The sequence below is a fragment of the Vitis riparia genome, chromosome 8, assembly GCF_004353265.1.
Source record: "Vitis riparia cultivar Riparia Gloire de Montpellier isolate 1030 chromosome 8, EGFV_Vit.rip_1.0, whole genome shotgun sequence".
In the NCBI taxonomy this organism is placed as follows: Eukaryota; Viridiplantae; Streptophyta; class Magnoliopsida; order Vitales; family Vitaceae; genus Vitis; species Vitis riparia.
This window is the reverse complement of record NC_048438.1, coordinates 425,601-569,779: the sequence shown is the minus strand read 5'-3', so window position 1 is coordinate 569,779 and position 144,179 is coordinate 425,601. Positions and strand designations below refer to the sequence as shown.

General features: G+C 29.8%; 8 protein-coding genes across 15 annotated transcripts; 2 read left to right on the top strand and 6 right to left on the bottom strand.

The window, feature by feature from the left end:
• Window positions 1-41,884: 41,884 nt before the first annotated feature.
• Window positions 41,885-49,813, bottom strand: LOC117919567. The gene is made up of 11 exons (XM_034836746.1): window positions 49,510-49,813; window positions 49,117-49,360; window positions 46,700-46,742; window positions 46,549-46,596; window positions 46,297-46,375; window positions 46,087-46,132; window positions 45,893-45,991; window positions 45,146-45,214; window positions 44,692-45,007; window positions 44,314-44,447; window positions 41,885-43,167 (listed from the first exon to the last, which is right to left on the bottom strand). Exons 1-11 carry the CDS (start codon window positions 49,515-49,517, stop codon window positions 42,058-42,060), a joined length of 2,196 nt encoding a protein of 731 aa, XP_034692637.1. The 5' UTR covers window positions 49,518-49,813; the 3' UTR covers window positions 41,885-42,057.
• A 7,947-nt stretch (window positions 49,814-57,760) lies between these two features.
• LOC117920437 (E3 ubiquitin-protein ligase Praja-2) lies at window positions 57,761-65,131 on the top strand. Of its 6 annotated transcripts, none has more exons than XM_034837969.1 (4): window positions 57,761-58,008; window positions 58,201-58,251; window positions 62,626-62,922; window positions 63,036-65,131. In XM_034837969.1, exon 4 carries the CDS (start codon window positions 63,042-63,044, stop codon window positions 64,752-64,754), a length of 1,713 nt encoding a protein of 570 aa, XP_034693860.1. In that variant the 5' UTR covers window positions 57,761-58,008; window positions 58,201-58,251; window positions 62,626-62,922; window positions 63,036-63,041; the 3' UTR covers window positions 64,755-65,131. The 6 variants fall into 6 exon arrangements, with proteins under 6 accessions (XP_034693860.1, XP_034693857.1, XP_034693861.1 ...); XM_034837966.1 differs by having other exon boundaries at window positions 62,607-62,922; XM_034837970.1 differs by lacking the exon at window positions 62,626-62,922.
• A 1,582-nt stretch (window positions 65,132-66,713) lies between these two features.
• On the bottom strand, window positions 66,714-74,734 carry LOC117920523 (protein PIN-LIKES 6). 3 transcript variants are annotated; one of them, XM_034838116.1, is made up of 11 exons: window positions 74,604-74,734; window positions 74,183-74,424; window positions 73,688-73,767; window positions 73,480-73,604; window positions 71,763-71,884; window positions 71,141-71,326; window positions 70,447-70,521; window positions 69,792-69,892; window positions 67,738-67,790; window positions 67,067-67,255; window positions 66,714-66,898 (listed from the first exon to the last, which is right to left on the bottom strand). In XM_034838116.1, exons 2-11 carry the CDS (start codon window positions 74,345-74,347, stop codon window positions 66,777-66,779), a joined length of 1,218 nt encoding a protein of 405 aa, XP_034694007.1. In that variant the 5' UTR covers window positions 74,348-74,424; window positions 74,604-74,734; the 3' UTR covers window positions 66,714-66,776. The 3 variants fall into 3 exon arrangements, with proteins under 3 accessions (XP_034694007.1, XP_034694008.1, XP_034694006.1); XM_034838117.1 differs by having other exon boundaries at window positions 74,183-74,413; XM_034838115.1 differs by having other exon boundaries at window positions 74,183-74,734.
• A 17,198-nt stretch (window positions 74,735-91,932) lies between these two features.
• On the bottom strand, window positions 91,933-94,058 carry LOC117919846. Its single transcript, XM_034837123.1, has 2 exons — window positions 93,375-94,058; window positions 91,933-93,074 (listed from the first exon to the last, which is right to left on the bottom strand). Exons 1-2 carry the CDS (start codon window positions 93,863-93,865, stop codon window positions 92,585-92,587), a joined length of 981 nt encoding a protein of 326 aa, XP_034693014.1. The 5' UTR covers window positions 93,866-94,058; the 3' UTR covers window positions 91,933-92,584.
• Window positions 94,059-103,134: 9,076 nt separating this feature from the next.
• Window positions 103,135-104,086, bottom strand: LOC117919819 (calcium-binding allergen Bet v 3-like). The gene has a single exon (XM_034837082.1). The coding sequence runs from the start codon at window positions 103,960-103,962 to the stop codon at window positions 103,384-103,386; it is 579 nt and encodes a 192-aa protein (XP_034692973.1). The 5' UTR covers window positions 103,963-104,086; the 3' UTR covers window positions 103,135-103,383.
• A 10,171-nt stretch (window positions 104,087-114,257) lies between these two features.
• Window positions 114,258-118,062, top strand: LOC117921031 (unknown protein 1). Its single transcript, XM_034838784.1, has 2 exons — window positions 114,258-114,379; window positions 117,011-118,062. Exon 2 carries the CDS (start codon window positions 117,030-117,032, stop codon window positions 117,741-117,743), a length of 714 nt encoding a protein of 237 aa, XP_034694675.1. The 5' UTR covers window positions 114,258-114,379; window positions 117,011-117,029; the 3' UTR covers window positions 117,744-118,062.
• A 1,400-nt stretch (window positions 118,063-119,462) lies between these two features.
• On the bottom strand, window positions 119,463-120,110 carry LOC117920174. Its single transcript, XM_034837555.1, has one exon. The coding sequence runs from the start codon at window positions 120,108-120,110 to the stop codon at window positions 119,463-119,465; it is 648 nt and encodes a 215-aa protein (XP_034693446.1).
• Window positions 120,111-123,535: 3,425 nt separating this feature from the next.
• LOC117920173 lies at window positions 123,536-124,192 on the bottom strand. Its single transcript, XM_034837554.1, has one exon. It carries the CDS (start codon window positions 124,190-124,192, stop codon window positions 123,536-123,538), a length of 657 nt encoding a protein of 218 aa, XP_034693445.1.
• Between the last annotated feature and the right edge of the window lie 19,987 nt (window positions 124,193-144,179).

Below are 144,179 nucleotides of genomic sequence, written 5' to 3'. Positions count from 1 at the left end.
CACAAGAAGAGACATGTTTATAAGAGCCCCACAAATCACAATGTATTTTCTCAAAAATTCTAGTTGCCTTATTGTCACTTAAAGGAAATTTGTCTCTAGGATGCTTAGCACGAAAACATATTTCACAAGCTTTGTTTAAACTACCCTTAAGATTGCTAACTGGAGGAAGTAACTTCACTACTTTCTCTGAAGGATGTCCCATCCTTTTGTGCCACAACTCCAAAGTGGATGTTGCGTTGTGGACAAAAACATGTTGTACCGAATCACCTTCAGCTCCACCGAAGTAGTAAAGTCCATCTCGCCTAACTCCCGTTCCAATCAGCTCCCTGGTGTGGTCCTGTATAGCACACATATAAGAGTTAAATTGGACAATACAATGTAAGTCATCAGTCAATTGTGAAACCGAAAGTAAATTGCAATTGAGTTTCGGCACATAAAGAACGTTTTTAAGAGTGATGTTATGCGACAAACGAACGGAACCGGATTGGGTCGCAACAACAGATTCACCATTAGGAAGGCCAACCGGACACTCAAACAACGCTATAGTATCAAATAACCAAGATAAATCACCGGTCACATGATGAGTTGCCCCGGTGTCAATGATCCATGACTTCGTGTCAAACTTACCATTCAACCTGTCATCCGGAACTTGAGCATTACCAATTAAGCCCGCAAGAGCTTTCCATTGTTCGGGTGTGAAGAGTTGATCGATAGAACTTTTAGTAGAGGATGCTCCAACTGTGCTACTTGCCGCATTAGCACGAGCTGAACCACGCCCACGACCAGCCTGCTGACGACTACGTCCAGCACCCCCATCAGCCTTGTTTTGATCCAACCACCCCTTAGGATAACCCACTATTTCATAACAATTATTTTTGTCATGGCCATGCTTGTGACAGTGAGGACAAGCAACGAGGAACCAACAAGTTGAAGTCTCGTGCCCCGTCTTCTTGCAGTGGCTACACACAGGCCTCTCCGTTTTTCCTCGTCCTCTTCCAGCACCTGTACGGACAGCAAAGCCAAGGACCTCTGCTGGCTTGTCTTCTGTGACTGCCTTGGCGAGCCGCACACGCTCATCTTGTATCACCAGTTGGTACGCTCGATCAAGCGAAGGCAAGGGATCTTGAGAAAGGATATTGGTTCGTAATTGAGCGTACAGATCAGTGTTGAGTCCCATCAAGAAATCATGTAATTTTCCTTGTTCACGTCTTGCTTGGTGCAATGATGCGGTAGTACAAGACGAACAACAAGTGCAAGAAATTAGCGGTTCATGCTTAAATAATTCCTCCCATAATACATTCAATTTGCCATAGTAAGTTGTAACAGACATAGATTTCGGTTGCTCACACTTAGCAATTGAAGTCTTTAACTGTTGAATTCTTGGTCCATTAACCATAGCATATCATTGCTTAAGATGCTCCCATAAGCGTTTTGCATCACGAAATTTAGATAGGGTACTCTTTACCTCGAGATCGATTGTGTTTGTAATCCAAGAAACCAACATGGCATTGACGGTGTTCCAATCAGATTGGGTATATGGAGGTTGTGGTCCGGTGATAGTGCCTTCCAAAAATTCGAACTTGCGGCGTGCCTCCAATGCCAACTGAATATCGGAAGCCCAATCATCGTAATTGTCACCACGTAAGCGAGTGGGAGTGATGAAGTCGCTTGGTCGGTCTCCTGTGCCGAGAAAAAAATGTGAATTCATCTCCCTTTTAGGTGGCGGCAATGGTGGTTGTTCATCGTCGCCGGCCATTGTTTTATTGTGTGTGCATGTCAGTGCTCTGATACCATGTAAAGTGTGAGTAAAGGGTCAAAGCTTAACCCTAATTGATATTCATCCATGTCAATATATAATACATCAAGCAAACCTAATTAAGGAAAAACCGTGAGTTTAGGAAACAATCCTAAACAATAGCAACTACTTTCCTAAACCTAATTAAGGGAAAACCGTGAGTTTAGGAAACAATCCTAAACAATAGCAACTACTTTCCTAGAATATATCATAATATCTCAATAATACCCTCTCTGATACTAGCAGCTATGTCGTTCATTGGTGGTAAACTCTTCATAAACTCATCCTGGACAGCTGCGTGCGCAACTTGGCGAGTCAACCCAACAAGGTAATCCCCCTTGTCACTCTCTGTCTTAGTCGAACCATTCACCGACTCAACTGGGGAAACTCAGATCCAAAGAAGGCCCAAACAAATCGTACCCATATGAGCTGAAACCAATCCCTGTGGTAATCCTACCTTTGTTCTTGCTATTGCTGATATTACCCTTGTCCATGAGTATGTCTTTGTCAGTGAGAAACAGCGCAGGAAATCAAAACTCGTCGTCGTCCAAAACCTGCCATCTGAAACCCTGAATATAAGAGCGCCCGGACCGGAGAAACCAAAACAAATCCCATATGGGATCTCTAGCTAATGACCAGAGTAATGGGTTCCTTGATTGACATGAAGCTGTTGCAGGGAACATTTATGCCATATCCCATGGGTTCCTTGATAAACACAAAATGCCATATCCAAATTCCCTGATCATTAAAACGGACAAGCATCATAACAGCATCGTTCTTCATAGTGGTTTCCCATCCATACCCAAACCACTAGTCAAAAGTGCTCTAAGTTGGGCAAGATCCATCAACAATAACAAAAGAAAAGGTTCTTAAGTGATCAGCGACAACCCTGTATCCAAATTTTTATTTTACTTTTAATGTACATGTGAAGTTATGAAATATTAACACTAAAACTCACTTCAAGTAACTTCTATACTAGAACTAACTCCCACTAACTTCTACACCAACATTGCAACCTTTATTGTACGATACTATAGCCATATCATTTGTAAAGGAGAATATGGAGAGTTGGTTCTAATTTATCAACATTTCTAACTAGTCTCTATATTGAATAATGCCAATGAGATTTTTATCAAATTCCATCATAATTTTCAAAGATTCCTTCTATTTAGAACGTAGTTCCTCATAGAACCTAAATAGATTAAGAAACTGGAGTTTATCCAACATTGGTGAATATCAGCACCTCAAATGCTTATAACAAACCCCCTAAAGCAAATTGATTTAAATAATGCAATATAAAATTATTAAATGGTTAGAACAAATTGAAAACCAGAATCTACAATTAAAAGCTAAGATTTAGAAGAAAAAAAATGTACATTTGTCTTCCTTTTTTGTGGGGCCATATGACACGTGGCGCAATAGAAAAATAAAAAAATACCTTGTCATAATACATGTAATAATTATTACAAAAGCATATGCCTCAAATATAATGCAAAATATATGATAAATTAAACGACATTTATCTCTCTATATGGCTCTTTGATTGTCATAACTTTCCTCATTTATTATTTACATATATCACAACTAAAACTTCCATTTCGATGATTAAAAGTAACATATAACATTTAAGGTATTAATTCACCTTCTTCTCAACACCCCTCCTCCTCTCACATATATATACCTACCTCCATAGATCTATTCTCAAATCACTGGAAGAATCAATTAAGAAGGGAATAGTGAGGTTAAATATTTGCAACATGGCAAGGCTAACATACGTGATTCCAACAATGGTGGCTTTCTTTCTTTGTAGTGCCATGGCCATAGATCCAAGGAAGATCAATGATAAGAATGTTCCATGGTATGGCCAAGTCATACCTCCTGAGCCCTTTCGAGGTTTCTATGGCAAGATAGTTCAATGCATGTGAATTCTAGACCCAGGTTGTGGCAAACAAATCTATGCACATATATTCAATGCGTCTAACAACGTGGATGATTATTGTTGTAGCAACATTGCAAAAGTAGGTGTAACATGCAATAGATACCTTGGTTGGGCCCTTAGTTTGTTTGAAAAATTCAAACGTTATGCGGGGTTGATTGATAGGAGGAGTAAAATAACATTTGTTGAATGTACTAAGCGAAAACTATAAGTAGGTAATTTATGGGTGAATATGTACTTGTTTCGATTCTACTCTTGTAATAAGACATGTTTTTATGGAAGTTAAAACAAATCTTTCAGTTGTCAACAACATTTATAATCATCGTTTCTTCTCAAATCCTGCTACTATAAAATTAATTTAGATTGTTCAAAAATAGAAAAACATGTTTTGTTATGACCCAATGTCCAAGTGACTTACTCCAAGTCAAAGGTTTGACTCTAAGCGTTATACTATATATAGGTTGGCCACCTATGTTTGCCCTTAAATACTCACCTAAGCTAGGCAACTAAGGTGAAGCCAACAATCAATATCGCCCAAGGCCTTTATCACTTAAGCCGAGCTTCAAAGGTGAATTTAAACCTCAACCCATTTTTATTTTTGGGAAAGTGTGTTTACCATAAATAAGTAGAAAGAAAATTTTCTTATTTGGTTTACCATAAAAAGAATTAGAAACAAAATAAAAGACAACAAAATTTATAAAAAATTTATGCATTTCCAAATGACTTTTGTATAGAACATGAGAAAACAAATAAATTTTGAAAAGCATATAAGAAAAGTTTATTGGGTTTAATATTTTTTTTTTCTAATTTTTCTTGAGACCTTATAAAAAATAAAATAAAATAAAATAACCAAACAACCTTAAAACCAAATGACATTGAGATCTATCTGGATTTAAGTCAAATTCAAATCCACTCAAGTTTGAAAAAAAAAACACTATCTAGGTATTAAGTCTTAAGTATTTTGTAACATTTTTATCACCTCACTTGTATAATGAATGATGATCGAAAATAAACAAATAAATAAATGAGTAATAGGGTTCTTATAATATTTTTTATAATTTATTTTATTTTACATTTATATTTTACTCTTTTTTCAATATAAATCTTTATTTTTAATCAATTGTTGGTGGTAGCGAAGGGAGCTCTAACTAAATTTTAATATGAAAAGATCAGGAAATTAAGAGTTTTAATGGTGATGGTCAAATTGTTGGTTTGGATTGTTGTTGTTGTTAGGTTATAGGATCCTTATCCATTTTTTATTTTTGGAAAAGTAATTTTTGATATTTTGATTTAGTAAAAAAAAAAAAAAGGAACTTATTTAGAGTGTACGGTAAATTATTTTAATGACTTAATAACTTAATTTAAGTCATTAAGTAGGTTAATCATGTTTCGTAAAATAACATAATATTAAAACTTAAAATTATTTTTAACTTTAAGTATTAAATCAAAATATTAACTTATTTCTTAATCTCAAATTATTTTTACTTCATTTGTTCACACTCGTGAGAGTATATTTTAAAATTATGATTCCTATCCATAACTCATTTTTTATAATAAATATTTTATGATTATCTTATGTATCTAGAATACTTTTAATATGAATATTTATAAATAATTTTATTGCTTAACATTAGTGAAAATAAATATGAGTTAAAATCAATGAGATAAATATTAATTAAAATGAATGAGGGTAAATGTTTCAATTTGATAAAAGGAGTAAACTAGAGAATGATGAACCCAACATCTTCCATAAATTGAAGTTGTTGTCTCTAGTGAACGTCTCGACATCAAGCTTTATCGTCACCATATTCTATCTTGCTTTGATACTAGTTTTTAATGAATGGAGTAATGATAGCCCATAAAATAGCAATAAGAATATTAATAAAGATTGAGAATTGATCAAAACAACACAATACACAGAAAATTTACATGGCACGAGAAACCTCCTACATTCATGAACATGGCTAGATTCCTAGTTATTAATAAAACAGAATTGTACAAAGTTTTTCTTCTTTCATAATATTCCGTATGTTTTATATAGAGATTAAATGTAAACACCAATCTTTTTTAGCGTACTTGGAATGCTTGAACCGAAAACTTACCTAAACTTCTATCAGAATTTTTATTTTACTTTTAATGTACATGTGAAGTTATGAAATATTAACACTAAAACCCACTTCAAGTAACTTCTATACTAGAACTAACTCCCACTAACTTCTACACCAACATTGCAACCTTTATTGTATGATACTATAGCGATATCATTTGTAAAGGAGAATATGGAGAGTTGGTTCTAGTTTATCAACATTTCTAACTAGTCTCTATATTGAATAATGCCAATGAGCTTTTTATCAAATTTCATGATAATTTGTACATGTACATTTGTCATAATACATGTAATAATTATTACAAAAGCATATGCCTCAAATATAATGCAAAATATATGATAAATTAAACGACATTTATCTCTCTATATGGCTCTTTGATTATCATAACTTTCCTCATTTATTATTTACATATATCACAACTAAAACTTCCATTTCGATGATTAAATGTAACATATAACATTTAAGGTATTAATTCACCTTCTTCTCAACACCCCTCCTCCTCTCACATATATATACCTACCTCCATAGATCTATTCTCAAATCACTGGAAGAATCAATTAAGGAAGGGAATAGTGAGGTTAAATATTTGCAACATGGCAAGGCTAACATACGTGATTCCAACAATGGTGGCTTTCTTTCTTTGCAGTGCCATGGCCATAGATCCAAGGAAGATCAATGATAAGAATGTTCCATGGTATGGCCAAGTCATACCTCCTGAGCCCTTTCAAGGTTTCTATGGAAAGATAGTTCAATGCATGTGGAATCTAGACCCAGGTTGTGGCAAACAAATCTACGCACATATATTCAATCCATCCAACAGCGTGGATGATTATTGTTGTCACAACATTGCAAAAGTAGGTGTAACATGCAATAGATACCTTGGTTGGGCCCTTAGTTTGTTTGAAAAATTCAAACGTTATGCGGGGTTGATTGATAGGAGGAGTAAAATAACATTTGTTGAATGTACTAAGCGAAAACTATAAGTAGGTAATTTATGGGTGAATATGTACTTGTTTCGATTCTACTCTTGTAATAAGACATGTTCTTATGAAAGTTAAAACAAATCTTTCAGTTGTCAACAACATATATAACCATCGTTTCTTCTCAAATCCTGCTACTATAAAATTAATTTAGATTGTTCAAAAATAGAAAAACATGTTTTCTTATGACCCAAACTCCAAGTGACTTGAAATTCAACTTATTACCCCAAGTCAAAGGTTTGACTCTTAGTGTTATACTATATATAGTTTAGCCACCTATGTTTGCCCTTAAATACTCACCTAAGCTAGGCAACTAAGGTGAAGTCAAACATCAATATCACCCCAGGCCTTTATCGCTTAAGCCAAGCATCAAAAGTGAATTTAAACCTCAATCCAACCAACCCACATCTCACCCCCTTATACTTGAGCTAAGCCTAAGGGGTAAAGTCAAGCCTCATCCTACATCAAACCTTTGCCACTTGACCTAAGCCTTAATGTTTCGCTAGAGCCTTGTCCCTACTTCAAACCTTTGCCACTTGACTTAATTAGATCTTGAATCATATTCCCACCTTTGACCATCCAAGCCTAGTTTGAGAAGTGAAATCAATCCTTATCCCACCTAAATCCCCTTACCATTTGAGCAAGACATCAAACTAGAAGCCTATCCCTTTCACAAATCTTACAAACCTAAAAAATACATGTAAACAAATTTCTAATATAATTCATACACCATCATAACTTTTTAAAAAATGTGTGTCACCACACAAATAGCATTACACCTTATACAAATAAACAACACAAAGATAGATTATTACAGTAAGAAGGCTCAAGCAATAGAAAAACTTTGCTTGAATCTTAGTGTCAATGTCTAGCTCTCCTAAAAGGTTAAAACTTAGAGTAAGCTTGACTTGCATATTTTAGGATACAAGCTACAATAATTAAGTAAAAACCAACTGGTGAGATCCATAGCCATTCAGAAGAACACAATTGTTTTTGTTTTTGTTTGTAGAAAGAAGGGAACAAGACATGATCTATCATGAGTATGTATGCACACATGAATGATGGAGTATTATTTATGTTTAAGTAACAATTATTTTTTAAACGAATTAAACGACATCAATTTCATATGATTTGGATGAGAAATGAATTGATTATAAATTAGTAAAGGTAACAAGAAAAAACTAAATATGATTCGTGTGTATATATATATATTGCCCATTTTCATATTAAGAAAATTTAGACTTCTAAATTTTCTTTTTTCATGAATTGTTACTAAACAAATGAAACCAATGATATTGAAATAACTTAATCTGGATAAGTAATTAATATAAAATAGATCCATAAAATTTAAAAAGGAAAATTCTACTATATGCAAATATCATTTTTGATTCATAACTCACTCCATTCCTAACAAAATTAAACTTATTAAAGTTTTCATAAATTCCTTGTTTAAATATAAAAATAAAAATAAAATGACTAAAATAATCAAATTTAGAACAAATATAAATTTACTACAAAATTTCAAATTTCAACCTCTTACAATATAACAAAGGTAAAATAAAATAATTATCATTAGCTCCGATGAAATTTTTGAATTAAATCTCCAAGATATAATTTGTGCTTATCTAAAAGATTGTGTAGAAATAAAATGGGTTTGTAAAATTGATAGTGAAAACAAAAATGTAAAAGAAGAATAAAAACAAACCCACAAAAGACACCAATAATTTATGTAGTTGTTAATGTGTCTACATCCATAGGAACAACGAGATCATCTACTAAAGATTTCAAAAGAGTACAAAACAATTATAAAGTATTTTCTATTTTGGGATTATGGGTTTTCTCTAAATAATTTTTAGGAATTTCAAAATTAAAAAAAAAAAAAATTGTGGCTCTTACTGCCCTCACCAAATAATAAAAGATTGAATATTCAGAAACAACCAATAGAATCGAATATAAGTGAGAACATAGAAAGTAACGAGAAGCATACCTGGACAGTCTCGACTCCGATCATTTAACTTCAAGTTGTTGTTGTTGCTTCTCTCTAAAATCCTTTCAAAACAAGTGTACCGCCAGTCCTGCTCCTTCCACGGACACCAAAAAAACTCCCCCCATTTTTCTATATCTCTTCTTTTCTCCTTTTTTCTATATCACTTGGCTTCCCCTAAAAACCCATCTGCTAGTGCCTTTTATAACAATTGGTAGTCGTCCCCACCTAAGGACTCCTCCTCTCTCCCAAATTTTATCTTATCCACCAAAAAAACTCTTTTTTAAATTTCAAAAATGAATCCATGCATATCACTCCTACCTTTTCCAAAAACTTCTCTATTGATAGATTTTTCTATAAAAGCTTCAGATTATTAAATTAAATAAATGAATAAATAAATCGGAGAATGATAAAATATAATAAATGAACAAATAACAAGATAATAAACAAATAAATAAAATAATAAAATAACTAAATAAATAAAAGTAATTGATAATAATAAAAACATAATAAATGATTAAATAAAGGTGATTGATAATAATAAAAATATAAATATAAATAAATAAATAAAAATTGAGCCACACAAGCCACGTAACCATGCAAGTCATACAAGTCGCGCTAAAAATGTCTAGTGGACCTAAGTGAGTCTAAGTGTCCTAAATGGGCCTAAGGTGGTACTTAATGGGTCAAGTGTGCCTAAGTGGGCCCAAGTGAACTTAACCCAATGAAGTGTCTAAGTGGGCCTAAGATGGCACCTAATGGGCCAAAGGTACCTAAGTCTAAATTAGGGTTGCCAAGGGTGAGACTAGGTGGGCCTAACTAAGTCTAACCTAAAGTTCATCTAAGTGAAGCCTAATCTAAACTTGAAGGGCAGCCACGGCCATAATGTGGAGCCGGATAAACCCCTCAACCAAAGTCTCCAAAGTGGCTCAGAAAAGATAAGCTATATGAGTAGTAATGGGCCACCAGTGAATTGTTGTAAAGTACCAAACAAACACATAATAAGACATGTGCTAGAAGGACAATGGAGGGTCTACATAATGGAGTAATGATAGCCCATAAAATACTAATAAGAATATTAATAAATATTGAGAATTGATTGAAACAACACAATACACAAAAAATTTACATGGCACGAGAAACTTCCTACATTCATGAACATGACTAGATTACTAGTTATTAATAAAACAGAATTGTACAAAGTTTTTCTTCTTTCATAATATTTCGTATTTTTTACATAGAGATTAATTGTAAACACCAATCTTTTTATTGTACTTGGAATCCTTGAACCGAAAACTTACCTAAACTTCTATCAGAATTTTTATTTTTACTTTTAATATATATGTGAAGTTATGAAATATTAACACTAAAACTCACTTCAATTAACTTCTATACTCGAACTAACTCCCACTAACTTCTACACCAACTGTGCAACCTTATTGTATGATACTATAGCCATATCATTTCTAAAGGAGAATATGGAGAGTTGGTTCTAGTTTATCAACATTTCTAACTAGTCTCTATATTGAATAATGCCAATGAGCTTTTTATCAAATTCCATGATAATTTTCAAAGACTCCTTCTATTTGGAACGTAGTTCCTCATAGCACCTAAATAGATTAAGAAACTGGAGTTTTATCCAATATTGGTGAATATCAACACCTCAAATGTTTGTAACAAACCCCCTAAAGCAAATTGATTTAAATAATGCAATATAAAATTATTAAATAGTTGGAACAAATTGAAAACCAGAATCTACAATTAAAAACTAAGATTTAGAAGAAAAAAATGTACATTGTCTTCCTTTTTTGTGGGGCCATATGACACGTGGCACAATAGAAAAATCAAAAAGTACCTTGTCATAATACATGTAATAATTCTTACAAAAGCATATGCCTCAAATATAATGCAAAATATATGATAAATAAAAGGGCATTTATCTCTCTATATGGCTCTTTGATTGTCATAACTTTCCTCATTTATTATTTACATATATCACAACTAAAACTTCCATTTCAATGATTAAATGTAACATATAACATTTAAGGTATTAATTCACCTTCTTCTCAACACCCCTCCTCTCACATATATATACCTACCTCCATAGATCTATTCTCAAATCACTGGAAGAATCAATTAAGGAAGGGAATATTGAGGTTAAATATTTGCAACATGGCAAGGCTAACATACGTGATTCCAACAATGGTGGCTTTCTTTCTTTGTAGTGCCATGGCCATAGATCCAAGGAAGATCAATGATAAGAATGTTCCATGGTATGGCCAAGTTATACCTCCTGAGCCCTTTCAAGGTTTCTATGGCAAGATAGTTCAATGCATGTGGAATCTAGACCCAGGTTGTGGCAAACAAATCTATGCACATATATTCAATCCGTCCAACAACGTAGATGATTATTGTTGTAGCAACATTGCAAAAGTAGGTGTAACATGCAATAGATACCTTGGTTGGGCCCTCAGTTTGTTTGAAAAATTCAAACGTTATGCGGGGTTGATTGATAAGAGGAGTAAAATAACATTTGTTGAATGTATTAAGCGAAAACTATAAGTAGGTAATTTATGGGTGAATATGTACTTGTTTCGATTATACTCTTGTAATAAGACATGTTTTTATGAAAGTTAAAATAAATCTTTCAGTTGTCAACAGCATATATAATCATCATTTCTTCTCAAATCCTGCTACTATAAAATTAATTTAGATTGTTCAAAAATAGAAAAACATGTTTTGTTATGACCCAAAGTCCAAGTGACTTGAAATTCAACTCACTACCCCAAGTCAAAGGTTTGACTCTAAGGGTTATACTATATATAGGTTGGACACCTATGTTTGCCCTTAAATACTCACCTAAGCTATGCAACTAAGGTGAAGTCAAACATCAATATCACCCAAGGCCTTTATCGCTTAAGCCAAGCCTCAAAGGTGGATTTAAATCTCAACCCAACCTATCCACATCTCAACCTCTTACCATACTTCAGCGAGGCCTAGGGGTAAATTCAAACCTTATCCTACATCAAGCCTTTGCCACTTGACACAAGCCTCAAAGTTACATTGGAGCCTTGTCCCTACCTCAAAACTTTGCCATTTTACTTAGGTCTTGAATCCTATGTTCACCCAATGATGAAATTATCAGTAATCACGGATATATCGGTATTTCGATTTTATGAATATATCGAATATATCAAAGATATATCGAATATATCAAAGATATATCGACAGACTTAAAATTGATCAAAACTTATAAAAATATAAAATAAAACTCTTATAAATGAAATTAGAAGTATAATAGACATTTTAAAGTTGTTTTGTTGAATAAATTGATACATACATACATACAAATATATATATATAATATTGTACATGTCAATAAAAAATATAAATTTGATAAGTGTACATTGATTATTAAATTCTATCAAATATTATTTGATGATAATATTGTGATATTTGATTATAATATGTTTAATTTTAAAATATATTTAATATTAAAATTATGATACAATATAAAATAAATGATGATAATTAATGTATAATTTTTTAATATTTAATTAATAATATTAAAAAAACTATGAAGAAAATTATCATGATCATTTTTATAATTTTTCTAATCAATTAAATGAAAATTTTTCATTTAATTATAACATAGTTATAATTAATTTGTTCTTTAAAGTATTTTTTTAATATTTTGTTTATAACATAGTTATATATATATGTTTGGTGCATATTATTTAACAAAGGGTAAACTTGCCACAAAGGTGGTTAATCACTGTTCCCACCTATGACCATCCAAGTCCAATTTGAGAAGTGAACTCAATCCTTGTCCCACCTAAGTCCCTTGCCATTTTAGCTAGACATCAAAGATAAACTAGAAGCCTATCCTTACCACAAATCTTACAATCTTAACCAAGCATACAAATACATGTAAACAAATTTCTAATATCCAATTTGAGAAGTGAACTCAATCCTTGTCCCACCTAAGTCCCTTGCCATTTGAGGTAGACATCAAAGATAAACTAGAAGCCTATCCTTACCACAAATCTTACAATCTTAACCAAGCTTACAAATACATGTAAACAAATTTCTAATATAATTCATACATCATCATGACTTGCTAAAAAATCTGTCACCAAACAAATGGCATTACAACTTATACAAAGAAACAAAAATAAAAAATAAAAAATTAGTAAGAAGACTCAAGCAATGGCAAAACTTTGCTTGAATATTAGTGCAAATGTCAAGCTCTCCTAAAAGGTTGAAACTCAAAGTAAGCTTGGCTGTCACATTTTAGGATATAAGATACAATAATTAAGCGAAAACCAGGTAATGAGATCTATAGCCATTCAAAAGAACACTCAATTGTTTTTATTTGTAGAAAGAAAGGTACAAGACATGATCTATCATGAGTATTGATGGAGTATTATTTATGTTTCGTATGTGTGTATTTATATACACACACACACACACATATATAATCACCTAGGCTCAATAAGTAAAAGGTAAACAAATAACAAATTCACTCTATGTAAACCTTAATCCAATCCACAAAGCTCAACATAAAATACAATTTGATTGCTTGGTCCTACAACTTGACATCATTAAACATCTTTATATTTTTTTCCTTCCACAAAGTCCAAAACAAACAAAATAAGGCAATCCTCCAAGATTTTTTTGCTTACTCCCTACAAATGAATATGTTAACTCAATAGGTTCTTTCTAAGTAAAAAATGTGTCACCCAAACCATTCCAAAAAGAGAGAAAATTAGTTGTCACAATAGTCTTGCTTTAGAACATTAATGTTGTGATTTGGAGCTAACCCAAAAAGTTATTTCCATTGGAATAATTGAGAAATCTCTTGTTATAGGAAATGAGGGGAAGTGTAAGAGGCAATTCAATACCTTTGGAACATCAAGTAAATTCTTTTTTCTCAATCTCTAGACCCAACATTCTAAATTTCTCTTGGAAAGTAGATGGAACCTACTTCCTATGGATGAGACAATTAGTTAAGGAGAACCTCTACCAGTTTCCTTTAGGGTGGTCGCACTCAAGTCATGAAAACTTGATATTTTTGCTTGGCAAACAAAGACAATTGTCATTGTACCAAGCCATAGCTACCACATCTAATTTAAAACAAATTGTATCTCCTTAGAAATTATGCTTGGGTACCTAGTACTTTCTCTTCGTCCTTTATTTATCATTTCCCTCTAATGTACACATAGCATCTTGTAGTGCTTCAACACATTTCAGTGAATTGCCTCTAAGGTCCATAAGATGCTCAACAAATTGAACTAACATCTATAGAAAAGTAGTCATATATATTTGTATCTTTATTCAATGACTTGGATTTCACTATCATAAGGTTATGTTTGGTTCTAGGAATAGGCCACTCTCCCTAGAACAAAAGAGAAAGGGCTAAGAATGGCAAAAGCAACCACAATCACAATTTAATGTAGTTGATGTAGTTGATGTAGTTGATGTAGTTGATGTAGTTTAGTGTAAGTATTCTCATTTGTAATTTATGTTTAATTGGCCTAATAGAGTTGTTTAATTTTTGTTGTATAAATGCATCTCTTACATTTCAATTAAAAAACTTTCAACTCTCTGGCTAAATTAGAGAATGGAACCCAATTTTATAATTCAAATCATATGAGTGAAATTTTCAAGCTCTAATTACCAAGCATTGCAATTTGCTTCCTATACAACTAACTAGCCAATCAACTTCCTAATGTAATATGTTTAGAATACATTATTTAATGAATTGTATTGTCTTCAATTCACTAAGGATTACAATTCTTTAATAAGTCAATCAGATTTTTAAAGAAAATATATTAATTTATATTATTTAATTTGTATATTAGACATATGTATTGTTGCATTTATCTTGTATGAATTGCATCGGTCAAATTTCAATACAAAATACATTGTAATTCCATCATTTCAATACAAAATACATTATAATTCCATCATTTAAGAAAAATATTATGCCTTTATCATATTGTTGGAAAATTTAAAGGAAAATACAAGGGAAAGAAAATAGAGAGGAAAAATAGAAAAAAAAAATGATAGGAAATAAAACATACTTAAAAGTAAATAAAATGTTTTTTGTGCTACTTTAAGCTCATTTAATTTATTATAACTCTTCTACATAAAGATTAAATAATTTAAAAATGTACAAGTTTTTAATTAATTTTAATCATATTTGATTTTCTTTTGTATTTTCTATAACAATATCAAACATGAGAAAATAATTTTCCTAAACATTTTTTTCTTTCTTTGGTTTTCAGTGTACACACAAATTTCGTGAAGTCGATCTTGTCAAACAAGCAAAATTATAGAAAAATAATGTGAATAAAATTTTTATTAAAATCAATATTTGTAGAGTATAATCTCAATGTTAATATTCTTTACAAAAGAATATTTTCCCTTTGATTATTTTACTTTGATCACAATTTGAAAGACAATGACAAAAATATTCTTTTGATTTCGAAGATCAATCAAGGGCCACAAGTGGCTTATTTCTGAAGGAACTCGTTGAATAACAAAGAATATGTGTATGACATTTCAATTGTTTATCAGACTTATAGAAAGATTTTATGAATCCTTTTCTTTCCTTGTGAAGCATTTTTTCCTATGTGAAATCACTTTGTAGATCTTGTTTTCCTAATCTCATTTTTCTGGTTTAGATTTTTTTATTTGAATTTTCTAATCTTCTTTTCTTTGTTGAAGGAAGTCACCTCTATCAATAAGTGATGAAGATAGGGAATTGAATTTTGAATTCCCCATATTTAGTTTGCTTAATTCAAGGAATTTAGTTCGTTTGATTTTAGCAATTTTTCTCTTTCTTAAGGTTTTATCAATAAGATAATAATATTATTTTGTTTATTATTATCATTTTTTTAGTTAGAGATTAGTTTCCTAGGAAACTTATATATATACATATATATATTTAATTCTCTTTTGATTTGAAAAGCTAATTTCATAGTCTTTCAAAATTGTGTCACGTGTCCTAGGAGCCCAAATTTTGTTGAACCATAAAATTAAAATTTTGAAGACTCAATTTAGTGGAAATTTAATCCACTAATATATATATATAAGTATTTGATGTCTACAAATGCACTCACTTCAAACGTATCACATACATGCATTGTCATTTGTATAGGGTGGGTTATCTCTTTCCAGTTTGTTAAACACTACTTTGTTTCATAAATTGACGAACTAAGCACCTTCCATAAATTGAAGTTGTTGTCTTCAATGAACTTCTCGACATCAAACTTCATAGTCACCATATTTTATCTTGCTTTGATACTAGTTTGCAATGAATGGAGTAATGATAGCTGATTACTACTCAAAAAGTGCTATTTCATAGCTTGTAATAAACTCTTTTAAACACTTTTGAGTAGTAGTTATCACCTTTTAACCCAATTAACATATTAAGGACCCTTGCAATCAATTCTAATCAAATTGTGTTAAGTTTTGGTGTTTTGATAGCTTTTTGATCACCAAAGCAATCAGAGATTGAGGAGAGTTCTTTGGAATCCATGGCAAAGCAATGGAAAGCTCAAAAACATGAAGAACCGAAGCATTGAAATCTTTTGCCATAAGCAAATCCGGAATGCAAGGAGTAAAAGATGTCCGGACAGGGCGTCCGAATAGGATGGCGGCGGAACAATGATCCGGACAACACATCCGGATAGGATATGCTATCGTCCGGATGTGATGTTCACGAATGCCGTGTGCTTCTCCCTGAGGGAGTCCGGATAGGAGAGCGCGCCACATGTCCTCTTGGGGAATCCGGATGGAGTTGATCCGGATAGCCTTGCGCGCTCCGTGTCATCCGGGAGAGGGGTCCCTACACCTTGCACACGGGGAAGAATTCTATCCGGCTAGCATTCCACCTCATCCGGGTGGGAAAGGAGGACGTTCCGTCCGCCAACATTTCACATTCGGAATTCCATGCACCGACATTTTACATCTGGATATCTCACAGCCGGATGGGAGAGGTGGACGTTTCAACTTCTCCAGATATACATATCCGGATCTTCTGATAGCGCTCACCCGGAGAGATCCGCGGCCAACATTTCAAATTACCCGAATTTTGCATAGTGCCGTGGTGTTCTCCTGAAGCTTCCCGATATTTGCCACCGACTAAGTTAGATTTTTTCTCTCAAGATATTTTGTGTAAATTTCTATTTTCTCCTTGTAATCAGTCAAAGATATTATTGGGATATTTCTTAGAAAATATCTTCTCTATATATATCTTTGAACCAATGTAAAGAGTGATATCCATCATATATCATATATCATATATGTAATCAACGAACAAAGCACTTGCTCTGTTCTTCCTTCATATTTTTGTTTTCTCATTAGTTTTCTTTCTAGCCAATCAAACTCTGAGGATTTTTCCTTAGAGGATGAAAGGCTAGGCTCTTTGTCTCTTGGAGTGAAGAAAGCCGGGTAAGTTTCCTCATGCATAAATTGGAAGTTTTGTTGTTTTAGTTTTTAATGAAGACAAAGTGTGACCCGTTAATGGTTTTTATCTTTTTAGTTAACTTAAAACACCTTCAATTCACTTGAGCCAACACTTGTAAGGCATGTGATCTCCGTCCATGGAGATGCACTTGTTTATCTCTTGCGAGCTTTTGGGAAGTGACTTGGAGGTAGGATTTTCTAGAATTGCCAACACTTGGTAAGCTTTTGGACTCCAAGGAGACATCCATTAGTTATCTCTTGCGAGCTTGTAAAGGGAGATCCAAGGCTAAAGATCACCTTGAATGGAAAATGCTAGGTGAGAGGCACGAGTCATTGCAAGATGCATCAGTGAGAGGGATTTAGTGTTTGAACCCATTAAAGGGAAGCATCTGTACCACACCGGTTAGAGAATTAACTATATGTTAATTCTCTAATGCAAGGAAAAGAAACAAGTGATCGGAACTCTCCTTTTTGTACAAGGAATCTGAGCCTAGTGATCTAAACTCCAAGAAACACTTTTCTTTGTAAGTAAAATCGGTTACTATTTTTGGTTAGTTTAAAACCAAACCTTTTTCATTCAAACATCTTTATGTTTTCTTTTAAAGCTAACCTTGAAGTGAAAAGGCACCAATTCATCTTTGGATTAATATCAATTGTAGAGTGAAAACTCATCCCAGTGAACAACCCTAGAGCCACTATGCTATGCTAGCTAAGGCTATCCTAGTACATGGTGTAATAGGTTATAAATTTTGTTGATTACTCCCTTCTGAGGACCACAAATCAAGGGACACTAGCTGGACACGAATCAAATGGCACCACTGTCCGGGACCATTGAGAGGACATGAATCAGTTGAGACACCAATTGGGAACGAATCAATAGCCTATAAATTGCAATAAGATTATTAATAAAGATTGAAAAATGATTTAAATAACACAATACACAAACAATTTACATGGCACGAGAAACCCTACATTCATGAGCATGATTAAATCACTTGTTATTAATAAACTAGAATTGTACAAAGTTTTTCTTCTTTCACAGTATTCCCTATTTTTTCCCTAAAGATTAAATATAAACACCAATATTTTATAGTGTACTTGGAAACTCTAAACCAAAAACTTACTTAAACTTCTATCATTTTTTAACTAATCTCTATATTGAATAATGCCAATAAGCTTTTCATTGGATTCCATGATATTTTTCAAAATCCCTTCTATTTTGAATGTAGTTTATCAGAGCATCTAAATAAATTAAGAAACTGGAGTTTATCCAATATTGGTGAATATTAGCACCTGTAATGCTCATAACAAACCAATTAAAGCAAATTTGATTTAAGTCTTGCAATATAAGATTATTAAATAGTCTGAACAAATTGAAAACCAGAATCTAAAATTAAAAACTAAGATTTAGAAAGAAAAAAAAAAAGTAGAGTCAAATCCAAGAGTAGAACAAAAAAAAAAAAAAAACCTTACATTATTGTCCTTTACTATCGGGCCATATGACATGTGTTACAATAGAAAAATCATATTAATTAACTACCTTGTCATAATATATGCAATAATTATTACAATATCATATGCCTCAAATATAATGCAAAATATATGACAAATTAAAGGACATTCATATCTCTATATGGCTCTTTGATCATCATAACATTCCTCATTTATTATCTACATTAATCAAAACTAAAACTTCCATTTTGATTATTAAATGTAACATACAACATTTAAGGTATTAATTCACCTTCTTCTCAACATCTCTCCTCCTCCTCACACATATATATATACCTACCTCCATAGATCTATTCTCAAATCACTCAAAGAATCAATTAAGGAAAGGAATATTGAGTTGAAATATTTGCAACATGGCAAGGCTAACATACATGATTCCAACAATGGTGGCTTTCTTTCTTTGCAGTGCCATGGCCATGGATCCAAGGAAGATGAATGAGAAGCAATTTCCATGTATGGCTAAGTCATACCTACTGAGCCCTATTGAGGTTTCTATGGCAAGATAATTCAATGCATGTGGAATCTAAACCCAAGTTGTGGCAAACAAATGTACACACATATATTCAATCCGTCCAAGAGAATGAATGACTATTGTTGTCGCAACATTGCAAAAGTAGGTGTAAAATGCAATAGATACCTTGGTCGGGCCCTCAGTTTGTTTGAAAAATTCAAACGTTATCACAAGTTGATTGATAGGATGAGTCAAAGAACATATCATGAATGTGTTAAGCGAAAACTATAAGTAGGTAATTTATGGGTGAATATGTACTTGTTTCGATTCTACTCTTGTAATAAGACATGTTTTTATGAAAGTTAAAATAAATCTTCAAGTTTTCAACAACATATATAATCATCATTTCTTCTCAAATCCTAGTACTATAAAATTAATTTAGATTGCTCAAAAATAGAAAAACGTGTTTTATTGTGACCCAAAATCCAAGTGACTTAAAACTCAATCTATTACCCTAGGTGAAAGGTTTGACTATAAGAGAGGGCATATATATGTAGGTTTGTCACCATATTTATCCTTAAAATGCTCGCCTAAGTTAGGCAACTGAGGTGAACTCAAGCATCAGTATCACCTAATACCGCTCAAGCCAAGCCTGTTTTTCAGAGTGGAAGGGTGCCATTTTGAAGGCATCGGTAAGAAGATTTTTTCAAAGCGGAGAAGGCTGCCATAAAGAAAGAAAGAAAATGAGGATCGGACTACTACTGCTTCTATTCTCATCACCGGACTGTTGCTGCTTCTATTTAGATCAGTGGACTATTGCTGCTTCCAGATATCATCACAAGTGAGAGAGGTTGTTTGAAATGATCGGTGCAGGGAGATTTGAGAGCAGAGAGGCGGTTGTTTGAACTCATCGATGGAACCATCTGGACAACAGCCCATCCATCCATGCATCCTTGAAGACGTATTGGATGAGGAACCAAAAATTCAATCATTTCCCATCAACCAGCACACCATTGTTCCCGAGCACCATTGGAGAAGTGAATGCAGCTACACATCACCAGGTTGTTTGGTAAGCCGGCTAGGTGAGTCATTCGTTTTTTTTATATAAGCATGGGTTTTCAGTAAAGTCAAAAGTCTGATTAGTTTTTTTCAAGTGGAATTATTATTATATTGGGTGGTTTAACTTATACTATTGGCTCCAGCATGTACTCGTTTTAATATGGCAGCATAATCTCACTTTTTGTTTAACTTTTGATTTATTACATTAAAGAATGGAGTTGTGTTTAGGTTTAGTTTTGGTATATTATATTAAATTCATAAAATACAATTTTATGTAGTTTTACTTTTTTTTAAAAATAATATAGTTTGATCTTTATTTAGTTTAGTTGTGATTCATTTAATTATTAGTTGTTTATTTATTTATTTGCTACTAATTTAATGCTTTCTAACTTATTTATTTATTTGTTAATGAGATTGAACCTATGGGTTAAAAATTCAGTTTAAAATAAAAAATAAAAAATAAAATCTGTTGTAGGTGGTTTGAATTGGCTTTAGGTTTAATTAAAATTTTAGTTTGTTGAAATGATTGATTTTTATGTGTTAAGTATTAGATTTTAAACTTGCCTTAATTAGTGTTAAAAATGTTTGATAAGCTTAAAGTTTATCTTAGTAACGTAAGTTTATTAAAAAAAAAAATTAATTCCATGAGTTCATATTTCGTGTCATTCATATTTTGTTTCATTCATATTTATTTATTTATGTGTTATCAACTAATTTGATTATTAGTTTGATTTTATAGGTTATAAATTTAGTTTTAAAATTTGTTTTGGGTAATTTTATAATATAATTTTTTGGTTAAAGTAAAATTTTAATTTGTTGAAATAATTGATCCTATGTGTTAAATATTTGATTTTTAAATTTGTCTTAATTAGTGTTTAATTCATTTTGAGCTTAGATTTTAATTTAAATATGTAAATTTATTTAGGAAGATGATTCCATGAACTCATATTTTGTTTTAGCTTGCTTTCATTTCATTTGATTCATCTTAATTGTTTGAGGTGTTTTTTATAATTCTAAGTTATTAATAAAATCAATTCCACATTTAGAAGGCGCTTGTGTTTAGTTTAATCTGATTTAACTTCACTCATCTATTCAGATTATGTATTTTCTATAGTATTAGCTCACTCATAAAATTAATTCTATGATTGAAAATTCATGTTTGCCCTTATTTAATTTGGTCCATTTAATCAATTTAGATGTGTTTGTGTGTTTAATCGATCACGTGCTAATTCATTATTAATATTCTTAATTGATACGTTTCTTGAATATTAGTTATTACTTTAATTGATTTAAGTTTGAATAGTTTATTGCTTAGGTAGTCTCCGCTAAAATTTACTTTTCAGAGGCCATCGGAAAATAGTGAAGTTTGGCCTCCATCCACACCATTTCAGTTTGCTTGGTTGCCAAAAATTTTACTTTGTGATTTTGTTTCCGTTTGTTTTGCTTAGTATTTTGTTTCTCATATGTTTTTATTATTTTCAAATTAATTTCTCTTATTTTAAAATAAAATACTTTTCTCAAAAGATCCCTTTGAAAATATTTCTCCTTAAAGTGCATTTCAAAGATTCATTTAGAGTCCTTATAATAAAAAATCTAATTTTCTTCAAATAATATGCAACCATTTTTTGATCGATTCGCATTTTTCTCAGTTTTCAATGAAAATTTTGGTTTTGAACAAAACACAAATCAAAGCTTGTGGTCCCAAATAAATGGGATGATTCTAGGCTAGATTTGTGTATACTAATTGGGGAATGGGTGAAACCCCTACATAAGAAAATTTTTCAAAACTCTTCCTTGTTACCAGTTTTCACTCAGCCACTGACCCTTTAGATTTAAAATTCGTTTCAGCAACTTTGGAATATTTTTAAAAATTTTCCAAAACTTGTATGACTTTCTTCACTTATTAACTTGAATTTAAAGTTTCATTTGAGTTAGAAAGTCATTCTGGAAATAGAAGATATAAACGAGTCTTTAGGGGGGCTCCATTTTCACCCAGTTCTGGACATCTGAGAACTTTTTTCAAAAAATAAAATATCATATCACTTTTTAAATTTAATTCAATATTTTTTCTCAATTTTAGGCTTCTTAAAATTGATCTTAGATACATAAAATATTTAAAAAATATTCATTTTTTAGGGAGATATGATTTTTCAAAGTCGTGCCTACTGTGCATGCTGGATTCTGGACATTTGATTAGCTTGAGTATTTCAAAAATACTTTTGAGTACTATCCGACCATGGATTCATTTTTTATGTGATATAGACACTTTGAAATATGTGTGTAATTTTTTGTATGATTTTATGTGATCATTTATTATTTTTTAAAAATTCATTTATGCATGTTAGTTTTTCTTATCTGATCTGGACTTTGTAGAACCTTTAGGTGTCTTTGCTGCAACCTGTCCTTTGAATGAGAGTTTGGCCTTTGGTATGTTGATCTAGATGTGTAGGAGTTGTTTCCTAAAATTTTTCGTAATTAAATTCCACTCTAAGACATTTTTTAGAATTTGTTTTTTTATGCTCCCTTTTCTAATTGCATGATGTTAATCTTGTACATTGCTTGAATTGGTTATTTATTTTTGGAGTCATTCGACTTACCTTGGCTCAATTTTGGCTTTGGTGCTATATATTAGACATAATAAATATGTTATATAATTCATACTCGTCCTAATCACTCTAGCATTTTTGGAGGAATCTTATAAATTATGCATGTTATCCAAGTACGCTCTCTATCACTTACTTTTCGAAATTTTATGCATATGCATGTTATTGTGAATTTCATTTATGATTTATGTGATCCTTGGGTGCTTAGATGTATGCTTAATTTGCTTGGATAAAACACATGTTGTGGGCTATATTTCTGTACTAACTCGATGTTTTATGATAGCGCTTGAGAAGCAATTCGAGTACTCATCCTAACTCTCCTTTATTGTGATTTGATCTTGTTTGACACGCTATTTTTTTAAATCACCTTAGTCTACCTAGGTACCCTCAACTAATTAATTGATTGCCACATTTCCCTCAACTTAGTCAGTAGAGACCTCTTTAGGGCTTAGAGAGGTGATACCTCTTAAAGGTACCTTCCCAATAGGTAACCTGGTCCCCAGACCCAAACTTGGGTTTTTCAAAGACATGCTTTTCCAAAACTGTGGAGTCACTTTTTTTTTTTAGGGGTTTTCTTTCTTGTTTTATTTTCCCTTTAAAATAAAAATAAAATAAGTGGCAACTCCAATTTTTCCAAAACTAAATTTTTCACGAAATAAAAGCGAGTCTCGCCGATCGAGTAGGGGCGCATGTGAGAATGCGGGTCCACACTAACATTTCTAAATTTCTCTTGGAAAGTAGATGAAACTTACTTACTTTGGAATGGACAAGTTAGAAGGAACCTCTAGCAATTTTCCTAGGGATTGTCAGTCTCAAGAGATGAAAACATGATATTTTTTCTTGGCAAACAAAGGCAATTGTTATTGCACCAATCCATAGCTACAACATCAAATTTAAAACAAATTGTATCTCCTTTGAGATTATGTTTGAATATCTACTACTTTCTCTAGGTCCTTTATGTGAGAATTGTAAAGACAAAGAAGAAGAAGAGGAAAAAAAGAAGGTAGGGTTTCATTAACAAAGGCTTAAGAAAGAGTTACATAAAAGCTTTATATGGGCCCACAAGAAGAGCTGAAAGATTATTCTACCCTTATTGATAATATGAAATAACTAGGATAAAATACTATCTCACACTTTATTTATCAAACATAAGATAATCATTTTCCTTAACATTTTTTTTCTTTCCCTAATACTTTTCAAGAACCACACATAACTTAAATAAAAAAGTTTGGTATGTATGAATTTGGTACTATAGATGAATTTTCCTTGATTTTATGTTGGGGAACTTTATTTTAAGAAATAAGGATATATTTTATATTTTTAAAAAATTAATTGAATGAAAATGCCCATGGGGAAAATAAGAGCTTTTTTGGTGGAGTATTAAAAACTCATAACATTGTTTGGTTGTCGTTCTATGTTTCCAGTTTTTAAAAACAAAATGAAATAGAGAACAACTTTTTGAGAACAAGTAAAAGTTGTTTTCACTAGTTTTTAAAAACAATAGAAATATACATATACTCTATTATTTCTCTTCTACATATAATCATTATTATTTTTTTCGTTAGGTAAATTAACTTCAAATTAAACAAGATTTAATGTGTTGGATTTGTTAACAAATCTATTAATTTTTAAAAATAATTTAAAACTTAAATAATAAGTTCATTAATACCAAAAATTTATGAACAGAAATTGGTTTAAAATAACTTTATTATTTCTCTTCTATATAAAATTATTATTTTTCAAAAAAAAAATTTCACTAGGCAAATGAACTCCAAATTAAATAAAAGTTAATGTGTTGGACTCATTAACAAGTCTAATAATTTTTAAGAATTATTTAAAACTCAAATAATAAACTTCTTAATACCATAAATTTATGGATAAAAATTGGTTTATAATGACTCTATTATTTCATTTTTGCATATAATTAAACTTTTATAAATTTTTCCACTAGAAAAATGAATTTGAAATCAAGTGACACTTTTTATTGAATTTATTAATGAGTTTAATATTTTTTTTAAATAATCTTGAACTCAAAATAAATCTAATCATTGAAAAGAAAAAATAAGAGGAAAATCGATATACTATGAGTCATTAACTTTACTATTTATCCTATATACACAACTATTTAAAAAAAAAATCAGTAAGTAAATAGATTATAAATTAAGTAAAACAGAATTAATACTTTAAATGTTTTAATAAATCCCTTAATTTTATGAATAATTTACAATAAAAACCCAATCTAATTAATTATAGATTAAATCAAAACATTTTGGAATATTATGTTTAAAATTGAGTACTAAATGTGTGCATATATAATAATAAAAAATGACTTATTTATATGATAAAAAAGTAAAACTTTATTCATTATTCATTTTAAATAAAATATTATTGATAATTAGTATTATTCATTTTTAACAAAACAAAAAATGTAAAGATATTAATATCCTTATGTTTCTAACATATAATAAAATAGTATATTTTCTATTCAAAATATAATTTATGCTTTTATTATAATATTACTCTTTACGTTTTATTAAAAACTATTTATTTTAAAATTTATTTGTAATTAAAAAATTATTTTTATTTTCAATAAGTCTTGAATTTTTTAAAAACATGCATAAGAAATCATGGTGAAACAAGAAATTAAAAAAAAAATTAATTAAAGTTCTTATTTGACTTGTATTAAAAATTAATATTAAAATTATTTTTATTTTATAGTAATTTTTGTTTCACTATAATAAAAAAATTGTTTCATAATTTTAAAAAATATTTATATTTAAATCATCTATAATTGTATATTTAATTTTTATTTTTTAATAAGACTTAACTTGAATTTGATTTCATATTATTATAAATTAAGTTTATAAAATTTTTATAAAATAAAATAAGACATTGTTTTTAAAAACAATACAAATTCTTTCATCCAAACAAGTTTTTATTTTTTGTTTTACAAAATTATTTTTTAAAACATCTTGCCAAACACCTTGTTTAAAAAAAAATTAAAAACTATCTTTTGTTCCCTATTTTGAAAACAATTTTAAAAAACACTGCCAAACGACCCTAATTTTTCTAAAATGTCAATAATTATCTTTTTAAAATTTTTATATTAATCAATAATAATAATAATGATGATGATAATGATGGTGGAGTATTTAAAAATATTTTAATAAAATTCTCAAAATATGGCCTAATTGTTTAATTAAATTAAATGCAACCCCAATATTTTGAAATTCTAACAGACACATAGATATACACACACCTCTCTCTCTCACTCACTCACACACACAAAATAAAAAAATTAAATAAATAAAATGTGCTTCTTGCACCTCTTCCAAGGAAAAATAATTTTTCTAAAATATTGATAAATTTCCTTGAAAAAGTTGGTTTGTGTTTGAGAGTTCTATGAAAATATGTTCAAAAGTTGTATTTAACTTTCAAATGTTGCTTTTTGTATCTAGTAGGTTGTTCCAATAGAGTATATCGAAAATTTGTCGAATTACCTAGCAACTATTATTGTACGTTTCTCTAATAAGTCAATTAGGTGCATGGATGACATCATTTTATTAGTTTATATATGCCTTAATATTTTTACGGATAGGCCATAAGGGTCATCTTTGAAAGAGATCGGAAATTTGACTATCTAAGAAATTTGCTTTTGAAAGTTGAAATCACTTGCTCCAATCCCTTTTTTTTTTTCCTTAGTTCACTTTGTTTTCCCCACAATTTGGAGTACATCTCGCCATCCATATCCATATGATGTCTCCCCCTTTAAAAAGAATTTAATGTAAATGTATTCCCTAGCGTTTGTTTCAAGTGGATTCTAATGGGACATGGAGGCCTACATGTATCATGGCCTTTATTTTTCTCCACTGATCTTTTAATTTTTGTATGTTTAATTTTCAAAGTGGACGTACAAGAACTCTCATGAAAAATTATTAGCACAATGTTTCTTTACAAAAATGTGTTATGACCCTTCTACATCCTATAAAGGTTCTATCATCTATGTGAATCAGTAATAAAATTGGAGAAAGCTTAACTTTCTGTGTTCCAGAAAATATACCCAATTGAACTGAGAAAAGTTGTCCACAACAACCATCACATAACGAATACCACTGCAGTTAGGTGCTCTTGTTGGTCCCAAATATCATAATGGACCAATTGAAGTGCAGCAGAGGCTCTATTATTTGAATTCAAGAGAGGAAGACAACCAAGACAAACTAACCACATCGTGATGAATTTCCTTAAAGAGAAGAACTCCATCAAGAAGTTTCTTTGTGGAGATATTTATAGCCAACATGACCTAATCAAACATACCGAAGTGTTATACTTGCATTTTGGCCCATCTTTTCAACATATGCATCACTTGCAGACAAAATATATAATGATTCTTTTCTTTTCCCAGTAAATAAAATAAAATAAAAGATCCACTGTAATATTCTTTACATTAGAAAGAATCTATACATACCTAGCAGAATCGACCATTTGAGAAACGGAGGCGAGGTTCTTCTTTAAGCCAAGAAAATGAAAAACATCTTTAAGAGAAACATCTCCATCACTTGAAATGTCCATCTTGAAGAGAATCGACCATTAGCAGCTGTCACAATGGCTCTTTTCCTACCATGCAGAAGAACATTAAAAAGTAGAGAAGCATTTCCCATTGCATGATTAGAGTGGCCAAAGTCAACGATCCATTCCTTGCAAAAATCTATGCAAACAACACTAGCTTCTATTTATGCGCCGGTCTGGTGCACAACACAGATTATGTCAGCCGATTGATCAATAGCTTCAATGGATAAGCAATGCTCCATTTGGGTTGTTCAAATTCACTACTTTCATGCGTAACACTTGCTTTTGTTTCATGAGATTGACTTGACAATTTGGTTTAATATGGCCCGGTTTTCCACATTGATTACAAACAACCTCGACATGATAATCGCGCTTTAAGTGTCCTAACTTTCCACACCTATAACAATCTTTTGAATTTCCCTTGGATTGCCTCGTAAGTGTTTGACCGTTTGTCATCATTTGAAGAATGCTTGGAGGAGAAATTCTTTTTCCCTTTGTCCTTTGTGTAAAGAACATCCTCCACTTGAGGAAGCAATTGCTTGCTATACAAGAGGTCAAAACTAGACATCATATTCAAGTCAAAACAAGTTTATTGGGTCCTTTTTTTTTTTTTTTTTTTAAACTTTCATTGACTATACTAGGTTTTTCTTTTACTAGGTTTTAGTTTTCTATTTGACTATACTTATAGTTTTAGCTGTTCATTTTGTTAAGCACTTTATTCAACCAACAAGAACTCTCATGAAAAAATATCATAATTTTTATTTACAAAATGTGTTATATATTCCCTTATATATCCTCTCAAAGGTTTCATTTTTGACACACATCCTTGTGTTAATTCGTTTATTTAAGTTAGGAATACAACTTGGGAGGTCCATTATGAACTTCTACATGTCTCAATCTATCAATGCAAATTTAAGATTGATTTGAAGATCTCTTACTTTTCTATGGAAGACCAGCATATCTTGAACATATGACTCTCTTAAAACTACTTCGTGTATATATATATTAATCAAGAACAATAATGAAATTAGACTACCACAGTGCCATTCCACAAATACCAACCATCAAGGTGGAAGCTATCCAACAAGAAACAATAGGTTCAATCTCAAACTTTAGAATTGCATCACATATATCATAAAGTGAGAATAATAATAATAATAATAATAATAATATAATATTATTATAATAAATATGGCCTAATTTTTAATTAAATTTCAGGCCCAATATTTTATGTACTCTAAACAACATTGTAATGAAGTTAATTATGAAGAAACCAAAAATCCACTAGTATTGACTTGAAGATGTTAGTAAATTTTGGTGGTATGCATGATATTTTTTATACAAACCAAAAATCATTCATCTATTGTAATTTAAAAAATACTCATGCATGTTAAATGAACTTCTCCTAAAATTCAGTATGTGACATTTCTCCGTAAACATGTTCATCTTGTGATAATTAAAATTAAATATTTATACTAAGTTTCCCTCATTATAAAGTTCAACATCAGTTCTTTTTTTCCCGATCTTGAGTTTGTATCAACAAAGTTTTTTTTATTAATACTCTAACTTTAATTACTAAAATAGAATAAATATTTTTTTTTATAAACATGTAAATGTGTTTCACATTAGGTATACAAGTGAGATATTGGAGCATACTAAAACAAATGATTCTTTAGTGCCAAGTTGATCTTACAAATCAAACTGAGATATTTTAGCATACTAAAACAAATAATTTTTTAGTGTCAAGTTGGTCTTACAAATCAACTAAAAGCCCAAGGAGAATAAGACAATGAAAAGTCGCCTCGAATTAATAGAATATCACATTATGAGAGTGATTTGATTTCAATTTGTTGATAAATTAAGAATTTTCAATTACCATGAACCATAATAAGTAACGTAAAAAAACGAAAGTGAATTTTTGTATTTTATTGATAAATAGCTAATTAATTATACTTTAGTTGAAAAAGAGAAATATATTTTATTTCAATTTTAATAAACTCACTTAGAGATTTTGTATTTAAAAATAATGTAAAGAGAAATATATTCCTTTTTTAATTGAAAAATAACAAGTTTATGATAAGATTATTATAATTTTATAATAAATTGGGGTGGCACAAAGCAGAGCAAGTAATAGCCATGTTTTGGGTAGATATAGCTCATCAAACATTGCAATTCTCTCTCTACCCAATTAACTTCTAATTAATATGTTTAGTTAATACTCTTTAGTAATATACACGAGACATTGTAATTACCTTTCTAATAAAAGCTTTTTTATTGTCTTATTGATTTATTAAATTTTTAGCAACATATGCTATTTTAATTCCCAAGATATTGTAATTCTCTCCTCAACAAAAGGCATTGGAATTATCTTCTTGGCCAATTAACTTCTAAATGAAATACTTTTAATTTGTATTATTTAAGTTATCAAATATGAGATGTAATGTTACATTTGTCTTGTGTAGTTTGCAATTTTAAAATTTCAATACACGACATATTGTAATTCAATCCTTAGCTAAAACATTGTGGTTCCCTCCCTTCTTGGCCAATTAACTTTTTAATGATGCAATTTAATTTGCATTGTTTAGTTTATATGGTATAATATGTATTACTACATTTGTCTTGTATAGTTTGTAGTTTTCAAATTTTAATACATGATATATTGTAATTCCATCCTTAGCCAAAACAATTGTGGTTCCCTCCCTTCTTGGCCAATTAACTTTTTAATGAAACAATTTAATTTACATTATTTAGTTTATATGGTATAATATGTATTACTATATTTGTCTTGTATAGTTTATAATTTTCAAATTTTAATACATGATATATTATAATTTCATCCTTAGCTAAAACATTTTGGTTCCATTTTGGTTCCCTTAATATATGATCAACCAAATTTTGATCGACATGTTTTAATGTAACAAATATTGTTGCATTTGTCTCATGTGAGTCACAATTTTCAAATTTCAACAACTAAAGTTGCAATTCTTTCCTTGCCAATTGCCTCTTGTTGGAGATTCCTTCTTGTTTTGATGTTCACATATATGCATTGATAATTTTATTTTATTATTGCAAAAATAGGAGTGGTGATTAATATTTACTCCATTTAACCGAGGTTTTATGTGAGTCGGGTGTTAATACCGTAACCTAAGTTGACTTGATATACATTATTAACTACAACTTTATTTAAAATTACAAAACATTATGACAACATGAAAAGCCTAATAAAAAAATGGACATAACTTTAAGACCTATCTAACAAAAAGTTTTAAAATACGATTATGGTTTTCAATTTCCAAATGGATGAATAATTAACTTTTTGTACTGCCTTAAAATTTTTAAACTCAAAACTTTTCAAGTCTAGACATTATATAAATATAAGGAAATTACACAGATTTATACATGTGGGTGCACTTTTTGTAAATTAAGAAGTCCAATCTTCATGAGTATAAGCTTCATGATGAATTAACCCATAGAACAACATAACATGAATGATTTTTGTCTATAAGGATGTGCTGAACTTTGATAAATCTACAAGAAATATTAGTTGTCTAAAAAAAAAGGAAAAAATAATGAAACTTTATACTTACGAGTTATGATAATTAGCCGATAATGTGAAATATGTGATCAAAATCAAACCTAAATCATTTTCCTTTATCCACCATGATTCTGAAAGAGTAATAAAAAGTAATTGAAATGGAAAAGGTAATTACAAGGATATACAAGTACTGTTTAATTATGTACTAATGAGGTAAGTCGATTACCTAAACTATACATAGTATACTCTAAATTTCTAATAAATAACTAACATATCAATAATATTTTTTATGCAAAGGTCTTTTGTTATGATCATCATAATTTTCTTTATTTGCTAACAAAAATTATGAGCTTCAATTTCACAACATTGGGATAAATGTATACTTGAATTAAGAAGTTTGAACTTTGTACATGTCAAATTCATAATCCGTTGCAAGAAACTAGAATTTCTCCATGAGTTATGCCTGTTTTCTATCAAATTTTAATCTTAGAAAGTTAAAAGGGAAGTTAGGGGGAAAGAATACAATTCCCATGGATTAAGTAAAAATACATATTTATTTTTCTATTACGGGTTTGCCCGATACATTCTTCTTCAATAATCTTTGATAAACTTAAATAGCGGATGCATATGGTTATAAGAGTGGTATAGTTTGTGAAAAAGATCCTATTTTTTCATTGAGTTTGGGTAGCAATCGATTTGGCAAAACAATCCAAAGGATAATTCAAGCTTGTTTCAAGTTTGAAGTAATATTCATATAAATAAAAATCCCTTAATTTGTTACATTTTTTCTTCTTTGTATAGATATATAATTGTTCTTAATATAAATATATAATTTATCTATGGAGCAAGTTTGTCTATGAAGGTGAATCTATTTATATTAGTCCCTATAATTTCATATTCTATGTAATAATACTAAGCGATACAAATTAGGTTGCTTTCTACCAAATTTTAATTTTAGAAAGTCATATCAATCTATTATGTAGTTTCTTTTTTGCGATGGACTTAAATTCTACATCAGGCCTTTATTAAACGTCATAAAGTTTAATATGATATGTTTTTTTCCTTTCTCATCATTTTCAGTTTTGATTCATAATAAATTTTTATAATTGGTTTGGCTTCAGCTCAAGTTATTTTAGAATAAAATAATTATTTTTTTGTATAAATATAAGTGAGAAAATTGGAGTATATTAAAGCAAAACATAATTTCCACGGGCCGCTCTCTATTCAACAATGAAAAGGACCATAAAGAAATGCAAACATATGTCCAATTTGTAACTATATGGATGAACTCTTACATTTCCATTTACAAAATTCTCAATTTTACTAAATATGTTGAATGGTAAAGTCTGAATGAGTTTTGTTGTGTTTTGTTTGAAATATTGTCATTGTAATCCTTCTTTTCTTTTAATTAATAGATTTTTTAATATTGGTGTACTCCATAAATGTAAGGATCACATTGATCATTGAACCATGCTAAAAATCTCATATTTTTCTTTATTTTCTACTCGTGTGTGTAGTTTGATTAACAAAATAATATTGTAATTATACCTAGCTAAATCAGCGACTTAATGAAATATATTAATTAGATTATGTTATTTAATATATATTATTTGATTTAATTTGTATGGTCAATTAATTTGTGATGAAATACATATTAAAAATATTTCGATGATGCAACTCTTAAATTTCAATTCACAAAACATTATCATTTTTTTCATGGCATATTAAATATTTAATAAAATATATTTAAATTATATCTACTATATATATGCAACTTTTATCTAATATGGGTTATGCTTATTTAACTTCCAATGTAAGATACATTGCAATTTCATCTCTAGAAAAATATTTTAATTTCATCCCTAGTCAAGTAAATCTTTGGCAATACTCTTGAGCCACAAGTTTATTCAAAAATGATGAAGCACGTTATGCAATTAAAAAATCCAACAAGAAAATAGGCATATATACCTCTTACCCCTACCTAACAACAAGTTCTTGTCATGCTAATCAATTTAAATAGATAAATTAATTTTTTTGAAAATGATCTAAATTTTTCAAATTTTTATCACTGCAAAATTCATAAAAGAAATTATATTCTAAGCTATTCAAACAAAAACTCCCCAAAGTTTGGTTGAATTTTTCTAGTTTAGAGGCTTTTTAAAGCACAGACACTATGCATACATTTAAAAATTAAAACAAATAACTTGTAAATTAATAAGCTCAATCTCCATGAATACAACTTCATGATATTGATAATGATTGTTAGACCTGTCATGCAATTGATATTTTTTAAACAAGTTGATGAGCTTGATATTCATGATACTTCAACAAGAAGTAGGGAGACATAGCATGCATGATAATTCTTTATAAGTTGTGTTTCTTTTATGTTGAATTTTAACATGCATAATGAAATTTTGTTTTTTTTTTCCTGTTTCCAACTAGTTAATAATTTGATATGTACCATGATAATAGAAAGATAATAAATAAGATATTGGAGCATACTAAATGGTACCATTAGCCGATGTCCAAATTCTATAGTAGTTCTGATTTTGGTTCTCATGTACTAGTCTAGGAGGCAACACCATAGTTGGATGATAGGAAGTTTTGTCATTAATTAAGCTAAACCTCTCCTTCATCACCAAAATATGCAGATTTGTTTGAGGCATTAAATGTGATTCAGAGTTTGCTACTAAAAATTTTGTGTTGAATTGTGAAGTTTGAATAAGTTTTATTATGTATTGCTCAGGATGTAGGGATTTGAGCTCCCTAGCTTATCATGATTGATTTATATGAGATATTGGAGTATACTAAAAGCATTACTTTTCATGGATGGATGCTTTACTACCAAGAAATAGGTTGTCAAATAAACTTTAAGTTCACACTTGTAACAAGGAATGAGATACCTAGAAACTGATGACTTTTTACCTATTTAATATAAAATCATCAAATGTGGCAAGATCTAAAAAGTTATTTCTTCTATGTTCAAATAGTAAAAGTAATTATTATATGAATTTAATGTTTGGAAACAATATTTTAAAAATACTTTTATTAAAATAAAGATAATAATTAGTTTTTAAAATTTTTAATTAAATAAATATTCATTTCCACAAGTTACTCTACTTTTTCAACACATAAATAAATTATATTAGGAAATGTGGGACCTATAATTGAAAATTCTATCAAAAGCTCTTAAAAATTATATTTGACTTTCAAACATTACTTCGACATTTGACAAGCTTTCAAACACAACTTCAATTTCATACCTTCTATGCTTGAAGAGCATAGTTATTTTGACTAATTTCCATATATTAAAATTATTTTATCTTTTTATAAAAGAGTTCAAATAAGTAAAATGAGTTTAAAGTAAGGTAACACAAAGTTCACACATTCTAATCATAGAAAGGGACTTAATTTGTTATGTAAAAATAAATAAATAAAAATATTGAAGAAAAGTAAATTTGTAGAAGCATGAGAAAATTTTATTCAATTCTATTGGGCTAGGTTTATCAGCTCATAAAGAGTTTCTTTAAGCCTATGTATTGGGTTATTATTATTTTTTTTTTTTTTTTTTTTTTGTGTTTCTAAGCCTAAATATAAGCAGTTATTAGTGTATCTTGAACTATATTTGTGTTATTCTTGCATTATAATTGACCCTAACAAGTTCAAGTATATTTTTTATTTTCCTTTATTTTTTTCATTTCTTTTATTATTCTTCTATATTTTCTTTTCCCTCATATTTTACTTCAAAATTCTCAAAATCTAAAGAAAACCTAAATCAATATTTTTATATGGGAAGCGACTAAAATATCTAAAGAACATGAGGCTCCATATCCCAATGTTAGAGATTAACCATGTGGATATAGTTAACAAGTTTAAAGTTCTAATAAATGATAATCCAACAAAGTTTTTCATGTAAAAGTTTTTACTTATGAGCTTTCAAAATTGGTTTTGTTTCTTCCTCGTGAATTAATAAGTTCAATCTTGATGAGCATCAAACTTCATACGGTAATAAACTTTGTCGGTTTTGTCACAACTTCTTGTGATTTACTCATTATAAATTATCTCATAAGTTAATATGTTCAAAATGCTTTCATTAGTTATGTTTAGTTTGTACCAATTTTAATCTTATATAGTTGGATAAATCTATTGTGTTTTTTTCATTTTGATAATAAAGATTTTAAGAGTACATCAAATGAGTTATTAGGGTATACTAAAAAAAATAACTTTTCGATATGAAATTGTACTGCCTTCATCGTCAAGAGATATAGATCATCCAACCAACTCCATTGTGACATCTTAGAAAAATGATCAAACCCAATCTGAGATTTCTCACTCACGGTATTTGTTGTATCTGTTGTTTATATATATATACCTATACAAAAGTATAGGTTTATCTTTTACTTCGTTAATTATATTAAAAAAATTTAATATTTGAGGTAGTAAAAATATGTTAATACTTTACTTTTTTAAATATATACAAAAGTATAGGCTTATCTTTTACTTCGTTGATTATATTAAAAAAAAATTAATATTTGAGGTAGTAAAAATATGTTAATGCTTTACTTTTTTAAAAATTGTTTTTAAATATCATTACTTTTTAATGTAAGCCTCTAAGAGCTTTTGTATTTTATACAAAAGTTACTATTATTTTGTGTTTTTAAGTGTATTCAAATGAATACTAAGTGATTTATATATTTGTGGAAAGAAAATATTTTTATTAAAGATTAAGTTATTAGATTCATAACATATCCCAAGCTAACACACTCCCTTATGTGCAATTTCCCTATACACTTGTAGAGAGACAAATCAAAAAGAACAAATTATAGAAAAATGTATTAGGTAACAATGTGCAATATGTGCAACATATGCCATATTGCAGCATGATGTAAGTTGTTAAGCTATCAAGTTTACTAAAAGCTTAATACTATGCTATCATCTTGTCAAAAAAACATGATATCCATTGTGGGCTTTCTCTCTAATTTTACCTATTTGTCTCTCTATATTTATTGGTCAACCTAAAAACTAGCCTTTGACACTCCATGTGTGAGAAATTTTTACCTAAAAGCTTAAACTATTAGCTAGTAGGTACTTATTGTTGGATTAATGTTCTACAAAAATTATGTGAATTGACCTAACCCAAAATTGAACAAACAAAAGGCATAAAAAAAATGGTACTTATCAGATTTCTTGGTTGAGGTGTGTCTAACATTGTCTTTAAAGTAGATCATCCCTCCTCGTGTATTAACCACATTGCAGTAAGGAAATTTGGTGTCCTATCTCCAAGATTCAATAACCAAACAAACCTCGTCTTAGGTACACACCATTGGCTAGGTATAATACAACTTGAACATAATAGAAAAATTCCTCCATATGAAAAAAAAACAGTATAGAGTGTTACAAAGTAGTAGTGACTGCAAAGGTTTGGGTGTAACAAAACAAAGGTGGCTACAAGACTAGTGGATATAACAACAAGGTTTCTAGCACCGGAAGATTTTTAGTGCTACAAGGTGTCTAAACTAGCAAGGTCTATGGTGCAGACTCAGGTGTTGCACAAGAATATGTATCAATTTGCCACAAAAGAAGGGAAAATAGGAGGTTGCTACTGAAGAACAGAAAAAGGGATGTTGCACAGGCATGGGAATAGATGATATAGAGAGCAATTCGCCAAAGAAGTCGTGCTAGAGAGAAAGCAGAACCAAGGAATGAGAGAGAGAATAGAAGAGTTCTCAATGAGAAAGTGGAATGAAAAACTCTAAGATGCAAGAGTTTTTTATAAGCAAAGTCCTAATACGACTCTCCTATAAATGTTGAACAACCCAACTTAAATTAATTAATTCAAAATAACTATTAGCTTACTTGGTCACCACTAACCACGTTCTCAAGATTGAGTACTAGACTCCAACAAAAAAAATAGACCCAATGAAGAAAGTGAGATAAAAAATAAATAAAATTATTTTTTTTATTTGAACTTGTAAAAAACCGATGAACTCATGCATGTACATAGGAGGAGGGGTTCCCCCATGCAAGATGGGTGTGCAGACATGACTCACATTAAAGGTTTTTGGCCCAAGCCAATTGAATGGGCTTAGGCCCCTTAGGTGCACAAGGCTCCCTCTTGCCTCTCCAAGAGCTCATGAGGCTAAGAAAAGAGTGTTAATATATATACTCACTAAAAGTGCTTCTCTTTTTCTTATGTGGGATTGAAAAAAACAAACATTAACACTTTAAAACACACACACTCTATACACTCTTCCTACAATCCCCCACAGAGTGTATGAGTGAAGAAGGGAACTTGATGAAAAATAGAATCCAATGCATCAATAATGGTGTCATAGGCTACGAACCAATCTTAGAATAAATAAGTGTTGAGTCATAGAAACATAGTGAAAATGATTTTCTATGAACCAGTGCTTTTTTATGTAAGTCAATGAGCCTATTATCAACATTGGTTTCTCAATTACGAGTTGAACATAAGAGGTTGGTGCAAATAGGTCATGCATCTTGTCTGGATATTCATGAGAGCTTTAGGGAACCTGTCTAAGCTCTCATAGGACCCCACCTCTACTGTCATATAGGTGAATCCATTAAGTGTGTTCTATAACTAAACACACCATCTATAAGGAACGTGGTGTTCATTAAGAGTAAATACTCAACCTCAATCAATGCAAAAATGCTCTATCTACATCATAGGAATGGGCTCTCAAATAAGTATAGTTGATAGGGCATTTCATATTCAACAAGTGACCCATATGAACCTACTTCATGGGATCTCCATTTTGGTAAGTTGGGTTACCATCACTGTTAACTTCTGTAATAGGCATAAGCCCTATTCCTCTCGATGTTTTTTCCACTAATTTCCTATTTAGTGGTTTGGTCAAGAATTAGCTAAGTTTAACTCTAACCTCACAAATTACAAAGATATAATCTTTGTTTCAAGCAATTACCACCACACAATATTGTACCTTAGACATATATGTTTGTTTTCCCATTAAATATCTTACTCTTAGCGTTAGCTATTGCAGCTTGGCTATCACAACGCATAGACATAAATTGTTTTGGTCTCGTCTATAAAAGGATATCTGATAAGAGGTTTCTAAGCCACTATAATAGACTGAGTAATATACAACTTGTCTTTTCTAAGGCAATAAATCCAACCTCTATAATAAACTGAGTAATGCAAGTTTACTTGGCAAATTTCTTAAGAAACTCCACCTCCTCCAAGGGTAAAAACGTAACCACTTGTAGATTTCATCTCATCTGAATTGGAGATCCAGTTACTATCACTAAATCTTTCTAGGACATTTGGAAATCTACTATAGCTCATACCATAGTCAATAGTGCCTCTCAAGTATTTACGTACTCTACGAATAGCAACCTAGTAAACCCTAATTAGGAATCCAGGCATACCAACTCAATCTTCCTGTTGCATAAGCAATGTCAGGTCTGATACAATTTGCTAAGTACATTAGGCTCCCAATGATTTAGGCATACTCAATTTGGGTAACATTATATTCTTTATTTTTATTATTTTTTAACTGTAAGATAGGATCATATGGAGTTTGTTGTGATTAAGCTCCTAAAAGCAAGACATGATGCAACAAAATTAGACTTAACCATCACCTTGTTATTTTTTTAGTGTATTGACATCAATTTGAGCATTCAGCTCATGTCTCTTACATTATACATGACTTAGGTGCATTAAGAGTTGCACAAAAGATATAAGTCATGGGTTCTTTGTAAGTAGATAAGTTATCCACAATCAGTTCATGGATTTGGGCAATCCAACAGAGACTAGTACACCACTTCCTAATTGGAGGGATGGTTTGTCTTGGTTTTCTAGATGAGTGTCCCATGGTGGGTGCACTAGTGTATGTGATACACATTAAACAAAACTTATGGTGAATCATGATGTAAGGCTATCAATTGTCATGATTCACCAAGCTACTATACCGTCTAGACTCTTAACCTTGAGAGGATATTGAGTCTATACAAAAATAAATAGAAGGATTTAACCTATGGGTGAAATCTTAAAACAATCATATATCCCTATGGATTGGGTCACTACTAATGAAGGTCGATGGCAATAGGTATTCTCAATAGAGACACCATGATATCTCATGGATTAAGACAATGTGTTCCCTTGAGTGATCCAAAGGACATGTGATTATGAAATTTGTGGCTGTAGTAATTCCTTTAATGGAATTTGATATATGTTCATTAGAGTTAGAGTATATTAATTGATCACATAATAAGTAGGATTTGTAACTCAAGGATTTGAGGGGTAATCTTGACAAGTGATAGCCCTACCTTGTTAAATTATAAACACTAGTTCATAAGGAGTTTACATGTAGTGGATAGTAGGTCACGGACCCGAGCTTCATCTCATTGTTATTTACATAAGGTACTAAAGTGAAATTGATTCTTTTTAATGGAATATTAAATCAACTTTAGAATTGGATTATGTGGGACCTATTACTCCTATGGGTCCTATGTGTCCTAGTGGTCCCCACTCATATACCATTATGGCACAATTTATAAGGGTTGGATTGGCTCTAGGTTCACTCTTGTGCATAAAGGCGTTTTGATAATTACATAAGGTTGCATAGGGGATAATGAACAAGGTCTTTAGATTAGGCTAATTGATTAATTAGATGGCTTATGTGGTTAATTAATCAATTAGGACTCATTTTGTCCTAAATTAAGTGACCCAAACCTTTGTTAGTTCAAGTCACTTAAGCCTAGTAGGGGAACCCTATAAATACCCTTTAATGGGGTTAGGGTTTCCTTATTACTTTAGTTAGTCATCTTCAACCTCCAGAGAGAAAGAGAGAGAAGGTTTCCACCCTTCCAAACTCTATACTTTAGAGTGTCAAGATCATGATTCGAGTCCTCAAGCAAAAAATCTTGGGGGTACAAGATCTCTAAACTATTCAAACATGTTCTTCACAGTGAGGAATTGATTTAGGAACATCTAGATCCAAGTATGAGTACTATATCTCTATATCTATAATTAATAATGATTTTAACTATCATTTTATTCTAGTGTAATAGATTTAGAAATGCCTAAGAATAGATGCATACACCCTATGAGATTCAAGGCATGAGAACAAAGTAATTTGAAGTTCCCAATAGAGTTGACATTGGTTTATAATCAAAGTGTTCAAACTTCCTTAAGCTTAGACAAATCTTTTTTTGTCGAAACCTACATCTCATATCAATTTGAATTCTCAATGATGTTTCTCTAGAGTACCAAACACAAGCATCACATCATTATGAACATAAAGTCCCAAGATGGAACTAAACTATATTTAAAATAAATAAAAAAGCACAAAATGAGTAAAAGTAGTTTAGGCCTTAAGGTCAAATACAACTCAAAAGTTACAAATGTCTGAAAAGGGAAATGGTACTATAACTCACAAACTAATGATAACTAAATAATGTTAAAAGGCTATGGGCCATTCTAAAGACTTCACAAATGTAAAAGTCACAATGTCAGAAACCGTAGGGATAAAATCCACTAACTATGAAGAAAAAGACCCATTTTACCTAATAGTTACTACTCCTTGATACTTACACTACCAACACCTACACCTACTCTCACATTTGTGACAACACTCCCATTCTCCTTGTAAACTTCTTAATACCTAGAGATAATATGATCCTCTACCTTAAACTTAACAAATCATGGTGAATTCCTTTGAGAAATAGGGTGGATTGTTTGTAAACAATCCCACTCTTTGTGGTTCTATGATTTAAAATCTTAGTAGGATTGAAAAAAAATGATTTTTAAAACTTTTCTTACTCTGATACCAATTAAGAGTTTAAGATCTTGTATCATAGAACTACCTAGAGGGGATTTATATATAATCCTTTTTAATTTAGCTCAAACATTATAATTTTTGTTTTAAATGAATTCTTTAATTAGATTATCCGTTATTGATTAATCCCAAAATTCTAATCTCACAATTACACAAGCAATTTACATGGAAAATCACACATAAAACATTCTATAGATTTTATGAATGTAAAGTTAATGTCGAAAACCGTAGGGATAAAATCCACTAACTAGGAAGAGCTCAATTAACTCAACCATGCTTGTATAATCCCTCATTGATTTTGCAGCAACGTTGCATCCTCAAAGATGATGTAAATCATAAAAAAGTGTACAAAGTATTACACCAAGATGCATAGAACAAAATTGTCATCATAACTAAATAACCTAACAAAAGTAAATATTCATTCTTAGTAGGGTTATAATTTTGGCAAGTTGAGTTTGATTAGTAGCTAACCTGGCTTAACCCGATCCAATCTCTAACCCATAGTGTTCAAACCAAGCCTAACTCAATCTTATTTTTTTAAGTTTTAAGTGGTTGGATTTGACTCCAATTGACCAGGTTATATGATTCAACATCCATCCACAATATTTTTAAAAACCTTTTCTAACATTATACCAAAAATTAGACAATAAATGGGATAAACTCTCAACATAATATAAAAAAATAAAAATAAATTTATGCATCTTTATAAAGAAATGCAAAAGTATATGATATAATTATAATTTGATATTTTTCCTTAAAAATCTAAAAAAAGAGAATAAATAAAATAAATATTGTTATATAAGATAATATAAATTATAAGTAATATAAAAATGATAAATCACTTAAATTATTGGAGCCTAATCCTTAATTGAATTCAATTTAAAAAAATTAACCAGTTCTAATCCGAGTAGTCGGGTTGGTAGGGCAAACCCGACAAGCCTACCCGTAATCTGTTGGAGAAGCAACTGAAACCCAGTCCTAATCTATTTGGGAAGGACAAGAGGGAATTGTCATCCATACCCTGTCAAAAGACTAAAAAAATTTATGGCAGTCATAATAGGATAACGTGAAAAATGTCCAGCAAAATAGTGTTGGAATAAAAAGAAAGAATACTGGTTTGGCAATGCAAAACTATAGCTGTACAGGGACAACGTAAAACAAAACTCTTCACTGATTTAACTCTGAAAGTCTCTATGTTTTGTCCTGAAAATGTGAATCCTGTACATATAAATTCCCTACAACTGAAGAGCCAAATCAGTAGGCTTACTATCTAACAAGGATCGCTGTTGAGAACTGTGTGAAGGTTGGGGGCTTGGCTCTGCTCGGTGGGCACGCATAGAAGCCCTATCATAGCTCCTTTTGTCAGAAAAGTGCCCTTCAGCAGTTGAACCTCGCTGCATTCCTGCCTGTCCTGAGGAATTCATCTGACTGAGCTGTGATCTCAAGAAGGGCAGATCAAAAATGAACTGAGAAACCAGTGGTTTGGGTTGGTTCAGTCCTGAGACCAGGCCTGCCTGAGCTGAGCTGGTGAATTTGGGTGTTGGTGCAGCTGTTGCTGGATCTTCATTACTTATATACTGCAAGCCCGAGTCATGAAAGGAACCAATGGTGTGACTAGAAGCTGGTGTCTCCTTGGTTTGTAGAGGCCATGAAGGTGGTGCCAAAGTGTTAACTGTCTTCAAAGTAAACTTCTCAAACATATTTGATTGTGAAGGCTCTGAAGATAACACCAATGGCTGCACTTGGTGATCCAACTTGCCTGTGTCCACCAATATTGGTCTCGACTTACTGCCAGTGTTCATCATTCCATCAAATGAGGGATTCAAATCTCCAGCACAAGTGGAAGAATATGAAGCCAACTGAATCTCAGTGCTTTGATTCTGATGAACCATGTTACCTCCAAGAACAGCAGGAAAATTCACCCTGTTGCTGCTGTGGTCTTTCCCCCTACCACCATTACAGGTGATCTTTGCACCACTGTTGGGAGCTACTTCTCCCCCAGTGCCACTATTGGCCATTGTGACATCGCTATCAGCCCTTATTCCTTCATCAGCAACAGTCAAGTGAATTCCACCACTGGAGCTTTTAAGGACATGAGCAGCAGGCCCTTGAATGTGGTACAGGGGATACTCAGATCTTGTAGCGTTTTTTATATCAAGAATACCAGCTGCAGGATTTTCACATTTTGGAGCCTGAAACCAATGATTTGAGCTTGGAGTTGGACGATTGGGTTCATTGGGCCACCATCCCTGTAATTTCTTCTTGGCAACCATTTGGGCTACTGGTCCAAGATCTTTAACAAACATCATCAAGCTTTCAGTGTAACCAATATCACACTGATTCACCTACAAAAATCAGACAATCTGATCAGTAGTTACAGTAGAAATTTCATGGCAACAGTAAGTAAAGAATATAGGTGTAATATTCAATGCAACAAAATCATGAGGTCTTCCAATCATTTCATAAGTCATCCATACACACACATAAAGCAAACAGGAAACCAAATGAGCACTTGCATGAGGCTATTTTTTTGGATACAATCCCAAATCACAAAAGGAGAAATATGACAGGTCAAATTCACCAAACCATCAGTTTTTTCCTAAAAATTAGTCTTGAAAGACCAAAAAAGATTGTGCAGTTGCAGAAATAAACCCACTCCATCAAGGCTAGGAACCATCAAGAGGAAGACAAAGGAGAGGGAATGAGAATGATCTGTAGAATCATTTTCATAGAATATTGTAGTGCCTCACAAGATATCGTTATCAAGAGAACGGTCGAATAAATCTACTAGATGGAATTACAACATGGTAGGCCCAACCAGCAGGCATTCATTCTATGTAAGACCCAACTGAACATTGATGGAAATATGATTTTAGGTTTCATGGTATCAACTTAAGATTTTAAGCTGATTGCCTATGTAATGCAATCATCCTCCAAAAGTTACAAACCAGCCAAGAAGACAGAAAAGCGCCCAATATAATAATAACAAAGTAGTGTTTGTAAGTACTACATCATGACTGAATAGAATTTACTTCTGATGAAGGCAGCAGCCAAACAATTTTCTTTTCCCAGTAAAGTAGATAACTTTATCAGAAAATATAGACACTGCAAGAGAGGATTGGTTTGAAGAGTTAAGAATACTCCAAAATGCATGAAAATGGAAGAATGAAAAGGAGAATATTCATGGTGTTCACAGCCAAAATAGAGATGATAGAAAATCGACAGAGGTCCATTGCCCACTGTACTCCAATGTTGATATCAAGGCATTCAGCACAAGTTTGAAAAAAGATACACTTGCCTTGTCACATAAATTCATCCAAACAATGGGTCATGGTGGTCCATGAAAAACCTGATTTTCAGGCAGTTAGGGGCTTTGAATCATCAGCCTCACTCATCTCCATGCATGATATCAACTCTTACAAGAGTATTGCACATCTAAAAAAACAAACTAAACAGCACCAAGTTCAGACACGTATATGAGTGTTGCTTACATGCAAAAGTGGTTTCGGTTTGCTATAAGTAGTTGAAACAATCAATTCACTCTCATCAAGGAAGGACATCCAGGGTCTATATGTATAACGCTGTTCTGTTTCAGAAAAATTAGATCTTCTACCATCTCCAGAACCTGGTCAGTGGAGAAAGGAAAATGAGTGAGCAATGTCTTGAACTTCAACTTCAGAATAAAATGTGGATGTTACATATGTGGAATCAATTCAAGAAAGTTCGTGGAAGTTCAAAGAAAATGCAAAACAAAGCTCCAATTAGAGCAAGACAAGGTTGTAGGAACACAACTTCAGTTTAACCTTCTGGAAACAAAATTTCATGAATTTCTAGATTTAGAAAGTTATAGATCAGTTTTCACTATTTACCAGAAAGAATTTCAGGATCTCCAGTCTCAAAATGAGTAGCTGTATCAAAGAACCCAGGGTTTACTCGGATGGTTCTCCTGAGACTTGATGAACCACTTGAAGAACGAGTGCCTTTCGATGACCCGTCATAAGCCATACTCCTAGATCTCACATTTGTCATGGGTTTAGGAGGGGAGCTAAAATTTGAACCTCTGGCATCACCCTGGGGCCTTCGACCAGGTCTTCGTCGTGATGCAGAGAATTCCAATTCAAAGTTTCTAGGATCAGTTTTTAGAACATGAAAAACCTTCTTAGAAAGTTCTTGCAGGGCACGAGCCTGTAAAGAAAACATAATTTGATATCTGTTAATAGAGAAAATCTAGATTTTTTCAGTGCTAAAAATCTTACTTCAACCAAGACACCAGGAATTTGTAATATCCTGCTTCCAAATTTAGCAGAGATTTGTCAGTCATACCTGTCTGAAATAAATGGTAGCTGAGGAATTAAAATGCATTGCATTGCTGGATATTAAAAATACATCATGCTGCATAATAATCCAAAAATAATCAGTCAGATAACAATCCAGATATCTCATATCTTAAAAAGACAAGAAAAGATTTTCCTATCTCCAACAGCTGAAATTTAGCATTATGCTCCGGTTTAATTGATCCAGATTGTTTAATTTGCTGGTCATTTTAGTATATTCTATTACACAGTCATCATATATAACTTTGATTAAAAAGCAGAAACTGTCATATAATAATATAAGGGAATATGAGAAATGTAGAAGGCAGTACTTCCAGAAGCTAGGAAATCTAGAACCATCCTCCTGCATGAATGGTTAAATAGACAAAACCAGGATGTTGACCATGGACTGGATTATAAATTACTTTAGTTTTTGCACTGTGGTGTGTACTGTAGACCACACGATATAAGCCCTTCCTTTTGATAAAAGCACCAGAATTTTCCTTAATAACAGACTTTGACACAAGATCACCTAGTTTTTCTGAAATTACCAATTTATGTACAACGAGAAAAGGATATTCAGGATGCTGTTTGCAGATCACTCACATACATGACATCCACATACTTTCAAGAATATAACTATCAAATAGGTTAGTTTTTGCACATCCACCAGTAGAGGTGGTGCTGTGTTCTGAAGGTGAAAGACAAAGTTATAATTAGAACTAAAAACAAGGAGTAAATTTGAGAACAGACCAACCTCAAATTGTTCAAGGTTCTTGTACATTCCTTCATGAAGTTTAGCCCTCATGGTACCAAAATCCATGGGCTCTTTAATAATTTCATAGTAATCCTCGACCTTATTGAAGACAAAATTTCATTCAGTATTGTGGGTGAGAAAGGAATAAAACATATGTGGCATGCAAATGGTGAAATCAATGGCCAAATACAAACCTCTTCAGGGTCAACTGGTTCTGCAAATATTTCATGTGTATCTCTCCTGAAATTAATAAGGAACAATCAAAAATTAAGAAAGAATTCTAATGATAAATTTACCTTACAAATACTTTGTATACATCACATATGTCATCCACTTTTTCACTTACTTTCATACATGACACCGACTCACCTAAAATATGCCAAAAAATACAGCTTAATTCTCACCTTTGTAATGTGTCAAGGATAAGCTCAAGTATATGCTTTTCTGGCAACCATTCTGAAGATGACACAATCGATGATTGACCTGATAAAAGCAGTAAGCCAGTAACTAAGTTACAAATGAAAATGCTTTTTTTTTTTTTATCAGATGTGAAAATGCTTATTTTCATCATTGAAATTTTAAAGTGGCAGATTGAAATGTTAAAGAGGCAGATTTACAATTTGAAACTTTAGTGTAGGAAAAGAAAAGAGGCTAACCATCTTCACGTTTTGGGCTACCTTTGGCCTGAAAAACTGATAGTTGATCTGATACAAGAAAGAAACAGAATTCAGAGTTACATCATGGCATCATTTGACAACTTAAAACAATTAACTTACAATCACATTTACTACGAAGGAAAAGGCTCACCACTATTGATTGGATGATCCTCATCAACTGGACTTTTGCTCCCCTGCACAGGGATTGAAAAGGGATCGTGTAACCAAAACTCACACACAAATAAGGCTTAAAATCACTGACATAGGCCCTTGAGCAAAAACTAAAAATAAGCTCATATTTATCACTCCCTTGCAACAATCATGAATGACTATGGCTCTGTATATGTATATCAATGCATGTACTTCCTATAAACAAACTCTAACTAGATTAGCTCCTCCTGTGTGAATTGTGATCAACAACCACTGTCACAATGCAAACATTTAAACATAATGGTCTCAGCAGAATTCCAAATCTGTCTTAAGAATGACCTCCATCTGAGTCAGGAAGGCCATAATCTTTGTTAACAAAATGTCAATGGCCAATTTCCCTTTTACTGGAATATGTTCATTGTCCTTTTACTCTTGTTGACCATTTAAATTACTATCACTTAGCCTTTTTTTTTCTGATGGTAAACAAAGCAAATATATTAAAAGCGAAAACTATCACTTAGCCATTTTAATTTCTGACTAAATCAATTTTTGGCACCAATGCATTAGCTATCAGGCCATTCTAAAATAATATGAACCACATGAATAACAAGGCAAACCTGAACATTTTTGGTGGGATGCATATCAAGACAATTTGAAAGCAAAAATAAGGTAATTCATACTAGCATCTTATGCTTTGGTGAGAATCCCTCCAAGGACCCTAGGAGGGGTATACTGGCCTTATTGATCACACAATGATATGGCCATCCAAATGATATTCCACAAAATGTGCTTCGCCTAGGGAAGTCCAGTTTGTCAGGAATCACATGAAAGCACTGGGAAAACAGTCAGGATGATCCTCAAAACAATAAGCTTCACCAGCCAGTCTCAAAACTTGGTTACTTGGAGGTTGTCATTTATTTGATATTTTATAATTCCTCTTAGGTTCCTATTCTTATACTTGATTGTTTGTGCACTCTCATGGATTTTGCCCTTCTCGGTCAAAATCCAATTATTAGAGCAAGTAGTAGCTTTAAAACATAAACTCTGGAAAAGAGATCAGATATTCTGGATGATCCTTATGTTAGTGGTAATGCCTCTCTAGTTCAGGTGACTAGTACAACAATTTCCAAGTCTAATGGAAATGAATCCAATAACTGCAACTCCTAAAAGTAAAAAAAAATAAAAAATTGACATGCTTCTTCAGTCTAACTTGAACACTTAATGTCAGCATCTCATAGAAGCTGAAATAAGATGACTAACAATGGAATAGAACAAAAATAAAAACAAAATATCTAACAAACAGTTATCTTTAAAATCAAAACTAGACAAAAGCAGTGACTATCAGTATACAACAAAACAATTTTCATATGCTGAATGAGAACCAGAGCACATTTCCGAATTAGCCCTTGCTGATATCATAAAAAATATGAACAAGCTCCCCAGAAGAGCATAACTCGGCATAACTATTCCAAATTATAATATATGCACCTTGACTAATTATGATTTGCATAATCAACAAAAATTTCTAACGCCCATAACATTAAAACGCAGAAAATCCCATCTTAAAACCGTACTCCCAAAATCCCCATTAAGTTACAAATCATAAACAAAACAACAAATCCATCCTAACAACAGACTGATCCAAACAAACCAAATTGAAATTTTTTATGACAATAATAACTACTATATTTATTAAGGGGAAAAAAAAACAAACAAACCAACAACAACCACAAATCTGTTTAGCTATTGCAGTAACAGAAAAAACTGCCACTGAGTTGATTTTAGCAACACCCACAATTTCCAGTATCATAAGGTATAAGTGAGCTTTTCCAAAATGCTTAATCAACTGAAATCTCAAATGCCACATCATCAAAATACAGAGAAACCCATCTTAAAATCCTTAACCCCGAGGGACATTAAGAGAAAATAAATATCAGTAATACAGTAAACTCATCTATGCCAAACAGAGACAGATCTAAATAAACTAAACCCAAAAGTTTCATTATAATAACAACTATTATTATTTGTTAAAAAACAAACAACAAACAAACCATAAGTAAAACTGTAACAGTAGAAATTGCCACGTCATAAAAAAAATTATCAACATTCCCAAATCAAACCAAAAAAAAAGAGTAAATCAACAGAGATTATAGTGAACAATAGCATTCGCAAAAACCAGAGTCACTTTGACTGTTTGAATCATCTGAAATCTCCCATAACCGCATCATCCAAACACGGAGAAACGCATCCTAAAACCCTTAACCCAAAAACCCCCATTAAGGCAACAACTAGGAACAATACAATACAGTCATCTCTGATCTAAAAAAAATAAACCCAAAAATTGATGATAACAGTCATTTTTATTTAGTAAAAAAACCAAAAGAAAAATATATACAGAGAAGAAAAAGGAAATCGTACCTGGTTAGCTGTAGTGGTAACAGAAGAAACTGCCACATCTTGAACAGGCCTGAGTTTTCTCTTCTTCCGGGCCCTTGTCCTAGAAGGTGGTCCCAACCCATTGTGCTCCATTGGCATTACCTGTATAGAAGTTTGGGAAACATTAACACCACCATCCTTCTCTTTGTGGGCCTTCCATGCATCCAAAGCAGAGATTCTTGGGCTCCTCCTGTGCCCATCTTTCCACATTGACATTTGGGTTTTTCTACACACATTTTTGCAAACCAACAAAACTCCACATTGGTACATGCGTGTTTCATCAAAAAAAAAAACAAAATAAACTTCAAGTCATATCTCTACATATACAAATGTGAAGGATAAATCCAAACCCAAAAACCCAAAACGAAAACCCACCTGGACATTCATTCAGATAGCTCTCTCAACAATGCCAATGGAACATAGATGTGAAAAGGGGCTGATGGGACAGTGTTTTAAGTAGCGTTTGAAAGCACAGCTCAGAGTGGGTTTGGGTTTCTGAATTTGGAGGATTTGGAAATGGCATTCATGGAAAATTCATCAAACCCTCCAGTTATTATACGGATTTCTACATATCTGAAAGAATCAGCAACAACTGGAGTGGAGATTGTGCCCAAAATTCTACAGAATGCCATTCGTAAAACCCCATTACTGTGATGATAATGATATTAATATCAAGGCGCAAGGGTTTAAGAAGGTTCAGGTGTGGGGATAAAGCGGATAAAGAAAAAGAGAGCAAGAAATGATTCGCTGCAACATCGATTCAATCACGCGCTCTCTAGGCGCGTGTCACCTCCTGCAATTTTTATTTTTATTTTTTTCTCCTTAAAGGAAAAAATTATTCTTTTTTATTCCATTAATTTTTATAAAATCAAGATTACTTGAGAAAAATATAAAAAAAAATAGCTTGATGATGAAATAAAGTTAAGGGTCGGGAAAAACATAACTTTTTTGTTGTTTAAATAGAAAATAAAGGCATGAAACAGTTTTGAAAAATAATTTTTTAGAATAGTTTTTAAAAAAATGTTCTTCGATATTTTGTAGAAAAAATATCTGTTTGAAAACCTGAAATATTTTAAATGTTTTTAATTATATTTTAAAAATAATTTTTACATTTAATGTTTTATTTTTAATCATTCTATATATTTGTATAATTATTTTCTAAAATAACTTTTAAAAAATAAGTAAAAATAATAATAATAATAATAATTGAAATATGTTATGCGAAAGCATCTTATTTTCAGTTGTTTAAGAATATAAAATATAAAACAACTTCTAATTATTAAATTTTTTTTCTTGTTTTTTCGTGAAAAACAAAAAAAAAACTGTTAAACAGACTTTCAATTCTAATTTAAAAAACAAGTAAGACAAACTTAAAAAAAATAAATAAATAAATAAATTTGAAAGACAAGTGGTTTTTATAATACTTCATGTAATTTAAGTTATTTTTATACCACATTTTGAGTAAATTAAAAATATTAAAAAAATTGAATTTTTTTTTTGCATTATATATAAGTGCATATTATTTTTATGGAAGAGGATGTGAGAAAATTGTTTTTATTTTTAAATAGAATTTTATTTATAAAAACAATTGAGAATGATTTTAAAAATCTGTTTTGGAAAATATTTTTTAATATATCCTAATGATTTTTCTTTGATGTGACTAAGTACAAACTTATTGAATTAGCCAATTAGGTGATAATTATTATTTATTTTATTATTTAAAAAGTTATTATGTTTTTACATATTAATATATAATAATATTTAATATTCATGGATGATGGAAAGAAAATAGTTCATACCCATCATTAATTATTTAAATTATTGAAAAATAAAGTGCAAGTACATTTTCTTTTTGTATTTTTAAAATAAAAAAATAATAGTAATTTCATATAAAAACTTTTAGGGGTATTTGCCTATTTGGTACGTGAAAATAAGGAGTGAGAATAGATATCTCATTCTTTTTCTCATTCATTCCCATGTTTAGATAAATTTTATAAAAGTAAGAATTTAATAAAAAATAATTTTCGTAAAAATTAAATCTCACTTATAAGTGGGATTTTCTCAGTAAATAATAAAATGTTAAGAAAATTTATAATCTTATTTTTTGTTTCATAATGAAATATATGAAAAAAATTAAATATAATTAAAATTTTATATATTTTTTAATTATTTAATATTTGCATAGAAAAAGAGAAATTATATATATGTATATTATTTTGGTCCTTTCTTTTTTACTTTTTCTCTTCATTTTATTTCCCTTATATTTATATTTAAGTTACATTTGGTTTTCGGAAAGTATTAAAGAGAAAAAAAATTAAGGAAAATAATATATATATATATATATATATATATATATATATATTCCTCCTTTCTTTTTTACTTTTTCTCTTCATTTTCTTTCCCTTACATTTATATTTATAAGATTAAAATTTGAATAAAGAGAAAGAGAAGATAGTAAAAAAAATAACATTTAAGTTGAAATAAAAATAAATTTTGTATTGTTTGATAACATGAAAACACAAGCCCTCAAAATAATTAATTTTGTTGTCAATCAAATCACAGTGATAAAAATGAAATTATGTTTTTTACAACAAATTGAGGTAATGAAAAATTAACAATGAAATGGTGAATATGTTGTTAAAAAGTATGATATACATATTGAACTTAAATCCTATAATAAGTTTTTAGGAAAATTACTTGTTTAATATGGTATCAAAACTTGATTTGACGAAAGCTTTCGTGTTCACTTCTCTACAAATTGCATTTCCCTTATTTATATTTATTGAATTTTGTTTGTCTCTATCTATTCGATGTGAATCCAAATTTTATTTATTTCTTACCATCGTAAATATGAACAAGTACATAGGGGAATAATAACCATAAATACAAAGCATTGTCAAAACAATCAAGAATACAACAAATATTTCACGACAAACCATATAAAATTAAAATTATTTAACACTCTCCTTAATTATGGATTTAATGTTAAGATTTTTGCAATTTATTAAATATAATTCCAAAAAAAAATGTTTCCTTTATTTTTTATTTTTGACATTCTTCCAAACTAATTATAAAAAAATGAAGTAGGGTTTAGATTATAAGTAGAAAATATCATAGTATTTCAATGGAAAATATAATGATCTAACTTCTCTCTTACATTGTATAATTTTTAATTACAATTAAAAATATATAACAGGAATTTGCAATTAATTATGAATAAAAAGGAAATTTTAAATTTCATTTTCTATTTATATATAAAAGACAGGATTATGGGTGTTGCCATTTTTGCAAAGGTGATAAGTACCCATTGAAGGTTCTAGAATTTTGAGATGCATGGAAGGTTCTAGAATTTTCTATTATAATTAATCCTGTTGATAGTATTGTAAAATTCTTTTAGTGTTACTATATTTTAAATAAATTATACGTCTTACTTAGTGGAAAATATATTTTTTAGACCCAATCGAAATTGTGAATTTTTGTTTTTGATTTCATGGTTGTAATCCTTAGACCTTCAAAGCTATGATATTTTGATATCCTCTCATAATTTTGAATTTTGATCTTTGTTTTTTTTTTAGTTATTTTTATTAATATCAGGTTTATAATCCTTTAGACCTTCAAATCACTACTTTGTATTTTTCTCTACTAGTCTTTATGGTCTATAGAAAGACTTGGTCAATTATTGAAGTCAAGGTCATTGACTTAGAATTTAGAAGACTTCTAACTTGGCCTACTGATAAAGGTGGGCTATAGTTGAAAACTTCAACAACCTAATTCAACCTTTTATACCATATACTATACAGATATTATTGTTCATATTAAATAATAATTGATTATATTGACATATAATTAATTTATTTTTCATTAATCAAGTTGAGGGTACAATAATGAAGCCTTACCTTATAACCTTAACAATGATTTTGAAAATAAACCTAGAGATGGATGCGATGTTTAATATTATAAAAAATTTAATCTCTTTTTTATTGGATATTGATTAGTTTTTAAAAGAAATGGTTAAAGTTCGAGGAATTAAACCCGAAAATTCATCATTCTCAAGGCAATAGAATTCAACAACAATTACCCTAGCAATAAGTAAATAAAAATTAAATTAAATTTAAAAATTACAATTGAGATTAAAAATAAAATAAAAATTAGGTTGTTCTTTGTATGATGAGAAAAGTGATACCACCCCTATATAAAATATAATAACTTTTTAAAACTTACCTTAAAAAAGTAGTGAATTTTAAAAACTACTTAGAAAAAATCAAAGTATTAAATTTTTTTTATGTGAATATGTTTCTTATTTTTTACGCTTAGTAATTATTTAAGTTGACAAAGGACTCTATTAAAACTCAAATTAAGTTAACCATTTTATTTTATTAAAATAAAATAACAATGTGTAGGCCCCAAAAATTTTTCCAATTTTATTTTTATTTTAATTTTGAACCTAATTTTACTTTTATATTTTAAATCTCGATTACATGTGTTATTTTTTTCCCACTCATCATTTAATTATTAATTTTTATTATTTTATATATTTTTATTTTATTTTATTATTATTATTTATTATATTATATTTTTATTTTTTTCTTTCTTTATTTTTCCTTTTTTTTTCTTTTCTTCATTTTTTTCTCTCTCCTCTCTCTTCCTACCTTCCTCCAAGGCACCAACCACCCCATTTCCCCCATTCTTCTCCTCTACGCTAAACACCCACAGAGTAGGTGGCGGAGCCCCCCGTTTTCTCTTCCCTCTCCATTCTTCCTTTTCTTCTCCCCCCAACTCCCACGCACGCCAACCCAATTTTTTTTTCTTTCTCCCGTTTTTTTCATTCCTCATTCTTCTTCCAACCATTGTTCAAAGTTGCGGTATTGGTTACTGACTCGAAATATCCATGGTGTATTGGTTTGATATCAACCAATAAGTAAAATAAACTAATTAAAAAGTTCAGAAAAATTATAAAAATATTATGTAAATATTTGATTGTAAATATTTATTAAGTGTGTACAGATTTGGATATCGAATAAACCAGAAATTTTGTTTGAATAAGATTAATAATTCAGTAAATATGTTTTAATAAAATAATAATTTTAAAATATTATTTTTAATAAAATGAAGTTTTTGTTATTATTAATAAAAATTCATAAAAGTGCTTTTAGAAAATCCAAAAAATTGTTTTTAATAGAATTTGAAATTTTGTTTTTAAAAATAATTGTCCAAAAATTTCTTTGTTTAGTAAAATTTGTCTAAAAATTGTTTTGTAGATAAAGTTGTCCTACAAACTTTTTTAATTAAAAATTCTTTTACAAATAAAGTTATTTTTTTTTAATAATTTGTATAACTCATTTTTCTTAAATGAAAACAAATTGAAATACTTTAATAAATAAAATTGTAAAAATTTATTATTTTCTAGTAAAAGTAGGTAAAAATCATTTTTGTACCCAAATTAAAATTTTGTAATAAATTCTTTTGATACAATAAGTGTAAATAAATTTTTTGAAAATTGAAGACAAATGAAATTGAGAAAATAAATTGAATTTTTTTTTGTAAATAAATAAATTGAAATCATTACTTCAAAATTATTTTTTTAATAAAATCCTTTGAAATTTCTTGAAAACTAATTTTTGCATAAATCAATTTGCATAATTTTCTCGTAATTTATTTTGTACATTCTTGTAATTAGATTTCATCATTATTTTTTATATATATTGATTTGTTCTTTTTCTTGGTATTCATGATTAATTAATTAATTACCATAATTCTTTTAATTCGTTTAGTAGAGACCATACGTATACAGACTTAGAGGAGTGCTACAACTTACTACCGTACTTTCTCAATAGGTAACCTGATACCCAGACTCAGACTTAGTTTTTCATGGACCTATTTTTCCTTTAAAAGTCACACTTAGAGTTTTTCTTTCTTATTTTGTTTTCCCCTTTAAAATTAAAACAAAATAAGTGACGACTCCGAATCTTTTCTAAAAATCAAAATTTTCACAAATAAATAAAAAAGCGAGTCACGTCATCAAGTGGAACACACGTGAAAAACACAATCCACACAATGTTATTTTTTATTTATTCAAAGTAGATCATAAGAGCTCAATTAGTTTTTTTGCTAAAATAACATTTGTGATTTAATTTGTGGTTGCAACTCCACTGAGTATCAACTTTTGAAATTTCATCACTTTTTTATGTTTATTTTTATTTTATTTTCATATTTAGCAAAATGATGAATTTTCATTCAAACATAATAATTTTGTGAATGTAATTTTTAGTTTTATCTTTGTTTTCATTTTTTATTTTATATTTTAATATAATTAATCTTCATTTTTGGTTTTATTTATATGAGTTGAAGGTTATCAAATTCTAATATTTAAGGCTATTTGAAATAGAATAGGCAAGGAAAAATGTAAAGAAAATTTATACATATGAAAAAAAAAGTCTCAATTTAGTTGTTGATGAAAAAGTCAGAGGAAAAAAATTAAATTGCAAATGAATCATCGACTTTTCTCACAACTTCGCCTGCCAAATTGTAAAGAAAGGGGCAAAAAAGAAAAAAAAAACTTTTAATATCCTTTTATGTAATATCTAAGAATAAGAATTTTATTTTTTTTCACATTTTCCTTTCTTTAATCATTCTAATAACTAAACATATGATTAAAGACAAAGAAATTGAGAATATGTTTTGTTCTTGAAAAATGTTAAAGAAATGGGAAGAAAAATAAGGAAAATTTTCTATGTTTGGATGAAAGGAAAAATAGGATGAAAAAATTATGAAGAGAAGGTATTGAGGAAAATGTTAAGGAAGTTTCCTTGGTATATTCCTTAAAAAAAAGGGGAGAAAAATTTAAAAATAGTGAATTTCTCAACAATTTAATTTTCTTATTTTCAAAAATTTCATGCACAATCAAATCATGGGAAACTTTACAATTTTTTTTTCTTTCCTTTTAATTTTATCTCTCTACTTTCTTTCCTCAAACTTTCTGAAGCCAAAGGTAGATCCAATAAACCAACATGGTTCAAGGGATAAAAAAGCAATATATTTGGTTTTAAGAAATGCTAGAGAAAAGAAAAAAATGTTAATATTATGCTTGATTTAGGAAAGCATTTATTAGTTTAAAGTTTCTTCTTGCAATGTTAAAAATGACCAATGACACTTTTAAGCTTTGATATTTGGTTTCTAGGAAAATTAAACAATTTAAGAGCATAATGCAGATGGAGAATAAATCACAAAACCCTAATGAGTGCTTTTTTGTAAAGTTGAATTAGTGCACTAGGATTAAATTGTATTTCACTCGTGTTTAAGGTCAACTTTTTACTCATCTAAATGATCTTAAATCAATTTTATTTAGTTACAAATTGGATGATTTAATTTAATTTTATTTTAAGAAAAACTTGAGCTTAACTTAGCTAAAATTATTTGAAAAAATGTTCTTCAAAATATGTAGAGAGCTAAATAGTCACTTTAAACCCACTTTGTTTGCGTTAGAATTTTTAACTTATACCATATCTTAATGTACCACCTTCAATTCTAGTTTCATTTTGTAATTGTTTGAGCTAAAACTTATACCATGACCTTGTTTTATGCATTTAATCCTATTAATAAATTGTAAGAAAGTTCAACGATGAGACATCTCTTGAGGTTGAAGTGTTGAAAGTTCATTCAAAATCCAATTTTAGAGAAGATTAAGATTTAATTGGAGCCTTGAAAGTTTAATGGAATCATCAACTTATGTTACAAGATAGAAAAAATTAGGCATAGGTTAAGATTGAGTACAACCATTATAAAATTTGAGTTCACATTTCTCTTTATTTATTTCTTTGCATTTCATCATCTATTATTGCTTATAGTGTCATTTGCATCCGACAAGAGTTAAAATTTGTAAAAATTGACAGATACCCAAATCACCTCCTATTTTGGGTGTAAACTTAGGTTGGATTAACTAGACTTCATGGTATTAAAAAAATATATATTCAAAAATAATTTTTTCATATTTGATTTACTATAAAAAGTTTTCATATATAAAAGATACGTTTTCATTAATCTTTACATATATAAGAGGTAAAAATAAGTTACATAAGCTTAATAAAACATAAAAAGTAATTTATTAACTTTAAATTTAATTTTTACTTTTTTCATCCTATTGTCTTTTTCTCATATTCTCCCTCAAAATTTCCAATAACAAACATAGGGTAAGGAAAATCATTTGCTTTGAATAATGAGGTGGGGAAGAAAAAGAAGACAAGAGTTGCATTAAAGAAAATGTTAGAATTTTGGAGACAAAAGGACACTCATCAATTATTTGATTTTATTTCTTTCAGATTTTGCATGCACAGTCAATCACAACATTTTCTCATTCCTCTAATTTTTCCTCTCTAGTCTCTTTCCCTTTTATATTTAATTTCTAAAAAATATATAAAAAATAATAATAACTTCAAAGAAAGGATGAAAGGAAAATGTTAAAAGATTTTTCCCTTCTTATTTCCCTTTACAAAAAGATATGAAAAATATTTCCGGAAAGTAATTCTCAATATTTTCCCCCCTCAAAATTTTCATAAACAATTTCTTAAACTTTTGAAAGAAATCGGATGTTGAGGGTAAGTTTTTTCATTTCTTTTTTGGGTTGGAGTCCCTTTTTGATTTATAGAGAATGACCCTCCAACCAACCCTTGTGGAATGGGAGCCGCATCTCGATTCTAATCCTTTTTTTTTTTTTTGAATTTCTCCGACATTTTCCAAGCAAGGACGCTCTAGGCCAAACCCACTGCAAGCACAATACTCCGTATTTTACTTCACCAATGACTCTTTTTCCTCGGTATTTACCTGCCCATCATTCCCTTTTCTCGCCAGCACATCGCTGAATATTCATACATTTTTCAGGTGAAAGTCCCATAATTATTCACTCCGATTCGTGCTGAGCAAAACCCAAATCCATTTCTGGGTTCTCTTCCAGACCCTGATTTTTTTTTCCTTTTTTTTGGGGATAATTTAATGTCCGCATGATTCCCTTAAATTCTATGCTTTCGTACTGGACCGTCCATCATACTTTTTGAATCTTTTCTCGTTTTGTAGTTCTGTTTTGCTCGAAGGTTGGGTTTCAGAGGAAGGGTACGTCATCAGAAGGTAATGGTTGGGTGGTTTCAGTTTGTGGGGTTTTGCGATTTGTATTGATTGATGGGTTAATTGGGTTATGGATTGTGAGAGTGTTGTGAAATTTGCATGAAAATGGGAAATTTTCCGATTCACCTAATTTGTTTAGTAATTTGTCCTTTTTGCTCACTGGGTTTCATGATTTGGTTTTGTGTGTTCTGATGAAATGTGGGCTCCGTGTGAATTGGGATTTTGAGGAGTATAATTTCAATGTTCATCATATTGATTCCTGATAAACTTAATGTTCGGTTTTTTTTTTCTGAATTCTGGAGTAGTGTGAAGTTCTGCTGATGTAATTTACCTAAAAATGGTACAATTGACTGATTTATGTGTAATCTGTATGTTTTGGTAATTGGGTTTTGTTTCTTGTCATGAAATGTGGGTTTCATGGGAATTTGGATTTGAAGTAAGTATGATTGCTATGATATAGAGTGCTATGAATTATGCAAATTTGTTTTAATGTGCCTAAAAATGTGAAATTTCAAACTTGACCAAATTACTAAACATTTTTTAACTTTTGATGATTTGATTTTTTGTATTTTGATGAAATATGAGAGATGGGATTTTCTGGAAAATATAAATGCAGTTTTCATCACATAGGAAGTGGGTGGGTAATTTTCAGCCGATGAGTTTGAGTGGGCATATAAAATCATATGATGAAGACTCAGAAGGTGGCTGTTGGGGAAGGTAAGCCTACGCCTGCATCAGAGTTAACAGGGCTTGCAAGGTTAGCAAAAGAGAAAGCAAGAATGCTGTTGATGGGTCCAAAAAAAAAAGGCAGCAGCTTGCTGGGTTGCTACCAAAATTGCATTTCTAAGAGCTAGACCTTCCAAAGGAGGAATTGATGTGTTACCTCAATCCGTCTTGTTTAGGTTGTTTTAGGCACATAGTTAACATTTTTCAAAATAGCCCCCATGGCTGGAGAAGACAATTAAACTGGACAATTTTATGTTGAACTCCGATTTTTAACAAGTGTTTCCTTCAAATGGATCTTAACTTCTTACTCTTCTCTTTCTGTTAACTTGCTTGAGCAGCTCCTTGTTATTACTGTTATCAATCTACTGTTTCTCTTGTGTGAAACTTTCAATTCCATAAGGAATAGGAATTAATCTGATGAAAAAAAAAATTATTTCTATCTCATCACAATTGCCATAAAATGTTTATTACCTTTTCCATAGGCTTCTCCACTTTATTCCTGTAATCCTCCTCAGTAACTTTCTAAATTTAACAACCATTTATCTATGTTTGAGGTATCATTATATTAATCCTATGATCATGACCAATCTAGAGCTCAAGAAATCATGGGCTATATAACAGGTTTGAAAATCAATTTGGAGAAAAGTGAGATTATATCAATGGAAGATGTAACTAAACTAAGGTGTTGGCTTTGTTGTTGGGTTTTCTGGTGGGAAGGCTACCTGTCACTTGGGCCTTCCTTGGCTTCCCTTATCTAGTCTTCTAAGGTGTTTGTAGGATGTGGTTCAGAAGAGGTTTCAGAGAAGATTTGCTACTTGGAAAAGGTATGAATTGTCCAAGGGAGGGAGATTGGTTCGTCTAAAGAGTTCCTTGTCTAGTTTTCATCTATATCTCATGTCCCTCTTTGTGATTCCAGGGGCGTGCACATCAGGTTTGAGAAGATTCGTGTGATTTTTTGTCTATGTGTGTAAGTGGTTGGGGGAGGAAGGGTTGGTTACTTAGAGAAGAAGCCTTATCTTGTGAAGTGGTCAATTGTTTACTCTGATAAAAGGCTGAGTGGTTTAGACCTTAAAAACTTGTTGATTCTTAACAAGATTTTCCTTAGAAAATGATTTTGGAGTTCACCAAGATACCAAGATAAATTGTGGAGACTTGTACTTGGTAAGTTTGGGGAACGGGACGGGAGAGAGGGGTATGGTGGATTATGGAAAGTGATATAAAGAAGAGTTGAATTTCATGCAAGGTCTAGTTTAGAAATGGTAATGGTCATAGATTTAAGTTTTAGCATGATCCATTGGGATTTTCAGTTGAGTTATAAATGTATAAATGTTTGGGACGAGTTGCATGCTAGCAATCACTAAGAAGTTTGTTTTTTGAGGAACTTTTATGATTGGGAACTAGAGAGTGTGGAGTTATTCCTTGAGCGTATCTGGGAGGCAGTGATGCATAGGAACTATGAGGATAAGTCGCTGTGTGGCGTGTGCCCAAGAATAGAAAAGTTCTTAGTCAAATCTTTTTAGTGTTCTTTGGGACTGACTTCAGGTAATCCTTCCCTGCCAAGTAAATGTGGGGTTTCAAGGATTCTAGGAATGTAACTTTGTTTGGGAAGTTATGTGGGAAAAGTGACAATAGAAATTTTAAAAACTTAGAGCACTCTTGTCAATCATTAAAAGAGTCTTCTCTTGTGCCCTACTATGTTTATTTTGGTCTATTTGGAAAGAATGCACTAAAAAGATTTGTGATTGCTTGGATTGATTGGAATTGCAACTGAAAAATGATTTCATGAATTTTTTTCTTTGAAGAGTCTGGAATATTAGTAGGAGACAGAAACATTACTTTTATAGATTTCATTGATGGTATGGTTAGTACTTGAATGAAGTGTCTTTCTCTCTCTCTCTCTCTCTCCCCCTCCTTTTTTATTTCCTTGTCTTTTTGTTCTTTGTGTACATTCTGTGCACATGGGTTGTGTCCCTCTTTTGGCACTTATTGTATAAAATTTTAATTATAAGAGAAGTTACTCTTTTAGCCCTTTCATTGATCTAAGATGCCTATGGGGTTATGGTAACTTGTCTTTATTGAATTTCATTGATTATTTATGGACTTATTAGTAAATTTATCAAAAAAAAAATTTATGGACTTATTAGTACTGTGATAGTTTTTAGCCTTCTTTCATTGCTTTTTGAGTGTCCTTTTTTGCTAGGCAACTTTTTTTATAGAACTATATTTGCTTATAAAATGAAAATGAGTTATGTCTACTTCCAACACTAGATTCTAGTGAATTGCTTTGTTGTCAACTTATTTCTGACAAGTACACAAAATATTTAATTGTTGAAGCTAGTTTATGCTCCCATACACAGTTTATAATCTTTCTCATATGAGGTCACAAATCTGGACATTTAAACTCTGTTTTTCTAGAAGCCATGCTGCAGATCAGATTCCTGCATTGATGCCCCCAGCTTCATGCATGGTGTCTCTTGAATCCAATATAGGGATTTTATGGTCTTATTTCTGATTTGCTCCCCAAGATTGTCCTTAACCTTAATTATGTCCTTTTGTGTATCCACCTTAATTAAGTTTGAAACTCTCCCTACCCAATCAATTTGATTTCTTTGATTCTCATTGATTAATTCCTAAAGGGTCTTAGATCCTATCCACTGTGCTGACCAAAAACTGATATCTCATCCATTGCATACATCTCAAAAATGCTCTTCTTTTTTATGAAATATTATTTCAGGGACAAGCAGCAAGCACAACAGTTCCTCTCAATATTTTGGTTGAATGTGGGCACAGTGACATAATTTATGTTTCTATAGGAGTAATATGCATAGAGTTTGGGTGCTTGAGAAGGCAGACCAATTTTTTCATGCATGGCTGGAAAACGGTGAATCAAGGCATCCTAGTTGTGGGTTATGGATTAGATATCATATTTATGAATCTTCCGAGTCACTTTTTGTTCCCTTTCCTTGTTCTGATTAGAAATGTTTATATTTAGGATCAAATTCCCTGACTGTGTCCTTAATTTTATTGCCCTAACCATGATTCTACCTTAGTTTACGATATTGTTCTATTAATCAATGCAAGGTAACATAAATATAGTTTGCAGATTATGATAATGCAAGAGATAAGCAACATTCTGTTGAAAATATTGCCTCTTATGTAGAGATAGAGTGAATTCAAAATTATTTACTTTGATATATGTCCACAAACTCTATATCTACGGAGATGCAGGTAAAACTGAGTCGTTCTTCACTAAATAACTATAGTTTGCGAGCACTTTCCTCCAACACAATTTGGAAAACTTAAAATGTAGAGTACCAATAATCTATCCACCCCTTGGTGGATGTGGTATACATAGTGGAAACTCGGATTACTTACCAACTCTTCTGACATGTCCCATGCTGTGTTGTTTTCATTCAGGGGAAAAATTAGAAAAACAAAAAGAAAATTTTCTTCTTTTTCATTATCCTGTGTCCTGAATCTTTTGGTGTTCAACTTTATTTGCAGATTTCATTTTCATGCTAGCTAAATATGTTAACCTTGAGTAGTATTCCTCGTTTGATATGGAGACCCAAACTGCATAAATAATAGAGTGAATTTCCCTACTCATTAGTTGTCTATGCCAACTCCAATAGGTGGCCCCTCTCTTCTCAGTTGCAGGAATTCAACATATGTTCATGCATCAATCGTGGAGAGTTGGTGTTAAGTTGAGAACCAGCCATGAAATACTTAAAACTCTTGATGGGTCATAATTTGATCCATACAGTTGACAAATAGTCGTGATATGGCTTTGATTGTGTCTCTGGTAAATAGCGTGTTCCTCCAGCAACAATGACCTTTGAGCTGTATGCAATAAGTTTTCTGTGATCAGCGCTTGCTTCATTCCATTCATAGGCCATTTCACCTGACCAATTAATTGCTACTTAGCTTGGTTCTGATCTCATTTGATAGGTATTTTGATAAAAATCTCAGTCTTACACGTCTTCTTGTTATCTTTTTCTGCACTTCCCATTACGCTTTGTTCATCCCTTTGTCATTTATTTTTGTGTTTGTGTTTGCTGCAGTTTGAGATGGATGACTCACGAAGTGTTCCACAGGAGTTGTCTCAGTCTACTGTGCCTAACTCCTCTAACAGTGATTCTTTACTTAACCATTCTGACCTCCCAGCTGCTTGTGCTCTATGCCAAAAAATCCTTTTACCTGATGATGAAGGAACTGGGGAACTAGAACCTATCAGTATGTGTGGTGACTGTAAATTTTTGTTTCTTGAAGATCTGAGGTCCCCTGCTCAAGACTCTCATTGGAGGAGGCCACCCAGAGTAAGAAGAACAAGGTACAGCAGTTCTGAGTCAATAGAAAATCTTTTCTCACAACATTTCTCACATATGATTAACCTTGTTCGGCAAAATCAATCCACTGTCTCTGGGCATGAGGATCAACTTGTTGATGTTGATCCTGGTGCAAGATTACTGCAGCGCCCAAGTTCCCGTACTACCCCTAGTGGGTCTAGAAGGTGGCGACGGGTACCATCTGATACTGAAAGTGATGGCTTTGATAATTTGGATTCTCTTTATGGAGAGAGTGAATCAAATATCAGCTATGGTGGTTACAGGCTATTTAATGGTGAGAGCGATGCCATTTCCTTTAGTGCTTATGGAGGAGATTCTGATGCTTCAGTGGATGGCCACAGTTTCCTGGATACAGAAATGTATGTCCAACCAGATGATGGAAGCAATCTGAATAGTGATACAGATATTGATCCAATGCATGCAAGACTTAGTCAATGGAACTCAGATGATCAAGATGAAGATGACGATGAAGAAGACGAGGAGGATGATGAATGGGAAGAAGCTGATCCTGAGGAAAATGTAGTTGAATCTGCAGAAGCAGAGGTGCATCCTCGGAATTTTTTCCCATCGAGCTCAAATGGAAACAATGTCCTTGTGAATATGAGAAGACGAATTCATTCTCCTGAATTTCTGGGTACAATCCCTTGGAGACTCAGGGAAGGTAGACAAACATTTATTTCTAACTTCTTTTCTAACTTGGATGAATCAGAGGTATTGCCTTATTTTGGCAACTCTGAGGACTACCTTGATGCCAGAGGCTTTGAAGAATTTCTGGAGCATCTGGCTGATACTGACAGCTCAAGACGAGGAGCACCTCCTGCAGCTGTGTCTTTTGTGAATAGTCTGCCTCGTGTAGTCATTAATGAGGAACATGAGAAGCATGATGGTTTGGTCTGTGCAGTCTGCAAGGATGTTCTATCTGTTGGCACTGAAGTGAACCAGCTTCCCTGCTTTCATCTCTATCACCCTCACTGCATTCTGCCATGGTTGACTGCACGAAACTCATGCCCCCTTTGTCGGTATGAGCTTCCAACCGATGACAAAGATTACGAGGAGGGAAAGCTGAATGCTAGCATCCACGAGATCCCACAGCAAGATTTAAGTGATGACAGTTCCTCTGATACCACCGATGGAGCTGAAGCAGATGACACCTGTGAAATTAGTCCTGAATGCAGAGAACTGGCAGATGAGGTTCCAGTCATAAACGGCTCTGACCGAGAGGGTGGACGTGGGAGATGGTTTTTTCTTGCTGCTACTCCTATTGTCGGTCTTGTTGGCATGGCTCTTGTGTTGTGGTTACGCAATCCGGTAACAGACAGAAGAGGGGCAATAGGCCGTTCTAACATCCAAGGCCAGACCCAACTCCACAGCTCTGGCTCTAGCCTACCTAACCAAAGGGAGAACAGGAGCAGGAGGTGGTGGTCCCTTTCCTAAGCAGTTGCCTAGTTTCCTGATTGATGCTGATGGTTTCCATACCTGACCTATCATGTTTTTTGGCTTTGGCTTGAGGGTTTCTGTGCTTTAAACTTTGAGCAAGTGAATTTGCATTCAAACAACACACTGGTCTTATGACTCGGTACGTTATTATTTGGTATGTTAACCAGGTTCCTTCCCTAGATCCCCTAGTTTTTTTTATTCAGATGATTGAAGTAAATGTGATTTGAGCTTCATAAAGTATGTAACCTTTAGTCCAAGTTTGTGTAGATCATCCTCCAACTTGCATACCAACGTGAGAAGCCCTATTGAACCAGAATTGATGAACTGAGTGCTATTTTTTTTTTTCTTTTTCTCAGGGCTTTTTTCTTGTCTAATCTGTGTCAATTGTTATGGGTGTTTGGCCAAACGTAAATCTGCAATATAGTGCTGTCTCCTGTGTTTACCATCTGATATAGGATAGCTTTTTCAGTCAAGTTTGCTGGTGTAGCTGCTGGGAGTTTAAAGAGAATAAAGAAAAAAAAAAAAAAGGAAAAAGAAAAGTGAAAACAAGTTTTCACTTTAGAGAGAAGCCGGAAAACTAAGAATAGTAGGTGGGTTTAAAACAGGCCACCCCTATCTCATCCCATCCATATCCCTAGCCTTGTTCTAAATCCAAAGTATGCCAATGGATTCCTCTGTTGATTCTCATGCCAACCTCACCTTGTTGAGAATTACCCCCTTTACTCTATATATGTATTTGTTCTATTTGTTTTATAAAATAAATTTTATGTGGGGTTTTATTTATAATCATTTTTCATATTTTTATAATTATTTTTTAAAAATAACCTTTAAATAGTAAGTGAAAAAAAATTAAAAGATATTCTTTAAAAACCTCTTCTTTTTTTTTTTTAATTATTTTTTATTTTTTTTATTGTTAAAAATATTGTGTCTGTCTTTTTTGTTTTAGAAGCAAAAAACTGTTTTAAAAATATTTTCCAAAGAAACTCTATTTAAAAACTTTTTTTTTTTTTCTTTTTTGGAAAGCAATTCACCATCGGTAGCTTTTTAGACCAATGCCTAGATCAAAAAAAAAACTCAAACGGGGAAGGTGTATCTATTTATTTTTAATATGTTTGACCATAATTCTATTTAAAATGTGAGATATACATATGTCATGGATTATAAATTTATCCTTCTTATCAATTTTCTTTATTTTTTTCTATTACTCATTTTATAAAATAATATTTTTTTTAGTTCAAAAATATGTATTATTTAATATAATATTTAGTATATATAATATGTTATATATATATTTAACAACATAATATAATTTTTTTATTTATAAAATTTTAAATCTTTTAATCATGATTGTTATTAACAAAGAAATAAAAGAAAAAAAAAACTTATTAAATGATAAATAATAGGTTATTTTCAAATAATACAAATCTTGCCCAATAGCATTAGAACATTGGCATGGATATTGTGGAATCCCTAGACTGATAGGATGCCCCATGGGGCATCTTCCCTGAGGATAATGTGCTTTGGTAAGAGATTATTTTATCTTTGATATGGTTTTTATGTTTAAAATCTATTGACTGTAAATCTTTATATATATATATATATATTCCTCAATTTTTTTTTTCATTTATTTCAACAAAGCTTAAAATAAATAAATAGAGTTTTAGTTTCCCACCGATGTGGGCAAAATCTTTCAGAAGTTCACTATGAACTACACATCTACTCAGGCTGAGGCTGAGGCTTCAAACAACCTTATATCCCTGGTGTAAAATGCACAAAAGATCAAACTCCAACTCTTCGAAAAATAAAAAAATCATAAACAATTAAAATGAACAACCAACGGCTAATTTAAGGTCGAAACATCCATCAATTAACAAGGAGCCCCTCCTCAGCGCTTCTTTCACAGCTCTTACCAAGATAGGAGCTGCTCATTAATACCGCAATGTAGGTGATATATACTTTCATGCTTCATGCTTCCTGTTAAAGAATCCCAAAGCAGCAAGATGATGGTATGTTGCGGTTTCAGAAGAGGATATGGAGATAAAGAACGATCCATCCAGCCATGGAGAAGATTGCAAAGATATGAACCCAGAAGAGGACAGCGGCTGACTCTCTTCCACACCCTCTTAAATTGGCGATAGCACCTGGGAATGAACAAGGAATGTGTTAATGTACTTAAAAAACCAATGCTTTTCCTCTCTTTTCTATTGTCCAGGGGATGAGAAAATCTTGTAAATGCATGAAAAGAGAGAACAAAGTTCTGTTGGCTTTGAATTTGAAAGAGGGCATGAGTGTGGGGAATTGGTTGTTACCAGAAAGCACAGATGTGGGCATGGAATGTTGGAGGAGGAGGACAAATCGGAACATCTTGTCATCAGGGGGGAGAAAGCCAAGCTTATCAGCCAGCAAGACTATGCCAATTCCAGCAGGAGGAACCAAAACCAACCGCCCGAAAATAATAGCAGTAGTGGTCCGTAGACCAAGTTTTGAACTTCCTGGTCCTGCAGCCAATGAAGAATTGTCATCATCCAAATGGCGGAAGCAAACCATATGTATGTAGTATGACTGACCATTTTTTATTTGCAGGTTTTGTGTTTAAGAACCATGGTGTCAAGTGGAACAATAAAATCATGCTACAATTAGAGGAAATATTGGGTTTTTTGACAACATTTTCCAAAACAGTTTTTGAGAATAATATTGAAAAATGGTTCACAATTGTTTTCGGGAACAAATTTGGTTTATTCTTGATAAAGGTATTGTATACTTATGCATATTGCAAAAGTTTCCATAGTATTCTCCATTTTTTCAATTGTTGCTCAAAAAACTCTACAAAAATAATTGAGAAAACCTCAAAATTATTCTAAAAAACAACCTATGTTCAAAAGCAAATTCTGAAGGAAAAAAAAATGTTCTCTCAAAAGTTTCCCAAACATGTTTCAAGAATAGTTACCAAACAGGCATCATTTTTGTGAATTTGACTTACCATCAACCAGGTTGCCTCCCAATGCCAACAAAATGCATGGAATCATGGCCTCCCTGATGGACAAGAACATCATTAGACAACCACAAAAATTTTAGGTTAATATCTAGTTAAGCACCACTGACATTCCCATCATGCAGTATAGAGGCATCTCCAAAACATAAATTCTCCCAATCAGGAAAGAAGTCTAGTTCAATCCTAAACAGAGGTATATGGAGTAAGATGTAGCCATTGAGAACCATGCTCCAATGGACACAAAAATTCTAGAATTAATAACAGACCACTTCTCATACAAAAAGTTCTAGTATTAATAACATTTTCAAAGCTGCGGTACCTTGGTTTGATTGTGATCCCCACGGTTTTAGATGCTTAAAACAAGACTAGAGCCTTGATCCAATAACAACTCGTATACAGCCATGTTACACGCAAAATATGATACAACAGAATATTGTAAATGGACTGATTTACATAAATCAGGTGATGTCCATTGATATGATACAGGAGTCGTAGTACCGGGAACTAGCACGAATTTTTGTGGGTATAAATCATTATCTTTATTTTGTACAGCAATATTTCAAACTTAGCCTCATTTGTTAGAACTTTATTCTGTGGAGCAGTGTTTTGAAATCCAATCCATTTATCAAATCAGAGCCTAACCAGGTCATGGTTCAAACAGATCAAACTGCTGACTCAACATAACACCTTAAGTGTTTCTTCTTGTGGTTTAAAGTGGTATTGAGGGTAAATGCAAATCTAAAAAAGAGCAAGCTCATTTCAATTGGCCCAGTGAGAGACTGACGTGTTTGCAGGGACACTTTAGGTTGCAAGGTGGTGCATTTGGGAATTTGCCTGCCGCATATCTGGACTAAAGTTTGGGGGCCTACCATAAAGCACATTGTGGAGCTTCTGGTTTCTATGTCTGCTTTCTCTCAGCCCATTTCCATGAAGATAGATTAAGGATGCTTCCTAGAAAAACATTGTTGCTTAAACAGGGCTGGGCATGTCTTAAGAGAAGGGAGATGATGTGCTGTAAGTCTAATGTTGCTGGACAAAGGCTTTCTAGAAAAGGGCAGTAGAGATTTGGGATGAAGAGGGAGCTCATGGAAGAGGATTGTGGTGTAGAGGTATGGTAAAATGGCAAGAGGTTAGAGTGAGTTTCTGGATTCACTTCTGATAAGGAGACATTACTGAGAAGATTTTTAACAAAGAAGCTTCTGTTGCTAACTATTGGAATTGGTATTAAGTCAGGGCTGTTGGAATCCAAGGCTAACAAGGTATTAAAATTTGGTGGATTTATTCCTGAACCTTGCTTCTGTTAATTCTTATCTTACAGCCCATAAACAGCAATGCAGGGCTAGGTTTCCAGAGAGAGAAATACACAGGACACTGGCTCCTTGAAAGGTCGCTTTGTTTACATGGATGGCAGTTTGGGGAAGGATTTTGATGATACACCGGCTCAGGAGGAGACAAGTACTCACAAACTTGTTCTCTCCACACAAATCTGATGAGGAGTCATTAAACTACTTGCTGATTCACTGCCTTGTAGCCCTACAGATTTGGCAACTATCTTTGGCCTTTTTGTCATGATGTGGGATTTTCCCAGAAATGTTGAGAGACTTGGGCCTTGGCATGGCAGATCTGCTAAAGAAGATACAGCAAAAGGATAGAGGAGAGCCACTGAGTGTGACATGGTGCTTTCGGAAAGAGGAATAGGAAGATCTTTTGCAGCATAAAGGTCACAGTATTGAAGCTGTGGACAGTGGACAGCGGACGCTATTAGACAAAGAAGTACCTCTCTGGATTTTCAAGATAGTTTAGAGGCACCTGCTTAGAGGATTAACCTGATTTCTGTAGTTTGCCCTTTCATCTTTTCTTTTCACTTTTTTGTATGGATGTAAAACCCACTTTTGGTTTCTTGTGAAACATATCTATTTTCCCTTTGCCAATAAAAAGAAAAAAGAGGATCCTAGTTCTTGCAAGAAGATCAAATAAACAGGCTAGCACAGAACAAAAGCAAATTACCAACCAAAGAAAAGCATTTGGGCAATGGAACATACCCAAGAATAATGAGGCTGTCAGTGAAGAAGAAAAGCGGAGCATTGGGTGTAAAGATCAGCTTCTTCAAAAATGGAATTGCACCAATTGTCAATGCTAGGATCTGCAGAAAACAAAAGATGGCAACTTAATGAGACATGATAAGAGGATGGAGAACATATTCTTCAAAAGGAAATATTCTTCATACAAGGAGCACCAATAAAAAAGCCACCTTTTTTCATATACAAACTTATATTAAGTACCTTCAAAAGTCGGGTTTTTCACAGAGAAACATGTTTACTTGTTGGAAAAGCAGATAACTCATCTTATGACTAGGAGGTTTGGAGATCATGGACTGAAAGCACTTATAAGTAGAGGCCAGGGGTGAGGCTTGGAAAAACATGTTTGGGATGAGTTTCTTTTCAGGCTGTCCATGTTGCACATTCAGCGTCACACACAATGGCATGTTATTTTAGGCTCGAAAGTGATTAGTACCACGTTGCAACCCTTAAGTATTTATGAGCACAGGACTTGTCATGGAACAAACAGTTTCCAACTTCGAAATAAAATATCAGGCTAAAGATTTGAAAGAAAAACTAAGAGTTTACTACTTAATGGTAAATTCTTGAAGAAAATGGAAAAAAGAGAAAGTCAGAAATCTTGAGAATATGAACTTACGGAAGCAATAATAGGCGGTTGAAGAATTTGCTTGATCTTCAATTTATCATACATATAAACCAAAAAATCTTTAATCTGCATCAAGAAGCATAAAATGAATCAGAGTCTATTGTGTAGGGAGCAAAAGAAATAACAGAGACTCGAATTAATTGGACAAATCAGTTTCTGTTTAATGTAATCTCTCCCAGAAAATAGGAAGCTGAGAATTGAGATTAAAAAAATCTGATGATCATCTTAATCATTCTACAATGATGCTAATAAAATTTCTACCGTGTTGATGTTGTGTGATGCATATTGAGTTATTTCTAGTGAAGTCAATTGTGATTGGGAAGTTAAATTTGTCTTATGATTACCACTATTGTTATTTATATGTGGAAAAGAAAACTCAGTATACCAGGGAAAATATCATTCTGAAGCAATCATGCACATGATTATCCAATAATTATTGCCCTCGTGATTTTTTTGTTTTTTATTTTTGATAAATAAGGACTTAAATTAAAGTAAAAAGAGCCGCCAGAAAAGCGGCCCAAGGTATACAAGAAATTTTATTGCCCTAGTGATACCATTTGCAGAATTTTGAAGTATCATAAGTTTCTTTAAAGAAAAAATAATTTCATTGGCATCTACGACTGTAGAAAAGGTGAACATGACTTAACCATAGTTTAACAAAAGATATGTCGTAGTTGGTTCTTACCTTCCCTTGTTTTGAGGCATTTAGATCAGATGATAAAACCTCCTGTGTAAGTAACGGAACTTGCTCAGGGGAGCCATCCTTTGGACAGCCCTTGATGGGAAGATGTTGTTCATCAAGGTCAAAGGTACCTTCAGGAGGAGGTGCAAGCATTTGAAATACATAGGTGTACAAAACAATTGCACCAACCTAACAATAAAAATTCATTCACACAATATTTAGTACATGATTAAAGACAGAGAAACAAATTATCTGAAGTGCATTGTGATGTTTTTGGGTACAAAAAGAATTGCAAGTCACAAACCTATCCGAAAGTGGTGAAATCAGTATAAACTTAAAAAAGGCCATCTTTCTCTTTATTTTTGTTCTTTTAATCCTTAGGATGGGGTGAGCAAAGCCCATGGGCTACTACAGCGTTCTCATGTACCAAAAGAGACAGTAACCATCCACAAGATATACTGGAAAGATATTAGAAATGACCCGTTGCCATAGATTGGACTTGGTTTGTTTTAATATAGGTATATTGGAAAGAAAATAGCTAAATGCGATGTTTGTCAACAGAACCAAGTAATCTGCAAACTGGATACACAACCTAATGACAAAGTGAGATTTTTTTTAAACCTACCCATTGGCCGAATGAGATATAGGCAGTCCCTTGTTGGGTGCAAGTGTCTACATCACCAAAAGGGTTGTTCTGGTCTCTGCATAAAGCTGTAAGCAGGACAAGAGGCACATTCCCGATGTTCCCTGTTCAACATTAATTCCCATATGAATAAAGAGATTACAAAAGCTTAATTGCCATTACTAATAAAGCAAAAGGCTGAAGAAGACAGAGTGCACTTCCTGCAGACAATTAATGCCAATGAAATTTTGTCATGAAATGCAGATGGAATAAATATGTCATATAGAAGAGATGATAATTTATTGTCATTAGATGTTGCTTATAAGTACATAAATATGTGTGTTTGATGTAGAAAGGTAAACTGATAGGGATTGTCCTTTTCTGCATAAAAAGAACCTCAAACTACAATATTTGGTATCAAGTTGGTATCAAATAGAGAAGATTAAACCTAAAGATATCACCCCTCACCAATCTAATAAGATATCACCCCTCACCAGTCACAGATAGGTAACTAAAAACAGGATCTGATTTAAACACGCCATGTTTTCCTAAACTTTTTTGTTTATTATAGTATCTCTTTGACCATAGCTGTCTTCTGCTTTTAAATGTGACAAGCAGGTCAATTGACCACCAATCCATTCTGTTGATGGGGTAGTTTTTAGTTCTTATGGTCCACACCAGCATGAACTCCATAAGACCAAGCTCAACATATGCCCCACCACATCAGAGCTTGGAGACTGAGAAGAAACAGATCAGCCCTATAATTAAACTAACAGAAATAGTACCATAATACCAAAGCTTAATCTGCAAATCACATGAGAAAGATAGTTCATATACAAAATGCAGAAAATGTCAAGCTCGATTCTAACAAAGAATACACAACAAATGTCTGACTATGACAGCATTGCCTTTTACACCTCTAAATGACTACTTATTAATGTCGAAAGAAAAGGACATCATGTTTTTCATGTATTACAAACCATAGAAATGTTTCTATCTTCAACATTTGGAGTACCAAATTTTGATGGATAAGTAAAACATGCCCACCAATAAACAATATATAATCAAACACTATAGATTGCAGCTATACTTGAAAGACATCATAGGATATAAGCATCCACCTGTCATGTGCATTGGGTGTTAGTTCCTTCTTTTCTCTCAATAAAAGAAACTGGAAGCAGAAGAATCCAAGAAGTTTAATCCCAACTCAGACATATCAAAGTGTTGGGTTCATATCAGGTAAGTGAATTGGAAAAATGCAACCACACATGGACCCGATAAGGGACTCTTCATACAGATAACAGTGCATGCATATTAAGTGCAGTGTCGGTTTTCTTTCTGGGTAAGCTTTTTTGTTTTCCACAATTCAGAAAACAACTAATTGCAAAATTATAAGCCTAATTCAATTGGTTAACTTTAAAGGAGATATTTATTAATTTTTCCATTTCTTCCGGTGACTGAAGAATCAATCATCTTCCTTAAACCATGCATTCTTCTTTCATAACTGATAACTCATCTATGCATCACATAGTTCGACAAGTTTAACTTGAAATTATCCAAAATCTTCAATAACTAGATAAATTCTGTCATCCATCATCTTTGGTAGGAGAATTAACATTGAAACTTAGGATATAATAAAGCATACAGGGCATTGGAAAATGATAATTCTCTAGAATTGATAGAATGAAAGCAAAGATGTTTCCAGGATAAAGTGGCTCACCGATTCCAACATGTATAACTGTAAACTTAAAGAATGGGTATGGCGGACGGATAATGGTAGCTACGACTAACCCTATCAGCGACCCTGCTATGGTGCCGCAAATAACATTAATAGGAATAAACCACCTGCATAACAACAACAACAATCAATACTTAAAATCTAAAGTTTGGGGCTTTGCTGTTAAGAAAAATAAGGAACAGAGTCTCACCACTCAATCATTTTCTGCAAAGTAACAGCTTGACCCAGTTGAGAGAATATCAAACATGGAAGCAAAAGTGAAAAAACCAACTGCATCATCATCACAGATTTGGAACAAACATTCAGCATCCACAGGACCATACCATAAAATCATAATAAACCAAATAAATAAATAAATAAATTTCACCATCATAAGGAAAAATAGATGAGAATTTTTTGTTTAAGAAAATTAATAAATTTCACCATCACAAGGATAAATGAATTGAGAATTTTCAGTTTTTCTTAACAAACATTCAATTTCTGTGCTCTACACACCCTATTTCTTGGCGGACTCAAGTTCAATCTCGATTTATTTTTTCTATAAAATTTAAATTATTCAAGAACCCAGATGTAGGAACCATGGAATGGATTGAAAGTCAATTCAACAATGAAAAATCATCAGGAAAAAGAATAAATAAATAAATAAAATAAGGAAAAGGAAAAATTGTGGAATTAAGAAGCTCACCCCATTCAATAGTTTCCTTCCACTGGCAGGCAAAATGTTGACATACTTGGAAGCCATCAGAAAGCCCAGAAAGCACATTGTGAAAACTTTGGCTATGGGCAACACTGCAATTTTGATCGTTCCCAACAGAGATTCTCCTCCATTTTCAATCAAAAACCTCCTCATGTTGTCAATGGAACACCAATAGCAACAACAATAACAACAAAGAAAAATCCTCTTCTTCCTCCGCCTCTGCAAATTCCCTTCGAAACCCAATTCAAATCAAAAAACAAAAAAAAAAAACCTAAAAAAAAAAAACCCCAAATTTGATACGGGTATTTTTGGGTTCTGCAAAAGAGGTAAACGCTTTTGCCACCGAATCAAATGTGATATGTGGGTTGATTTTACAGTAGAGAGAGGTGTAACAGCTGCAGATAGGAACCTTCCTATTTTGTAATCTTGTAATCTTTGCCGCCAAATTATCAGATCTCTCCTCCTCTCTGCTCTCTGGGCGTTAGGATTGTAAGAAAATTTATATAGATCTTAACTCTTCTATGCTTTTTATTTTCGTTTTCTTTCTGGAATTCCCAAATTTTTATTCTTCTATTATTAGAGTAGTCAAATTTAAGGGCATGTTTGGCTTTCTTCTTCAAGATCAAATTACTTTTTTTTTAATAAAAAGAAAATAATTTCACAAATACAATCTCCAAAGACGTTTATTAATACTAATAATTTTTTAAATCAAAATTACAAGCCTTTTTATTTATTGATTTCCCTTTTGTCTTTTGTACCATTAAATTTTATTTTTATAAAATTATCTACTTTATAAAAAAAATTATTTTTATTTTTACCATATAATTTAAATAAGGCATTGAATGGAGGATGAAAAGAATGGAAATGTTAGAATAGTAGGAAGTTTTCAAGGGGCTCTCACCTTCAAGCTCCAACCATAGAATAAGGTGGCAGAGGCGTAGAAGGGTAGTTGAATGGGTCTCTGACTGCTAGGCTGTCACCATATTCTCATAAAAAAATTATTATTTAATTTATTTAATTTCTATAGAAGATTCATGGATTCCTTTCCCTTTTTTTTTAATTTAAATTTTGGAATTGCTAAAAAATAACTAAATATATTATTTTAGGGTTTGATGATGGCATCCAAATTCAAATTCAAATTCAAATTCAAATTAGGAATCATATTTTAATTGTATTTATTATTGAGAAATACTCAATGATAATAATAATTATTTTGTTTTGAAAATTTAATGGGTATATAATGATGTTAATTTTTATTGTCAATTTTGGAATCATATTATGATTTTTTTTTTAACCATATTGTTATAAATGATTTGATGTGAAGAAAAAGGACTACTCTTAATTGTTACTCCAATTATAGCTCATCATTTATGAATCAAATTTTAAATTATAAAAATTAAGGAGATTTCTTAAAAATATAGATGTAAAAGAGAAAGAAAATCATGTATTAATTTAATTGACGGAATAATTCTTGTTTTCAATATTATGGGATTTTGACTATCAAATTTTTTTTTATTGGCTTAATTGTGGAATTAAATAATTGAAGTTAAAAAATGAAAATACTAATAAAAAATTGAATCTAAGTCAATGTAATAAATAATTAGAGGTAGAAAAGGGAAAAAAAATAATGGATTGAAATAAAGTATTAAATAATTGGAGGTTCTTAAAAGGGCCAAAAAAAATAGTAAAAAGAAAGTTAAAATTTGTTTAAAAAAACAATAAATTAGAAAAAAAAAATGAAAAATATGACATTTGTGGCATATAGAGGACAAAATACATGTTAAAATTGTCTTGATTTTAATAGTCAAGGGCTATCTAATTGGGTCTAGATCATCACAAGTAATGTATAATAATATGACACCTAATGTCTTATCAATCCAAAGCAAAAATATTTTTAAAATAGAAATAATAAAAAAGAATTAAAAAAACTGCAAGTTTTAGAATATCTTGAATTTTAAGCAGATCAATTATTTTTATATCCTCTTTCTCATTTGTTTTTCTTTTTTCAATGTCTAATATAACTATTCTATTCATGATTTTTTATGGTTACAAAAATATTAAAAAAATTCAAATTTTGGTTACCAAGTTTAATTCAAACCTAATTTACAATATATATATATCAATATTTATTTAGTAGAAGATATCTCAGGATTTAAATTCTTGTTAAAACATAATTAATTTTTAATCATAGTGTTAAGAGCATAGTATGCATATTCAATCCAAATATTACAAGTTTAAACTTCAGGAAAATTGATTATTAAACATGATACCAAAGTTACGTTTGACAAGAGGTTGTGCTTTCTCCTTACTTTACACGTCCACACGTGAAAGAGGGTGTTAAGGATCATGATATATATATATATATATATTGAGTCAAAATACTGTAAATTTAAACTTTTAAGAAAATTGATAGTTCAACATATAAAACATAATTTCAAATTTGATATCCTACTAAATTTTGTTAGAAGTAAACAATAAATATTTTATATTTTAAACAATTTTTAAAATTTATTTATTTTCTTTTAATGTATTTTGTTTTAAGAAAAATTTTAAATAGTATTTTTATTCACATGCATGAGCTCAAATAGTAAAAATGACAACATATATTTTTATACTATGTTTATAAATTTAAAATAAAAAAATGAAATGTTATGTGACATTAAGAGAATGAGATCTAGATTTATATATATAAAAAAAAAGTTTTATGGTAAATTAAAAAAAAAAAAAAAGTGAATATATAAACAAGAACTAACATAAATATATAACTGCCACAAATTTTGAGTAGGATATTATCTAAAATTTGTTTTTTATTTTCTATGCATAATTATTTAACAAAATTTATTTTGAATTATAATATTAAGAGGTAAGAAATGAAATGTTTTTATTAAAAAAAAAAACCTGCAATTGTTGAAGTATTAGGTGACAAGTTATTATGAAATACTTATCTATCAAGTAAGACTTTATTTATTTATTTGAGGTGATCCACTTTTTATATTATTTGTCTTTTAATCATTGTTTGACATTGAAATCATCATTTTCAAACATAGATTTCATTTGGAATTACGATAATTTTGAAATTATTTTCTTACTTGTTTGTTTTTGAAATTATTCTCTTGAAAAACAGGTAGGTTAGGAAAAGTCTATAAAGAAATCAATATAAAACTCAAAAAAAGAAAATTATGGCATTAATGAGCATTTGCCCAAAATTCATCAAGGTAATTGGAGAAAATGGTAGGCCATTGTGAAGTAATCATAAAAATCTTGTCGTATAAAAAGCAATAATAGACTTTACTTACGAGTCCTATCAATCCACCATGCCCCTATAAACTCTATCCATTCTCCTAGGAGAATTAATTATCATTTGGTTCCACCCTAATATGCCTACAAAATTTGAAAATAAAATAAAATAAAAGAATATAAAATAAAAATAATTTTCTCTTATGTATGGGTGTTTTTTTTTTTTTTTTTGTCACATTAGAATATGTGGTGTATAGAGTCCCTTCTTTTGGGACGATCAATCATCAATTGGTCCCACTCCAATATCTCTCTAAATTACAAAAAATAAAAATATAACAATAATAAATCTCTCTTTTTAAGGTTTTGTTTTTTGGGTCACTTTCCTTGAAGGTTTTGTTTTTGGGTCATTTTCCTTAAGAAAATGTGGAGTACCAACAACTTCCATCAACTATGAATTGGTCCCACCCCAATAGGTCTCTAAATTGTAAAATAAAAATAAAAATAAAAATAAATAATAATATTATTAACATTAAATAATTAATTAGCTATTTTCTTTTGGTTTTTATTTATTTATTTATTGTGGGGTCAATTTCTTTGCGACATGTGGTGTGTCATTTGAATGAATACAAAAATGGTTTTGCTTGAAAGTGGGGGTTGTCACTTTCATGTGAATCATATCATTGAGGCCAATATTTAGGTTGCATGTGTAAAAACACCTATTTTTCTATTGCGAAGTAAATCCAAATTTAAATTATTAGCTAAAGACATAAAACTCATCAATCATGACAGTCCTAATATGCTGATGGGAAAGCTTACTTGTTCATTATATTTTTCATCATTATTTAATTTATCTTGAAAATTATGAATTAATATAAAATATAATTAAAATTATTTAAAATTTCTGCACTTCTAGATTCTTGGATCTTGCTTCATCCTGAAAAAAAAAACACCTTTTAGGAAAAGAAAGTGAAGAGAAAGATCACAAGGATTGAAAAAAAATATAATAATAAATAAATAAATAAAAGCTTTGTTACTTGAATGTCCTAAAAAAGAAGTGGAAGAAAAGAAAATAAATTTAATGTCAAATACTTAGATGAAATTCTTAAATAATTTATGTAAATTTAAAAAAAAAAATAGAAAGACTTGTGTTTTCCTCACATGCATGAGGATCACTTGCAGGTTTTTATGACCAATACCCATTGCATTTTCTAACAAAGAAGAAGACCAACTTTGTGGGTTCCACTCTTCTCAAGGACTATCAACAATAAATTTATGTTTTTATATTTACTTTCCATAAAAACCAAAATCTAACAATATGCAAAAATAATTTATTTATTTATTGAAAATTATCATTATTTAAAAAAAATAGGACAAGTACAAGATTTTGAATACTCAACCTAATTTGTCATACGTTAGATTTGGGACGAGAATCCAAGATGTATAAATAATTGGAAGATGCTCGGAATAGAATAACCAATCCTGAACTTATATTTGTCGTTTGATAGTAAGCATAATTCATCATTGATGAAATAATATAAACTATTTTTTTTTTTGTCTCACTTACCATCTAAACTAAAATATAATAACAAAGATAATTAATTTGCCTTCAATTAAATAAATTTAGGATCACCAATCCTTCAAACTAGAATCTCATAGTAAGAACAATTTGCTATTAGTTAAATAACCTAAACTATTTTTTACATCACTTCTAAATTAAAAAACCAAAATAAAGATAATTTTTCGGAATAGATTCAAAATAAATGAAAATTTATAAGTGATTGGGAGGATTAAACCCAAAAACTAGTTTAAAGGTCAAAATAGGACACATATGTATCTAACAATAATAATAATAATAATAATGAACAATGAAATAAGACTTAATTTTGAATGAAAACAACTTGGAGGGTTCCATACATACCATCACAAAATCCAAGTGTATTATCCTTATTATGACATTGGAAACTTCCCATCCTCCACATTTGTGTTTCTTGGACTATTATCACAAGCTCTTTGGTCTCTTTCTTTGGTAATTTCATGGATCATTCCTTTCCCCCTTTCCCTTTCCATTGAGGGTAATCAATTTTCATAATTGAGAAGAAATTTTTTTGTTTTAGTTATTTTGATCTTGAAAAATGTCAATTTGAGTTATTATCAACATTATTTATATCCACATTATTTTTCTTTTAATTCCCACTTCTTGTTATTATTTTTTTAAATTATGTGGTTAGTTTTGCTTCTTATTATCATTTCATTAAGTTACTTAACTATCTTTCTTGGAATACACCAATCATTATAATAGAAATTTTTTTACCGTGATGATTTATTAATTAGACTAGTTATTTAATATTAAGCTTACAATACCAAAAAAAAAAAAAAAAAAAAAAAACTAGAAAGGATTTGAAGGTGCATAAAAAAGAATTTGCGAGTTTTGAATGAGAAGAAAATAAAGTTTTTCAATTAAATATAGTTGTTCTCAAACTCATAAATGTTTTAAAACACTTCAATTTATGGATTTCCAGTACGAAGGATAATTAAGAAGGTTTTTTAAGGTACCACCCCGTTGTGCCCCTATTAAAACAAGTTCAAGAAAAAATGTAAACAGGGTTTAGGATAGGTTTAAGAATTGTTTTTAAAACTTGGAACAAGTCGAGGTGGGTTTGAGTTTGACTTTGTCCCGCTCCCACCTCACACCACCCCAATGATATATAATATTAAATAAAAATTTTATTTTAATTGAATTTTTTTCAACTTTTTTAATATATATAAAATATTACTTTTAATAAAAATAAATTATAAAAATTTATTAATTTATAAATTATATTTTTAATACCATTTAAAAATTTATTAGTAAAAAAAATTAAAAAAAAACTAAAAAAAATTAAAAAGATTAAATGGGATGGGGCTAGTGGGCATGAGAATTTTCCATGCCCATCCCAACCTATATATATTTGTCTTTTGGGCAAAGATGGGAATATATATAAATGAACAGGAGAACTTGGGATTTGGGTGATTCATCCCAAACCTACCTAATTGTCATCTTTATTTTTAGCTTAAGGACCCTAAAGCCCTAAAAAAGGATTTGATTAGTCGAACAAATAGTTCACTAGCTGTTGTATGTTTAATATATTGACAAGTGACTATTGGGGTTCATACCTTCAACTAGTTGAGTTACTAGTTCGATTGATTGAATATATACTATTAGATAAGAGAGATTGGACAAAGTGCACGTTGACTAATTAAATCCAACCAGTTTAACCAATTCCTCCTTACCTTAAATCAGTTACATTATAAAGTGTTCAAAAAGCCCAATTTGGGGTCTATAACCTCTAATAATCTATAATCAACTTCTTAAAACCTTTTAAGACAAGTTTAGAAAGAATTTGACTTAAAAGTTTTAATTGAAACAAGAAGTCATCCATTTTTTTTTATATAATTTGAAGTTTTTAAGTTTAAAGAAGGATTATTTTAAAACTTTTAAGCATGTAAAAAGAATTTTGACTTAGGTACACTAACAAGTAGCATCCTCCAATGAGTCATAGGACACTTTAAGTCTTCAAGGCATCACAACTTTTCAAAGAGTTGATCCTCTTATATCATTGTTTAAGCTTTTTTTAAATTTTCAAAAGTAAGTATAAAAATATTAGCTTCATTTGAACGGTTATCAACCTTAATCATGTTTTGTGATCATCAAAACTCCATCAAAACAACCCTTGAACTAGCAAAAATATTTTTGATTTAATAGAAAAAAGATATATTAAAAAATGAAATAACATTTTATTATTTAATTTTGTTTCATAATTTAACATTATTATATTTATATCCATATTAAAATTTAACTATTATATATTAACTTAAAAATTCTAATGTATCATAATATTGTTTTTCTTATTTATTGTCTTAAAAATAAAGGTGGTAAATATTTGTATTTGGATTAGAGTTGCTAAACAGCATATTAATTCATTTTAAAGCATCAAGGGTCAAACTCAATTTCCCCATCTAGGGTCAAACTTTCACATTATAATTTTTATTTCAATTATATTGTTGGAAAAAAAATCAACCCCCACATACACATGGGGCTTTTTCCAGATCGACCAAAGTTTGAGAACAATTTTTATTTTTATTTTTTAGGGAAGCAAATAATGTTATGAAAATAAATTTAAAATATTTACAAAATTTTCATCTTAAAAATAATTAAGAATTTTTTCAAAAAACGGAGCCAAATATGTTCTAAATTGGGGCTCGCATTGAAGTTTATAAGGGTTATAAAATATTGATGAATTAAAAAATAAAAGAAAATATATAGAAAGGGGAAATGGGATAAACTAATGAAGATTGGCTCTAAATATCAATAAAAGGATAATATGGTAGGACCCTCACTTGAAGGTGACATTAGGGGAATATTTGAGCGTGGGGATCGAAATTATTGATCAAGGTATGTTTGATTCCATAGAAAAAAAAAAGGTTAATGAAAAAAATTTCTCTTATGCTCTAAAAAATATCAAATATAATTGAAATAGTAAAATTAATTATGCATTTTTGAATTATTTAATCTTTATATAAAAGATAAAAAAAAAAAAAAAGTGAAATTATTTTGAAGAAATATGTATAATAATTTATAAATATCAGACCTTTTTTATTAATATTATTTTTTTTAAATTTCTCTTTTTTTTTTTTTTTTTTTTGGTTTCTCTCAAATTTTCTTTTAAAATTTGCAAGAACAAACATAAGATTATATATATATATATATATGATTCTTTATACTCATTTTACTATTTTTCTTTTGTATATAAAAATTTAATAATTTAAAAATATACAAGTTTCTAATCAATTTTAATTATATTTAATCTTGTTTCATAAGTTTCATATTAAAACAAAAATAATTTTTCTTAACATTTTTTTGTCTCTTCCTTAATTCTTTCTAATAACCAAATATAACTTTAATGCTTAGATATAAATAAATAAAAAATAAAAAGTATTTTTGATAACATTTTAATAATATGTTATATAACAAAAAAAAAGTAATATTTTAATACAATATCTACCGGTGACTCCACAATAATCAATCTAAATGATTTTCTAAATGCTTAAGAGCCATTTTCAAATACCTAATTTGTATCTTAACCCATTCAAAATCAATAACAATTTACATTCAAGCTCTATATAATCCTATATTAAGATGTCTTGTAACCCATGACATCCTTAATACTAATGCTTAAGAACTAGCCTTATTTTATTTAATAAACTATGACTTCACTTTTTTTAATTATTATTTTTTCACTTCTTTCTTAATCTAGACTCAAAATTGGGCATTATACATTATGGATAAATTTAAATTATTATTTTTATCATGTATTATATTTGATATGGTTGAAATGTAACAATCAACTTTTTATTTATTTATTTATTTATTTATTATTATTATTTTATTTTTAAGTTAGTACCTTTCTTTAGTATATTTTTTTTCTACATTATAGTTTTGTCTTATTGTCAGAAATATTATTCACTGGGCCCTCATGAAGTGTTGACCCTTCGCCCCACCCAAAAGCCAAAAAGGAGAAAAAAAAAGACACAAAAGGGAATCCAATATTTAATTTAATGGGCTTTTCAAATGATATGCCACTATGGTTTGGTTTTTTTTGTCATTAATTCTCACATTTGTGTGTGTTTTTCTTAAAATTTATACTAAGAAACATTAAACTTACATTCAAAAAATCATTAGGAAAACTTTTTAAAATACTCAATTTTGTTCACTAATCAACTTTTGTTTTCTTTTTATTCTTCTTCTTTTATTTATTTCTTTTTATAGATTTGTCATTTGGGTTGAAGGCCCAAACACATGATTATGGCAACATAAAATGAATAGCAAAATTTGTTTGAAAATAAATATATATTGTTTCTGGTTTATTGACTAAAATGGTTATTGAAAACCCAAATTTAGAAATTTAATTCTTTATCATTTTTTGGTTTTGATTTGACGAAAATACCTATATTTTTTTTTTGTAAAAATAATATTTTCTATTAAAATTTATATATAGATACTTGAAATGATAAAAATAAAATAAATTACTTTTCAAGTAAAAACAAAGAGAGAGTTAAATTCACAATTTTGGGAATTATTTAATCTCTTTTAACAAATTAATTCATTATTTTTTTTTTGTTCAAATTTCATTATTTAGGGTTTTGAAATCTAATTTTGTTCCAAAAACTTTTATGTCATATTTTCACAAGAGATTTAAAATTAGCTTATATAAAATAAAACTTAGAATTGAAAAAGTGAAAAATTAATCATATTTTAAAAATATTTTCATCCTATTACACCTTATCCTAAATTACTTTTTCCTCCATTTTTTTCTATTTTTAGAAAATTTATTTTTCTTTTTACTAGAATAAAGTATTTTTGGCATTAATATAATTATTAAAGACTTTTCTTTAAATTCCGCCTTTTTGACATTTCTTTAAGGTTGAAAGTGGTTTGTGGAACAAATTCTATTACAATTATTTTCTCATTTATATTGTGGTTGCAGTGCTCTTTGGATATGGATGTCTTCTTCCAAGTCAACTTAATGAACCTACCCTTTTCTTAAAGGCAAAGCAATTGAATATGGTTAAATATGTACATAAAGAAAAAGCACTTTGAGGTGGGTTTTGGATGCTTTTAGCCCAAGTCTTTAATTTGGGAATATTGAGATTTTCATTTTTTTTAGGGGAATAAGACAATATAACTTTTAATAAGTTGTCTAAAAGTAGAATTTGTTTGTTTGGGTGGTGAAGAGATTTAATTTGTAAAATTGACATATAGTTTGATCAAATTTGTGAGATTTCATTTAAGTTAAGGATTTATTTTCATTTAATTTTATTTTCTATATAAAAAAATAGTGTTATCTTACTTGTATGGTATCATAACAATACCTTAAAAAATTAGACATAAGATAAACATTTTTTTAATGGGATTTTTAAGTTTGATTAGGTATAACTTTTGAGTTAAGAATCTTGTGAGTGATAAGCAAAGCTTATTGAAGTTACCAAGGTAACTTTACTTAGTTATTAAGAATCTTGGAAAGAAATTCATGCGTAATATTTTCAATGAACATTTGCTTCTAAAAAGTTGAGCAAATTTCCTGCACATCTTTTTATGTGGGTATAAGGATCTCATTCTCATTGCCTCAAATTATTGACAAAAGAGAAACCAATGATTATAACATGATTTTGATTTTATGACATTACAAAATGTGAGTGTGCCGCACAAGAAGGATTTAGATGCTCTCTAACTCTTTCTCTCTATAACACTTGTGGCTATTGTTATTCCTATTAAGTTCCTCTTTATTTTTCATATTCATTTGAGATTCTTGAGTTACTAAAATCTACTTAAGTCTCTCTCCCAACCAAGCATAAAATAGAGAAAAAAATAGAAATAAAATAACTAAAATTAAGAAAAATTGAAAATAAATGAATTAAGAAAATGAAATTCTAAGCTCATATAAAAAAATTCCTAAAAAGAAACTAAAAAAAAAATCAAAATAAAGTAATTCAATTTATCCATGATTGTCAATCCTAGGCAACTATGTCACTTAATCACAAATCTATATTGTACCAGAATACTAAAGCTAGAAAAAAGGTCACTACAACTTTTATAGTATTTCAGCATCATCTTCAAAGGCTGACCTATGCAAATTTGTCATACTAGGCTAATGTGATTGCTTATTATCTAGTTTTCCTAAGATGAAAATATTAAGAAGTGATTTTAATTGAATGTGGAATTATTGAAGATAAACTTAATTAACCAAGAAAACAATTATTGATTTTAATTGAATCTAGTCTTGATATAATGAAACTACCTAAAAGAGAGTGAATAGGTACTCTCTAAATTAATCTTCAAATTAATACTTTCTTTTTTTTTGTCGCTTTAGATTAATTATTTATTAAGAGCAATCAATTTTATACAAATATAAATAAAATCAATCACATATTATATGGACATAATGTAGAAAAACCACCTAACAACCAACCAAATGTCAAAAACTAAGGATGACCTGTTGGCAGCTAAATAATCCATTAATTATGAGAAAAAGGTATATGTTATAAATGGGTGGTGAATGACCATCTTAATGTTACAATTGAAGTTCATTTATGAACTTCATTTACTCATTTTTAAGACGAGTAAATGTTTCCCATTTGGAAAGCCTATAAAAGGCCTTCCATCCTTTGTACAAAAGCATTCCTAAGCAAGAAAGAAATTTATTCAGTTATCTTTTTTTCTCTGTATTTCATTATCTCAACTTTCTTCTTTGATTCCTGCCCTCCATCATATACATTGTTAAGGTAATATATCATTTATCTCTACTTTGAGTTGCGTTGCATTTAACCTTGTTTGACAATAGTATATAATTTTTTTTATCGAATTCACCTACTTTCTAGGGTCTTACACTATTAGTACCTATACTCTTTTTCCACATCCTCGACACAATACTCCTTTATGCTCCTTAGTGGATCAATCAAAGCCCTTATAGAAGTTTTGCAAAGAAATATCTAACCTTTGTTGTAGCTAAAAGTTACTATCAATAAGAATCTTGGAAGTTTGAGAGTTGGAGGATCAAACTTTTAAGAATAACTATGCTATAAGTCCACACTTGTCTTCAATAAAAGATTTCTATTTATAAAATATTTTTTAGAATTATGGTATACGATTGTAAAACTTACCAAAAATAATTTTTGAAATTAAAAATATAGTAAAAACCAAATTAGGAAACATAAAAATTTCTCTTCATAATTCCTTAAATTAGTTATTCCAAAAAGTTTTATCAACTATAAATACATACTTACGTTAAATTTCATAAACCCTTTTATGGAGAGTTTTCTAATTTTAAAACATTCCAAAATTCTTTTTAGGATCTAACAACAATTCAGAGATAAACATAATTTTAAAACTTATAAAAAATAATTTTTGAAATTAAAAATATAGCATAAACCAAATTAGGAAACACAAAGAATTATCTTCAATTCCTTGTTTCTTGTATTATCCATTGCAAAATGTTTTACCAACCATCTATACATATTTACTTTTAATTTTATAAACCATTTTATGGAGAGTTTTCTAATTTTAAAACATTCCAAAATTATTTCTAGGATCAACCACCAAGTTAGAGATAAACACAATTTTAAAACTTATCAAAAATAATTTTTGGAATTAATAATATAATAGAAACCAAATTAGAAAACATAAACAAAATTCTCTTTCTAATATTTTGAATTAGCCATTCTAAAAAGTTTACCAACCATAGATACACATTTAACCTTAAATTTTATGACTCTAAATAATCCAAATTTAAATATGTTCGTCTTAATCCAAATAAGACCCAAGAAATTAAGTTGCATCTAATTAATAAGAAATGAACAAAATTGCAAAGCAAATAAAACAGATTAACATATTTCTTATTCAATTAATTCAAGACTGGAAAATTCCACAATCCAATTTTAGAGATAAAGCTTCTTAGGTAATCTTAGGGTATTCAAAATCTTTGGTCAATCGAGATCACCATGAGTTCGATAACTCAAGGTTGTATCTGAATCTTAGTTTTCTTGTTTTATTTTGACATCTGAATTACAATTACAATTGATGAATAAATTTGAAATTCAAAGTGTAGGTCTAAGACTTAGGTCCTTAGTACTCCTTGTAGATTTGTGTTATGGTAGATAAAAATAGTAAAACCCTAAATAACTAAAAATCAATAATCACTAACATCAAAGAATGGACTATTGTACTATCCTTTGGTCCAAACTAACCTTGGAGAGTATTTTGATTTCAATGCTATTGTCTTAAACTTTCATTTAATCCATAAATAGCTTGAATTTATCCATTGTTTTTCCTAAGTTCTAACCTTAGGATTTAATATTTCACACCCAAGAAGGTTTTTTAGCCTATCATGAGAATCCATAAAAGAAAGTAAAAGATCGATTATAGGATTAAAAAATTTAAAAAAAATTATTAGATTAATACTAAAGAGAAGAAAATTTTTCCACGAATCTTCAACTTCTTCTTTCTTTAGAAAAATTAAGAAATCTCTAAGTCCTAAAAACCTTAAAAATTAAGTTTCTATGGTCAACATAAAAACCTAATATGTGACATGTTCCTATCGGTCACTTATTTAAAAAAACTACCTATAATTAAATAAAAATTAATAAAATTATAATTGGCAATCATGCAAGGCCCACTTTGGATTAGAGAAATGTTGAAATTTGCAAATCTTGAAAGTTTACAACTTATTTCAAATTGAGCAAGACACTTGTCAAAATTTTGAATATGAAAAAATGCAAAATATTTGTGTTAACCACCAAAGGAGGCTTAAACTTAAGATTATAATTACATGCATGTATGTGTACATTATTAACGAAACCCTAAAATTTAATAATGTCCTTTATGTACTCATTGTAACATTTAAAATGTTCATAGCTAAACTTGATTTGTGCCCAACTCAAGCCTATTATAAGCTTCACCTAAGAACAAGAGGGTTGAGCCAAGCCTCGTTTTACTATATATATATATTGATATTATGATTTTATTGTACTTTGGTTTGTTTCCTATCTAAATCTTTATACAATAAATTATTTTAAAGTACAAATTTTTGAAAGGCAATAATCAATTTTTTTTTTTCGGTTGCTTTTACTTTCAAAACAACCCTTTAATTAGTTCTTCTCTCAATTATCTCCTTTAATCTGTCCTCTCAGCTACCGTTTCGGTGGGATTTCATTGGGGTATATAATAATCCCTCAATCAATCCATCATTGTCTTAAAAATAAGAATTAAAGGCAATGACAACTGACCCAAAAGGGAAAAAAAAAAAGATGGAAAAAAATAAAAGAAAACATTCTTAACCAACATGACAATGTGGCTTGGTCTCTCTATGACCTAAGAACAAAAGGGTTGAGTCAAGTCTCGTTAGATTGTACTTAATTTTATTTATTTCTTATCTAAAAAGCTATACATATTTTTAAGCATAAATTATTGAAAAGCAACAGCCAAATTTTCATTTTTCCTGTTGCTTATACTTTCAAAACTATATCTCCTTTAATTAGTTCTTCTCCCATCAATCAATCCATGGTTGTCTAAAAAATTGAGAATTAAAGATAATGTGAACCCACCCGAAAGAGGAAGCAAAGATTGAAAAGAAAATAAAGCATTCTTAAATGATAAGGCCATGTGGCATGGTCTCTCTACTTTAAGCTGGTTTTCTATTGCGGCACGTAATCTTACATGGTGAGAAGAAGTCTGGGGGTTTCCTTTCACTGTCATTGTAGGAGCCTAGAGCTTTCTTCAAAGTATGGAATTTTAAAAGGGTTTGGTTCTATAAGGACTATTGATGGGAAGACACCATGGTGTGGGCCATGGATGCTTGTAGCATCAATCTTTATTTATTATAAAGTTTGTCATGAAGACTAGGTCTTATTTTCATCATAGGATAAAAATGATGTACTTAAATTAGACGTTATGAAAATATATATTTTTTTTAATCGTAATATATAAATTTGCTTATTTGAAAAATAAGTTTATTTCATCAATGTAAAAATAAATTAGGTAATGAAAAACTAGTTTTTATTTTTTTAATCGTACAAATAATGATTTGTAGTTATTGAAAGGTAATTTGATTATATCAAAGAGATAGAAAAGAAAATTGATTTTATTTTCTATTTGTTATTGTATTTGAATTGTCTTTTAATAATGGGGATATGAATAAAAAATTTATTCTGGTTGGAATCAACTCATTTTTGTCTTAATTTTGATTCTTTTTTCTAATAGTACCGTGATTCGTTTTTATTCTCGTTCTATTCCTATGTCTATTTTCACTTTACCAAACCTTCCCTACGAGCATCTTTGGAACACTGAAATAGGGAATGGAAATAAAAAATCCATTTTGTTTTCCATTCATCATAAATAAATAAAAATTTGCTTTCGAAAATCAAAACCCACTCATAATAGTATTTGAATTCTTTTTCTTTTCTTTTTTTCACATAATACTTTGATTCATCCCATTCTTATTTTTATTCTCAAATATCGAATACATCCGTGAGTTAAGTTGATCAAATTGAGAAATGATATAATTATAATTGAAAATTTCAAATCTTGTTTTGTTTCATATTTTGTTTTAAAATAGTTTTTCCTTTTTTAATGTAATAGCTAAAAGTTTTTGTATTTTATATAAAAGTTAGCATAATTTTCTAGTTTTAAAAACAAAAACAAGAAATGTATCAAAAGTATTTCAAATATATTCTAATATCACCATTATAATATTATAGATTCAATAATAAAGATATGATTTTTACTCTTGTAGCTATAATTAGGCCCAATTATAAGGTTACAGAGCATGGGCGCTACCATTGAGTTCAAATTATTTCTTTGTATCAAATTTTATTTCGTGTAATTTAAGGTATGTAAATTATTATTTTTTTCTAATTTGTGATTAATCAAAATTTAAAATATTGAGCTTCTTCTTTTTACACCTCGATTTTTTAAGTATACATACAAAGATTCATGACTTTTTAATGTTTTTCAATTACTTATTAATGGATATATAAAATTCCTTTTAAAAAAATGGACTTTGATATAAAACTCAAATAAAAATACTATTTTAATATTTTTATTTTGTTAGGGCCCAGCTCGACCCTTTTATGAGTCCAGCCTAGTTCATCAATACTTGGATCGAGCCAAGTGGGCAGGCCTTTGGCCCATCCTAATTTAAGAAGATTTATGTGGAACAATTTTTAGATGTAAAGCTGCTTCTTCTTCTTCTTCTTCTTCTTCTTATTATTATTATTATTTTAATATCAAAATTAAAAAAATAATAATACAATTTATATTTTTGATGGTACAGAAAAAGTTCTTTCTTTCATGGTTAATAAATTTTTTATAATACTAATATTATCTTGAAACATTATGACTTCGATTTTAGTTTTAGCTTATAATTAAAAACAAGAAGTTATCCTAAATGGTCTCTTCATAATGATTAAAATATTTATTTTTCCTCGATGGTTCATTTAAGTGGTTAGTTGTCATATTTAATGATGATCAATATTTTTTTTTTCTTTTTTACTAAAAATAAAAAATATTAATTTCTAAGATTTTTTCAAAGAACTCATCCAAAATTTGTTCTAATTGAACATTATGCCCTGTTTAGATTGACTTTTGAGAAGGCAAAACTTTTTTTTTAAAATTCAATGAGAGCTTCTATTATCCAATTTGACTAATTTTAATAAAAGAGTTTGTGACTTAAAAAAACTTTTAAACTATTTCTCAAACAAATACCGTAATATCTCTGAAACTCTATTCAAAGAGGATATATAACATTAATGTTATCATTAATGTCTTTTAGTTTAACTTTTAATAAAAAATTGAAAATTAAGAATATGTTTCATAGTGTTTTTATTTAAACTACTTTTAATGAAAGTGTTTTTAAGAGAATTATCGATTAAGTGTTTTTTTATAAAACATTACAAATGATTTTTCAATACTATGAGTGATTTTTTTTAAAATTTTTTAAAAGTATTTTTAAAATTTTACCAAATACCTCTTTTATTTCTTTTCAAAAATAATTTTTAAGCCAAAAACGTTTTCTAAAATTACAATCACACTCTAAGTCATCTTGCTAAATATAAAAGGCCTTATAGCAAGTTGGAGTAACTTGAATTTAAAGGAAAATGCCACCATTTTTTCATGCTATAGTTTATTTATCTTTTTATTTTGAAATAATTAAAAATACACTATACCAATAAGGAGAAAAAAAAAATTACAAAGGAAAAAAATCTAAATAATAACATTTTCATCTTGGTAATCACTATATATGCTAGGAAGCACTTTTAACCCTCTCAAAATTACTTTCAAATAAACTGAGCCATAAAAAGGTGTTTGGCTTGAATTTTAACAAATTTTGATTTAACAATTGGTTCAAATTAATTGTGCTCAATTTTTCACCTCGGGTTATCTAGTAAGGCACTTAACATTGGGTTGAATGGCCCAAAATTTTGGACAGGACAGTGGGTTTGGCGGCCCAACCTGGTGTCCAGCCCAAAACTTTATACTATGTTTGGTTTTGGGAAAATGTGAGGGAAAGAAAATAAAAAGGAAAAGCGGAAGGAAATAAAAAAATGAAAGAAAATAAAAAATAGATTTAAAATTAAAAAAATATTTTTATATATTTCTTCAAACTCATTTAACTTAATTTTCTCCATTATATAAGGATTAAATAATTTTAAAATGTATAAATTTCTAACTAATTTTAATCATATATATATATATTTTTTTTAATTTTATAGTGAAACAAAATATGAGAAAACTGTTTTCCTTTACAATTTTTTTCTTTCCTTGATACTTTCCGGGAACCAAACATAATCTTAACTTTGAAACATCAAATCAAAATATAAGTTACTGGATTTAGTTACTTCATTTATGAATGTGAGAAAAAATCTAGGGTATAAATTCAGTATCTATCGAATATCGAATTTACAATCTTAACTATTGAAAGCGTACGGTGAAATTTAATTCATTAGATAAAGATACAAATATATGATCCAAAATATAAGCAAGTGAGACGAGGTATAAATAAACAAAGTACAAAGCAATGGAATACAAGTTGGGTACAAAACAATGACATCAAATTGGTTACATGACACGCCGTGATTGGTCTTGCTTTTTGGCAAAACACCGCTAGGACTAAGGTAGAAGTAATGGAATACAAGTTCTCTACAAAGCAATTATATCAAATTATGTGCATGACACGTTGTGATTGGCCTCACTTTTGGACAAAGCACTGATAAGATCATGCTACAAAGTAATGATATTAGATTATAAAGGCTAGATAGGCCTTTTCCACCTACCTAGCCACTAATGCCCTAAATTTCAAACCCAACCCACTAAAAATTGGGTTGGACACCCCAAATCTTTGGGCTGGGCACCAAGCTTGGGGGCCCAACCCAATGTTCTTCCACAATGGCCAGGCAACAGGCCTTCTGTCCTAAGGTTATTTGCGCTTGGGGATTGAATAAGTCCTAGAAATTTTCTTGAAAGGTTTTTCCTGGACAAGAAACACGGGAAAATGAATGGATCAACTTCTGAATTGAAAATGAACACACAACAACCCCAACTTCTGAATTGATTAACTTCAAAAACTAAACTCCTGCTTGCCCAAATGATCTCTTGCAGTGGGCAATGGCAGCCTGGACCGAGTTCTCCCTGGTGTAACCTCTACTCTCCCGATCTGCGACTCCTCTCTCATTAATTGGCGAGCACTTGATCGAACCCGGGCAGCTCTTCGTCTTCGTCTTCGTCTGCTTGCTCCTCCCACCAATGCTCATACTACTAATTGCTTCCAACACCCCTCTAATGGCCTCCATGTTTATATCCATCGCCGCCGAGGTTTTGGTTTTTTTTCTTCTGCAATCTCCCCGGCCCTCTCCTACTGTCCGGTTATCCAATGGCTTGATCAGCTTCCGATGACTCCAGATAGTACTACTCATCTCTTGTGATTTTACCTTATTGCCTTTGACTTGACGGGGTTTCACAAATGATGTGAGCATTGGTCTGATTTTGATGGAGCGAAACTTGATCAAGATCTTTGTGATGCTGCCGTTTATGGCGGTTGTGACCTTAGATGCTTTCCTTCAAATCCATGCAGATTAATCAATTGAAGGGGAAATATTTTCTTGGACCAGAAAAATTATGATCTTGTTTGGCGTACTGGAAAATAGAGCTGAAACTGTTGACAATTAATTTTGAATCTTCCTTGTTTTTGTACAGGAGTTATCCCTATTTGACTGATATTTTGGTTTTAGTGAGTTTAGGACTTTGATTTTCTAAGTTAGAGTTTTAAATTCAGTCAGAAAATGAAACAAAGAAAATATCAAACGTTTGATTAATTTAGTCAAACATCTGTCATCAAAACTTGCAGAATATTCTTACCTGCTCTCCGAGCTGGCCAGTCGCCGGTTTTCATCAATCCGGTCGGTTTCCTCTGATGATGGTACCCTACTACTCGACACAAAGGCGTTGAGTACTCGATTGATGGCCGAAAATTGCACCCTCCTCGTCCTATTATTACTTTTGGAATTAGTACCCGAAAGGCCTGAAGTAATCAGCTCAGACCCTCGAGATTTAGACGATGAGGATGATGACAATGATGATGATGATGAAGCATCAGAAGATAGGAGTACTTGGTGGGTTGGTACTTGATCCACGAATAATTCTTTCAAGGGAACCCTAGAGGAGGAAAACGAGACACGAAGCTTCAAATCATCGTCGTCCTGAGTAGGCAAGGGCTCGAGCGCGATTTCAATATAGGATTCGTCATCGTCTTTGTCGTCGCCTTCATCATCACTGAAATCACAGCAGGTGAAGGAGAAGCTCTCATCCATGTCTGAGTAGTACCCATCTTGAGAATTGGAGGTGTCCATATGATCTGAACCAAACTAATGATCAGACCAATGGTACCATACTTTTATACTAAGAGATGATATGAATCAATATAATATAAGATTAGTTACTGATCATGAGCCTAGAGATGATGATTAATGAATAATTAATGAGTATAAGAGAGTAATAATAGAGAAGAGGAATATTAGGATGATTAGGGCTGGTGGGTGGGTGGATGATGAGGAATGCATGTACATGGGAACTTTCAGAATTTGGTTTGCAGTGAAAGGGTTTTTACAAGTAAAAGTCATCAATTTGGACTTGTTTATAGGGTTGGACCACGGCTTTGTTTTTTTATCAACCATAACCCCACTTAGCTTCTTCGAAGTCCCCAAAAGAGTACGGCAAATTTATGGGTTTTGAAGGAAAAAAAAAAATTCAATGGTTTTTGACAATGACCCATGTTGAATAACAACCTCATTGACCATGGAAGCTAAAGACTTGCAGTTGGGGGTGGCCTTCCTACCTTGTATATTTAATTCATTCTTTCTTTTTTACTTTTTAACACGAAATAAAAAGAATTTATTTCATAAGAAAATAAATTATAAAAATTTATAATAATTTTTTTATTTATAAGATATATTTATTTTTAACATTATTACATGTTTTAAAAAAAATTAAAATAAAATGACGCGAAAATTTTCTCTACTTACTTTAATTGACAATTATTTAAAATTTTCTTTGAGATAAGGATGTGAATCTATTTATGTGACGCCCCAAACCTAATTTAGGGGTAAAATCATAATTTAGAAATTAATTAATTTAATAAGTGTAAAAAAGGTTTTTTCTATCTTTCTTTATTCAAAAAATCATTTTATACAATGATAAGAGAGATTAGAAAGCATAGAGTTGAAAATTTGAAGGCTTACAGTTGAAAATCAATTTTTTCAAGTAAGATTTTAATTCTTAAATTAATATTTTATACTCTTTAATTAGTTTTAAACACTTTAGATATTTTTTTAAAGATTTTAATCTAGATTATGGTTTCTTAAATTAATTTTTAGATAAAAAAGATTAAAAATTTATGAAAATTGAAATTATTAAATCCATAAAATTATATTAATGCTCCTTATTGAACTTTAAGCTCATTTCCCTTTATTGATAATTTTTCAGGTATTTTCAGTTCGAGCAAATAGTGATGGCTAGGTTGGAGAATTTTTTTTATTAAGATTTTGATTCAAACTTTAATGGGAATGATTTGAGTTTAGAGTTATTTGGACAATAATACTATGATTGATATGTTGGTTTAAAAGTTGAGATTTGAAAATTTTAGAATTTTTGTTCTATTACTTTGAACATTAATTTGGTAATTAGTAATTTTCAATTACAAGATAAATGTTTGTGTCATTTTCACTTTGAGTATTTGAATTTGAGGTGTGAAATGATCGTCATGCCCATGGAGTAAGTTTTGGGGCTTGACAATTTAAGTAATCTGACATGGTAGGAATGAACATAATTTGTCGGGCTTGTTTTATTGTCATCCCTATTTAGAGCAAGATATTGTTAGGATTTAAAGTTTTCATAGAGTTTGTGTTACAAATTATATTTTTAGGTCAAATTACATTGGGATCTTAGACAAATCCATAAATTATATATATATATATATATATATATATATATATATATATATATATATATATATATATTTGTCATTAGTCTCCTTCATTCCCCAAAAAAGGGTAAAATTATTTCAATAAGTCTAAGCATATCACATTAATTAATCAATATAAATATAAGCAATGGAACCCACAGTTGCAGCAGATAATGTTAGAATTATTCAGAAATTAAGGAATTTCATGGATCTAATGTACCTAACGTTGAAAACAACTTTGAAGCTACCAATATGGACCACCATTGACATACACATATTAATTATAATCTCATTCCTTGATTTATTCTAAAAATCAAATCAACCCCTGAATTTAAGGGACCCTACTGTTTATTTGTATTTAGTTATTTTTTATACCAGACATATATATTTTTTAATTTATAACATTTTTTTATATTATATTCTTCATATTTAATTATATTTTTATTTTAGAGATATCCCATAAATAAGCATAATAGTTTAATTAAAAGGATTGTTTTGTTTTTATTCCATGCATCATAAGAGACAGTGAAGACAATCCAGAAAGTTATTAATTAAAATGGTGCCAGCATATTCCAGATTTTGCTAAATTCCTACAAGTTATTGCCTCTACTAAAGGCTAAGCTTTTGTTTATTTCCTTTTCCGTTCAATTTTTTTTTTCCTTTTTTCCTCGTATTTCCCTTCAATTTTGTGGGAATTAAACATAGCCTCATGTTTGGAGGAAATATTGTAACCCTTGGTTTCTTACCCCATGCCTAGCGGTTGCAGCAATTAAGTGGGCTTGGGCCAAACAAACCCTAATTCCAGATGGGTACATAACAAATGGGCCAACAAAGCCCAAAAGTTGAACAGTGAGGAGAAGCCCATTTCTCATTTTGTGATAATCATCGGAAAATGAAATTTTGAAGGAGACACTCCCTGTAGCCCTAGGGATTTTGTTAATCAAATAGTAGTAATTATGGTGATTTTTAAAACTAATTTCATGATTAAAAGATTAAAAGAATTAGAAGCATTAATAATTTTAATGAAAACCTCTCGTAGATTTTTTTTTTTTTGTAGTCATTTAGTAATTAAAATCAATATCCATAAACATAACATGATTGATATTGATACTATCAAATCACTTATGCTATATTTGGATCTTGAAAATTGAGATAAACAAAATATAAAAGAAAAATAGAAGAAAAGAAAATAAAAATTATAATTTTTTTTCTTCTATTGGACCATCCATGACAAAAATGAGGGGGAAAATAAAATTATCAAATAATGCACTTTCTTATAACTCTCCTCAACTTATTTGTTTTTTATGAGATTTTCTTTTCTTTTTCTTTAAAACAAAGAGAAAAAAGAGTTAGGCATTTCCCCGCTCTTTTTTTGAGATGAAAATCAATAAGATATCAACCCCTATGCTAATATTTTTAGAAATGTATGATCCTAACCGGTTCAAACCTTGTCCATCCCAAACCTTGACCATAAAAAAATATGAAAAAGAAAGAAAAAAAAACTACTTAATTTTCCTTTTTGTTTTCAATAAAAAATTTGTGAGAAATAAAATTAAGAATGCATTTGGTACTGATTTTAAAATGTGTTTTTGGCATTTTTAATACTTAGAAAATTTTATTTTTCAAGTATTAGAAAGACTAAATACATTTTCTAAAATTACTATAAAAAATATCCTTAATTTAGAAAAAAATATACTTTTCTCAAAATTTCCCAACTCTTTTTCAAGAAAATGTGAAGAGAATTTAATTAGCATTGCCACCTTCTTTTATTAATTTTTTTTCTTTTTCCTTTAAAAGAAAATGATTGTTATTAAGAAAAAAAATTTATTTCCTTACCATATTCCAGCAATCAAACTTTGCCTTCATGCTTTTGAAGAACCAATATCAAATAAAAAGAAATGTTAATTTTCATAAAAATTCCAAGGATTCATACAACACATTTGATCTTACATATTTTATTGTAAAAAAATTGATTAATTAATACTTTGCAAACTATAATCACAAAATACCAACAAATAATTCTATACAAAGAATAAAAAATTTATTTATAACATTATGATTTATAAGTAAAAGAAAAGCTTTATTAATTTAAATGGAAGATCTATTTTTCAAAATCAATTAATGAACAATTTCTATTTATTTAATAATTGAAAAGTTCAAGAAGAGATAAAAATAAAAAAATTCAAAATCTCTTATTTAGTTTATAGTAAATATGCAAATATAATAAAAATCATTAAAAAATGATATATTTTCGGTCATTTTTTTTTGTTTTTTTATATGAAAGAGAGAGAAACAAACAAACAAACAAATTTGAAAATTTTCGTTAACAACTTTTTATTTAGTTTAAACGCCTATAATAGTTTTTGGATGACAATACTATTATCATGTTTATATTACTTTTAATTTATAAATAAGGGTTTTTAAGTTAATAAAAGGTGATTGAACAAATAACTTAGGGTCTCTTTGGTAATTGTTTTTTAAAGCAATTTTTAAAAATTGTTTTTGAAAATTGTTTTCTAATTTTTGTAGAACAAAAGTCTATATGAAAACCTAAAATATTTTTAACTTATTTTTAATATTTGTAAATATATTTTAAAAATAATTTTTATGTATAGTATTTTATTTTTAATCATTTTATATGTTTGTATAATTATTTTTTAAAACCATCCTAAAAAAATAGGTGAAAACAACAAAAATAATGAAATGATGTTTTCTAAAAATACCTTATTTTATATTCTTAATAACAGAAAATAAAAAATAGTTTTTAATTATCAAATATGTTTTCTATATTTTTAATTTTAAAAAACAAAAAATCGATTAAAAAACAATTCCCAATAAGGCTTTCATTCTCTCCTCTTCCCGCCCCCCTTGTTCTCTCTTAATGTTTACGTTTATTTTATAATAATTGGCATGATATGAAGGTTAAGGAAGTTGGCTTTCCATTTCAAGCTTTCTTTTGGAAGAATTCTCTGCATTTTAAACTTTTTGTTGATTTTAAGTAAAAGAGAAACACATTTTTTTTTTTTTTTTACTTTTTTCCATTGGTTACTTTCTAATTATTATTTTTGTGTAGAAGATATTTTTTATGATACAATTTTCTCTTTCTTAAAGGAAGGAGAGCTACCTCTAGAAGAATAGTAAAATTAATGTTCAACAAATAAAATCAAGTGACAATCTAATATATTTACAAAAACATTTTCAACTACAATACTCAATAACCTTATATATAATATTGTAATATATTAACTCAAAAATCTTCATGTTATGTTAGAGGAAGTATAATATATCAACACAAGAAAAATAAATTAATGAGAATATTACTACACTATACTCTAAAAAAAACTTTATTAAAACTTTGTCTCACTAGGTTTTACTTGTAATATTTTGAATGAGACAATCATAGTAACTCAAAAACATTAAAAACATATCGTATTACTTTCCCTTCATTAAGAATTTTTTCAGAGTTTTTTCCAATAAAGTTTTAATAAGATATATTCCAAGAATAATTGATATTGAAAGGAGAATATTAAAAAATTTTATGATATTTTGTGATTACTATATTTGTACTATCATCATGTTTATATTATCTTATCATTTTCTTTTCTTTTCCCTTATTCTTTATTAATATTTTCATTCATTTTATAACATATTTTTTTATTTACCTTTATTTATTTTTTACTATTTTTTTCATCTATTTTCTTTTTGTCATACTTTTTCATAAACTTTAAAAGATTATGACAAGATTCGATCATAGTATTAAGGTCACAATCAAAGAAAGATTTACCATTAATAATTTGACAAATTAACTTCATAAACATAATTATTACTAGTATAAAATAAAAATAAAAAAATCTTTTCCATAATCACCTCCACAAAAAGCATAATCAAAATCGCCAAGATTAGTGACCTTGGCAAGTGGGTGTAGGTTCCACACTTCCACCCACAAAAAATGTGGTTGAGAATAAAAGCAAACCACCGAGCTTTTATTCTAATTTTTCCGTGCCAAAATTTAATTTTTTCAAATTCTAATTTTCAAAACTTCCATTTCAAATACTTTTCTAAAATTTCAATTTTCAAATAATCTTTAAAACTTTAATTTTTCAAAATTCCAATTTTCAAATAAAATTTTCAAAATTCCAATTTTCAAAACTCCCATTTTCAACCTTTTTTTTTAGAATTAAAATTTTAAATTTTAATTTTTAAGATTTCAATTTTCAAAACTCTAGTTTTCTTTCAAATAATTTTAATTTCACCCCAATTTTGAAGTATTTTTAATTCTACAACTTTTCATCCTTATTAGGGTTTTAGGTAAAAAAAAAATCTTGTTTTTAATAAATTTGCTACTTTTCCCTTCAGATAAACATTTTCACAAACTTTCTTTGATTTTTAAATGATCTTTTGTTTCTCTTGATTTTAAATAAACATGAATATGATTTTCATAATTCCAAAACAATGGAATTTGTGGGATTAAGTCATGCAAAATCAATTGGGCTTTGGTGGGGCCCTACATATGAGTTTTCTCTTCTGATTGTCAACTGTTATGCTTAATGAATATTGTTTGATCTTTGTCTTGCTCTTTGATATGTATGTAATAATTTTATACTTGAACTAACCGTGTTTCCATGATAACACAATATTACTTGCTGTTAAGGTACGATCTCACTCTCACTTTTCTTATTCTTATGCATGATTTGTTTTATTATTTGATCATTTTATTGGTATCCATTAATTTTTTTATCAATTGTCACACTTGCTTCACCTTATTTAGTAGAGACTCTTTTTTAGGGACTTAGAGGGGTGATATGGTATTTTTACCGTACCTTCCCAATAAGTAACCTGACTCTTGAATTCGACTTTGGTTTTCCACATACTGTCTTTTCCAAATAAGGAGTCGCATTTACGGTTTTCTTTCTTATTTTGTTTTCCCTTAAAAATAAAACAAAAATAAATTACGACTTCAACTCTTTTTTAAAAATCATATTTTCACCAAATAAATAAAAAACGAGTTTCGCCATTGAGTGGGGACGCATTGTGTAAAAATACAAGGTCCACAATTATGTTAACAACTTTTTATCAAGTTTAAACATCTATAATAGTTTCTTGATGACAATACTATTATCATGTTTGTATTACTTTTAATTTATAAATAAGGATTTTTAAGGTAATAAAAGGTGAATGAACAAATAACTTAGGGTATCTTTGGTAATTGTTTTTTAAAGCAATTTTTAAAATAGTTTTTCAAAATTATTCTCTAATTTTTGTAGAATAAAAGTCTGTATGAAATTCTAAAATATTTTCAACTTATTTTTAATATTTAAAAATAATTTTTATATCTAGTATTTTATTTTTAGTCATCTTATATGTTTGTATAATTATTTTTTAAAAACAACCCTAAAAAATAGGTGAAAATAAAAAAAAAATAATTAAAAGATGTTTTCTAAAAATACTTTGTTTTCTATTATTAATAAAAAAAATTAGAAAAAAGTTTTAATTATTAAATATGTTTTCTGTATTTTTTATTTTGAAAAAAAAAATTGTTTAAAAAACAATTCCTAGTAAGGCCTTCATTCTTTTTTTTTTCCCCCTTGTTATCTCTTAATGTTTACATTTATTTTATAATAATTGGCATGATATGAAGGTTAAGGGGCTTTCCATTTCAACCTTTCTTTTGGAAGAATTCTTGGTATTTTAAACTTTTTGCTGATTTTAAGTAAAAGAGAAACACAATTTTTTACATTTTTTTTTACTGGTTACTTTCTAATTCAAGTAGAGTAGAGAAGAATTATTCCCTACTTTAAATACTTTTACATTAAACTTTATGCTAAGTTATATTACAATATAATAATTATTTTTTTGTAAATGATATTCTTTATGATGCGATTTTCTCTTCTAACTCTAGAAGAATAGTAAAATTAATGTTCAATAAATAAAATCAAGTGATAATTTAATATATTTACAAAAACATTTTCAACTATAATATTCAAGAAGCTTATATATAATATTGTAATACATTAACTCAAAAATCTTCATGTTATGTTAGAGAAAGTATAATATATCAAGATAAGAAAAATAAATTAACGAGAATATTACTACACTATACTTTAAAAAAAGTTTTATTCAGACTTTGTTTCAGTAGGTTTTACTCGAGACAATCATAATAACTCAAAAACATTAAAAGCATATTGTATTTTTTTCCCTCATTAAGATTTTTTTCATAGTTTTTTCCATTCAAAGGAGAATACTAAAAAAATTTATGATATTTTATGATTACTATGTTTGTACTATCATCATGTTTGTATTATCTTATCTTTTTATTTTCTTTTCCCTTATTCTCTATTAATATTTTCATTTATTTTATAACATGTGTTTTTTTATTTACCTTTATTTATTTTTTACTATTTTTTTCATCTATTTTCTTTTTGTCATACTTTTTCATAAACTTTAAAAGATCATGACAAGATTCGATCATAGTATTAAGGTCACAATCAAAGAAAGATTTACCATTAATGATTAGACAAATTAACTTCATAAACATAATTATTACTTGTATAAAATAAAAAAAGAAAAATCTTATCCATAATCACATCCACAAAAAGCATAATCAAAATCACCAAGATTAGTGACCTTGGCAAGTGGGTGTAGGTTCCACCCACAAAAAATGTGGTTGAGAATAAAAGCAAACCACCAAGCTCATTTAATGGAACATGGTCCAACCACTTTGTGGACTTACATATCCAATGACTATTTCTAATGAGGCCAGTTGAGAAAATGGAATAAGTCAAGCTATGAATTTAATACTACTACATAACCATTCAAATGCAATCCTAATATCTTTCCTCTCATTACTTTTCTATAATTTGAAACTTCCAGAATGGAGAAATTGGTTCCAAAGTTGATTTTAAGTTCTAAGTTTAGTTGTCAAATACAAGGAAGAAAAAAAAATTAAGCAATGTAAGTCAGTAAGTTACTTAATAGGATTGGGGGGTTTGCTATTATTAACAATCTAATAATATTCTTGGATGCCTAGCCATGACTTAAAAAGAGAGAGATAACCTATGCTTCTACTTTTTTCTTTTCTTTTTATTTTATTTTATTGGAATATATTCTAATTTTTGTTTTTAACTAGAAATGAAAAAGGTTTTTTTAATTGAAGAATATTTGTGCTAAAAGAATAAAGGAATATCCACTTTGAAAAAAGTAGCTTTTTTTTTTAAAAAAAAAAGTCAAAAAATGCTTTGATATAAGATTGGTAGAGATTAACCAATGAAGGATATTTTTTCAAGAAATTAAATTTATTTTTTAAATGAATGATTATTTTATCACTTATAATAAAATAATCCTTTAAATACAAAAAACATATTACTTGTTGATGGTGTCAATTTGCTTTTTCTACAAGTATAATTAATTATAATAATTTTGACAAGTTGACTTTATTATTTTATAAATTAAAATATTCATGGAGTTTGGCTACCTGGAGAAGGCAATATCTTGAATGAGTGTTTCAAAATTAAGATTTCTTATACATCAAATGTTTGTAGCGAAGATTCAAATGAATGAAAAATTCAAATTTTAATAATTATTTCATTCAAATTTTTTTTAAACATAAGATTTTGTAATTAATCAAATGAATGCAAAAGAATATCACCTAATTAATGATAGTTTGAATTTTGAATATTTGTGTCCTTTGGATGCCATTGATGTAAGTAAAATTACAGTTTAATCTTTGTAAAATAAGTTTAAAAAACCCAAAGTGCACGTACACGTAGAACAGGAGTATGTACACACACGACACACCCAGTACAAAGAGCATGTGTACGAGTGTATCATCCCCAATTTTCATAAAACATCCACAAAAATCAAAACAAAAAAAAGCTACGCATTTTTTCAAGCTGGAGAAGAAGATCATCATCAAGAGCTCCGAACAACTACGCTTCGCATCATGTCCTTGAATTCAAAGAAATCCACGCGCCCGTCCTGGTTTCTGTCCACTGATGTTATCATCTGCTTCACTCTCCCTATCTCCTTCCCCTCCGCTAGCCCTAATTTCCCCAGCACCACCTGCAACTCCTGCGCCGAGATGTATCCGTCGCCGTCTTCGTCGAACACTTTAAAGGCCTCGTTTAGGTCAGACTCCTCCTGCGACAGCTCCGACTGCTCGGCGCCGTCTCCTTTTAACTCTTCTTCGACGTCAAAGAAGTAGGTGTCGTTCAGGGAGAGGTGGAGGGCCGCGAAGTCATCGAATTCGAGACCGAGGTTGCCGGGCTTGATGTGTGACTGGACGATGGACTGGAGGTCGGGGAGGTCGGCGTCGAGGCCCAGGAGGGCGAGGGCCTGGCTGAGCTCCGTGACGGTGATGGTGCCGTCGGAGTTCTTGTCAAATAGGTCGAAGATGCGGCGGAGGCGGACGGAGTTGAGGCTGGGGCAGCGGAGCCGGAATGAGCGGTTGTTGATGCTTAAGCTTCTCCGACCGGCTCCACCTGATTCCATTGTTCTTTTTATTATCTGAGTGGCGAACTGGCGATTTGGAAATACCCAAGTCCGTGACACTACAGCGATGGAAAAAGGGGAGCGTGGCTCGGAATCTCTGTTTCCTGCTTTGCTCTCGATGAGGAGAGGCCGAATATTTCTCTATATATAGATTTGGAGCATACGACAATGCGCGTTATAAGGTGAGGAGACTGGGAAAAAAAATGAATGGTGACTTGGACTGGGTCTTCCGTTTTAGTCGTGAGGCTCAGATTTGAATTCTAGAAAGAAATAAAAAAAATATATTTTTTATGGACTGTGAAAAAAAGAAGGGATGATTGAATGGACTCAAGCATATTTGGTTGGCTGCAAGTTGAAGAATATGATGGTTTCGTTTACCTTGACTTTCCTCTATATGCCATTATGAAGATACGAGATTTATGGGCACCTGATTCCTTACGAAATTTGATTTTGCAATCTGCTACACAATGCTAAAATATCATGTGTTTCCCAAGGTGTACATTACAAGTTATTTTTGCTTCATCTTATTCTTGTGTTTCGTATTCGTTTCAATAATTTAGAGTACTTTTATAAAATGTTTTTCATTTTTAACACTTAATTTTTTTTATCTTTTAGATATTAAAAATATTAGAAACAATCACCATCAAACACATTTTTAGACTGTTACATGTTGTTTAGTATGTTGTCGGTCGGATTTTATAATATTCATTTAGTTTGGAGAACATTCTATAATTTTTGCTTCTATTTTCTTTTAATTTTTTGAAAAATATTTTTATTTCTTATTTTTTATTTTCTTGCATTGAATTAAGAAAATAAAATTTATTTTTAAAAGATAAAATTATTAAAATCTTGTTTGTTTTTTTTAGTAATATAAAAATGATAAAAAAAAAATATGATTAAGAAATTACTTATACAAGATTAATAACTAAAAAAAAATAAAGTACAAATTAAGCTTTCAATAATTAAATCAAGTTGTTAATAGGAACATTAATCACATGGTAGCGTGTGACTGCATGTGACTTCATATTCCAAAAAAGAAAAAAAAAAAAAAAGAGACGTGTGAAGTGAAGACGTTTTATTTATAAGCAACATTGGTTCATGTGCTACGTATGCAATTTTTTATTTTTTATTTTTAAATTTATTTGGTGACGACAACCATATTGTATGAGGGGATTAATACTTTATAAGGGTCATGTGTAGTGTACGTTTTTAATATGTTATTATACCATAATAACAATTTTCTATGAATAGTGGGCTGCTGCCAATGTTGCATTGATTCCTGGACTCAAACTTGGGTTCTGTAACTAAAAATCATGCCTTGATTATTAATTTTAATTAATGTTTTTAACGTGCAATTTTAAATTATTATAGTAACATATGTCGGTGATTTTGTAACAAAGTTCCATAAAGATGGGAAATTAGGATCTATTTGAAATTTGTTTTTAAAAATAATTTTATTTTTAATTTAGAAAATTGACAAATGTTTTATGATAGATTAATTTTTGAACTTAAAAAACATGTTTGACAGAATAATTTTTTGAGATACTTGTAATTATTTTTTGCAAAGTGTTTTGATTGTTTATGAGGTGATGAGAATGACCAGTTGTTTTGAATTAATAACTAATAAGTTCTAGTTAATTGTTATTAATGAATATATTAGTAATTAATCTATTCAACATAAACTTATCAAACTTATCAGCGTTAAGCAATTCCATTTCCTAAACCACTGGACATATTTGGATTTATAAAGCAAGAATTTAATACATCCCCTAAAGGGTTAAGCAAGAGTAGGACAACAAATGACCATGAGCGGGAGGAAAGACGGGTTAGAAAATGAAGGAAAATGATTGGAATTGAAGGGAGTGGTTGGAAGCATTACGTCAAGAGAAAACCTAATGTGGTTAAAAGACGTATAAGAAAAGGAATTCCTGATTGTTTAAGGGGACTCAACAAGTTGGCATCCAAAATCTCCACCAATAGTGAGGTCATCTTTTGGTCAAATGGTACATGGTTTGGTAAAACCATTTAAGTGAATCCACCACGTGTCATTTTTTTTTATTCTTCATGTTTTGATATCAAGAATTAACTTCCATATTTTCAATTTTCAAACTTAATTTTCTAAAACTCCATTTCCTAAATTTATTTTATTTTATTTAAAAAAAAAAACTCAAATTTCTTTTAAATTTAATTTCCAAAATTCCAATTCTTAAATTTAATTTCCAAAATTCCATTTCCTAAATTTAATTTTCAAAACTCCAATTCTCAAATAACTTCCAAAATTCTAATTTCTTTCAAATTTAATTTCCAAAATTTCATTTCCTAAATTTAATTTTCACAACTTCCATTCTCAAATAATTTTTCCAAAATTCATATTCTCCAATATATTTTTCAAGACTCCAATTTTCAAATTTAATTTTTAAGAAATCCAATTCTCAAACAATTCTTCAAAATTCCAATTTTCAAAACTTCCATTTTCCAAATAATTTTCCAAAGTTCCAATTTCTTGTTTTTTTAAGATTCCAATTCTTAAATTTATTTTGCGAAACTCCAACTATCAAATAATTTTTAAAATTCCAATTTCTTTCAAATTTAATTTCCAAAACTCCAATTCTTAAATTTAATTTTCAAAAATCCAATTCTCAAATAATTTTCGAAATTCCAATTTCTTTCAAATTTAATTTCCAAAATTCCAATTCTTAAATTTAACTTTCAAAATTCCATTTTCAAATAATTTTCCAAAACTCCAACTTTCAAATTTAATTTTAAAGATTCCATTCTCAAATAATTTTCAAAATTCCAATATCTTTCAAATTTAATTTCCAAAATTCCAATTCTTAAATTTAAATTTCAAAACTCCAATTTTTAAATAATTTTCATGACTTCACTTTTCAAATTTCAAATTTTCAAATAATTTTAATTTCACTCCGATTTTCAAATATTTTTTAATTCTACCACTTTTCATCATTCATTAAGGTTTTAAGTCACTAAAAATCCCGTTTTAAATAAACTTGCTGCCTTTCCTTTCAAGTAAGCACTTTCACAAATTTTCTTTAATTTTAAAATGATTTTCATAATTTCCTTGATTTTTAATAAGCATGAAGACAATTCTCATAATTCCAAAACAATGAAATTTGTGGGATTAATTCATGCAAAATAAATTGAGCTTTGATGGGGCCCAACATTAGTGATATTTTTTTTCATTGACTGATTGATTGCTATTGTTTGATTGATTTGCTTTGTGACACATGCGATTATTCTATGTTCGTTCACTAACCTTTGTTTTCCATGAAGCAATCAACTCATTACTCAGGTGCACTCTTTGTCTCTCTTGTTCATTCGATTATTTTTAGATCGATATTCTTTTGGTATCCATGTTTGATCAATTAATTGTCAAATTTGTTTTACCTTAATTAGTACAGACCCATTTTTTGAGGCTTAGAGGGGTGCTACAATTTTCATCGTATCTTCCCAATAAGTAACCTGACCCCCGAGCCAAAATTTGGTTTTTCACATACTATCTTTTCCAAATAAGGAGTCACACTTAGAGTTTTCTTTTTTATTTTTTTTTTCCATTTAAAAATAAAACAAAATAAGTGGCGACTCCAAGTCATTTTCTAAAAAAAATAAATCATTTTTTCTTAATAAAAAGCGAGCTCGCCATCGAATGGAAAACGCATGAGCCAAAATACGGGGTCCACATTACCTTTTAATAATTTACCTAAGCTCATCTTTTATAAAATTCTTTACAATTTTTTTAAGATTTCCCATGGCTTTTCCTATTTAAATATCTCTCAATAATTTTAATTAAAAATATGTTATATGCCTACAAAGAAGCCTTTCTTCCTATATGCCATTGAAGCTTGGTGTATTTCCATTTTCATCACCACAACTTTTCCCATTTTGCATATATGATATTAGAGTTAAAAATTATTTCAAAAAATTTAAAATATATATAATTAAAAATTAATAATATTTATAATATTATTGATTCATTTTTATATAAATGTATTAATATTTTAAATTTTATTAAACAAAATACGTATCACATTTAAATATAAAAATATATTGAAAATTGAAGAAAAATCATATTATGCAATTGGATATATATATATATATATATTCTTTGTTAAATTTTAAAACAAACAAGGGAGTAGTAGATTAGTGTAATTGTTTTATTGTAAACCTATGGTCCATGGTTACAGGCTCATGGGCTATGAGTCTTTGAGTAAAAATGGACTTATGAGTCTTGTGGGGCTTACTTTGTAAAGAGGCATTGAATAAAGAAGTCCGACCCATTTTTCCAAAAACTAAAAGTGGGAAATGAAGGAAAATGTGAACCAAACGGGCTCTTGGGCTATGAGTCTTTTAGTGAGGGACCTACTTTGTAAAGAGGCATTGAATAAAGAAGTCTAACCCATTTTGCCAAAAACTGAGAGGAGATTGAACCATTTGGTTTTCACAGAACTGTTAGCTTATCTGGTTTGCCAGTCCAACTACTGGTTCAAGCGGTTTGAGACCGGTCCAATAGGTAAGCCCTTTAAAAAGAGCAATCGGATTAGAAAGGCCACATGTCGGTGGTTGGATCGGTCCAACTGATAGGTTCGGTTCGATTTCCAAAACACTGTGTTTTTCTGTTTAAAAAAAAAATAAAAAACAAGAAATATATCCAAATAATCATTTAACTAAATATTTACTAAATATTATAATTTCAATTATGGAAAGAATTTTCATATATTAAAATTTTATATAATCTCCAGGTCCAATCAAACCTATTATGCCTTAAATTAGTTGCTCTACTGAGTTTTTGAATGCAAGGAATGAAGAAATGCACATTTTAGGGTATGATCTAATCTCAAAATTTAGACCTTCTCATTGCTTTAAGAAAAGAAAAGTGAATTTGTACATCTCATTCTATCTCAAAAGACGTGTTATAGTAATCTTTCACCCTCCTATCACGCCCTTGTCACTAACCTTTCCAATTTAGAGCTTCCAAAATCAATTTAGGGGCTCTAAGTGTTCCTTCTTGGAGGGAAGTCATGCTTGAAAAGACTACAACTCTTAAAAAGAGCATAACATGGGAGTTTGTAGACTTGCTAAGAAATAAGAAGACAATAGAGTGCAAATGGGTATTCATAGTAAAATATAAGTCTTGATGGATCCATTGAACTATATAAGGTTTGTTTTATTGCTAAAGGATTTACCCAAGCCTATGGGATTGACTATTAAGTGGTGTTCTCTCAAGTGGCAAATTTAAGGCTAATCAAATAAGGAAAATCACCCAAGAAAGGGAGTGAATTGAGTTTTTGAAAATCTTTTCAAAGCACAACAAATTTAAACCAAATAAAGAGAAAATACAAAAAGATTGAGTTAGAGAGAGAAAACACAAAGATTTATAGTGGTTCGGTACTTCTTATCTATGTCCACTCTCCTCAAACTCCAACTGAGTGAGGGCCTTAGCCACAAACTTGGATTAACAACCATGTCAACTTAATGTTCAAAATGTTTTTCTCAATGGAGAATTAGTGGAAGGAGTGTTCAGAATATTTCTTCGAGGTTTGAATGTGTATATGGAATGAATAAGGTGTGTAGACTGAGAAAGTCCCTTTATGGACTAAAATAATCACCACGAGCTTGGTTTGATTGATTCTCTAAGGTGGTGAGAAGTCATGGCTACATGCAAGCTCAAGCTTATCATACTTTACTCTAAAAGAAGTCTTTGAATGGTAAAATCTCCATCTTGATTGTATATGTTGATGACATTCTAATTAGAAGAGATGATGCAATAAAAGCTAAGAGAATGAAGTACTTTTTAGCAAAAGAATTTGAATCAAGGATCTCAGCCCCATGGTGTAATTCTTAGGAATGAAAGTTACAAGATCAAAGAAGGGTATCTTGATATCCTAAAGGAAGTATACCCTTGACTTGCTCAAAGAAACTAGATTCCTTGGAAGTAAACCAATAGATACTCCAATTGAGGCAAATTATAAGATTAGTATGTGAAAAGAGAGGTTCCTATCGACAAGGGAAGATACCAAAGGTTGGTTAGACATCTAATCTATATGTCACACGTTAGACCTAACATTGCCTATGCTTATGCTTGAACCATATGAAAAACATTTGAAAGTTGTCCACCAAATTCTCAGATATCTTAAGAGTATACCTGGGAAGGGATTATTATTTAGAAGAAATGAGTAAAAAAATAAATAAAAATTTGAAGCCTTCATAAATGCAAATTAGGCAAGTTTTATTAGTGATAAAAGATAAACATTAGACTATTACACGTTTGTGTAAAGCAACCTAGTAACTTAAAGACAGAGTTTAAATCTTTAGTATAAAGGATATGTAAGCTCATGTGGTTGCAAAGATTGATGAATGAATTGAAACTATGAAGTGAGAATTCCATGTTATTATATTGTAACAACAAATTAGCAATTAGTGTTGTCCACAATCCAACTCATCATGATCTAACAAAGGACATTGAAGTTAATTGACATTTTATCAAGAAGTTAATCAGCATGTCATATATAGCATCCAATAGACAACTAGCAGATTTTCTCACAAAGGGACTGTCTCAAGTGAACTTTGATGGCTTGATCACTAAGCTAACTATAATTAATATCTATACACCAACTTAAAGAAGAGTGTTGAAGAACCTGAATCTCTAATGGAAATAGGATCAACTTTTTTAGGAATTAGTTAGGAGTTTATTAAAGTTGACCCACAATAATTATTTGAATAGAATTAGTTATGTAGTTTCCTTTTTCTTATTTTTGTAGGTTTTCTATAGTAAAATTAACCTATCAGAATCTTCAAGTTAGGACCTTTATGTGGACAGATGCTCTTCTAAAAAATGAGTTAGAGTTAGAGTAGTGTTGATGAATTTGGATGGATTGACTATAGAGTGAGCCTTCAAGCTAGATTTCCTACAATGAATAACAAGGTTAAGTGTGAAGTAGTCACACTGGGGTTGCAAATGGCAATTAGCTTAGGCATTAATTCTCTTTGTAGATTTAGAGACTCTTAGCTTGTAGCTCGACGAGTTAATGAAGAACACGAAGTCAAAGATGAAGATGTCCCATTACCAAAAGAAAGCTAAGGAGTAACTTGACACCAAAAAACACGCCAACTAGCCTTTCCTGATCAAATTCCAATTTGACCAGTTGACTAGTTGTTGGGCGTTCAATGCACTGCAAGTGACCATTAGGGCTTTCGAACCTCTACCGGAAAGGGTTATCTTCGAATGAGAAAGGCTATTCCTTGACCAGAAAGATAAGCTTTCTGGATGAGAGAGAAGGTTTTTATGCACCCTTGACTAGTCCTTGATCGGGAAAAGACAATCGATTTAACTAGTTGAATCAATTGAACATACCCTTGATTGGTTGGACAAAATTTGCTTAAAAGCCCTTCTTTTTTAAATCCAAACCGTTCTAACACTTAAGAAACATCTTTAAATACTTTTATAAAACTAGTTTGAGATATTCTTGCCTAAGGTTTTGAATTAAAACTCAAATTCAAAAAATATGTTCTTTAAGGTTCAAAACAAGTATATAAACAATGCATGAAGAGATTTAAAGACCTAAGTGCACTCAAGTATTCGTTTTACATACGGTTCCTAAGCCTAAATGACCTTCATGCACACTTAATCTTGCACTATTTTGATAATTTGATAAATAACTTGATTTTCCAATTAAATCTCGTAAATAGTACTTGAAACTCTTGATTTAAACTTATTAATGAACTAAGCATGATTTGTTATTGTCAAAACTCATTTAGGAGAATCTTTGGGCTAATAGTATGTTGTCTTCAAGAGAAAAAAAAAAAAAACAAAAATGAATAAAAAGAGAAATTAGAGTATATGAAGAGAACGGTTGTGTTTTTTCCTCATATTGTTTCAAAATAAAAAAATAATAAGAATGGACAAGAGTGATTTTATAGCAATTTTTTTTCATAAAATCGCATGGAAAATATGTTATTCTATTTTTTTAATTTAAAAACGAAGAGAAAAAAATAATAATAATGTACATGCACCTCGTCAATTCCTAATATTGGCATGTTAAAAATTAAAATACAATCTTTTAACTACTTAAAAAGAATAAAACTATTTTATTTTCCAAATAAATGTGCTTAAAAAGTTAAAATGATAGTCTTAATGACATTTGTAATTTTGTGTAAAATTAAAGATATTCTAAACCTTATATTAACTTTTCAGAAACCTTTTAACAAAAACACAATTTTTTTTTTTTTTTTTTGGTTAAAAACCATAGAGAATCAATTTACCATGTATGTTTAGGGAACATTAATTTAAACTTATATATATGTATCAAAAAAATGTGACTAAATCCTAAAATTGTGATGAGAATGTTGAGTAAAGGGAAGTGAAGTGAAAATCAAGTATTTTAGGAATATTAATGTTTGTAAAGTGAAAATCAAGAACAATAGAAGAAAAAACAAAATAACATCAATTTTTCAAATTAAGATTTAAATTATAAACTGTTAGAAATTGGGCAAGTAAATTATTACTATTAAGTAAATATTTTTATTTTTATTTTTATTTTTGCATTTTTATACCTCTTAATAATTTTAATTTATGGTATAATTAATAGCTTAATTAAACCTTCTCCTTTTTAATATTTTCCCCTTCCTTTATAAAAATATTCTAAATTTGTCAAAAATTTTCATATTTTTAAAATTTTAGCTCTATCAGCAATTTTCTATTTCTCACCATATGACATTAATATTTTAACATATTTTTTACATTTAACACCTAAATTAAATACCTAAAAAAAAGTACCTTTTAATAATTTACCTAAAAGCTCACCTCTTATAAAAAAAATTTACAATTTTTTTTTAAGATTTCTCATGGCTTTTCCTAATTTAACTTAATAGGTTATTAACATTCCATAATTTCCTTTTTATTTACTTTATTTATTAAATTAAGAGTTTCTCTTGTATTGTTTTTAAAAAACACTTTTAATTTAAAAAGTATTTAAAAAAAAAAGATGTTTAATAAAATTTAGAAAATATTTTTAAAATTTTTAAAAATCATTTATAATATTTTTTTAAAGAAATTTTTAATCAATAATTTTTCTAAAAACACTTAATAAAAAAACAATTCCATTGAAAATATTTCCAAAAGAAACAATATCAAAGCAATTTAAATATCTCTTAATAATTTTAGTTAAAGCCTCTATTCCCATATGCCAATGCAGTGTTACATATTTCCATTTTCATGCACACAACTTTTCCTATTTTGCATATATGATATTAGTGTTTTACATCTCACTTTAATATGATGAATTATATATGGTCATTCTTAGCGTCACCAAAATCTTTGATACTCACTAGCAAATTTTCAGCTTTGGCATCGTTTTGATTTTTTTTTTTTTCTATTTTAAAATATAAAAATTTTAGTAACTTTTTATATTTTACATTTTCCTTTTTAAAAATAAAAAATAATTGTAACTTTTTTAAACTTAGCTTAAAAAATAATGATTTTTAAAATTATTTTTCAAAATAAGGATATTAAATTTTTTTAATCATTTCACATTTTTAAATGATCTTCAATAAGTCCACACTATTTATATACGAGTTAATATATTTGACAGAAAAATTACTAATTTTTATTTTTTTAAGAAAAGAAATATATCTAAATAAATATTTAACCAAATATATTTTTTTAATAAAGATATTAAAAAAATTATTATAACCAAATATATATTTTTTTTAAATAAAGATATTAAAAAAAATTATTATAACCAAATATATATTTTTTTTAAATAAAGATATTAAAAAAAATTTACTAAATATATAAGAGTTAATATATTTGACAAAAAATTACTAATTTTTATTTTTTTTAAGAAAATAAATATATCTAAATAAATATTTAACCAAATATTTTTTTTTAAATAAAGATATTAAAAAAATTTTATTACCTTAAATTTTAAAAATAATTTTTGTGGAAATAATTTTTATCAATATCTAATACTAAATATCGAATGTATATAAAATAATAGTAATAATATATGAGATATGAAAATAACTATTAAAGTATAAAAAATGGTTCCTATAGTAGAGGATGGTATCATATATATATATTAAAATTTATATATCTATATTTATTTATTTATATATTTCTTTATTTGTAGATTACAATTTTCAGATATATAAATATATATATATATATATATATATATATATTAAAATTTATATATCTATATTTCTTTATTTGTAGATTACAATTTTCAGATATATAAATATATATGTATTATTTGTAAGATATATTTTCAGAGGTAAAACCATGGGGCGGTCTTACCACCTAGAAGAAACCGCGAAGGAAAGTAGCTGAGTGTACGGTGAGCAACAACGCCGTTGCAGCCGCCGGACGACAAAGTCGACCTTTTCCGGGAGACCAACGCAGGTGACCCATTTGATTCCTTCATCTGTTTCTTCATCTGCAATTTTTATTTCTGCAAATTTATTGGTGGGTTGGTGAATTTAGAAGAGGGGTTTTTCGTTTTGTGTGTGTATGATGCAATTTGAGGAACTTTCGGATCTGGTTTTTTTTGTTTCTGGGATTTTTATTTCGTTTTGTTTAAGATTTTGGTCGAACTGAGATGAATTTTGCGCTTTTTTTTTTTTCGAAATGTTTTGGGGTTTTGTTTTGGAAATTCAATCTGTGTTTGGAGGATTGGTTTCTGATTTGGGTTGATAAAACTTGAGATGATACTGTTGAAGTTATTAACATTTGAGAAATGTTTTGGTGGAGAATAATCGAGTTTGCGAAATGCTTCTGTAACACATGGAATAAAGGCCCTTGATTTTGCAGATATTCATGGCCGTATTCGAGAAATCTATTTCCAAATAATAGCATTGTTTTCATTTTTTTGGATGCATTGGGTTGAAGTATCATGAAAGCTGGGGAAATGGGGATTTTTGGTCTCTCTCCTTTTCCTTTTTTTTTTTTTTTTTTTCTTTTATTGTTTATTTTATTTTTGGGTTGTTGTTGTTGTTTACAAGCATATTTGGTCTCTTAACATTGCTTCGAGTCATTCATTATTTCAACAATGGGAATAGTGTAGTACTGTTCCTAGGTTCAATGGGTTTGAGCTAGAATTTTGGTATTCCCTTAGTTGTTTCAGGGTCACTACAAGTCTCCGCTGATATACTAATAACCATATATTTGTATGGACGCATAATCAGATTCGGTTATGAGGTGTATTCGAAATTCTGACCTCCCCACTTCATTATTTCCCCATTCAAAAGGAAAAAAATCCCCAAACCACGACCTGCTTTAATTAGAAAAAAGAACGGTATTAGATTCTAACTGGCCAAATATATATATATATATATAATAAGTGAAGGCAAACAAAAACATAATCGAGTTTCTAAATTTTTATGTTGACTTTGGAGTTTTGAGTTTATCGTCTGAGAAATAGCATAATAATATTTCCTAAATAGTTCATGCCAATGAGACATGTCGTTCGCTTGAGACATGCCAATAATCTTTCCTAAATACTGTCATTTCTAAAAATAGTAAAAAATATGTGCACGCTCTTCAGACTTCTTGTATATCTTATGCGTAGTGTGAGATATACTTAAGTTGTGTATACATGCCAACATGGCATTCACTTGAGAATGCATGTCATGTCTGACTCATCATATCATATGCCATAAGTTTTTGGTAACTATGTTTACAAGCATACGTGCTCAAGTGATTAAGTGCTTCCATGTAGACATCTGTTGAGGTGAGTGGTGATGGTGTGTTTCCATGTAGACATCTGTTGATGACAAAAAGCTCATTATCCTCATCACAAAAGTAGTGAGTGAGTGCTTTATGTGTCACATCTTCATGAGGATACGAGCCAATAGTAGAAGATGTGAACATCTATTCAACAACATTAGACTGTGTCCTAAATTTACATTCTTAGTGGTCGTGTTTTTTGGACTATGTGTCCTATGTTTCAGCATTTCTGTTGGGAGGTTAATGTTTCTGTACAAGAGGCTTATTCTGATCATGTTTCTATATTTAGAGTATGCTTTCAAACTTGTTGCCATATGTTGTAGATTTTCAGTCAAGAATATTTTGAGCAATGCTTTGTATTTTGGACCGTGTATGGATTGTTATGAGCATGTGTAGATTGGTCCCTGACTCCTGTTACATATATGTCTGTTTGTGACTTGTTGAGTGATGTTGTTCAGGTATTTACTGTCTTTTTCTTAATTTGAGTTATTACACTTCCGTGCAATCTATTGTTGTTAATTTGTACGGATGTATGATAGCATAAATTAATGTTGAATGTTTTTATTTATCTATCCAAAAAAAAAGAAATTGAACGTTTTTATTTAATCTTTGTATTGATTAACCCATTGAAGATAGGTGACTTTGTAAAAACATTTTTTTGCCTCTTTTTATATGATTTCCTTACATGTATTTTTGCTTCTTTTCTTCTTCTTTTTTTTTTATTTTTTTATTTCTCTTTTCCCCTAAAAACAACCAATGGTTGGGATTACTAAATTTGTTTTCAATTTCAAAAAATTGTAAACAGAATAGAAGAGAATGTTTCTGTTTCTTCTTTCAATACTAGCAAAAGGTGGAAGTGCATGTAAATGTCTAAGCATTTTTGTAAAAATATTTTTTACTTCCAATTATATGATCTCCATACATGTGTTTTTGTTTTCTTTTTTTTTTTTTTTTTTCAAAACAACCAATGTTAAGGATTTACTAAACATGTTTTTATTGTGAAAATGTTGAAAACATAATAAAAATGAATATTTCTGTTTCCTCTTTAAATAAATAGGAAAAGTTGAAAGCACATGCAAACTTCGGAGCTTTCCACATATGACTGCAAAGATGTTTATTTGTTCTTTCCCTTAAAAAGAAAAACACGTTATCTTGAAGTATTGGATTAAGGTTAAATTTGAAATATTTTGGCCAGAGCCATGGTTTCATGCAGCACAGAATTGCCTTGTTTGACTTTGCTTGTCCTATTTATTAATTTATCTGTGTCAGACCAAGCTTACCTATTCTCTTTTTCCCTTTCGTTAACAGGTATTATTGTTGGATATTTATGGCGGATTTGCCTGTGGTTTGCACAGATATATTGAAGAAAGAAGAGCATTTGTTAGTGAAACCTTCTGATAAATTGGAAGAGGTTAGTGTGGTTGAATTTATGGAGGATGCAATGGCTGGCAATGGAGTTTCTCTAGGGCCTATTACTCCTGATACAGAAAGAGAGAATGGGGATTTTCCTCTTGATTTTAAGTCCCCACTCTCATTGGTTTCTTCACCCAAGAAACTAGTTTGCAATGATGACCCATTTGATTGTGTGGATCCTGGCAGCCCCTACACGCCTAAAGGGGATGTTTTTGATCCATTTGCTCCAGGCCCAGAAGAATTGGCAATGGCTCCCTTATGCAAGAAACAGTTGTGCAAACCATGGGCCAGTGTTGCACGCCATCTTGATTTCAGTTCAGCCATTGAATCTGAGGAAGATGAAATCTTTGGGAGCGATGCAGACACCCTCTCAGATGAAGAGACACTGTTGGAATCTGTGTATGGATCTCTGTTGGAAGCTATTGTCTTCAACCAGACTGAGGAAGTTTTTTCTGGAATTTCATCTCCAGATTCCGATTCTGATGGTTTTAAAACACCTACTTCAGCACCTCACCTGAATGGAGTTGCTGAAACCTGTCCTGGTGCTCCTTTGAAGCCTACAACGAAATTAAGAATCATTGATAAGGGGTTATGCAGGAAGCTTGATTTCAACCTGCTTGATGTCTGATCATAAGAGAGTATCACTGTGAACAACAGAGTATTTTAACTTTTGCTTCTAGTTCTAGCTTTGCTAACTCATAATGCATGAATGCTTTTCCTTGCTGATTTTGAGGCCTTGAACATTTCTGCCTCTAAAGTATGTACTTGTGATTCTGAGGGAATATGCTTTACCTGTAAACGATTCTACCTGACCAAGTCTATACTATAGTAACATTGTATAGTAGTTGTTGTCATGAACTGAACTCTGGAAATCAGCAAGTTTTCCTTTCTTTTCAAGAAAATTAATCTATGTTTGCACCCTATGGTGTCTGTTGTTTCTGTTTGCATTTTTATTTTTTTTCACCTTTTTGGTCTTGTGTGCTACTCTTCTTTGGATAGTATGATCTATGATACGTCAGTGCCAATAAAATTAATTGTGATATACAACCATGATATAAGAATTAATTATTATCCTCATTGAGTAAAGAGGTGGTACAATTAAAATATGTGATGTTGAACATTTGAGAACACACCCAACATAGCTGTCAGTGAAAAGGCAAATAGAAGACCTCCTAAGCATCCATTTAGAATATAAAATCTGTCTTTTGCTGTTCTGTATTTTAATCATCCCTTTTGACAATGCTGTGCAAAGAGTCTGATTAGAATCAACTGCTAAAAAATCATGTCACCCAATTTTTTGTGAACTTTGTCTACTCATTGTGGTCCTTGTGCTTCTTCTGTAATCTTGGGTTTTTGGTCACTGGGGATCCTATAATCTGGACCCAGTTCCCATCAACTGTTGTGCCCATATCTCTTTTTGATGCTGAGATAGTATGGTTTTATAATCAATGTGGTATCCTATATACTGAGCTTGCTCTGTGTGTGTGTAGGTGGGTTGAGATGAGTTGTTTTGTTGTTGGGTGTTTTTTTGTGGGTGAGAGATTCTCCAATGGCAAGTTACTTAATACTCATTTTTTGTTGCGAACATTCACACACTTTTGTTCCTTCATTTTTGGTTTGTGCAGGACCAAATATATTGCAGAATGCTACACTTCCTGCTGTTTTGTTTGGGCAGGATCCAACGTATGGAATATAGTACTTGACCTTTTTGCTCAATGTGTTTTGGTTTCAACCCAATTTAGATCACGATATCTCTTTGCTACAAAAGCTTTATGGTTATGATAGTATGTAGAAAACACATTGCAGTGGCCCTGGAGAACTGAACATGAGTTTTACTATTATTTCCTGAATTCAGAATTTGGACTTCAGGGCTAGGTTGTGTCAAACATTTGTTCTCTATAGCTGATTGGGGTGTAATATTAGAAAGAAGTAGATGGAGTTTCTTTTCCAGAATGATATATTAAGTCATTTACAGGTGTAGAAACAGGGCATGACTCCTTTTTCTGGGCCATTAGGGCAATCTATGAGAAATTGTGAGCGACTTTTCAGTATTTCTCAGGCAGGGTCGTCAAAAAGGGTCCTGAAAGACCCCTTTTAAAGGGCTGATATCTAGTTAGGATGTCCCAAACTGGGAAAGATCTAGCTTTTTTTGGGTTATCTTGATGCTCGGCTGGGTTGTAATCAGTACACAGATGAAACTGAAGAAAAAAAAAAAGACAAAAATGTGTTCCATTTCTTTAGTATCAACTTGAGTACATCACAAATCCCTTTCTTTCCTTTTGATTACTTTATAGACAATAGTCAAACCTGATGGCTGAAGCAAAGAACCCGAAACCGCCCCCCTCTCTCAAAACTTTGTCCTTTCCTTGCACTCTTGGCTTCGGATCTTCATCTCAGGGACTGCGATGACGAAATGGCAGTCTGATATTGCCACCACGTGTTTCCGAATGAACCCAAGGAAGGTCACCCTGCCTGGAATTCTTGTACGCGTATCCATCGCCAGCTGCCCTGCTAGGATGTCCTGGACTAGGTGCAATGTCTCAGAAGCAACCTCATCGACCTGTAGAGTTAGCCGGGAGGGAATTGTGGTTGACCTCCTCCCCGGAATGTTACCTGGGTATATCTCCACATCCCCAACCTGCTCCCCTTGGTACAGGAGTATACTCTGCCCGGACCCATGCTTGAAACTGGCATGGTTCGGGTTCTCAACCAGGATTTGGAGGTTGAGGGTGATGTTGAGCTGGATTCTGACTACAGGGAATGAGATACGGGGGGAGATGCCATCGAGGGTGGCGGAGACAAGCTGGGTCTTGGGTTGCTTGGCCTTGAAAACAGTCAAGACTAGGATGAGCAACACAATGAAGAGAAGCATGATGAGGAAGATGACAACCCCAATTGCAATGAGACACCGACGTCGGCGAACATGGCGTCGGTTTTTGGCTTCAGGGACTGGTTCTGGATCTGGGTTTGGATTGTGATCATTGTTTTGAATCATGGTGTTGAATCTGCAGGATCAAGCTTTGCAGAGAGGGAGAGAGAGAGAGAGTATGAGTAGTTAAGAAGGGTTGGGTGAGAGTTGGGAGAGTGAAGAGTAATAAATGGGCTTCCAACTGCCCAGAAGAGAATTGAGCCACAGATGCAGCTCTCCTTGGCCATTATTGCTTTAAATGCATTCCCACAGGCCATTTTCTTCTTGAAATATACAAGTTCCTCTTTATTCAATTCAGTGTTTAAAATGACGACTCTCTCAAACCAAATCCCCCATGAAGTCTTCTTTTGGCAATAAATGTGTTGTGGTCAAAATTTATGAAATGAAATCTTTCCCAAAAACGATGGATCGGAATTCAAAATCTCGGTAGTGGAAATTTCTAGGGTGTCCAACGGTACATACCAAAAATTACAATATATGGTACCACTTCAAGCTCATCCAAAAACTTGGATGAATTTTATATATATTGAGTCGGTATCATAGTAATATTCTTCAATTTAATCCTAATCAATGATTAAGATTTAGGATAAATTTTATTTACCTCCAACTAATTACTAATTTAAAATTTTATTAAATATAAAGGTATTTGATGAAATTTCATATCTATTTCAAAAAATTAATTCTTAAAATTTAAAATTTATTTTGATTTTTAGTTGTAACTTGTTTGTGTTGGAAGTAGTCTAAAATAAGAAGCAAAAAGAAATATAAATGGTTATATATTGTTCAATTTTTTATTATTTATATAAGAAAAAGAAGAGCACAGGATTAGATTTTATAAAAAGAGGATTTTTTTTTTTCTGAAATTATATTTATTTTTTATTTTAAATTTATTTATTTCTTTTAATTGTTTAACATCCAAATCTACCCTCAATCCACCAAAATTCTTCTTTCAAAAGTCGTGACACCTCCAATCAATCTAATCAATTTCTTCTTTCCCATCCCCAATCCACATAATCAATCAATAATAATCAAATTATTCAATCCATCATAAACAGATACTACGGAAAAAAAAAAATATGTCACCACTTTTATGACTGTTATCAAAAGTATTTAACATCATATTTAATTTACTAATATAAAATAATGATGGGATAATATATCATATTTTATATTTGATTGATAAAAATAAATTATTTCAATACTTATATAGAAGGATTTTCAAATAATACTAAATATGAGAAAGATTTCATGCTTTTTTTAAAAAAAATATTACCAAATATTGAAATGCAATATACTTCTCCTTTTACATCCCAATGGATATCATACTGTATTTTTCCATCACTTATTAAATATCCTGATAATATGGATAGGAGAAATGGCATTGTCCAACCTTTTTTTCATTGTCCCTCTATCCTCCATCCTATATTAGGAGAAATATCTCGCCATATCTGTAAAATAAACTCTTTAAAATGTTATAAATATGATATTTTTCACTCTAGTATTTTAAATTTTTCACTAAAATTTGATTATTTTAAAAATTAATATAAAAACTCATATCATAGGCCTAAAACTATAGGGTGTAAACAAAATTGAAAAAACTGACAAATCAATCCAAATCTGCTAAAATCAATTGGTTTGGTTTTCAATAATAAAAAAGATTGGTTTGGTTTTCAATAATAAAAAAGATTGGTTCAATTTGAGAATTTTGAAAACTGATCTTATTTAATCAGTTTTTACTTTTCTTATTTCCTGAATAATAAAAACAAAGCAAATCGACATTTGAAAACTTACATATAATTATTTGATATTTGATATATAGTTTTTATATTAGATTTTATTAAACTAATTCATTATTTTGATATTATGATCAAATTAATTTTAACATCAAATCCAAATTGATTTCAATTCATTTTAAAAATAAGTTGAGACCTAAAATAACTCAAATTAATGGGCTTCGGGTTTAAAATAAACACAAATTTACAACTAGGTGAAGGATTGAAAAAAGACCATTAAGTTGAGTCAAAACCAGTTCCTTAAAATCGAACCAAGCCAAATTTAAAATGCTTAGTTTTATTCAATTTTTCACTCCAAATATGGTCTTGGAACTTATTTATCAAGAATAAAAATGATAATCTTCTATTTAATATAAAAATTTTATTATGCAGGGTAAGTAGAACACATCTATAAACATATCTATCATAAGATAAAGACGTTTATGTATTAAAATATTTGGATTCTCAAGTCACACATCCTTTTACTCTACACCTGCGCTGTACTACTTAATACTTGCCACTTGGGACTCTCTACCTACACCACTTAATGCCGGGAAAGCTTGGAAGTCTACGGAATAAAAGCTTATCCTTCTTCCTTACACCACTTCAACACCATGAAAGCCCCAGGGTCCGACTCCTAAAAGTCCAGCACCGATTTTTTATGATCCAAATATCTTTCACTGTCACCCAATAACAGTACAATATATGGCTTCTGCATTCTAGAAACACAACCTCACGTTTCTATCCCTGAGATCATAAAGGTAGAAGGTGTAGAAGAAGATCAAATACTTGGATTTGGTCAGTGTTCATACTATCTTTATGACAAAGTATTTGAATGACTTGTTGTGGAGACAATATTGCCAACACGTAACAAGCATTAAACTGGCATATTCTTTGGAATCAAAGATCGACCCGCCCAGCATTTTCTTTCCTTCGAACAGAAGTTTCCCCAGAAACAAACAGATTTCAGTATCTACACAACTTGCTGTACGTCCTTTTACTCATTGAAAAAGACAAAAGGATCAGCAAAGTGCCACTTTCTACGGCAGGTTTTATGTCATGATTAAGCCCATACAGACAAATTTATCAGTGAGGTAATCAATGTTCGAGATTTGGCTGTAGTTCCTTACTCTGGTCACAGGTGTTGCACTGCATTAAGCTCACAGATAGAATCAAAGTCATAATGAGATTACCCGTTCCCTTGTATATCTTAAGTATTATTCATATTTTCTCTACAAAAATTGAAAATTCCAAAATAACTTGTTTTAAAAATAAATTCTCAAAAATTTGATCTATAAAAAATTTGATTTATCTCTCCCCAACCACCAAAACCGATTTCCCTTTTTTTTTTCCATAAACATTCAGATTTTCACGAGCAAACCCTAACTAGAAGATTTCACAAATGGCCGGTATAATCAATGGGTCATTCCTACAGACATGGATTGAAGAACCAGTACTAATTCGCCCATAATTCGGTGAACAGCAGGTGCTTGTAGAAAAGTTTCTACATTTTTGTGTGATTTTACAAGTAAATTATGTCACAAGCTTTTCGAATTTCATTCATTGTCCAGCAGAATCAATCAAGAACAACCAGAGAAAAAAGAAGCATAGAATTAATCAATTCTATTCCCGTATAAAATCAAGAATAAATACAAAAATTTTACCGTGTTCCGAAATCAGATTCCAAGCAACCAAACAGAAAAACAAATCCAAAGTGACTCACAGTTTAGTCTTGTACTGACAAACAGTGTCCTTCAGAGTTCCATTCTTAACATCTACAGTCATAGTGCAAGTCGAAGTCGATACCACCTTAATTTTCACGAAAAGAACAGAAACTTTACCGGAAATTCTGGCGTAAGTGCTGAGAGGCAAGGAACCGGACAGCACATCGGAGTAAAGCTGGGGATTCAAAAGCAACCGATCCGCCATTAAAGAGATCACGATATTCATCCCCGTGGTCTTGCGGGCGCCAATTCTTCCGGCGGGAATGGGGGCTTCGCCGACGAGGCTTCCATCATAATTCAAGAGCGCTGAGGCGTTGTTGTATCTGAACCCGACTCTGTTAGGGTTTCTCACAGAGACATTAACGTCGAGAGAAGCGTTGATGTTAAGCGGGGTTAAAGAGAAGTCGAGATCCTTGAGCGAGACGGAGCCGACGGTGATGACAGGATCCTTAGCCTTGAAAACTGTGAAACCTAGAATCACCATCACCACGACGACCACTAGCAGCACTATCCCCACCGTTATGCATATTGCCTTTGTCAGTCTCCGGCCCGATGACGACGGCTTGACAGATTTTGATTTTGCAGAGGCGGTTGTGATACCATCCATTGTTGAGAGAAGAGGATTTCCTGGTTTTGATGTGACCTCCGCCATCTTCGTTGAAGAGTATAAAGAGGCTTGAGTTGTCGATTTAAAATTATTTTTTAAAAATACAATACATTCAAAAATATTTCTAAACCGTGTATACTTTTGTAACTTTGAAAGATATGTATTAAAAAGTCATCTTCCATCGTTTTAATATCAATCATTCACATTAAAAAAAAAATTACATTGAAAGTGTTTCTTCTTTTATAATTTTATAAAATCGAATTTATATTAAAAATAATTTTTTTAAAAAATATTTTTCATAATTTTCAATTATATAATAAAAAAATTAATTTTATATTAAAGATGTCGACACTTTTAATAATTATCATATTAATCATCTATTAAAATAATTGAATTTATATTAAAAATACATCTTTCATAATTTCATAAAATTAAATATATATTTAAAAATTTTTCTTCATGAAACACTTTTAATATAAATTTAATTTTTTGGATAGGTAACTAATATAAAAATAATAAAATATATTTCTTCAACAGACATATTTAATATAAATTCAATTTTATAAAATTATATAGACGTCTTTAATGTAAATTTAATTTTTTTTATTATATAATTGATATGAAAATTGTGAAGGATGTTTTTTCAAGAAATATTTTTAGTATAAATTTGATTTTATAATACGTGAAAATGATATTTTATTATTGTAAATTTAATTTTTTTATACTAACAGTAGAAGTTAGAAATTTCCCATAATCCAAGACGGTTAAAAGCGAGATGCTTGAGTTGTCTTAAGTACCGAACATCTACATTTTGATGGGAATTGCGTGTAAGACTGGAGTTTCTGATTTAAACGCGTATTGACTGATGGGACTCCATGTCATGTTTCCTAAAATATATCTAGAAATTAACTATTTTTTATTTTATAAAAGAATTGCTATTAAAAGTGTGGTTTTCCGTTTTTCATTGTTAGAAGTTAGAAATTAGAAGTGAGCAGTCCTTTTCGAAACCTAATTTATTGGAATATTTTGATCAAACTTTTAAATATGTAACCATACTTACAATTTTTAAAAATATTTTAATAAATTTTTGAAACTTATGAACTTTTTGAAGCAATATTTTATTCCCATGTTTAGCAATAGGAAAAAGGTTTCAATTTTCGTTTTAAATTGTTTTTATTTAATTAAAGCATAATTTTAATATTTTTTAAAAATAGAATAAAATAAAAATTATTCATACATTTCCTTTAACTTATTTAATTTGTTTTTCCTCTTCTTCTGAAATAAAATTAAATTATATAAAATTATACAAAATTTTAATTAATTCCAATTATATTTAATTTCTTTTATATTTTTATTATAAATAAAATTATATATTTTCAAGGAATCAAACATAATGTTCGAATTTGAAGAACTCTTTTTGAGACTTTGAACTCGTGGAACAACCCATCAAAAGAATTTCTTTCATTTTTAATTGAATTTAATAGTTCCAAAGTGATAAGACTAAACACGATTTGGAACACAAGTCCATTTGAGCCATCACCTGTCACTAGGACTTGAAATTGGTGATGTGCCTAAGAAAAATTTAAAAGCAAAAATGATCATAATATATGCTTTGAAAAATGAGAAATTTGGACCCACTCCCCCAAGTCTTTGGTGGTATGTCACCACCATTATAACTTAAAAAGAAAGTCTAAATTATTAGAACCAATTATTTTGAAGTTGAGGTCACGTGAGAGGACCAACCGACCAAGTATTATTATATTACAACTCCTCTAATGCTTTTAAGATTGAGAAGCTGACCCGTGTACAGCAGCAGCCAAGAAGTCTATGCCCCGTGACTTTTTTTTGTTTCTCTCTTTCCTCCTTTTTCCGTGCCCGACCGGAACTCGCGTTTCACGCCAGAGCACATAATGTAAAATTGAAATATATGATTAAAATTTTCATTTATAATTATTTTTATATACTACTAGTTAATTCTTTTATATAATGGATAAATAATTTAAATATATATAATTTTTTATTAATTTTAATTATATTTGATCTTCTATCTCTATTTTTTACAGAAAAATAAAACATAAAAAAGTTATTTTTTAATATTTTTTGGGAATGAAATGCAGTTTTTTTTTAAAAAATTCCTTTTTTCCTTGGGAACGGAAGAAAGTCGCAATTATTATGATTTTTTTTTTTTAATTTTCTTTCACCTTTCTATAAAAACAAAATATGCTGCTCTTCGGAATTTTTTGAAGATAGTTTTTTTGTTTTTTTAGTGGAAAAACAATTGTGGGTCGGGATTCATTTGGAGGAAAAACGTAGGATTTACTTCCAAAATGAAAAATATAATAAAAAATCAAATATAATTCAAATGAGTTAGAAATTCATATATATTTTAATTATTTAATATTTATATAATAGAAGGAAATAAATTAATTAAAATTAAATAAGTATATAAAAATAATTTATTGATTTAAAATTTATTTTTATTTTCTTTTTAATTTTACTCTTTAATTTCTTTTTCTTAAATTTTTCAAAAATCATAGTTTTAGAGTAAAAGCTGTGCCAGTAAAGGAATGAAAAAAATATTGTTAAAATAAAACTACTTTTCTCTTGGCTGAAATCAAGATTTTTGTAAGAAGCAACATTTTCTTGTCTTATTTTTTTTTTTCTCTTTTTCTTTTTTCTTACAATTCTTTATTAGTGTAGAGCATTTTTTTTAATAAAAAAATTATTTTATAGTTCAATGAAAAAAAAAAAAAAAAAAAAAAGTAAGGAAAAATATAACAAGGAAAAGAAGGGGAAAAAAATAATAAAATATGTTCCTCCTCATTTTCCTTAAAGGTGTGTTTGGTTTGAGAGAAAATATAAAACAAAGAAAGTAAAGAGAAAAATAGAAGAAAAAATAATAAAATTAAATAAAAATAGATTTTAAATTATATACTACTTCAAACTCACTCCACTTTTTTTTTAACTCTTTTACATAAAAATGAAAAAGTATAAATTTCTAATTAATTTATTTATATTTTATTATTTTTATATTTTTATAGTCAAATCAAATATAAGAAAATTCCTTTTTAATATATATTTTTTTCTTTCATGGTGATTTATAGGAATGTTTGGTTCCTAAGAAATGTAAGAAAAATAGTACTAAAGAAAAATTCTAAAGTTTGTAAGTTATTAACTAATTTTAATTATATTTTAATTTCTTTTAGCTATCTCCTTAAAGTAAACATAAGGTAAATAAATGAGAGAAAAATGTTTGAAGAATAATTTTTTTCCCCTTAATTTTTTTTTTCCTTTCAAATCCATTTTGTGTCTTAAAATATTTTTTGAAGAACCTTTATAATTATATAATTTCTATTATTATTCCAATAAAAATGTTATTATTCATTTTGCTTGATTATTTGCAATAATGACACCTACTCATCAATTTCATTTTATTAGGGTCTCTAAAATAAATATGATTATTTTCAATAGTGAAATTTTTTATTTATATAAAAAATATTCTCCATTTGGAAACTTCATTGCTACAGCTGTCTCTACACGTGATGGATTTCAAAATTTTCAAGATTGAAGATTCAAGATAGATTCAAGTCCGACTTCATCAAGGAAAAATATACCAAGGAAAAGAAGAGGAAAAAATAATAAAATATTCCTCCTCATTTTCCTCAAAGGTGTGTTTGGTTAATGGGAAATTTGAGAGAAAATATAAAATAAAGAAAATAAAGAGAAAAATAGAAGAAAAAATAATAAAATAAAATAAAAATTGATTTTAAATTATATATTACTTCAAACTCACTCCATTTTTTTTTAACTCTTTTACATAAAAATGAAAAAGTATAAATTTCTAATTAATTAATTTATATTTTATTACTTTTATATTTTTATAGTCAAATCAAATATAAGAAAATTACTTTTTAATATATATTTTTTTCTTCCATGGTGATTTATAGGAATGTTTGGTTCCTAAGAAATGTAAAAAAAAAAAAAAAAAAGAACTAAAGAAAAATTCTAAAGTTTGTAAGTTATTAACTAATTTTAATTTCTTTTAACTATTTCCTTGAAGTAAACATAAGGTAAATAAATGAAAGAAAAAAGTTTGAAGAATAATTTTTTCCCCTCAATTTTTTTTTCCTTTCAAAGCCATTTTGTGTCTTAAAACATTTTTTGAAGAACCTTTATAATTATATAGTTTCTATTATTATTCCAATAAAAATGTTATTATTCATTTTGCTTGATTATTTGCAATAATGACACCTACTCATCAATTTCATTTTATTAGGGTCTCTAAAATAAATATGATTATTTTTAATAGTGAAAATTCTTATTTATAGAAAAAATATTCTCCCTCTGCAGACTTCATTGCTAAAACTGTCTCTACACGTGATGGATTTCAAAATTGTCAAGATTGAAGATTCAAGATAGATTCAAGTTCGACTTCATGAAAGAAAAATATACCAAGGAACAAAATGGGAAAAAAATAAAATAAAATATGTTCCTCCTTATTTTCCTCAAAGGTGTGTTTGGTTAATGGGAAATTTGAGAGAAAATATAAAATAAAGAAAATAAAGAGAAAAATAGAAGAAAAAATAATAAAACAAAATAAAAATGGATTTTAAATTATATACTACTTCAAACTCACTCCATTTTTTTTTTAATTCTTTTACATAAAAATGAAAAAGTATAAATTTCTAATTAATTTATTTATATTTTATTACTTTTATATTTTTATAGTCAAATCAAATATAAGAAAATTACTTTTTAATACATATTTTTTCTTCCATGGTGATTTATAGGAATGTTTGGTTCCTAAGAAATGTAAGAAAAATAGAACTAAAGAAAAATTCTAAGGTTTGTAAGTTATTAACTAATTTTAATTATACTTTAATTTCTTTTAGCTATTTCCTTGAAGTAAACATAAGGTAAATAAATGAAAGAAAAAGGTTTGAAGAATAATTTTTTTCCCCTCAATTTTTTTTTCCTTTCAAAGCCATTTTGTGTCTTAAAACATTTTTTGAAGAACCTTTATAATTATATAGTTTCTATTATTATTCCAACAAAAATGTTATTATTCATTTTGCTTGATTATTTGCAATAATGACACCTACTCATCAATTTCATTTTATTAGGGTCTCTAAAATAAATATGATTATTTTCAATAGTGAAAATTTTTATTTATAGAAAAAATATTCTCCATTTGGAGACTTCATTGCTACAGTTGTATCTACACGTGATGGATTTCAAAATTTTCAAGATTGAAAACTATTCAAGTTCGACTTCATCAAGGAAAAATATACCAAGGAAAAGAAGGGGAAAAATAATAATAAAATATGTTTCTCCTCATTTTCCTCAAAGGTGTGTTTGGTTCATAGGAAATTTGAGAGAAAATATAAAATAAAGAAAATAAAGAGAAAAATAGAAGAAAAAATAATAAAACAAAATAAAAATGGATTTTAAATTATATACTACTTCAAACTCACTCCATTTTTTTTTAATTCTTTTACATAAAAATGAAAAAGTATAAATTTCTAATTAATTTATTTATATTTTATTACTTTTATATTTTTATAGTCAAATCAAATATAAGAAAATTACTTTTTAATATATATTTTTTTCTTCCATGGTGATTTATAGGAATGTTTGGTTCCTAAGAAATGTAAGAAAAAGAGAACTAAAGAAAAATTCTAAGGTTTGTAAGTTATTAACTAATTTTAATTATACTTTAATTTCTTTTAGCTATTTCCTTGAAGTAAACATAAGGTAAATAAATGAAAGAAAAAGGTTTGAAGACTAATTTTTTTCCCCTCAATTTTGTTTTATTTTTCTTTCAAAGCCATTTTGTGTCTTAAACATTTTTTGAAGAACCTTTATAATTATATAGTTTCTATTATTATTCCAACAAAAATGTTATTATTCATTTTGCTTGATTATTTGCAATAATGACACCTACTCATCAATTTCATTTTATTAGGGTCTCTAAAATAAATATGATTATTTTCAATAGTGAAAATTTTTATTTATAGAAAAAATATTCTCCATTTGGAGACTTCATTGCTACAGTTGTATCTACACGTGATGGATTTCAAAATTTTCAAGATTGAAAACTATTCAAGTCCGACTTCATCAAGGAAAAATATACCAAGGAAAAGAAGGGGAAAAATAATAATAAAATATGTTTCTCTTCATTTTCCTCAAAGGTGTGTTTGGTTCATAGGAAATTTGAGAGAAAATATAAAATAAAGAAAATAAAGAGAAAAATTAGAAGAAAAAAATAATAAAATAATAAAATAAAATAAAAATGGATTTTAAATTATATACTACTTCAAACTCACTCCATTTTTTTAACTCTTTTACATAAAAATGAAAAAGTATATATTTCTAATTAATTTATTTATATTTTATTACTTTTATATTTTATAGTAAAATCAAATATAAGAAAATTACTTTTTAATATATATTTTTTTCTTCCATTGTGATTTATAGGAATGTTTGGTTCCTAAGAAATGTAAGAAAAAGAGAACTAAAGAAAAATTCTAAAGTTTGTAAGTTATTAACTAATTTTAATTATATTTTAATTTCTTTTAGTTATTTCCTTCAAGTAAACATAAGGTAAATAAATGAGAGAAAAATGTTTGAAGAATAATTTTTTTCCCCTCAATTTTTTTTTTTCCTTTCAAAGTCATTTTGTGTCTTAAAACATTTTTTGAAGAACCTTTATAATTATATAGTTTCTATTATTATTATAATAAAAATGTTATTATTCATTTTGCTTGATTATTTGCAATAATGACACCTACTCATCAATTTCATTTTATTAGGGTCTCTAAAATAAATATGATTATTTTCAATGGTGAAAATTTTTATTTATAGAAAAAATATTCTCCCTCTACAGACTTCATTATTACAGTTGTCTATACACGTGATGGATTTCAAAATTTTCAAGATTGAAGATTCAAGATAGATTCAAGTCCGACTTCATCAAGGAAAAATATACCAATGAAAAAAAGGGGAGAGAAATAATAAAATATGTTCCTCCTCATTTTCCTCAAAGGTGTGTTTGGTTCATGGAAAATTTGAGAGAAAATATAAAATAAAGAAAATAAAGAGAAAAATAGAAGAAAAATAATAATAAAATAAAATAAAAATGGATTTTAAATTATATATTACTTCAAACTCACTCCATTTTTTTAACTCTTTTACATAAAAATGAAAAAGTATAAATTTCTAATTAATTTATTTATATTTTATTACTTTTATATTTTTATAGTAAAATCAAATATAAGAAAATTACTTTTTAATATATATATTTTTTCTTCCATGGTGATTTATAGGAATGTTTGGTTCCTAAGAAATGTAAGAAAAAGAGAACTAAAGAAAAATTCTAAAGTTTGTAAGTTATTAACTAATTTTAATTATACTTTAATTTCTTTTAGCTATGTAGACCCCAAAATTTGTCCCAATTTTATCTTTACATTAATTTTGAGCCCAATTTTAAATCCCGATTAGATGTGTTATTTTAGGCCCACTCACCCTTTAATTTTTAGTTTTCATTATTTTGTAAATTATTTTTTTATTTTATTTTTTTTTATTATTTATTTTTACTTATTAATTTTACTTATTATTATTATTATTATATTATTATTATTATATTTTTTATTTATTATTTATTTTATTTATTATTTTTCTTTCCTGTCTTTTCTTTTTTCTCCTTCACCTACCCTCACCCACCCACTTCTTCTCTCTCCTCCTCTACTCCTCACCACCGGCCACTTTTCATTTAGCCCCCAAATTTTTTTCGCTTCCACTCTTCTCTCTCTTCCTCAAAAACTCCATTTGGCCACCTTCACACCCTCCATGTGGAATTTTTTTTCTTTTGGACCGTCGAAAGAGTTTTTCTAGGGAGTTTTTTTTTCTCTTTCTTTGGCTGCTACTCCATTTGGAGACGGGGGAACGAACAAATTTTTTTTTTCTTCCTCCATTCCTCTTCTTCTTCCCACAGCCCCATTTTTTCTTCCCTTCCTCCTCCATTCTCCATTTTTTTTTTCTTTTTTAGTTTTTCTTTTCCTGTTTTCCCAAGAGAGCCGACCTCCATTTTTATTTTTTATTTTTTATTTTTTCCTTTTTCTTCTTCCCCCAAAAACACCCAACAGCTAGCTTACCCATTCCTCTTCCATTTTTATTTTTTATTTTATTATTTTTATTTCAATTTATTTTATTTTATTTTTTTTGTGATTCCCAAAAAAACCATCCACTACTGCCGACGAGATCATCGGCCGGGCGCTGGCGACCTCCTCCATTTTCTCTCATTATCTCACTTCCCATATCACTCATTTTCTATTATTATTATTATTATTATTATTATTATTATTATTATTATTATTATCATTGTTATTGTTTGTTAGGAATTTGAGGCTAATCCAACCTATGGTAATCACCCTAGAGGGGGGGTAAATAGGGTGATGGTCTCTTTTTGCAAATTTAAACTAAGTGAATGTAAGAGACAATTATATGCAAATATATAATAAACAAAATAAACACAATTACATATAATTTAAAAGAGTAAGGGAAGAGAGAGTGCAAACACAAGATTTATAGTGGTTCGGCGCAACCCGGCCTACATCCACTCTCCTCTAGCTTCAATCCCAAGCTTGAGGTTCCACTAATTCAAGGCTTCCAAACCAAGCCTTCAAGCAACACAATTGGATTATGGTTCCAATCCACCCTCTTGGACTTTTGGCTCCAAGCACCCTTTACACTTTTCAAGAGATACCACACTCTTGGAAAACTTCCTCTCAAAGATTTACAATTGATTTGATCTCACAAAGATCCTAGTACAAAAACTTGAAGCTCAAATGATACAAGAAAACTAGGATTGAAAGGTGCACTAATGATATGCAAGTTTTGGAACAATGGTGCACTCAAAACACTTCTTCAAAGGCTCAAATATATTCAAGAAAGGTTTAGGAAGGTTAAGCTCTAGAAACAATGAAGATTGGAGCCTTTTTATAGAAGAAAAAAGCCAAACTAGCCGTTTGGGGTTCGTCCGGTCGAGCTGGGGGTCGACCGGTTGACTAGCCGTTAGCATTTAATGCTTGGCAGGTGACCGTTAGGCCTCGACCGGGCCTCGACCGGACCTCGACCGGACCTCAACCGGACGAGGTTCAACCTTGACCGGTTGAACAACCGTTCTGGAAGAAAGAGAAAATTTTTGCATTTTTCAAACGGTCGACCGGTTATTGTTCATACCCTCAACCGGTTGAGCTAAGGGTCAACCGGTTACTGTTCATAACCTCAACCGGTTGAGCTGTGAGTCAACCGGTTACTGTTCATCCGGTTCAACCGGTTGAGCCGTTTTTGGCTCAATACCCAACTTTTTCAATTTAAAACCTTTAAAACAAGTTTGGAAAATATTTGACACAAGGTTTTAATTGAAAACATGAAATCATCCAATTTTAAAAGGATTTAAAATGAATTAATTCTTGGATGATTTTGGTGCATAAGTAAAGAATGTAATGCATGAAAAAACCTAGTGCACCAACAACCTTACAAAGAGATCTTATGAAGCTTGGGTCTTGAAAAACACTTCTCTTTGAGGTGGTCTTCTTCTTCATGATTTCTCTTTGGCTTGATATGTCTTTGTAATTGCCACTTTGGAAATCATCTTGCCTAATCATACTTAAAATATAATCATTAGTTCTAAACCTTGTTTTGTTATCATCAAAATCAAGATTAACCAAACCTTGGTTTCACATTGTTATTATTATTATTGTTATTATTATTGTTATTGTTATTGTTGTTATTTTATTTTATTTTATTTTAATAGTAATTGTTGTTTGTGAAATTTGAATTGTTGAATTAATATGAAATTTGGGATTAATTTGTTGTGGGTAGATTAATACGTAATTTGATTTAATTTATTGTTAGTGAATTAATTTGAAATTTGTTAATTTGGGTTTGTGGGTTTATTGTATTTGGTGATTAATTTGAGGATATTTGGATTATACAAATTGCATATTGTTTATTTGAGCTTGGGTCTATTGTTAAGTTGTTATTTGTTTGAACTTATTGGATTGGGCTTGAAATATTATTTCTCTTGACCATGTATTTTTTTATGTGGGCTCGTTAACTGATGTGAATTTTAAGGCCCATAATGTGAGTGAGATTTGTTGGATTATTTGAATATTTGATATGAGCTTGACCAATTTGAATTGTTTAATTTGGACATGAGACAATTGTGCTGTATATTAAACTAGGCTTAGATTATAAAATATTAACTTTAGGTCTAGTAGAATTTATTTTAATTTATCCAATTTTAGGTTCGATTGATTGTGTTTGTATTTTTGGTTATTAATTTAGATGTTCTAGGTTAAGACCTATAGTAATTTAGACTCATTTTAATTGGTGAAATTTATTGGGCTAATTTAAAGTTTGAATATCCATTGTGAATTTTATACATAGATATTTACATTTGTGTCATTTTTGTTTTTGCATGGACCCATTCTGCAATCTTGTTGGCCGAGTACGAATTGATGACGCTTGGAGCTTGTTGTAAGTTTATTTTGGTATATATTTTATTTCCCACTTTTATTTTGTTTTATTTTTATTAGTTCTTGTAAATATTCGTTTGTATATATTTATTGAGTGTGTACAGAATTGAACATCGAACAAACTAGAAATTTTGTTTAAATGAGAAGAAGAATTCAGTAAATGTATTTTGATAAAACAATAATTTTAAAATATTATTTTTAATAAAAGAAAGTTTTTTTTATCATTTATAAAAATCCAGAAAAATGTATTTAGAAAAATCCAAAAGGATTGTTTTTAATAGAATTCGAAAAATTGTTTTTAATAACATTGTCCAAAAATTTCTTTGTTTAACAAAAATTGTCCAAAAATTGTTTTGTAAATAAAGTTGTTCCAAAAATCAATTTTTAATAAAATTGTCTAAAAATATTTTTTTCAAATGAATTCTTTTTCCTTAATTAAAATGGGATTAAAAGTGTTTTTCAGAAATAGAGAATTTAAATCTTTGTTTTTCTTTTTAATTAAAATTTCTTTTGCAAATAAAGTTATGTTATTTTAAATAATTTATAAAAATTACTCTTTTAAATGAAAATGAATCTAAATACTTTTATAAATAAAATTGTAAAAATTTATTATTTTCTAGTAAAAGCAAGTAAAAATAATTTTTGTGCCCAAATTGAAATTTTGTAATAAATTCTTTTGATATAATAAGTGTAAATAGTTTTTTTTTTTAAATTGAATATAATTGAAATTGAGAAAATAAATCGATTCTTTCTTATAAGTAAATAAATGGAAATTATTAATTCAAAATCGTTTTTAATAAAATCTTTTGAAATTTCTTTAAAAAATTTTAAATATCTTTTATTTATTTAATTCAATAAATCATTTTGCATAATTCTCTTATTATTTATTTTGTGTATTTTTGTAATTAGATTTCATCATTGTTTTTGTGTATATTAATTTTCACCATGACTTGTATATTAATTATTTTTCTTGGTATCCATAATTAATTAATTAATTGCTACAATTTCCTCAATTCGTTTAGTAGAGGTCGTACGTATACGGGCTTAGAGGGGTGCTACGGCTCACCACCGTACCTTCCCAATGAGTAACTTGACCCCCGGACCCAAACTCGATTTTTCACAGACTCGTTTTTTCGTTCAGGAGTCACACTTAGGGTTTTTCTTTCTTATTTTGTTTTTCTCTTTAAAAATAAAACAAAAATAAGTGGTGACTCCAAGTTTTTTTCTAAAAATCAAATTTTCACCAAACAAAATAAAAAAGCGAGTTTTCGCCATCAAGTGGGAATGCATCGAGCAAAATGCAGGGTCCATAAATTATTTCATTGAAGTAAACATAAGGTAAATAAATGAGAGAAAAAGGTTTGAAGAATAATTTTTTTCCCCTCAATTTTTTTTTTTCCTTTCAAAGCCATTTTGTGTCTTAAAACATTTTTTGAAGAACCTTTATAATTATATAGTTTCTATTATTATTCCAATAAAAATGTTATTATTCATTTTGCTTGATTATTTGTAATAATGATACCTACTCATCAATTTCATTTTATTAGGGTCTTTAAAATAAATATGATTATTTTCAATAGTGAAAATTTTTATTTATATTAATTATTTAAATGGAAAATTTTGATAATAGTATTGACTCACCGATTTTATGAATTTGTGTGTCCAAAATAAATATGAAATTACATACTTTGCCTAATTAAGTAATTATTTTATAATAATGTCACCAATCTACCAATTTTTTCATTCCAATAATGTAATCCAAATAAAAAAGTGGGGAGGAGGCTGTATTTCCATTATTTTATTTATTTTTTATTAAATATAGTTTAGTTATTTTTGGTTCACATAAAGTTTGAAAGAAAATACAATATATATATATATATATATATATATATATATATATATATAAATAAAAAATAGAGGAAAAAATGAAAGAAAATAAAAAATAAATTTAAAGTCAATAAATTTTTTTATAGATTAGTTGGAACTCATTTTACTTATTTAACACTTCTTTGTAAAAATTAAATAATTTTAAAATATATAAATTTATTATTAATTTTAATTATATTTAACTTTCCTTCTTATTATTTTTTTAAAGTAAAATCAAATACAAGAAATTTTTTTTTTAATCAAGGATGAGAGATGAGAAAAAGTAGATTTTTTTTTTTTTTTTTTTTTTTAAGTTTATTTTACCTTCATTCGACATCAAAGATGACAATTGAAGGAAGGAAAAAAAAAAAAAAAAAAAAGAGGCTAAATTATAAAGGATTTTATACAATTTATATTTGGGAGTTTTTTTTTTTTACAATTCGCATGTAATTTTTTAAAAAAAATTTTAAAAAAATCCATAATTATGAATCTATTTTCCAAAATACAACATTTTTTTATATTCATGTTTCTAAATTATGTTTATATTAAAATTATATTTTAAAAAAATGAATTCACCTTACAATTATTCACATCAAAATCGTTATTTGAAAAGATGATTTTAAAATAAATATATAAATTTAATCTAAGTTTATAAATCCTATTAATATTAAAATCCCATTTTGAAAAAACGCAGTATGTAAAATAAAAAATGGTTTTAAAAGTGTTGTATTTTTGTAAATATTTTATAAGACATTGTCTTTAAAAAAATATTTTTTTTAAAAACATTATTTATTATTTATTTTTTTAAAAAAGATTACTTAGATTAGGCTCAAAATCACCTTTAAATTACTTATTTATGGCATGTTTGCCAAGGTAACTATGGTCGTCCTTCATGGCTGCAATATATGTTTGGTTGTTAGACATTGAGAGGAGAAAATAAAAAATAAAAATAAAATAAAATAAATGAAAGAAAATAAAAATAGTTTTTTTTGCGCCTCGAGGTTAGAAACCTATAAATTGAGATATTTACTGCATTTATGAGTAAAAGAACATTTGCAACCAATTGCCTACCTACCTGTTCTTCATTCAAATATTTCATTTCTTTCATTTGGTGTATTAATTCTTTACTTGCATATCCTCTAATGTACCTTTGTCATTCATCATAACCTTTCCTTGTATTTGAACATTTATTGAGATAGATGGAGAGTTCCTTTTCATTGTGATTAAGTGAGGTTACAAACTAAATATAAGTATCATTGGATATATTGCCTTAAGATATTATATTTCATTGGAAATCATATATTAAAATTTGCATTTCCTATCCAATGAGATATGATATCTAAGATTTATATCTAGTATCTTATTTTATCATATCCCACCAATTAAACAATAGCATTAAGTCATGTTTGCCATATGAAAATGGGGATGTAAATTAATATTTTGTTTTCATTTTATATTTCTCGTTAAATATAAATGAATATGATAATTCCAGTTCTTGTATTTGCATGCAATGAAAAACATAAAGTTGAAACATTATTTGTTTTCATGTCAATATCTCGTAGTAATGTAAATGAGAAGGAAAAAAAATATAATTGAAAATAAATTTTTAAAAGAATATCTTTTGAGTTTTTTTCTAAATAATAAAATTAAGAAAATCATTTTCCTCAATAAATAAAGATTAATCATTTAGTTCATATTTGGTACACGAGAATGATAAATGAAAATGAATATTTTTTTGTTTATATTCCTATTTCTCCATGTGTGGACCCCGCATTTTCGCACTATGAGTTCCCACTCGATGGCGAGACTCACTTTTTATTTATTTGGTGAAAATTTGATTTTTAGAAAAAGGCTTGGAGTCGCCACTTATTTTAATTTTTTTAAAGGAAAAACAAAATAAGAAAGAAAAACCATAAGTGTGACTCTTGAAGGAAAAATAGGTCTGTGAAAAACCGAGTTTGAGTCCGGGGGTCAGGTTACCTATTGGGAAGGTAGGTGAGCCGTAGCAACCCTCTAAGCCCTATAATAAGGTCTCTATTAAATAAGGTGGGGCAAGTGTGACAATTGATAAGGAAATTAATGGATACTAATGAAATAATCAAATAATAAAACGAATCATGCATAAGAATAAGCAAAGTGGGAGTAAGATAATACCTTAGCAACAAGTAATAGTACGCTATCATGGAAACAAGGTTAGTTCAAGTATAAAATTATCATATGCATACCAAAGAGCAATACAGAGATCAATCAATATTCATTAAGCATAATAGTTGACAATCAGAAGAGGAAACTCATATATAGGGCCCCACCAAAGCCCAATTTATCTTGCATGAATTAGTCCCACAAATTCCATTATTTTGGAATTATGAAAATTGTCTTCATACTTTTTTAAAATCAAGATAAACAAAAGATTATTTGAAAATCAAAGAAAATTTGTGAAAGTGCTTACCTAAAGGGAAATGTAGCAAGTTTATTTAAAAACAGGATTTTAAATGATTTAAAACCCTAATGAAGGTGTGGACCCCGCATTTCGGCTCATGCGTTTCCCACTCGATGGCAAACTCGATTTTACTTTGAAAATGATTTTATATTGGTTAAAAATGACTTGGAGTCGCCACTTATTTTTGTTTTATTTTTAAAAGGGTAAACAAAATAAGAAAGAAAAACCCTAAGTGTGACTCCTTGTTTCGGAAAGGGTGGTCTGTGAAAAAACCGGATCGGGTTCGGGGGTCAGGTTACTTATCGGGAAGGTACGGTAGCGACCGTAGCACCCCTTTAAGTCCCTAAAGTCGGGTCTCTACTAATAAAATGAAGCGATCATGGCAATTGATGAGGAAATCAATGAATATCCTGAATGATCATGCACATATGCGAATCGGAACATGTATAGTGAAATATCAGAATGAGAGTGTATGCGTACCTGGGCCACGAGCCACAATGCGCTATCAAGAAACGGGATTAGTGCAAAATTAATGAATACAAAATATAGCTCATGCATATCGGGGTACAAACGGAACTCGAGCAAAATACATTAAGCACGACGATTTACGATCAACAAGGATCAAACCTAGGGCCCCCACCGAAGCCCAATTTTTCATTCATGAGCCAGTCTCACAAATCCCAAGTTTTGGAATTATGGAGAATTCATTATTGCTTACCAGAAGATTATTTAGGAACTGAAAGGGGATTAAAACTATTAGAGTGAAAACCGGATCCCGGGAGTTTATTTGAAGATTAGAGTGTTTGGAATTAAATTTAAAATATTAGAGCCTCGGTAATTAAAATGAAATTTGCCAAAGAAAATGAGAAATGAACTTTAGGGAATTAAACTGGACAGATATAGATTTTGAAAGTTGAATTCATAATAATAATAATAATAAGGAATGAACTTTAGGAAATTGAACTGCGAGAGTATAGATTTTTAATAATAATAAGAAGAAATGAACTTTAAGAAATTAAACGGCTAGAGTATAGATTTTTAATAATAATAATAATAACAATAATAATAACAATAAATGATAATAATAATATGGATAAACGAAAAGGATTAAAAAGGGCTTTGGAATTATAAGGGCCTAAGGTGATAACAATAACGATAATAATGATAAGGATAATTACAATAACAATAAGGTTTTGAAATAATAATAATAATAATAATAATGATAACAAGATTTTGAAAGTCGAATTAATGATAACAATAATAATAATGAGATTTTAAAAATTAAATTAATAATAATAACAATGAGGTTTTGAGGGTTTGAATTAATAATAACGATAATAATAATAATAATAATAATAATAATAAGATTTTGAAAGTGGAATTAATAATAATAATAATAATAATAATAATAATATTAAAATTTTAAAAGGTTGGATTAATAATAAAAATAAGAATAAGATTTTGAAAGCGGAATTAATAATAATAAATAATAGTAAGATTAATGATAAGGTTTTTAAAAGGTTGGATTAATTAATAAAAATAAGAATGAGATTTTGAAGGTTGAATTGATAATGGTAATAATAATAATAATAGTAAGATTTATGATAAGATTTTTAAAAGGTTGGATTAATTAATAAAAATAAGAATAAGATTTTGAAAGTTGAATTGATAATGATAATAATAATAATAGTAAGATTTATGATAAGATTTTTAAAAGGTTGGATTAATTAATAAAAATAAGAATAAGATTTTGAAGGTTGAATTGATAATGGTAATAATAATAATAATAGTAAGATTTATGATAAGATTTTTAAAAGGTTGGATTAATTAATAAAAATAAGAATAAGATTTTGAAAGTTGAATTGATAATGATAATAATAATAATAGTAAGATTTATGATAAGATTTTTAAAAGGTTGGATTAATTAATAAAAATAAGAATAAGATTTTGAAAGTGGAGTTAATAATAATAATAATAATATTAATAATGATAAGATTTTAAAAGGTTGGATTAATAATAAAAATAATGATTCAAGAGATTAACCTGCGAGAATATAGATTTTCAATGATAATGATAATAATGACAATCACAATAATAATAATAACAATAATGACAATAATAACAGTAATAATAATAATATCAATAATAATTCTAAGGATAATAACAATAGAAATAACAACGATGATAATAATAATAATAATAATAATGACAATAATAAGATTTGGAAAGTTGAATTAATAATAACAATGACTATGGTGATAATAATAATAACAGGATTTCGAAAAAGTTGAATTAACAATAATAATAATAATAATAATAATAATAATAATAAGATTCGAAAAATTGAACAAATAATAATAATGACAATGATAATAATAATAATAATGGTAATAATAATAATAATAATAGCAATAATAACAATTAATAATAATAATATCCGTTAATAATAATAATAATAATAATATCCGCTAATAATAATAATAATACTAGTTAACTACAATAATAATAATAATAATTAAAATTTTGAAAGTTGAATTAAAGATAATAATTATAATAATAATAGTAGGATTTGGAAAATTGAACTAATAATAATAATGACAAGGATAATAATAATAATAATAGTAATAACAATTATAATTGAAATAATAATAATAATAATAGCTAATAATAATAATAATTAATAATAATAATTGAAATAACAATAATAATAATAGTTAATAATAATAATAATAATAATAATAATAATAATATCTGTTAATAATAATAATAATAATAGCTAATAATAACAATAATTAATAATAATAATAATTGAAATAATAATAATAACAACCGTTAATAATAATAATAATAATAATAATAGTAATAATAGCTGGTAATAATAATGATTGAGATAATAATAATAATAATAACTAACAATAACAATAATTAATAATAATAATAACAACAGTTAATAATAATAATAATAATAATAGTAATAACAGTCAATAATAATGATAATTGAAATAATAATAATAATAATGGCTAATAATAACAATAATTAACAATAATAATAATAATAGCTAATAATAACAATAATTAATAATAATAATAATTAATAATAATAATAACAGCTAATAATAACAATAGTTAATAATAATAATAATAATAGCTAATAATAAGATTTCGAAAGCTGAATTAATAATAATAATAATGATAATAGTAATAATGATAAGTTTATGAAAGTTGAATTAATGATAATAATAATAATAAGATTTTAAATGTTTAAATTAATGATAATGAAAATAATAATAATAATAATACTAATAAGATTTTAAAAGTTGAATTAGTGATAAAAATAGTAATGATAATAGGATTTTAAAAAGTGAATTAATGATAAAAAAAAAATAATAGGCCTTGGATTTTCAAAAATGGGCCTTGGACTTCAAATGGGCCTTGGACTTCAAAAAGGAGGCCTGGATGTGCCAATTGAGATTGGGCTTGGAGGTGTAAACTGGGCATGGGCTGCTTCTCAAGCCCAAGATCCACCACCCAATGGGCAAGCCCACAAACGAACACCATCAGCAAGCCCAAAGCAAACAACCCCCCCCCCTCCAACACCCACTCCTCCGCCGGGGCTACATCCCTCTAAGAAGGTCGCTGCCGCCGGCAAGACGAGGGGCGAGGCTGCCATTGAGATGAATGGCTTCGGACTCGCGCGCCGCCCACGAAGACGGTAGGAACGACGACCAATGGCGGCGGGAAATGACGGCCAGGGAAGGTGGTGGCGAGCGCGAGGAGAAAGGTGGCGGAGACGCTCGCGTCCGCTGGTGGTCGCGTGGTCTCTATCGCCGTCGGCGCTGCAGGCCTCGCCTTCGTCGCTGCCACGAGGCGAGGATCTCGATGGAGAGAAAGGTGGCAGACCCTGGCGTCGGCTGACGGGCTTCCTCCTCCGGCGGCAGCGGTCTGATGGATAAGGCGGCGATCATGGGGCTGTCCAAGGGAACGTGAAGGGGTGGGGGCGCTGCCTTTGGCCTCGGCGGAGGCGGGAAATCATGTGGGCGGCACCAAGTGGACTTCCGTCCATTGACGAAGGAGGAGAACAGGGACAAGCATGGATGCTGGGGGGTGTTCACGTGAAAGTTACAGGAGATAGACGCGCGCGGGGGTTCAGAAAGAATGGTGCCAAAGCCATAAGCAACAATCCCAATGACAGAGAAGCATAGATTCACAGCATGAACTGAGTAAAAAAAAAAAGCGAAAAAGCAAGACCAGAATGGAGGAGATGGCCATACCTGAGCTCTCCAGCTGAAGGTGGTGTCGTCTCTCTCTCCTCTTCCCCCCGGACCGTGGTGGTCGTTTTCAGCTTCCTCCAAAAAAAATAAAAAATCAAAAGATCTCACTTTTCCCTGACAGCTTCTCCTCCAAGCTGTCCCTCTCGCCGCCACCAGCAGCTCCTCCATCCCATCCTATGGCCGCCCAAAGCAGCCCCATCTTTCCCGGGTCGTCAGAAAATAAAATCCCCCCAAAAAACAATCTGCTTCCTGTCCTTTATGAGGGGGTCTACAAATATGCCCCTCTTCGATAGAGTTTACGAGTGCAGGGAATGAGAACACTGGAGTGAAAAGAAAGTGTGAATAGTGAGTGAAACGAAGTGAACTCTACCGAAGAACCAAGGAGACCCCCATAGGGACACCAGTGAGACATGAACTCACTCAAGCCAAGAGACAAACACAGAGACTTTAATCCTAAAAGAAAACGAATGTTTCAAAAGTGTCTCTGAAGCCACACCGAAGACCCAGTCTCCCTCCAAGACATCTCCAAAAGTGACTCGAAAAACCATATCAATAATGAGTAACGGTCGAACCACTTTGAAGCACGGGAAAGAATGCGCTAGAAGGAGACTATCCTAAGTGAACTATATGAAAATGACGAGTGTAGGGTGCTCACTACATGACGGAAGTATGTGTCGTGAACTCAAAGGACATCATCATAAGCAATGAGGAGGGAAATCTGGAGGAACAATGACGAATAGGCGATAAGCACAAGGTAACCAGGTGAGGAAAAAATGAGAGTAAGTGCGATACCATGAAAGCCAGAGTGGACAATGTCAGTGAATGTAAATACTGGGGAACAGAACTGTGACTCGGAATGGTACAAAGGAAGAGAAGTGACTCCAATCGTCAATAACACGGAAAGATGGTGACTC

Excerpts from the sequence above, each read along its gene's own strand:
- LOC117919819 (XM_034837082.1), bottom strand. The coding sequence starts at position 103,962 with ATGGAATCAGGTGGAGCCGGTCGGAGAAGCTTAAGCATCAACAACCGC.
- LOC117920174 (XM_034837555.1), bottom strand. The coding sequence starts at position 120,110 with ATGATTCAAAACAATGATCACAATCCAAACCCAGATCCAGAACCAGTC.
- LOC117919567 (XM_034836746.1), bottom strand. Across the intron at positions 46,597-46,699 it reads GGATCATCCAATCAATAGTG|ATCAACTATCAGTTTTTCAG; the intron begins GTGAGCCTTTTC and ends TTCTTGTATCAG. Across the intron at positions 43,168-44,313 it reads AACCGAAACCACTTTTGCAT|GTGAATCAGTGTGATATTGG; the intron begins GTAAGCAACACT and ends TGATTTTTGTAG.
- LOC117920437 (XM_034837970.1), top strand. The coding sequence starts at position 63,042 with ATGGATGACTCACGAAGTGTTCCACAGGAGTTGTCTCAGTCTACTGTG.
- LOC117919846 (XM_034837123.1), bottom strand. The coding sequence starts at position 93,865 with ATGGACACCTCCAATTCTCAAGATGGGTACTACTCAGACATGGATGAG. Across the intron at positions 93,075-93,374 it reads CTGGCCAGCTCGGAGAGCAG|GAAAGCATCTAAGGTCACAA; the intron begins GTAAGAATATTC and ends ATGGATTTGAAG.
- LOC117920523 (XM_034838115.1), bottom strand. The coding sequence starts at position 74,347 with ATGAGGAGGTTTTTGATTGAAAATGGAGGAGAATCTCTGTTGGGAACG. Across the intron at positions 71,885-73,479 it reads AGTTATACATGTTGGAATCG|GGAACATCGGGAATGTGCCT; the intron begins GTGAGCCACTTT and ends AATGTTGAACAG. Across the intron at positions 67,256-67,737 it reads GGGAGGCAACCTGGTTGATG|GACCAGGAAGTTCAAAACTT; the intron begins GTAAGTCAAATT and ends CATTGGCTGCAG.
- LOC117920173 (XM_034837554.1), bottom strand. The coding sequence starts at position 124,192 with ATGGCGGAGGTCACATCAAAACCAGGAAATCCTCTTCTCTCAACAATG.
- LOC117921031 (XM_034838784.1), top strand. The coding sequence starts at position 117,030 with ATGGCGGATTTGCCTGTGGTTTGCACAGATATATTGAAGAAAGAAGAG.